Genomic DNA, 121,896 nt, shown 5'->3' with positions numbered 1-121,896 from the left:
CCTGGACGCTGCAAATCCGACACGCACCAAAAAGACTTTACATCACAACCTCTCCAAAAAGCTTAAAGCCTTACGCAGAACAGAGGAACAAAACCAAGTCTGAACTGAACTATTTAAAATTCATGATCAATTCAACGCAATTTTGGAATACGAATGCCATTCTGTGTTGCCAATGTTCCTACCCGGATGACATACACTGAACACGAGATTTCCAAAAGGCCCATGGACAGAAAGCAGGGCAACCAGTTCACACTCAGGTCCAAGTGGAAAGTGAACATGTCACTGCAGCTGAATCTGGCTGATGCGCTTTTACCAACGCACCATTGAAGTGGGCAAACTGTGTAAAAAGGACTTTTATGAGCTTGTTAGAAGTGTTAAAATAGTGCTCCCTCATCATCATTAGTAAAGTTGCATTTTGGGTTATACATGATTGAAAGATCCTGTTGTGCTCTGCATTTGTGGCTTGAATGCTTAGATCGTTGTCATTTTCACATACCCCCTGGCCCACTGCCCTGTTACTTGTCAGCTTTTAAGGCTTTTTAGAGGTTGACAATAAACAAAGTGCTCTGGTTTGGCCCATGGATCGACTTTGGCCCGTGAAGCAGAGAGCAGCGTGACGATGGCACGTGTAGGCGCGGAGACGCCGAATGTTCACCCTTGAATGCACTACTAGGAACACAGGACATGTTTTGTAGGGGTCAGGACCGCGGGTCACATGTGCAGGCCTGCAGGGGAGCAGTTTACGAAGCTCTGCAAGAACAAGGAGTGCGCTGTGCGCTCTACCGGCTGCTCTACCGCGTGCTCTCTGGCCAGAGGAACACGTTCCGTTACAGCTACAGAATGTTATAGTTACAGCTATATAATATTATAGTTTAATATGTAAAAATACCCCCAAAAAGTAGGGGTGCACTGTTAATATTACTGAAAAATTAGAAAAGTCGGTAGTCAACTCAAGGATAAATAATAACTGCATAACAATTGGATCTCTTACATAATAAGTTACCCGTGTTTTAAAGAAATAAGTGCAGTTTTCCATTCCTGTATAGGTATTGGTAGATCTGTAGTATTGGCAGAGGGCTACTTACAGTCAAAGAACAATATTGTATCGGAACTGTAAAAGCTGGATCCTTGCATCCCCAGAAAAAGCGTAATAGGCCTATGTTAAAAAATGGCCCAGTATATCGTGCTTAAAAGGGCTGTTTAATTTCGTCCACATCAAGCGCACGTTACTGCATTACTTTATATCGTATTGTACACACACGCATATTGTAATGTGCGTAAAAGCTTACGCCACACCAGCGCTTTGCATTAGGAGCCAGGCCGTGCTGTCGGTAGTAAATAACAGATGATGTTTACTCTGGCCATGTCCGCATACCAGGACACTAAACACTCTCCCTGTGAGTTATAGCTGTTTACTAAAAGCCATAGCCTTTGTTATTCATAGTGTAGTATATGGCTCAGTGTTAGACAAGTCCACTGGTGAGAACCATCTGAGAGACTGTGCTCTGTCCTGGAATTAAAGATGCAATATGAAACGTTTTTGTAGAAAGGTCCGCCAGCTGCTCCCAGTTGCTTTGCTCAGGATATTCCACAGTATGGCATTAAACATATCTTATTTCCTTATTTCCTTGGACCAGTATTAGCTGTACTGGTTGTATGCGGTGTAGTAATTTGTGCAGTGCATTAAATCTTTATTCAACCATTTTTCCATTCACAAAAGATCATTTTGTAAATCTCTATGGTAATTATAATTTTTCATCATTCTGAAACACAGATTCTTGCTCACTTTGTAGTCTTGAAAAGAATACAGGTGACTGGTTACAACTTACAGGTGGGATCTGTGTAAAGGCAACCCCTCTCATAATACAAATGTATGTTTAATAACATAAGTGCAAACCATATATGTTTAATGCCACACTGCAGTATATTCTAGGCAAAACAATAACATATCCACCAGAAAGGTTACCTAGTGAACCTTTAATATCATTTTACTCAAGTAGGTTACAAAAGTATTGAGTAGTAAGTTTGTTTAATATGCACACTATTATAGACTGTAACATTCTTTCCACACAGTTTATTTGACAACCAGACCTACTCTCTATGTAAAATGTAAACATTATAGGCTATAGTCTGTGTATTTGATTCTGATTCATAGAGATTGTAGTACTGTTAGTTGTATCGTTGTGTAGTGGCATTAGTTACTAGGTTTCAGATTCCTGTTTTACACAACATTTTGAGGACTTTTTCCCCGGTCAAACACTATAGTATTAAGTGCATAGTATTAGTATTAGTGCAATATGTAACTTCTTAGATGTAGAGTCTGCTGAGTCTTGCTTGTCTATATGAAGATGTTATTTCTTTGCCTGAAATGTTCCACAGTAGGGCAAATAAGCAATTCTTTGGACCTCAAGCTTAAGTCTCAGGGGAGAATGAACCAAGAAAAAGACTTGGAGTTGAAAAAAACTCAATGATTCTCTCTAAAAGAAAGACAAGCAGCTGCAAGACCAAATTAATGCACACAAGGAGATCCCGTACCTGTTCACCTCTAAAGTACAGGAAAATGTGCAGCTGAAGCAAGAATTTTCGAACTCCAAAAGAGTCAGGAATAAGACAGACGATTTGGAGATGTAAAAACTCAAAGCTTCCTCCAAAAGAAGACAAAGAGCTGGAAACCCACATTAATGCAAACAAGGAGATCCAATACCTGTATAACAGTTCAGTGTGAGAAACTGTCCAGCTCAAACAAGAGCTATCCAGCACCAGTAAAGTCCTTGAAAAGATGAAGGAACAACTTAAAGCACAGGACAATAAAATGGCTGAGATGAGAAACACCAACAGGTCGGATTCAGAGGTCTGCAGAGACTCTCAAACCACTGGCAGTGGAGTTGGTTGAGATGCAGCCCACAAAGACAATGACAAACTGTCCAGGAAGGTGCAGCAGCTGTCTTCTGAACTCTTCTCAGCACAAGAGGAGCTGCGTTTCCTGAAGTTTCACTGTGAAAATGAAAGAGCACAATCATCCACCTGCCCAAAAAGAGTGAACATAGGGGCAAAGGAGGGAACCCAGGCACTACTGGCACTAAAGCACCTCCAAACATTATCCTTTACCCTTTACATTATGAAAAAAAAAATTCAAACAAATTTTTTTTAACATTATGGTTTTTCTCTTAAATGTCTGTGGTAGTTATTCATGTTTGTTTCAGATGTCAAAACTTGAATTCACATTCCAGCCACAGTTGCCGTCGCTTGATTTTTATCAACTGGTAAAGTGAAATAGAAAAAAAAAAAAATGTTAATGGTTCATTTGCACCACTGACCACCATCTCATTTTATATATAAATCATGCAGGGGTGAAAGTAAGTAGCTTTAATGTTAAAATGCATCAGATGTCTGCTGTGTAGAGGAAAAAAACAGCCTGACCCTGATTTGAACATAATGTAATAATGTGCCTGATGTACATTTTAAAATGATTAGGCTAATTATTTTACCCAAATCATATTCTTACTGATTGGGTGCATGTGTCTGAAAGCTGTGATGAACAAAGTAAAAAATATATGCCTAGTTGTACAAGCAAAAAAATCAAACTACCTTCAGCCCTACCGATGCCTGATCCATCAAAATGTTCAATATTGGCATCGATATCCAATCATATCATATCAGTTTATCTCCAGTTTGTAGTAATGAAAAGAACACACTGACTCACTAGTTTCTTTCACTTTATTATATAACAAATACAGTTAACAGAAAGCAGCTTATAAATTCTGACCATCTCCCCGATTCCCCCACAATTCTCTCATCCCACTGGCTTTGATTTCGCTCCACATATTTGGTCACATTAGAAAAGCATGTCATCATTATTTGACCATTTGGCTTCACTACACCACACATTATCATTAGACAGACAGACAGACTTTGAAATATTGTACTTTTAATATCTGGCAACCGCAGACTTTCTCAAATATATACGCAAGAATCAATCCCAATTTTTATAGCCACAATACAAAATAAACCATGATCATTCAGAAACATTGACAAAATAAATAAGGTCCATATGTACAGTCATTTTCTATTTGACTTTTCCACATTTCCATAGGCTATGCTTTGACAGTGATAGCTTGTATTTGGTCTGTAGCAATTTCTATGAATCGGCGAGTTCTAGTTTCCAGTCAAGTCAATGTAGCAATATGGCTTTTGAAAATGGTGGCAGTCGTCTGGAGCTTTTCCCAGCAGCACCTATGGGCTTTAGGCAGGAAATACCCAGGTTAATGGCTTGAAATATTGACAAAGAGACATTCACTCAAACTTGTTCACTATATCTATCGATCTATATATATATATGTATGTATATTTGCAATATTTCTGACAAGCTTTGCGATTAGAGTTGCAATTCATCGTTATAATAATAGGATTCTGATTAAGGGTGGGACGATTCTCTTTTGTTATGATTTGATTCTTGTTTTGATTCATGGTCTTGATTCAGTTTTATTTCGATATTTGGTGACAACAACATGTGAGAATCGAATGTAGCACAAATTTGAATATTTTTCTGAGAATTGTCCCATCCCTAATTCTGTTCAAGAGCTCACATTTTCAACACGTCCTGGAGAATTATCAAAAAGACAGAAATATGAACTGACAAACTATTATAAGAATCACATTTCAGAGCATATTTGTACAGATATAAACTAGACGGTGGCAGCCTTTGCAATTTGCTAATTATGTCCATTCAAATTCAGGTTTAATGGTTAATATTTTTAGATAAACACCCTGAGAATTAAACCTTCAATCAACTTGCTAAGAGCCACCAGTGCTACCCACTCTGCCACCATGCACTTCAATACACACCAATGACTGACAGTTTGCATTTTGGTTTCACAAGCTTTGATCAATGCAGTGAAAGGAAGGGCATCTGACTTAAAGATACATACTTGCAGTGACATTTGAAAGCTGTGTAGCCGACTTTAGACCCTTTATTCAAATCAACAACTTTTACATTTTCACAAACTTCGATATCCTCAATTCTAATATGACTTGACTGCAGGATGACAAGCTCTACTTTAAAATGCACTTTCAAAAGCAATGAAAATACCGAAAGACTCTAAAAATACCCTGTTTTTCTTAACAAGTATAAAGCAGTCCATAATGCATGAGATTAGAGGAGTCCTTGGAGTTTGCTTTTAGAAGCACTCAGTCACGGAAATGCTAATGAAATTCTCAACAATAAAAAGCTACAGCCCTGTCGCTAACAAGTGCATGTGTCTATTACTCAGAGTATGGAAATGTGGAGCTTTTCTAGTTCAGCGTGCACACAAAGGAGTTGGTAATTTGAGTGAGTGAAGTGATTTGTCATCCCTGCCTGGCCTCATCACACCTCAACTGCGCAATGCTTTCGTAAATTGAGCATTTCATGTTTTTTGAGCGAGTTGCTATTTTAAAGATACGCCATGGAACCTTTCTGGTTGTTTGAATGAAGATGTTGTTGCTTTGTGTGCGTGATCTGCAGTATGGCATTAAACTAATCACCGTAGAGATGAGCAGATGACGTCACCAGACCATGTTCCAGGTCAAATCTGTGGACAGGCGAGCCCACTCATAATAACAATGTTGTTATCGGCATTTTTGAGCAAGTGACACCTGATGCAAGATAAGATTAATGCCATATTGTTGAACTTTCCAGGCAAAGCAATAACATCTCCATCGAGACAAGCAGGTGCCAGAACCCCAACCAAAAAAGTTACGTAGTGCACCTTTAATAACATTGTGCACATATAGTTATCTTTCTTTAAAGTTTAGGTATATTTCATACTAGTTTTGTGACCTTGTGTTCAAATTTGATTGGCAAAAGAACTGACATGCAAGGTGTAAATGCCAGTGAATACATTAACCTTTGTTCCATTCCAAACACTCCATATGCAAAACGGACATCTTGATGTTATAAAATGTCACAAAATAAGGTGGAACCCCACATATCACAGGCTCACACAATATTTACCTAAGATGCAAAAAACTTAAACATTGCACAATTTGGTTCAGGCTGTTCTGCTTGGTCTGGTCCCAAAATCTCACTTTGCACAATAACACTTCTCTAGCTGTCAGCCAAGTTTCAACAAGATATTCGCAACTTAAAGCCACAGTATGCAACTTTTTAGCCAGAAAAATGTAAGCACGTTTTCTTCATTTCGGTTGTTTTCATTGCACTAAACAAACCTGGCCTGGAGCAGCGCCTCATCCCGCTTGTTTCCATGGAAATGTTCTTTCACAATATCACATGAAACGTATCTATTTCTATGCAGAGCGCGCCGCAGTCTGGTTTAACTCTCTCTTGAGATGTGATCATGCAGGTGAAGTGCCACCTCCAGAAAGTTACTTACTGTACCTTTTAAAAATGTAGTGAAATTAATCATATAATTCATGAATCAAGTTAGGCCACTGTACGCCAATAATTTCTTACATTATCTTGTCTTGTATTCCTAATGTAATCACCTTTAAAGGTCTTATATTACGCAAAATTGATTCTTGTGAGCTTTAAACCATGTTAGAATGTTCCTCCTCAAAAACATATCTGGAGGTGTGTTTTGTTTCATTCACATATGTTTACGTAACTCTTTAGCTCTAATCTGTCTACATCTCTAAAGCTCAAAATGCTTTGTTCCAACTTCTGATGTCATGCAGTTTTCAAGTTACTACCTTTTACCTTTAATCCCTGTATTACCACATGACATCACAAGGTGGAACCAAGTGTTTTCTGTTTGAGAGAAGAACTTAGAATAAATATGCAGGGTTTGTGTGTTAAACATAAACAAAACACATCTCCAGGTATGGTTTTGATGAGGAAACAACAGAACACATCAGAAAATAACGTAATATGGGACCTTTCAATTATCTATTCTTTCTCTGTCCTATTTCACTTTTTTACTCTGCGGCACCCTTATTGTAACCCAATTTTATATATATAAAGTAACTTGTCTAGTCTTTTTTTCAAGTTGCCACCTCTTGTATCAACAACATCCAATTTACTTTCTTTATAGTACTTCTTTCCTCTGTGACCTTCTATAGACGCCAACACTTTTAACACATTTGCCTGTTATCCTTCTAGTTCAGAAAGCACAGTGGGAGACTAAGAGAAAAAAAATATATGCAGCAAAACAGACAGACAGCATTTTATCTGTTTTTCATGAAGAAAATAGGTTATGTGAACTATTTATGCGCTCCCCGGGACAGTAAAAAACATCAGAGCAGACTTTGGTCCCTTATTTTGGAACCAATATGTAGTGACAGTGAATAGTTACATCTTACATACGATTTCCTTGGGGCCGTTGGGCATAAAACCTCCTCTGGTTAAGTTTTGGACAGCTTCATTCTTCAAAAGTGAGAGTGCCACAGTGATATCAGCCACAAAATGGAGTCCTATCCGGCAGTAAGTGGGGCACACGCCTCTTTAGATTACCATTCATCTTCCTGTGCATTTACACTTGAGACAAAAGTGGGTCAGGGTGTGGGCTGGCCATTAGGAACAATATATATTCTGTTTTGGTTTGAACTGAAAATGTAAGCATGATAAGAGATAGATTTCCTGAGCTGGAATGCCTGTATACAAAGCTGTCTCTTATGTCATGTTGTAGGCAAGTTTGGAGTTTTTAAACTAGGGCACTATTCAGTCTCTGCAAGTCCTCTGATTTGTTAAGAGTCAAGGTTGAGCCAGTAGTACAATAATACAATTTAACTCTATTTCTCTCTCTCTTATTGATTAATTACATTTTTTGATTCTCTTTTATATTTCTTATATATATGGCTTTCAATATTAAGGTTCATGGACATATACAAGACTGAAATTTTTGCTTTTTCTACTACAGGATTGGCTGGATATAAAAGAGTAAAAAAAATAAAAAATAAAAACAAATAAAAATTATAATTTCCTAAAATTTGGTACAAGTTTGTGTCGCTAAAATTCAGCTATATTTACTCATTTTCATTTTGTCCATTACTTTTCTGTTGAAAGGTCCACTTCCTTCTTGTCTCCATGGAGATATTACAGCTTGGAATGTTCCACAGTATGGCATGAAGCTTATCTAACTCCATGGAAACAAGCAAGTCAAGCAGATCTTACACCTAACTTTGATCAGAGCAATTTCCAAAATAATTGGTCCAAATTAGTGTCTCTAAAGTTTAACTGTATTTTTATTCAGTAATTTGTTTTTCTCTATTCTAATTAAACTACAATTTTTTGTGTTATTATTGGCAAAATTGGAATACACCAAGCAGACATAAGATAATCAGCCAAGTAACCAAAATGGCAGTGGTTACAAGGTAGAGATAGAAGGAAATTGTAATTGAGTTTGTGGTTGAATAACTGACCTATTTCAAATGGTTACCCAATCTCTTCAGACTGAGACCCTCAATGGAAAATGACATTGACTTCTAGGATAATTTAATTCTGAAAAATAAAAATGTGCTGTAACTCCTGACATAATTAAATGTAAAAAAAAAAAAAAACTGCTTTTGAGAATTCCATCTAAACAAACCGCAGCCTGAACCTGTCAATACCTGTGTTTAAATCCGAAAATAAGCTTGGGGAATATGTTGATAAAATCTAATCGTCTTCCCATTCCTTTGATGATATGCTATTTTCACATCATTATTCACCCATTTCCTCTTGAATGCGGCTCTATGCTCAAACACAGACGCTTTTTCCTACCCACACCTACTAGTGACTAGTGACCTGCAAGCAGTGACGGGAAGAATACTTTGAAAATGTATTTAGTTACAGACTACTGAATATCTGTATTAAAATGTATTTTGTAACATATTCCGATACATGGGCCAAATACAGTACTGTATTGTGAATACTTGGAATGCTTTCACACTGAGTTGCATTATAGTGTAAAAACATGAGATACCATTATGAACAGCTGTATTTTTTTTCCTTTTTTCCCGATGCATTAACTTATGTCTTATTAGCCAAAAGTACCACCATGTATTCCTTTTAATTTAGGAAGGTAACTATTCTGAATACCACCAAATAAAAAAGTAACTGTACCAGAACACAGTACTCAAAATTAGTATTCAGAATGTGTATTTTTGGTACATGTATTCAGTTACTTCCCAACATTGCTTATAAGTGGATTTAACCAACTGCAATGACATGTGAAGCAGATGACTTCAGTTACTACTTCAAAAAACATTGTTTACATGAATCATGATGCATTTTAAATTGTAATCTGGCTCAAAAAAAAAGAAAAGATTTTTATGTTCTGTTTTTTTTTTTTTTTTTTTTTTTTTTTTCCTTTTTGCATATCACCCACCCCTATCATAAAATCACTTAGGGTCAGGGTATCACTCATTGTCCATTGATTGCCCATTATTATTATCATTATATCATGGTGACAGTGATATGATGATAGTCTGAAAAACACCCTGATGACTTCATGGCACTGTGCAGCCTAGAACCACTTGAATGGCTTTGGAGTATTTGGCGGTATCAAACAAGAGTTCACGTGCTGCGGTAGGTTTTGATAATGTCTTTGATTGTTCTCCTGCAGATCGGACAGCAGGCGTTGGACATCTTCTTGAGTTTGAGTCCACAGGGGTAACAGAGACACATATGTCCACAGGCGTACAGCACAGTGTCCACCACATTCTCATAGCAGATGGTGCACTCATCACTCCACGTGTTGGCGGGGAAGGTGGGAGACTCCGGGAGGCTGCAGAACGGGGAGCTCGGGGTTGTGCCTAAAATGTAAAACAAAATGTAAAACTGATAAACAGTGGCAGCCATTTTAATTTAATGACCTCAAAGATGCACTATGTAACTTTTCTGGTAGAGGGGCAGTTTCCTCCTTTGTTGTAGAAGAAATTGTAGTCCAAGAGTTAAGGCTGGAGAAGTTTATTTACATCAATACAGGACCCAGGACATGAACCCTCAAGACATTGTGATAGTATATTGTCCTTTCTAGCCTAGTACAGTCCAGTCTGGCTATGCTTCCTTTGTAGGGAGTATCATACCTCTGATGACACAGGTCAAGATAATGAGCTGGCAGTGAGAACCGTCAGTGACAGTTTCCATGGATATATTCTAGCTTTGCCACAGTATGCCATTAGTTAATATTACCTAACTCAAAAGAAGCATGTTATTGCTTTACATGGAATGTTCCAAATTATGGCATTAAAAATCTCTTTTTACCCCACACATGGTTTAGATTTGAAATGTTATGTGAAATAGTGTACAAAATCCAAATGATGTCACCTTGAATTTTCAGTGAATTTGAAAAGCCCTGGATGGTTAATTTACTGGGTATACTTTTGGACAAATGCAAAATAGTTGCAATAAATACAATTTAGAGTCAAAGAAATTGAATTTCGATGGCAGAAGAAAGAAAATATTTCACAAAAAAATTTATTCCTAAAATTTTGTTTTAATTTTTTCATTTCACTACACAGAGCTTGATTTTTACAGTTAGTTGAATTATTACTTGCGTATTATTTCTGTTTTAATATGATAATAATTTTGCTTTTGGCAATGCAGACAAGAAATGAATCAGAATGGTTAATAGTGGAAATATTCATTAGTATTAAGTGTGCCATAAATAACTCTGGACAGTCTGCTCAGTATTTCTCACACTTATCGGTCCATTGTAGCAGCCGCAGTTTAATGACCTTTTTTCAGTTCTGATTCATTACTGTTTCAGGAGGAGGACATACGGAGGACAAACCTGCAGAGGAGGAGAAGGCCGAGCTGTAGTTTGAGTTCAGGCTGCAGTTGAGAGGTGAGCTCAGGTTGGACTCAGAGTTGTAAAGCAGAGAGGGAGCGTTAGGTGTACAGGACGGAGAGCTGGGGACAGAGAGCCCTCTCACATCTGACATGCACGAACCTGGAAAACATGAATAATAATAACACTTCAGACTTATATGAAGCTTTTTGAACACTTTACAAACTATAGACAATAGGAAACTGGAAAATGGTGGTGAAAATCATGGGGGCAATGCCAGTTTGAACAGGTGAGTTTTTAGTAGAGGTTTGTAGCGCTGTACTGAGTCCAAGTTCCTGATGGATTGTGGGAGTGAGTTCCAGAGGGCGGGGGCGATGGCAGGAAAGGCTTAGTCCCCTTAGGTCTGGTGCTTTGTAGTAGAAAAGAAATGAGCAAATCACCAAGTTTGGAATGATTTACGCAAAAACAAAATGGCTTACTGCAGTCTAACTATATATAAAACATGCTAACCCTGTTTTTCATGTCATATTTGGAAATGTTTCAAACTTCTTGATTATGATACTGTTATTACTTTAAGTAGAATTCTGATGTTGTCATAAAGTAGTTCTGGTATAGATAAATGGTAACGACTGTATTCAGGAAATGTTAAATCTTTCAGAATTAGGAATTTTGGTATGAATTAGTATCTGGGTAATGATTTTTATTTTTTTTTAACAACCCTACTCTATATACAAATCCAATCACAATATTTGTTAGAAAAATTGCAATTAATTTTTTTTTTTTTTTTTGCAAATGTTCAGCCCTGAGTTGCATAATTTCACTTTCAGATTTCACAGAATACAGAACCCTCTTTTGTTGGTGCCTCGTCTCGTCTGTCACACTTGGTTTTCACACAGACAGACGGCGCTCGCTCGGAGCAGATGACTTGCGAAATGAGGAGTGACTCAGGAGCTTGTGTAGTCTTGTCTCTGACACCAAGCCCCCCTTCCCCAAATTTACCCATAATCCCCCTGGGTAAGACACAACCTCATGCACTGAGTCTTTGTCTTAATGTCCCGGATTGCACCTTCTTGGCTTGGTTCTGCATACTGGCTCTGAGTTTGTATTTGAGAGTGAAAATCTGATCTTGTTGACAGACCTAAAGCATGGTTGTTTACATCTTGTCCTTCAACTGACCGCTGTAAAAATTGATTTGGCACCGCCAGCTGTCCAGGTGTCAAACATTCTGAAACACTTAATTAATGTCCAAGTCATTCTCTAGTCCAACTATTCATACAAAAGCAATTTGGTGCAAACAAGAAGTGCAGATGGTGCACAATGAAAACAACATACTGTGGAATGACCTTATACTGAAAAAAAGGACAGCTTTGGCGGTTCATCCACTGCACTCAAATGTATACAATAAGTTGCATAACGCTGGCAATGTGTGCTGTGATCTGGTCCACTTCTCTAAAGGCTGATTTCACTTGGACAAAATAGAGCGCTGCAGGCTTAGATTCAGCCTACATAAACAACATATAGTTTGTTTGTTTTTTGTTATGAAACAGGCAGTATGCTCTTGAGGAGAGCATCAAACAGAAGATACGGTTAAAATACAAGAACAATTTGATGCAGTCGTAGAGACTTGAGAGTGCTGTGCTTCCAACTCTTTTTAAAATAGTTTGGGTTTTCCTCAGGGATTAGTGCTAGGCCCTTGTTTATTTTGGTTTACACTCAACTGATATGGTTTTTTAATGGTTTATCCTGATATATATATATATATATATAGGACCTATTTTAGTTATTTTCCATAAATTATGTAATTGAAATTCAATATTAACTCACCTATAGCCTTTTTTCCCCTTTTTTTTTAACCATATTTAAACGAGCTGTTTTGTACTGTTATCTCTTTGCACTTAAGTATTTGAGTAAAGCATTATGTCTATTCTAACAGCAGTTCAGTGAAAACGAAATAGCGACCTCTGCTGGAGATTTAAAGCTGATGGCAAATACTCTAAAAATTGCAAATGTCAGTGTGTCTCTATTTTATACTACAGTCTTTAATCATTTTTTGCAGTAATAGTCATAGTAATAGTAGTAGCAGTAGTCATTATCGTGGTAGTAGTGGCAATAATATTAGTTATCAAGTCTGTTATTAGATGACATCAGGAGGACATCACACTGTACATATCTATCACATCTCTAAAACAACTCCAAGCACCATCTCCAACAAACTACCCTAATGTATTCTTACAGTTTCACATTACCATTTAGCTGTGAGCCCAACCATCACAGCATCTGGGCCGAATTGCTGAGGCACGCACTTTTTAAACTATATTGTGGTGTTTTTGTCATTCCATTACCCACTTTACATGCCCCGTGTGTCAGTGTGGCTGTTTGGAAGCATCCTGGCCAACTCTAATAAGGCAGGATAGATAACCTTCAGTCCCATCCACGCGCACTTTCATCCTGTTAGCGTTATGAATTTATTGTTGCTGATATTGGCGAAGAATGCCTTTAGCTATGCAGAGACACTATAGATGGGTACAGTATGCACAATGGTATTCAGTGTAGCTCTCAGCACTTGGTTAGTTGATACAGGCACCTCTGCTATGTGCTCCAGGGCTATTTTCTCCCTCCCGTAAGTTTGGGAGCAGTCAGGTGTGAGATTTAAGAGCAAACTCCATTCAAGTCAATGCTCAAACAAAATGGAAAATGCAAACTTGTTACACAGACGAGAATGTTTCCGGGGCATGTTTGTAAATTGCTTCTCAGAGCCTGAAACAGCAGTAATGTGGTGGCGGACACAGGCTGTTTGCTTGTGTACGTGTACAGCAAAAAAACTGATCATGAACTGCTTTCTGGAGTGATCAGATTATTGAAATGTCATGGAAGCACTTACATCTGATGGGGGTAATATGATTTCTTTCTGGTTGTTGTTTTGTTGAGTTAAATAATGCAAAAATAGCCAACCAATGTGGCAAAGGCAAAAAATGAAAGACAAGACCCATAATAGCAGTGTGCTCCTATGTCTGTGTAAACCCTCAGTCATCCAGGGAGGTTCCATAGTGACCTCTGGGTGAATACTAATCTATGTGATGAAAAGGTTGGTTTCTGTCCTGTGATTTATTTATATATATATATTTTTTGTATCTCATTTAGATACTGTTTTTTAATAATCGATTAGAGTCTGATTTTCAATACCCGATTTTCCATTTATGTTTTTAAAAATAGGATTTTGTTCAAAGTTCACATTTTAAACACATCCTGAAGAATTGATAAAAAAGACTGCAATATGAACTTACAAACTAATACAAGAATCACATTTCAGAACATGTTTATACAGATCTAAAGTACAGGGTTTTTGTTTGTTTTGTGGAGGATTTTATGGTATTCCAAAGATTGTAACCTTTACCATTTGCTGACATTGAAATTATAATTTTGATTCAATCACAATTTATCTTGAAGCCCTAGTATTATGTATTATTTAGTATAATTGGCTAGACACTGTATGACATGACATCTTGAATTCTATATACTTCTTTCTACAGATCACTTTGTTTCTCAGAGTAGATTTAGATTTCTCAATAATCTTGCCACAGCATGTAACCATCTCTTTCCCATAATCTTCACATGAACATTACAATGATCACATATCTAGGACTGTGTCAGAATGATCATGTGAAAACCTGCGCACTCCCATCTGTTCCACCTCACAGCTTCATGACAAACTGTCACTTGCTTCAGTGGCTCGGCGTTGCCCGGGCAACACGTGGCGTGCAGCATGTGGAGAGTGGGTGAGGGCAGACGTCACAGATGCCCTCCCACAGCTGGAGCAGATAATGACTGGAAGAGAACTGAAAACCTCAACACCTGGCAGGGGGTGGCTGAGAGAGTGTGTGATGAGATGGTCAGAAGTCCATGTATTTTCTATGTAAGCCTGGGATGTATCAGATAAATGTATTTATGATTAGGATATCTTTCAGCTTATAGCTTTATTCAGTTGGGGTTGACATAGATAGTGAGAAGAGGTGCACAGTGAATACTAAGCAGTCTCCACCCAGACTGAATGGAGTGGGCAATCTGTGGGTGAAATGTCAGTCATGCAGAATGTATCGCAATCAAATCTAAATCACTATTTGAGTTGGTGCAAGTATGAAATCGCAATTATTTAGGTACTCAAATATTCACTGTCAAAGACAATTATCACAATATTAAAATATATATGTTATATACACCTGCAGTTTACAATTCTGCAGACATGTTCTGAAATGTACGTGTTTCTTATTTTAGCTTATCACACCATATTTAGCCTCAAATTTGGACACTCCTGAATTTGTTTACAGTGTGCACTCTGAACAGAATCATCATTTTTATACACGTATCATAAATCTAATCACTATCTAATTTCCCATTATTGTGGGGGTCTAGTTTGACCAGGCTACCCTCTAGTTGGTGGGCAAAGATCATTTGCCACCACCAATAGATGCCACATTCACACACTGAAACAAAGTGAACTAAGTGTCTGCTATATTCACGGAAAACAACATATTAACGTATTTTATAATAAATTTCACTTTGTTTTTGGCGCTTTGAGTCTCCCCCATCCTGCTAAAGAAACTAGTGCACATTGCATCAGGTTTGTCAAGTTGTTGAGTAGTTTTATTTCATGTTTTTGTATATTTGTTAGGGGTGTAACGATATCCAAGTCTCACAATACAATATCATCACGGTATGAACCTCACGGTACAATATTTATTGCAATATCGTGGGAAAGCTCACGATATGGTGGGGAGGCTCACGATTAGGAATGTAACAATATCCAAATCTCCCGGTATGGTATTTTCACGATATACATCTTATGGTACGATATTTATTGCAATATTTTGTGGAGGCTAACAAAACTGTTAATATGCTACTTTTTCGTCTTAAAATGCCTTGACAAGACTTGATCCAAAGAACTAAGATTTAAAAGTGCTTAGAACTGTTAATGCCTCATGTAGTCTACACTGAAATGGAGCAAAGGATCATGGTCATTGTTACATCCTTAGTATTTAAGGAGAATTATCATGTGGGAGCCTGGGTGACGTAGGCTTGTGGGCTGAGCATTGGAGATAATCTTACAGCTAAATGTAAGGAGAGTGTGAATATGCAAACATGCATGGATGGCATATCAATCCTCTTCAGATATGTTTTCGATGAGGGAAAAGTAAAAAACTGATTTTGCGTCATACCCCTCTTTCATATATCAGTTACCAAGTCCTTTTACCTAAAGGATTAATAAAGGTGAATTGAAGCATTAATGGACTGGAAAGAATTGACAGAGATGTGGGAACAGTGGATGGAAAAATAAAGTCTGTAAAACTGAAATGTGAATGTGTTTTAATAATGCATATGGAGAGTATCACAAGCAGCAGCCAACCCCCTCCAGACACAACTCAGCGGAGACGAGAGCCCACGCATGTCAGAAATAACCCCAGCTCTGGTACAAACTGCACTGAATACTGCAAACTATCGCCTTATAATTTCTGATCCTTAAAATTTCTGATTGGTCATTGTATTTTTTATCTACAGTAAAATCTGCATTATCACGGACGAGTTGGCAAAACAGCAAGAATTTTGTAGACAGAGGAAGAAAACAGATGCATTCCCATTACTCATGTACTCCACAATTTGCATATCTATAATATTATTCCATACAATATTTCATACAATGTTTTGGAGGTACTCTGCTTTGAATATAGAATAGTTTCCTGACCTGCAGTTTGCTTTGCCCTACAGTGTAAATAGAACTATGTAAAAGTTCTCAACATTTTTCAGTTAATTGTTGCAAAATACCACATAAAGCTACTATTACTTTTAATTAAAGGCCCTATACTACACAAAATGGATTCTTGTGAACTTTAAGCCAATGTTTGTTGTATTACTGCCTCCTCCAAAACATATTCAGAGTTATTTTGTTTCATTCACACCTTTAAAAAATCCTGCATTTTTAGTCTGTCTACCTCCAAAGTTGTATTACGATATTACAACACAAGATGGAGAGAAGAACACAGCCTAAATATGCAAGGTTTGTGTCTTAAACATGTGTGAATTAAACAAAACAAAACTCTTAATGTTTGTGATGAGGAAACAACATTATAACAGATCAGAAAATAGACATATTAGAGTGGTTAGCATTTCTGCCACTTGAAAAGAAGGTTGCAGATTTTAGATTTAAACCTATTTTCAACTGTTGACTGGAAACAACTGATATTTTCTATTCTCTCTACTTGCTATGTCGGAGATTATATTTTTATAAGGTTTACAGATGCTGGGATCAACTCTGGCCAAAAAATGAATAGTGAAAGAATATAAATAGCTAATTATTGTTAGAAGAACATCCTGGGGACTTTCTTCCTCAGTGCTTTCTGACAGAACATTTGTAGTCAAGTACTACTAAAAGCTCTTCAAGGCACTCAAAGCACTTTACATCAAGGAACCACTTACCCATTCACACACACATTAATACACCAGGGCAACGGTAGCTCAGTTGGTAGAGCGTTTGTCCACTGATTTTAACATAAACATCATTCGCTGAGCAGTCAAATCCACTGACCCACAGGTTGGCTGGTGTGATTCCAGCTCCCACAGATGAATGCTGTTGTTGTGTCCTTGGGCAAGACACTTAACCTACCTCGCCCCCAGTGTCTGCATACACTGGTGTGTGAAAGGTTGAGTGGTTCCTTTTTGGAAAGTGCTTTGAGTGCCTTGAAGGTGGAAAAGCGCTATAGAAAATGTGTCCATTTACCATTTATGCATACACTGGGGTGGGGTGGATTAAGTGTCTTGCCCTAATGATAGTATTCATCCATCCATGGGAGCTGGAATCACACCACCAACCTATGGGCCAGTGGATCTGATCCCTCAACCGATGGTGTTTAGTTAAAGGTGCATTGTGTAACTTTTCTGGTGGAAGGTCCGGTAAATGTTTTACTTCATGAAGATGTTATTGCTTTGACCTTTCTATCTTCATGGAGAACAAACCAGATGTGACCAGTTACAGGTCAGATCTGTGGAGAAGCAACAATGCTCAGTCAGTATGTGTTTCTAGATATTTTTGAGCTACAAAAGCTCATGCACTTTAAATAAATGTAGGATAGAGCTGTTATACTGTGGAACAGCCAAGATTTAAATATATTCATAGAAACAAGCAGTTGACAGACCCTGAACCAGAAAGTTATAGCGCACATTTATGTTTTACATGATTCCAGGTATACCACACAGCACATCCCGGTGATCCAGGAGCACAGAATCCAAACACATTATGAATATATGATCGAGTTTGAGCTGATGTGGCACTATCTCTCTGTGAAATCTGCAGCAGTCAGAGCGGCCTGATAGAAGTCCCCGGGATACAAAGCTGACATTCATATGCACAGTGTGGGAGCAGAATGTGGAAACACAAAAGCTAAATTTGATTTGATCCAAACTCAAAACGCTGAACTTTTTCTATGACTTGGCAACCCAAACCTCACCCTTCAGTTCAAATAAGGATTACATTACAAAGCTAAAGTAATATTTGTTAAATTTGTCTCCTAAACATACATCTATTTGCAGAGCCTAATAGTGAATAGCTGAAAGTTTGCTAAAGCTAATGCAGATTATTGGTATTCCCTGTCCTGACAGTGTGAATTCATATTTCTATGCCATTTTAAGTCTCTTATTTACACTGTGGTGATGTGTATATGACACTTATGGATTAATGGATCACTGCAGCCAGACGGGTAATGTGCAAAACATTCTTTGTAAATGAAGGTGTTATTTATGAATAGATAATTGGAGCTCTTTGTATTTCAGGAAAGATTTAACCAGATTTTTAAGTGTGTTTACAGTATGCACATTCTCAATGGAATATTTTTTATGCTGGGATTAGGTGTCTATTACCCTTTATTGGCAACAGTGTAATGTGACGCATGTTAAAATGTGTATTTGATCTGTTATTAAGTGATAATATTTTAGGGGATTTAAGTAAAAAAAAAAACTACAATTAACTGCTCATAAATTACTTACTATGGTTTAAATGATTTGCAAATTGAATCAACTTTTGTTGGGGGTACCAGTCAGTTGCATGGTTACTTTGGTGGTCCTGTCCTGAATAGGCCAGAAATTTTAGCTTTTGGTGATAAAAATTTGAAATAAATCAAATACGTGAGCATGAGAACTACAAATTGAAATCATATTGTTGTTCATCAAAATGTATTAAATTTTTAATTCTAAGTTTTGCATCTTATTGTCCAGCTCTATTGAGAAGTATAATTTTGAAGTGGGGGCTTGTTTTGTTCCCTTTATTATTAGTCAGTCTAAATGCTCTGTTCCACCTTGTGATGTCATGAAATGCTAATTTTCAAGTTAACGGCTACATTTTGCCCTTAGTTGGGCAGAGACTTGCAATTCCAGGTCTTAAATTGAGTTATCCTAGTGAAGGTGTAGGGTGGAACAGAGTGTTTTCTTTCTGAGAGAAAAACTTTGCCTAAATATGCTGAGTTGATGTGTAAATGAAACAAAACACAACTCCAGATATGTTTGTGATGAGGAAACATAGATCAGAAAATAGTGTAACGTGTGCTTTTTAAGCTTGCTAAATGTAGCGCAATATAGGACCTGTAAACAACTCACCTAGTATCCTGAGTTGTGAGATTCCGTGCAGTCCGTAGAACATCCACAGTGGTCTGGAGTTGTCCACACACAGCTGCATGCCTGCGCTTTTCCCATTTATGCTCATGAGCACCTCTCCTTCCGCATTCACAGAGAAACCCAGGATGTCTCCCCCCTGCAGGACCCCCCCCCACCCTGCACACGGCCCAGAATTCCTTGCGGTCCACCAGCGACTCCGGGTCACATGGCAAATCGCTGGGCCTCAGGGTGCTGGGGTCACATGATGTCACCCCGTATGAGAGCGCGCCCGGTCTCTTCGCTCCTGCCTTTGTCACTTTTAGGAACACAGTCTCGGAACATTTCATCGGTCGGCTGGTGAACACGAGCGTGCGTTCGTCGGCGGTGATCGAGCTTGGCGACTGTGTGCTTGTCGAGAATTGTTGCGTGTATACCGTGGATGGGGTGGAATTGGAGGTCGGTGTCTAGGTGTGAGGGGAGGAGGGAGCACTGCTGGGAATTCTGGGAGTTTTGGGGGACGTGGCAGGAGCTGGAGCTGATTGGTTGGTCTTCGTCAGAGTCTTCCTCATCTTGTTGCTGTAAGCTGAGGTCACATAAGCTGATGGACAGGCGAGGGTCAGGTCTGGAGCGCTGGATGGACGCGCGGTGGGTGGCATATGTGCGGGGACGGAGACAATCCATGGAGACCGCCTCACTCTCTGTGAAAGACAAAGAAGAACAGGTTTAGTGTTGGGACTTGATTATTTGATGACTTAAAAATGTAGATATTATTTCCTAATAGCTACATTTTTGATTGGATATTGCTTAAAACTAGTAAAAATGATTTGAACACATTTTTTTTTTTTTTTTTTACATAAACAAGATCTGTGCCATTTAACAGTAAAAGTAATTTTTGTTCCTTCAAAGTCTGAACTCTCCTCCAAACCACATGCTTTTACTGGCAGAGGAATGGCTGTAGACTCTCCATTAAAACCCCAAACATGTCATTGACAGTTAAAATTCATTTTACAGCCCTATTTTAGGCATAGTAACTTCACCACAATGAGTAGCTTTCCATAACCACTAGGGGTGTGCAAAAATATTGAAATATCGATATATATCATATCGTTTAATTTGATGATACAGTATCAATATCGTGGGCTGCTGTATCAATATATCAGCAAGAGTATTTTTAGGTATATTTTACTAAATAATTTTGGGTAAGAGCTACAATTGTGTGGAGGGTTTCACTGTTTTGACTAAAATGGGTGTTTTTCATATTAACTTTGCAGAGGCTTAGTGGTCCTAGTAGACTTTTAGTATCACAGCCATGATTTAGACTGTATTGATTGCATACCTATGTATCGAGGTATGCATCGTATCGGCAACTTCTTAATGATACCCAGCCCTAATAACAGCTTCTTCTGAGAGTTGACACTTCACTGTGATTGGTTAAATCCATCTGACACTCATTCAGAGGGTGACGAAGATTAACTAATAGATGGAGTGGGTGGGGCACAGATGGCATATATCTTACATCACAGGTCTCCCACCTTTTTCCTCCGGTGAGCTACCTTTACAAAATGAAAATGTCAGAGACTCATTTTAGTGGTCGCAAGAGCTTGAGACTATGTAAGGGCCATGGCAAACTTTAGATGGGGTACAGTTAGAAGCTTATAAAACATAAACTAGTATCCATTTATTAGTGCAAAATTAGACATTTGCCATGGTAATTAATCAAATTTTAGCTATTCAGCACAATATCTATAATTCAGAAATCCTTTGGTGAGCTACAAGTTGGAGAAACTTTTTGTATAGAATGAGCACAGAGTCGCATCAAACAGTAAATAATAAATTAACAATCTTCAGCCACCAGAGTGACAGAGAATAATATTACAAAGCCCCAACCCTTTATGCCAATCTTCATGTAATCAATATTAATTTAAGGTTCCATAACTACTATTATTGCATGCAGACTTTGTTCCATTATTGGCCCTTTTTCTTTTTTAGAATCTGCCACAGCAGACACCCACAGTAACACCCGATAAGAGCTGCAATTGCCTACATAATTTGATCTGGTCTTTTTGCCCTCTTTATTAGGCTCAAACTTAATCAAATCTATACAGTCATGATGTGTGTTATCACCATCCCCATGTTTATGAGATAACAGCCCATCTCCCACTTTATAGTTCATACAATAAACATACTTATTATGTAACCACTCACTTATTCTTGCTCTTTCATACCCCCAGTAATGCCTTTAATATATTTGATTTCACCGTGGTTTTGGATCCACACATTCCCGAGCGCTTCAATTTAGACTTATTACACTTGGAAAAAGCCAATAAGGTGCCAGTTAATTTATGCACCCGCTTTGTATTCTCCATATTTCTACTGCAAACTACTGCTTTATTTCGCATGGGCTGTCCGTGGGCTGCTCATTCATCATATCTGCCACTGTGAACAAATGGGTGTCTTCCAGCATTTTACAAATTATTCCAGCTAGCGTATTCGGTGGCTTCCCAGGCCTCTAGTTTAACAATAGATATGTCAATGTTTAAGCAACACATCAAGGGCTTAAGTGGGGGACACGCCATGGCTGGGGGCAGCGGGTACATCACAGTGGATGTCCTAACAGCTTTATGTAATATTTAAAAGGGAGAAAGAGAGAAGAGGATGATGAGTGGCTGTCTCTCGCCCACACTGCCTAGTTCAAATACAAGTTACTTTCACTCCTCTTTTAGTTTATACTTGGCAAGGTAATGAAGTAAAAATAGAAGAGTAGTATGCTAAAGTATGTAAAGTACTTAAGTATCTTTGGTATCTGTACTTTATTTTAGCACAATTTCAGTTGATGCTTTTTACTTTTTCTTCACTAAGTTTGAGACACTTTTTTCTCAACTTCATTTTTGACAAAAACTGAAAAGTAAAAGTATTTTTTATTTAAGTTTGAGACCTGAAAAGACTGAGGGGTTTAATTTTGAACATGTTCATAATTTAAGCAAATAAAAATATACAAATAAAAACAGCTAGGACTGATTTAGTTGTTTCTACTGAACAAAATTCAACACAAATCTTTATCAAAATCTTTGCATTTGAAGTTTAAATAGATCTCAAAATCTGCATTAAATACTCATACTTTTTTACTCTTCAAACAGGTACTTTAATACTTAAGTAGATTTTTTCATGCGATACTTTTTTAATTGAGTATGTTTTTGTTCTGGTTACTGTACTTTTATTTTAGTATCAACGTTCTTCTTCGATCGCTGATACTTTGTGCACTATGTGACAGAACGGCATTAAACTTATCTCCATGGAAACAAGCAGGTGACACTAACAGTTACAGGTCAGATTTGTGGAGAGGAAACTCCGTCACAATTACAATGCATTTTTTTCCCGCAAGTTATTTTTGAGCAATAAAATCACTTATTTTAGTAAATGCAATATAATACTTTAAAAAATATTGTGACACTGGTTCTAGTCAATAGCCTGATATATTGGAATACTACTACAGTGTACTAAGTCAGGCCTGTATAAACTTATTTAAAAAACATTTAAACTTCAGGCTTTTTTTTTTTTTCCAAATTAAAGGAGAAGGAAAGGAAAAAATGAAGTAGCAATGTATGCACACATAAATATTCCACATGCAGTTTTATCTTGTATATGGGCCACATTTTGAAGTTTGAAATGGCACTCATAATTCAGTGTCTCTGTCTATGTACACATGTCTATATGTGTTAGCATGTAGCATCGTTCACCAGGCCCACTTGTTTACATAGCTCAGTGTCCCACCTGAGCGCTCCATGTACTCCAGCCCTCCTCTGTGCACTGTCAACACACTCTGCTTAGCATCCAACTGCTAAAAGCTTTTTCCTATCGTATAAATGGTGTTCTAAAACAGCACATCACATGTTTTGGCTTTGCCGTGTGACTCCTTCATAAATAGCCTGATTTTGAAGTGTATAAAATAGTCACAGAGGATCTATAAAGAGAATAGGAACTCAATCAGTGCGTGTTTTTCCGTGTTCAAAGACGTGCTGCTAAAATTAACGCAAGCTAAAATTATTCTGACTGGACTTTGTGAGTGACAGAAGCGGTATAACTGATAATATAGCCTGTATATGCCAGTATTGATGTCTGTGGATCTTACAGTAAAATCGGGGGTGTAGTGGGCATGGTACACAGAGGTATGTGTCCACTCACTTCTCCCGACGTGAGATATAAAAAAATAACAAATATAAAATGGCCTACAACTTAAATGTCAAACCGGAGCTACTGACAATAGTGAAAGCAACCTGCATAGGCTCATGATATCTCCAGTACTGTCCTAGAGTGTCCTGTCACATGAGGTCCAGGTCTAAGCCAGGACTAAACCAGGACTGAACCAATACTGCCAGGACTGAACCAGGACTGAACCAGGACTGAACCAGGACTGAACCAGGACTGAACCAGGAATGAGTTTTGGGACGGGCTCTGAGGTGTGCCGTGTCAGGTGACCACAGGCGAAAGAACTGGCTCAGAGGTCCACACCCCACGGGGCTACGAGCAGGCGTCCCCCAATCGTGCTTTGCGGACACCCTGCTCCACGGGCCTGGGGTTCTCAAGTCCATGATTAGTCCTGGTATAGTCCTGGCTTAGACCTGGCTTAGACCTGGTCTAGTTCTGGTTCAGTCCTGGTTTAGTCCTGGTTTCGTCCTGGCTTAGACCTGGTCTAGTCCTGGTTCAGTCCTGGTTTAGTCCTCCTGGTTCAGTCCTGGGCACATGTGTTGTAGCCTATGATTTATGTTCTGTAGGTGATTGTGAATGGCGTTAATGTTAATAACATGATTCCACATCATTTTGTGTAAAAAATAAAAATCTAATGTTGATTTGGGTAACATTTTCACTGGGCTGGCGCCTTTATGTTTGTACTGAACGTGATTGAAAGTGATACTGAAGAGGGGGCGTCGATGATGTCACATATCACATACCCCCACTTAAAAAATCCCAACTACACCACTGAGTAAAATTAATCATGATTATAATATATACGCCCCTATGGAACTTTATTTAACATATTGCAATAAGTACATATTCTAATACTGTGCCACTAAGCAAGAGCGTGATTGGTGGTTGGATTCCAAAGCTCAAAATGCGCTGTTCCACCTTGTGATATCATGAAGCAATAGTTTTCAAGTTAATAGCTCCTTAATAACACAGTGGAGCTCTTCTTGTATTACCACATGACATCACAAGGTGGAAGTGAGTTTTCTGTTTGAGAGAAGAACTGCGAATGAAACAAAACACAACTCCAGGTATGTTTCTGATGAGGAAACAACATTTTAACATAAAACAGATCAAAAAATAGCGTAATACGGACTCTTTAAATCATGACATTTCTTCTCACAACTGTCTATTTTGACTTTGTGATGTGATTCCAGACTGACGTGGAGATAGCTGTGGGCTTTCCCTCAGGCAGGTGGACACAGGGACACAGCAGAGAGAGTAATGTAGTCCCAGTACAAGGACAGACCTCTTCTTCTTCTTCCTCTTCCTCCTCTTCTTCCTCCTCTGTGTGGTTTATCACACAGACAGCAGAACTCAGGACCGAGGCAGATAAAGTGCTCCAGCTTAATTACTTCCTAAAGTCACAAGTGTACAGCTGTGGGGCCTGTATTATTAGCCCCTTATCAACTTCAAGGCAAACTTATCTGAGGCTGGGATAAAGAGATACTTCTGTTCTCTGCTCTTGTGGCTGCTTGTAGTCCTATCAGTGAGAGACCAACCCTACTGCTGTAACTACTGGGAACAGGCAAAAATAAAGATGAGGTAATGGCGACTAATCCAATAATAATTATGAATGTTCTTTGTATATAAAGATGGACAAAACTGACAAAAATGAATATGACAATCACCCTGATACCAATATTTAGATGACATTATGAATCCAACAGAAATGTGTTAAACGTTGTCTTTAAATTACCAACAAAAATGCTGAAATGTTCCCTATTTAGAAGCCTTTTTTGCAATATTTTTTACTAAACAATATACTTCATATTAATATTTTGCATGACAGAATTCAGAATATAGGCTTCCCAAATACTGGAAAAGTCATGGAATTTTGTATATTCAATGAAAGTTTTGGAAAAGTCATGGGATTTTACTCTCTTTCACACAACCACAGCATTCTGTTAAGTTATCATTAGGTTATTATGCTTATTTCAAAACCTATGCGTCTTTTGTTTAAAAGAGACAACAAATGCATTGACAGTATTTTGAATGTTAAACTATAATCTCATACCATAAGGTGAGTGGAAAGGGTTAACATTTCATATTTAGCCCTAAAACTATGCTAGATTTTAAATATGTAGGGTGCCATAAAATCATGGAAAATTCACTTTAGGTCATGAAAAAGTCATGGAAAAGTTTTGAAATTTTGTAAGTGGAAAAGAGTGGGAACACTGACAGTATTATTGATACTTGATAATCTCCCCAGTTTTACATTAAAAATGCAAGCATTAAAAACACAAAAGGATGCATGATCCAGGTCTCCAATATTCTACCGATATCGACACTTCAGCTCTAAGTATCTGCTGATACCTGATATTAACAGATTCCAGTCTACTGATTGAGATTGATTGATTGTGTGTGCTTTATAAGACTAGCAGTATTTTTTATTTAATTCGTTTACTTAATTAATTTAATAGAAAGAGTTTAAAAAAAAAAGTTTTAAGGCTAAGTACACTTTATTATCCTGTAGAGAAATGCCACTGGGCCAACCTGTCGGGAGGAGTGGACGCAGCACCCAACTCCAGATCCTGAGCTAGACTTGGTCAGGACAGCCTTAGCTGAAGGAATTTACATATTGTGGTTGTTTTATTTTAAGTTGAAGGGGGAAACTGGACAAAACCAGCCTAAATGCATCCAAACTCTGCACAGAAAGCCTGGGACCGTCGTGATGTGAGGCAAGAGTGCAATAGACACACTTTCAATAAGTAACGAACCAAGTTCCCATAACATCAACTTTGTTCTCTGTAGCCTACATTTTCAGCTTGACACAATTTGACAAGAGCCACACCTCATTGCATTTTTTAAACAGCGTATTATTCAGTGTACTATTCTGACATTACGCAACATTATCTGACTCAATATTTGCGTCTTGTCTGTGTTTTGTATAGTGAATCGTGCTGATACTAAGGCAGCTCCCCGTGGCTGTGGGGGCGTGTATTTCTCACAGTTATTAGAATGTCAGTCTTATGGGCAGGTGAGCGCTTGCCTTTTGTTCCAGAAGAGCTGCCTGTGGTGCATTTATTTCCAAACATCGAAACTTCACAAAACGTTTGACATTTCAATTTTTACAATTGGCAGCGGTTCAGTCACTTTTGAAATAGTGATTACACGCTACAATATGCTAATCCCCAACGCTAGTTTTGAGTGGAGTTTCTCATTCATATTAAGGGCTATTTGAAAAGACATTCCAGACTGACGCTGTTTCAGCACTCTGGCCAGTTGACCCCTTGACCCCGATGTTGTATTAACTAAAGTGGTTATGAGAAAATACTGTTCTTAACTAAGTCCACACCTCAATAAATATCAGAGATGAATAGAGTTTGTTTGGCCTATTTAAACAAGTTGAAACCAATGAAAGTAAATATGCTTAAGGCAAAGCGGAAAAACCTGTTGATAGCAGTGGGAAAAAAGGGAAAGTGATTGTTTTGTTCTAGGATTACAACCTGACTGGCAACTAACGTATCCTAACAGACTCAAGAGAAGCTGTAACTAGACAACACAGTTTCCTACTTGTATTCCTACAGTCTTATGATTTTGGTTGTGTTTGAAGTAATCTGAAGATGCTGCCTCATCAAACATTCCCGGAGATGTTTTTGTTTCGTTCACACATGCTCTTTAATCCTTTCTTATTAGTCCGTCTACATCACCTAAGATCAAAATGCTCAGTTTCACCTTATGATGTCATGAAGTGGTCAATTTTGAGTTAACAGGTATTTTTTAGCTTTAGTTCAATAGAAATTCCAGGGCTGATATCACCAAAATGATTCCAGTTAAGGTGCATGGAGTTTAAAAACCACTTCCTGTATTAGCACATGACATCACAAAGTGGAACGGTGTGTTTTCTGTTTGAGAGAAGAACTCAGCCTAAATATGCAGGATTTGCATGTTACACATGTGTGAAAAACAAAAAACAACTCTAGGCATGTTTGGATTGCGGAAACAACATTATATAATTAGAAAATACTGTGTCCATGGAGATGTTATCGCGTGAATGTTCCACTGTGTGGCATTATACTTATCTATCAGCATGAAGACAGCCAGGGAATGCATCCAGGCTAGTTATAGGTCAGATCTGTGGCGAAGAGTTCCCGCTTACAGTAAGAAAGCATGTTTTTCAAGGCAATTTTGAGAATTAAAAACATCTGTTATTAAAGAAATGCAAGACAGATGAGTTTAAAGTTATAGTGTGGAATACAGCAAGCAGTGCAATAACATCTCCATGGAGGCAAACTGTGTACCTATCCACGACTTTCTGAATAATTCAATGTATTTAATCACAACACAATGTAATTCAAAGCTCTAATACAAAATGTTTGATAGAGTAGTTAAGTATTATTGAAAAGTATGAAAAGAGTGGAATATATAGGCCTATATTTTGTACCTTGTGATATGTAACCCTAGTAAGGACCCTTCTATAAACAGCTACATCATTAGCCTTAACGTTTCTTGGACTGAGCCCCGTTGCTAAATTGATTTCATCCCAGTCTAGACAATGGCATGGAGATAAATGGACACAGGCCGGGTTCAGATGATTCCTCGGCCCATTGGAGCAGGGATTAAGAGGCTTTGGGGGGTTAGCATAGCAGCAACCTTCTACACAAGGTCAACTGCCCTGCCCGTGTGCGTGCGTGTGTGTGTGGGATAGTACGCATGCTTGGGGGTCGTCTCTGAGAGTGAGTGAAGTCATCTGTCAGGACAAAGGGGAAAGTTAGGTCCCAAAACAAAGAGGGAGGGGCACGGAGACAGAAGACGCCCAGGGGGGAGATCAGTGCTGATGGGCTTTTAAGGAGAGCTATCCCGGTCAAGATAATATGTGGAGTGGTAGGGGACTTCAAGGTTAGGGTAAGACGTGAGTGAGATAGAAAAAAGTCCAAAGCCCAAACTGGATTTTTGAACGGCTATTTTTTGGAATTATACTATGCACTATGTACATTTTTGGTTGGGGCATCCATCATCTACTTATTCCTATGGATATGCCATTGCTCTGCTCTGCCTGGAATGTTCCACAGTGTGACATTAAACAGCTCTACCTTACATTTATTCAATTACAGGTGGTTTTATAGCTCAAAAACACCTACAAAAACAAACATTCTGACTGCGAGTGGGTTACCACTCCACAGATCTGACCTGTAAATTGGTCTGGTTTGGTCTCCATGAAGATAGAAAGATTTAATACCATACTGTGAAACATTCAAGAGAAAGCATGGAGAAAAGTTACACAATGCAAAAGATAAGGCTGCATTCACACTTCACATATACAACATCAAAATTGGAACTAAACCAGGACTAGAAGAATACCAAACCAGGACTACATAGCTAAAGACCACTTCACGATGTAAATACATTACAAAAGTTCTATATAAAAATATTACAAGGACCCCATCTGCTGGCATACTGTGGAGTGAAGCAAGTCAAACAAAGCTATAAACGATATCTGCCGAAGAGAGAGTCGTCTAGCTGCTTAGAGATGAATGAGACACGTGAAGATATATGCAGCCCCATGGATTATATTACCCCTCTCTTGTTAGTGCCATTTTAAGTCCATACAATCCATCTGAAGTTCTAATAAAGGTACAAATGTCACAAGAGTCAAAGCATCAAAGTCTTTGGTTGGCTGCCAGTAAATTCAGGCAGTAATGCTGGGAGAATAATGATCAGCTAAATGTGTACTACTAAACCATGTTCAGCACGCCAGGGATGTCCAATGACTCCAAGGCTATTCAACACTATCCTGATTCAGAGTTAACTACGGCAAGGCGGTGTGCAAGAAATAGCTAGCACTTTCTCACACACTTTTCACCACATCCTGCTTTTTAAGTGCTGGGAGAAGCTACGCCACTTAAAATAATGAATGGACTGTTTTGAAACTGTTTTCTAAGAATTTCAACTCACAACATCCATTTCAAACAGTTTGACAATTTTGTTAAATTCATTATGTGTAGTGAAAAGCAGCAAAGAGCAAGGTTTTAACATGGGGTGTGAAAAAAAAAAACAGTCGAAAGATTGGACATTTAGAATAGCAAGTGTTCCACGAAAATAGAAAGCTAAAACCATACTTCAGAGGTACTTCACAGAGGTAGATGAGTTTCATGGCATGCTATAGTGTGGAAGATGGCCAAAGGAACAGCATTTCCATGGAAACAAGCAGAAAGAGGCCCTCCTCTAGGCCATGTAAGAGTCAGGTTTGGAGATGAATGCCTACTCAAAACATCCACAATGAAAACATGCTTTTATTTTAGTCTAGTTTTCAGTGGGGCATTATATCCTATCTGATATCCTACAATTACACACAATGAATTTGTCTGAGCTTTAAGCCATGTAATAAGGTTGTTACCTCCTCAAAAACATACCCAGAGTTGTGTTTTGTTTCAGTCACACATTTTTGAGTAACCTCTTTATTATTAGTCAAAGCTCAAAATGTTCTGTTCCCCCTTGTGATGTCATGTAGTGGTAGTTCTTAAGTTAACAGCTACCTTTAGTTCAGTGAAGATTTGCAATTCCAGAGCTATTATCCAAATGATTCTAGTGAAGGTGCATGGAGTTTAAAACACAGTAAAACACTTCTTGTATTACCAGATGACATCACAAGGTGGGACATAGTGTTTTCGGTTTGAGAAAAAACATAGCCTAAATTTGCATAATTTGTGTTTTAAACATGTGAGAATGAAACAAAACACAACTCCAGGTCTGTTTTGATGAGGAAACAACATTCTAACATAGATCAGAAAATAGTGCAGTATAGGTCCTTTAAGTTCTTCTCAGCATAGTGTTCAATTTAGTTAACACTAACAACACTGCATTAATGAAAGATGTGGTAATTTATAAACACATCTTAAAATTTGTAATATACTGGTGTGCATCCATTATTTTCAGCACACCAGATGTCTTTTATTTTGACCAATTTGTTCTCGCATGATCCTTCAATTAGAACATCCTCTTTTTGTTTTGGTTACAGTGATCCAGATAGAGCCTGGAGACAAGTTTGTAGAAATATATCCAACCCATCTTTACCGGGACCACATCTTCATCTGAAAGTCATTATACGCTCTCCAATGGCTTCCCCCTGGTCCTGACTCAGACCTGACAGGCCCCATTAGAACAGCTCTATTTTGATTATTCCACAAATGTCTTGAGTTCCAACTGGAGTGGTCCTGTCCCTGTAGAGGAGAGCAGAGGAGCCATAGACAGCCAGTCCAACGCCATTTATTTAGCTTCCCAAATCAAATAAATCTTCAGCTCTGAGATCACTAAAAACACAGCTAGCATAAATAGTAGAGCTGGGATCCTGACATGTCCGCAGACCAGATGTGGGGTTGAAGAGAAGTTTTACAGTACTTCACATCTCTCCATCCAACGTTTTTTATTTTATTTGAAATATGTCAAATTTCCAACTTACAGTAACCCAAATAGGAAGTACTCTTATAATCCTGACATGCTTTTAAAATTCTTACTGTCTTTATTGCAAGGTTAAACCGAAGCTATATTATGGTCTTCTGTGGAAAAAAAACAAAAACAAAAAAAAAACAAAAACTTGGCAATGTGATATCTGCAGAGTCAGTATTGCTTAAGACTTGAAAGGTCATGTATTATGCTAAATTGTCTCTTGTGAGCTTTAAGCCAAGTGAATCATCATCAAAAACTTACCTGGAACTGTATGTTGTTTCATTCACACATGCTTGAGTAATCCTTCATTATTAGTCTCCAAAGCTCAAAATGCCCTATTCCACCTTGTGATGTCATGTAGTGGTAGTTTTACCACATGATATCATAAGGTGGAACAGAGTGTTTTTTGTTTAAAAGAAGAACTCAGCCTAAAGATACAGGGTTTGCTGTTAACATGTGTGAATAATACAAAACACAACTCCGGGTATGTTTGTGATGAGGAAAAAACATTATAACATAGATCAGAAAGTAGCGTAATATGGGCACTTTGGTGGGATATACTAGTTTTTGCCACATGTCCCAGGGCAGCTAGAACTACAGTTGTGGTAAGGAACTACTAATATATGAGTTAAGAGTGAAAGAGTTATAGATCAGAAGTACTATATAAATTACACTGGTGAATACAATATACCAGGGGTCACCAAACTTTTTTCTCTGAGGGCCTGTGATGGGGGGCCGGGGGTCAGGGATGCTGTTTAACAGATTTGTATGACTCCGATGACACAGATTATATTCTTTGAAAACCGCCACTTTCTTTACATATCCGACAAACTGCACGGTCCTTACTCTGAACAAAAAAATAATTGGTCATCCACTCTTCTGTGAAAACTCTGCACTCTCTCTCAAGTTTTCGTACATTTTCTTGTCCTTAACTGCACTACAATACTGGCTGTCACTGTTTGATCTTGAACTTGTCAGGCAAAGAAAGTTTGGTGGCAAATTTGGTGGCAAATGTAAATACGTCATGTAATTTAACATGCAATTTAAATATAAATACTTCATATAAATATAATTTGTAACTGAAAAAAGTCAACAAAATACAAGATACAAACGTGTTATTATTTGCCAAAAACAAAAAAAAAAAAAATAGGCCATAACAACTTTTGAGGATTACCTCATAGGGCCAGTTCAAGTGGTAGGGGCAGAGGGGTGTGGGTTTGATGACCCTTGCAATTTAACCTTTGTTAACTTGTCTTTTTTGGTCCTGGATTTATTCCAATTTAGTCTTGATATACGTATAGGGTATACGTGGGTTAGATATAATCAGGATTATGTAAATCTGGGTTTGTTTAGTCCCAATTTTGATGAAGTGTGTGAACAAGTGTGAACACAGCCTCCTTACTCATTACTCTGTTACTCATTTAGTATAAACAACGTTGTCCAAAAAGTCATAAGCGCATTTGTGTGTCCTTTGGCAAGACACATTCCTACTCAAGTTCCAGGTTGTAGCTGGCTGAGTCTGAAAGGGCATCTGAAGTAAAATTATCCAATCAATTACTAATTATTTTTATGTCTCCATTCTCCTTGTGTATTGCTCTGGCCTAGATTATGGTTGAAGGTTAATTCTACATTCAACCAGAGTTCACCATTAGACTAAAAACGCTTTCACCATTTTGTTTTTCTTTTCCTTTTTTGTCTGTCTCATATCCAAGGTCAAAGTCGGCCATTACCGACCAAAACCACTAACCAAAAGACATTATGATTCGGAGCTCTTTTGAAGTGCCTGCATTTATTTCCTGAATCTCTCCTCTCCTGTTTGGCTCTCCTCGTGACACACAGTTCTCTCAAGCACCGTTGCCAAGGTTACGGCTATATTCAGCATTGTGCGTCTTGTTGATTACAAAGAGTTATTATTTCGCGCTGTTGTAATCACTGATGGTAATGATTTTAAATGTGCTTTTCGTAATGACAGGTTCCCCATGAGTTACAAGAGAAAATGGAGTGTAGATTGAATAGTGTACAACGTGAGGGGATAAAAACAAAAGCGAAATATTGAAGAATTGACATCAAGAATTACAATACAAGAGACACAATAGGTGAACTGTTTTAGTATAAGAAATGTGAATGTGAATTGAAGAGCTTGAGTTGGTGAAATTTTTGGGAAAGTGATGCTACACTGTATCTAGACCATCTTAAAGGTCAAAATGGACTCTTATGACCTTTAAGCCATGTAAGAACGTTTTTACTTCACATCAGACATTCCTGGAGTCGTCTTGTTTCATTCACACAAGTTTGAGTAATCCTGCATTATCAGTCTGTCAATACCTTCAAAGCTCAAAATGCTCTGTTCCACTTTGTGATGTCATGGTAGATTTCAAGTTAACAGCTACCTTTTTATCTTTAGTTCAGTAGAGATTGGCATTTCCAGAGCTGAAGTGAATATGGGCCCTTTATGGCTGAATATTGGGCTTTTAAGTATGTTCACTAATGCTCCAACTTGAGATCCATCATACTAATACTACTACTAATCCATCATACTAATACTAATCCTGTAAAAAGATTAGATAAAGATTGATTTATTTGAGGTTGTAGAGTGGTCATTGTATAACTACATCTCCATGCCACTTCACAATTTTTTAAATTAAGTTTTTAAAGCATTAGTGCAGGGCAACAGTAGCTCAGTTGGTTGAGTGTCCACTCATCTGAAGGTTGGCGGTTTGAATCCTGCTCTTGAGATAAATATCATTGGTTGAGCAGTCAGATCCACTAACCCACAGGTTAGCAGTGCGATTCCAGTTTCTACAAATGAATTCTGTTGTTGTGTCCTTAGGCAAGACCCACTTTGCCCCCCCCCCCCCCTTTGCACCTCATTCTTTTCTTGTGGAAATGTATACATCTTTGTCTGTCTGTCTGTCTGTATATCTGTATCTGTATATATACTGTATATATCTATGTACATTTCATGTCTATGTGTTTGGTATGTGTGTGTGTTTTTAGTTTTTCTGGAGTTCTGGAGAATTCGCAATTTCAATCCCCCTTTGTAATGTCTGTTACCTGGTGGAATTGACAATCAAGTTCACTTTGACTTTGATGAATATTCCTGCTGGACCATTCCTACAACATTTTTATGCCACTATCTGTAGGTTAGTTTATTTATTTATTCATTTTTTTACCAGTAGATGGCAGATGTGAAACCTGTCCCCTTTCCATCACCTAGTCTTTATTTTGGCTCTGGTCTTCTGTCTAAAGTTAAAGCTGGCACACTGCAAGACAGCAGTAACAGAGATAGTATCTAGTGGTGTTAAGTGAGAATACAGCAGGGTTGAATGGGCCAAAGTAATTACAAGTGGTAGCTTTAAACCTTGCAGAAATCCCTTAAATCCCTCAACTCTATCCTTGAACAAAAAGGAGAGCAGAGCGGCAGGGAAGGACCATGCACCTATTTGGACATGACCTGTATGACTCCAGCTCATATTACCTCCTCACAGTCGTGTCTATCCAATATTTTGACCCAAAATGGAATCGGCTCAACTTTTATAATCTTGACCGGAACATTTCCCCGGGTTCACCTCTGGTTTCCAAAATAGGAGAAGCACAGTGTCCTAATTCTTTATCCTAATACTGCCTTGAAAACATGTATTCCTGATGTTTGACAGTAAAAATAGTGGGGGACAGATTGTCAAAAAATCAACAAGGACTTCTTTATAATTTGACAGTGATTTGGCTTAAAATTATCCAGCAAATGACTGAATGTTTTGGATAAAGAGATGTTCCCGTCTCCTCCTGCACTGGGCCTGCTGGTTGCCGCTGGCTACAGACACACTTTTGACAGATGACTTTGCATACTGCTATTACCATACAGCATTTCCAGCGTATTGTGTTTTGATTTTTGCAGGATTTGGCCGAAAGCAATGGACCAGAGATTGACTGCATTATTACAACACACATTTTCAGTTCTGTGGGGTAATCAAGGGCCCCTCATCGTCATCCATCTAAATTAGAGCAGATCTGATTGGCTGAGCTCAAACCCAGTCCATGCAGTGATTTTTGTACTGTTCCAGCCAAACTTAGAAGCCCCTCACACAGTTGAATAATGACTCTTGTTTACAAAGAGTAAACCACTTAAATAATGTAGGTCAAAATTATAAACCTAATACAGAACTTTTTAATCAGTTAAAAACACTTGAAATGTATTGTAACTATAATGTAATGTATAATGCCATACAGTGGAACATTCCAGATGTCACTCCATGTATATAAGCAGTTAGTTGACCCTCCAACAGAAAAGTTGGATGAATGGTTATAAGCATCTTTAATTATAATTTATAGCGCAAACTAGTAGAAGTAGAAAAGTCCAGCAGGTCATAATAAACTAGTCAAAACTGTTTTTTTTTTTGTTTTTTTTTAATTTGTGAATTTTTGTAAATGTTGTTTAGTGTCTCAGGTTACTCAATTAACTAAAGGTCATATGTTACACTTTAATGCAGACATGCCAAACTCAGGCCCAGGGGCCAAATTTGGCCCACGATATAATTATATTTGGCCAGTGAGATCATATCAAATATGTATTAGAGCTGCCCGCCGGCTACAGATAGGCTATAGAGACATTATTTATTTTAAATATTGTTATTATTTTATATTATTCTTGTTCTGGATTCAGTGTTTAAGCAAAACTATTATTAAACATTTATTTTAACATTACATAAGAAAACACAAAACAAAACAAACAAAAGAGAAAATTTTTAAAATAAATATTTAGTTTGGCTCATGACTTAGGACCAGAATTAAAAACTAGGACTATGTGAATTTTGAGTTTGACACCCCTGCTTTTAGCCATGTTAGAATGCTATTACCTCCTCAAAAACATACCTGGAGTTGTGTTTTGTTTCATTCACACATGTTTGAGTAACCTTTTATCATTATTATCATTATCGTTTGTCTACATCTCCACAGCTCAAAATGCTCTCTTCCATCTTATTTTCAAGTTGAGACAAGAACTCAGCCTAAATATGCAGGATTTATGTCATAAACATGTGTAAATGAAACATAACAGAACTCCAGGCATGTTTGTGATGAGAAAACAACATTATAACAGCTCAGTAAATAGCATTATAGGCCTTTAAGTGGTTTAAAAAAATCAGTGGTTACCGTGTTGTTATTTTAATTTCAATATAGCATGTCACACAACATAAAAGACACATTAAGTCATTTTCTGGCACCAGGCTGCTTATCTCACTTCATAGCATAGATCTGTACCTATAGATCGCCTCTTTGAATGTAAAACTTGTATCCACAAATCTACCAGAGTAAATGCACATAATCCGCGCTGACAGGTGAAACAATAGGTGTGATGTGTAGCCAGCTAGTGTTAGCGCCTGGACTGAGAGCGTGAGTTAACCCGCACCAAAATAGTCACAAAGCAAGGAAAGCTCGCACAATCGCTCAACATTTCAAAGCTATCTTTATATCGCAGTCTTTATAGAAGGAGGTGAAAGGAGAACATCAGTTTGGTATGCAGGGAAAATGACAGAAATTCCATGTAAGTAATGTACAGTCTAGTAATAATTTTGGTACTACAACATTAAGAGCGATTATTAATATAAACTTCCACTGCTACTACTCTTAGTAGTGCTATGGTGCTGCTTTTGAATCTACTACTAATACTCACTACAGTCACTGTTGTAAGTACTTTTTCCATCATTTCAGGATTTTCAAATTAACTTCAGGTTCATGCATGGATAGTCCAGTACTACTACAATACTACTACAAAAAGCACTGCTGTTGATATTCCTCATATTATTGTGAAGTGTCACTTTACTGATTTCTTAAAGCACACCTATTATGCCAAATTCTCTTTTCTGAGTTTTTAATCATGTTGCAGTTGTTTCCTCATCTCAGTGACATTTATTGTTGTATTTTGAGTAAATTGTGCTCCTTTAACTCATTTTTCTTTATCTTATTTTCAAGATGCCACATTGCCGATCAACTCCTGTCTTTACCGGCCACTGCTCTATACTTACTTTGGTCTTCATTTTAATTTTCTTAATCTTCTTGGTAATTTTGGTACAAATTAAAATAAATCTACTGTCATAAATTATACTCTATAGCAGACTCAAGAAGAGTATATTTTAATATATACCAAAAAATTACATTAGTTCAAGTATCCATGATTTATTTTCTACTACTTCTGTGACACTACTTCAGCTTGGGGACGAATAATATGTATACTTTTGGTCCATTTACCAATTTGAGTAAATGTACAAAAAATGAATGATACTCTGGAATATTTAATTACTTCATTTAAATTTGGACGCCACATCTGCATATGACTCATAGCAGAGAATACGACTTGGACAGCTCCACGTTTCATTTGGCTAAATGACTTTATAATGAACTGGGACTGAATCAGGTTCCAAATGTGCATTTCCATGTTACTGACACAAGCTGCAGGGGGGAACATTACTCACAAACTTAATCTCAACTTTACCCTGCCATTAACACTATACACACCTAACTTAACCTTTCCAATGAAACTCTGAAAAGACAAATGCTTCCCTATGTTATGTCCGCAGATGAGAGTTGTCAGCGCTCCCTAATCACCTGAACACCCGGCAGCCATCTTGGATTCCTCTTTTTCTAACGACGGGAGAGCGGCAGGTTGCAGATGATGTTAGCGTAGCGGGTCTCACGGATCACTAGCGCCCTGTCAGTGATTAAGTGACTCATCTAGCCCCACTAAACAAACCCCCGGTGGAGCATCTTGCATCCATCACATAGATTCTTTTGATTCGCCTGGCTTATCTAACTAGCAAGGCATCCATCATACCTGTGCGAGTGCAGGCTGCTGGTCTCCGGAGGATCTCACCATAAACAAACACATTGGAGTTAAGAGTACATGTGTACAGGGAGCAGGCCATTTTCCCGTATCTCCTTTAGACTGTGAAAAGATAGGATTCCCAAATGTGTTGAGCAGCTGGGAAAAGATGGAACTAAAAATACATCCAAAGCTGATGATTTCTGATCTCGTTCTTGATTTGTTTTCGAGGGGACTTTCAAAAGGGGACTTTTATGTACCACTAGGTGACAGTAACACTACAGTCCATTACCATCAAGATGCCACAAAATATTTACCATATATTTATTTTTGTTTCATTCACACACACGTTTAACACACAAATACTGCATCTTTATGCTCAGTTCTTTTCAAACAGAAAACACTCCACCTTGTGATGTCATGTGGTAATACAGAAAGTGATCCACTCCCTACACCTTCCCTAGAATCATTTGGATGATTTCAGTCCTGGAATTGTAAGTCTCTAGTAAACAAAAGGTAAAAGGTAACTATTAACATGAAAACTACGTCTTTCAGGACATCACAAGATGTATCCAGACTAATAATAAAGGGTTACTCAAAAATGTATGAATGAAATAAAACACAACCCCGGGTATGTTTTTGATCAGGTAACATTATAACGTGGCTAAACCTTCAGAAGAGTCCATTTTGTTTAATATAAACCCTCATGAAGCCTCGGTTCCCACCAGACTCACTAACAGCTTCATCCACCAGGCTGTTAGGATGCTGAACTCTCTCCCCTCTCTAACCACCAGGTGGCCAGGAAGCTAGGAATCTACGTCTCCCTAAAGAAGAACTTTGAACTTTTCCTTTTATTTTATTATTATTATTTAATTTAGAAGATTAACAGTGAGAACATAATTTACATTTTTCATACGTTCATATGGAAATTTGACAATAAACTTTTTGAATTGAATTAATATCCACATTATATTTCAGGCTCCCATATCCAGCCTCTACTCTTATTGTGTTTTGGTGTTAAATTTCTGCCTTTTCAAATTACTTTATAACCTTAATCTCTCAGTAACCCATACACTAAGCTTAGTACATTCCTCAGCAGCACTGCGGTCTCCATAAAGCACCACAAATGCACTGATGTAAGGGATCTCTCTTAAGTCTCAGCCTTCACATTGTGGAACAGGACTGACCCCCAGGCTACGTTTGATTCTTGAAGATTCATTTGGCTTCCTCTTACGTAAGACCCTCTCCTCTTTCAAGCAGTCGCGCTGATCTTGTCTCACCTCTGACCTCTCGCTTGACTGGCTGGCTACCGGACCACGCTCCCTTGATAATGGCTCAGTGTGGAAACTAACCAGCCAGGCGGAATTCCTTGTATAGCTAGATTAAGACATAATGGAAACATAGCAAGAGTTGTGCTTTGTTTCATTCACACATGTTTGAGTAATCTTTTATTATTAGTCTGTCTACACCTCCAAAACTCAAAATGCTCTCTTCCAACTTGTGATGTCATGAAGCACTAGTGGCATCACCTGCTTGTCTCCTTGAAGATATTAAGTTTAATGCCATACAGTGGAAAATTTCAAGCAAATAAAAACTGTTACATCAGCCATACTAAAATTATACAGATAATACAATAGGCGAACTAACGTTTAACAATAGAATCTTAGTATTCCTCCTTTACTTGCACTTCCGGGCCAGTGGGTTTGACAGTAACACTAACCCAGTCAGTCATCAGTTCAAGATATGTTTTCATGCGGAATATGGGAGCATATAAAGGGATATGAAGCTATGGAGAGAACAGATAAGATCCAATATGGTTACACTGTGGTAAACATGACAGCAAATGGCTCACGGCTACTTGTGCAAAGTAATCTACAATGGCAGATGAAGTCAAGACACGAGTAGTTTTAAGATGCACCAGCTGAAAATATGTCCTGTCCACCCACCGCCAGTGATAGGAAGTGACTTGCAACATTAAGCTACTTACTTGTTGCCCATTTGTAAATAATGTAATAGTATATAATAGTGTTGGTCTTTCCTTTTAAGATGATATAAACCCTAACTATTCTCTTACAACAAATCTTCGAGTCCTTATTTCGCTATAGATTAAATTCGCAATTGGTAAATTCTTCTTTTTATTGTCCGTTGAGACAACACTTCCTGAATTTTAGCAAAAAAATAAAATAAAATAAACTGAACGAATCCCCTAGCAACACAATACATATTTTGGTTTATCATTTGCATATGGATGTAATTTTTGAATGTCTTCACTCATATAACCAGGCTTGGACATTGTTGCCAAGTCCATTTCTTCATAGCAACGTTTGGGTTTCTGTTTTTTGGAAAGTTGGGGGTTGTGTTTATTGTGGGCTTGGTCCTGAGAGTTACTTTTGTCATAATCTTCATGATGTATAGCGTCTTGGCAGTTGTTCCATGTGAACAAACCAAAAACTAACTACTAAAATAGAACCAGTAAATGTAAAGATGCCAATGCTTCCTTATTTGGGCTATGCTATGGTGATTTCTTTCTTTCTGAAAATCTGGCATCCCTGTGTTTGGGTCTGATAATACAATGTCTTTAAATACATCTTAGAGAACCAGTTATTTTGCTTAAAGGCATCATTCTGCTCCATTAGGTAATGACTTGATGTTTCATAAAAAGTGTATATTTGCAAATCAAAGTTTATCATTTAGGTTTCAAAAGTACGGTTTCATTTGACAGCCAGATGCCCTCATCAAAAACTAAGTCTCACTTTTTCCTCCGCTCTCAAAAGGCAATTGAAGGTCACGTACGCACAATGCAACTGGGCTTACTTACAGCAATCAGCCACGCTTCATTTAGCGGCTGAGAGGAGAAGAAAAACAAAACTGTACAAGTAGAATCCCCCACCTGGTCTGATGTGAGATGGAACTGTTTATTCCACAGCAGGTGCAAGTAGCTATTTTTATGTATTTTTATCGTTAACATCGTAAGGCAAAAAAGAGCGAAAATCACAGAAAAAAAAAAATCAAAAGGAAGAACAGAGAATGTATTTTGGTAACCGAACAGGAGAGGCAAATCAGGGTTCATTCTATGGACTGAGATTTCTTTTACATTTTTCACTGACATGGTTGGCAAAACATTATAAAATATTAAAAGTGTGTAAACTTTTCTATGTGGGCAAAGATAGTTAAAGCAATATTTAACTAATTGTACTTGCATGTTGAGATACCATGACAGATCGAAAGGCTGAAGAAGCTAGTGTTTTTGCTGCTCCGTAGAGTGCATTTACATAAAATGCTTGAAGTGACTGGACTTTAAAGGGTCTATATCTGATTTCAATCTCTTCTAATTCCTTTGACTTCTCTTAACTTGCCATGACTACTGACTGCAAGCTAAGACACAAAACTGTAGGCCACTCTTCAGAGGTGGAACCAAGACTTTGTTTTGCAAGTCTCAAGTAAGTCTCAAGTATTTGACCTTAAGTCCAAGTCAAGTCCAAGTCATTTCAAGTCTTTAAACCAAAATACCAAATAAAGCTTAGACATTTGCAATTTATATTAATTTTAAGATAAATTGTACTTATAAAGTCATAGTATAGTTATATATGAGTATTTATAGCATATATAAGAGTTGTAGAAAATAATTTTGTTAGTTTAGTTTAGTTAAATTAAATTTTCCTTTTTAAATGTCTTGACAAGATCTTAGAGTAAATCATTATGGTAGGACTAGAAAGTATTCAGATTTAAAAGTGCTTCGCAAGTGTTCTTGTGCAAGTCACAGGCCTCAAGTCTGAGTCAAGCCCCAAGTCACTGACCTTCAAGCCCAAGTTGAGTCCCAAGTCTTAATTCATTTCAGCAAGTCAAGTCTTAAGTCCTAAAAATAGTGACTCAAGTCTGACTCGAGTCCAAGTCATGACTTGCAAGACCAGTAAATATGAGTGATACTGCAAGTGATTGATGAGGATCATAAGGAAACAGGCAGTTTTATTCCATCAGAGATGTTGGTGGATGAGAACCATGTGAAAGCAATTACCTGTGTTTAGTTTAGTTTATTTATTTATCAGAGACAATGTCTATAAGAAACACTGACCTATGTGTAATATGTTTGTGGCAGGTTATAGTAAATTTTTTCATTTCCACCTTCAGTTCCTGGACAAGTTCATGTCATAATTGGCGTAAGATTTTCCTATACAGTTATGTGTTTCCCTTTCCTGGTCCAACATCAGCCTGAAAGAAGAGACTAAGTGGGTGGGGAAAACATGCTCATTGCTCAAAAACATAACTTAAGTGTGGATATTATACTTTTTTTTTTTGCTTTCTACCATATTACAATATTGTTCCCTCATTGAAAACATGTCTGAAGAGGTTTTATTGTCATTCATGCATGTTTCAGTAATTTAGCGATCTCTCCTGGGCCCTATTTGAACTTTTCTTACCGTAAGCAGCGGGATTCTGTCCAATGCTCAGCCCACAAGCCTTCATCATCTGTACTCCCACACCACAATCCTCAAAACCATAACTGAAATGCGTAATACCTATTAATCTGTTGTTTTCATGAATATAGCATTTTCAAAACAATAAAAGCTAACACGGTGATCTAAATATGTTGTGTTAGCAGTTAATACCACCGAAGTAAAATACCCCCTCTTTAAGTTACCCTCCCAGTTTAAGTGTTTGTAGAGGCATTCCCAACAACACCAGACTCATAAGACTGATCCTGCTCTTCATTATGACAAAATGCTGACAGCTTAGCGTGCTCTTTCAGCCTCTTCAGTGGATGGCCCCGTTCCCTTCTGTAAGCCTGCGCTGATGGGATAAAAGGTGATCGATGTGAGAAAACCAGCAGAAGAGCAGGAGGATTTAAGGGCCTGCCAGTCTAATTGAGCTCAATTATAAAATCGGCAGTAATGACTCTAATGTTGATTTTTCTCGTGAAGTCGAGTAATCTCCCGCTGTCACGCAGAAATGTTGGAGTGGATGATAAGAACAGAGAAGCGAGAGAGGGAGGAGGAAGAGGGAGTGAGAGAAAGAGAGAAGGAGAGAGGGAGGGTGTGTGTACAAAAGCCAGATTTGCATGCTAATGGGCTACGCTGATATGAAGGGTGTTTAGTAGAACAGAAAGCAGCAATTATGCACTAGTTTGAAGGGAGATTGGCAAGTTAACATGATGAAGAGCGATTAGAACTGATGCAAAAAGATGAGACTGAATTAAGTTACAAGAAAGGTGAAAGGGCTACTACTACTACATTTACTACTACTACTTAGTGTTGTCTCGATACTAGAATTTGTGGTGTAAAAGCAAAATAAATCATTTGTCATTGTGAGCTGTAAAGTTAATTAATGCTTTTATCATATAGCTTCTGTAGTGGTGAAGGGCAAATGCTTTACTGACCTCATTACAGTAACATCTGTGGTCCAGAAATACTTGACAATGCCTGAACTCATTAGATCTCTGAAGCTAAGCAGGGTTGAGCCTGGTTAGTACTCGGATGATTGGGAGACCACTGGGGATACCGAATGCCACAGTGGGGAGACAGTGTTTCTAGCACAAACTGTTGTTGTGTCCTTATGCAAGAGCCATTGCTGAATGTGGTGTGCCTGAGGGATTTTTAGTGGTCAGAGAGGCCAAGTGTGGTGTGAATGAATAATGCAATGTAAAGTGCTTTAGGTGTCTTGAAATGCTCTATGAATCCAACGCATTAAAAATAATTAAACTAAATTGAATATTAAGTTATGAATGTAAAAAATAGATTTATAGAAAAAAGAAGTTTGTCGAAGCTGGTTAGTATTTAATGGTTGGTATTAATATTCTATTGGTTACATGTGGATTAACTTTAATAGTGTTTGAGAAATAATGATGACAAAAAAAATAAATGTCATGTCTCCTCTTGCGATAATCCGAAACTCAATTCCCACACTGAGACGACTCCAGGTTTTGGCTTGGGCACCGTGAGACATTCCTTTGGTTGGATTGCCTAAGAGGGAGCAGAGCCAGGCTGACATCACCACTGTGTAGTCTAGCCTCTTGTGATACCCACCACACTCCTCCTCTGTACTACACCGAGAACCATCAGCACCCAAGGGCCCCGGCACCCGAGATAGTGGCACTTTAGCGCTGGATACTGGCTCTCCTTCAGCAGATAGCACCCTTCTCACTGTCAGCAACACCAGTCGAAATGAGGTTAAATGGGCCTATCTGCACACCATGGAAGACTCCTCTATTTATATTAACTGTGCAACGGAGCCAGGGCTGTTCTTGGAAATGGTTATAAATAAGCATGGAGGTGTCCACAAGGATGGCTTTTTGTCCTGCCTGTACAGTAGTCTTTTGTCTAGAGAAATCAGACGCAGATGTGTTACTAGGCCTGTCATCGTAATTACTATATTGATCCATTGTGAGTAAGTCTACAAGTGATAAAAGCTTTATGTTGATTTGAACATTTCGGTTTCTTGTGCCGGTTATTCTGATGTCATCTTCTGAAAATACCAGATTTTGAGCATTATTATATATTCTGTAAGGATGTAATGATACCCAAATCTCTTGGTATGATATTTTCATGATATAAATCTCACAGTTCAATATTTATTGCGATATTTTGTGGAGAATAACAAAACTGTGAACATGTTACTTTTTCCTTTTAAAATGCCTTGATAAGACTTTGGTTCTGTCATAATCCAAACAATTAAGATTTAAACATGATTATAACAGTTATTTCTTCATGTATTTGGCAGTGAAATTGAGCAAAGGCTCATGGTCTATGTAGTTCCCTCTGTTTTTGTAGCTATAGCACCACACTATAACTTACGAAACTTGTAATTCTATATATATCGTGAAGGTCCACGATATTATCGAGAGCCTTGACGACACGATAGCACGATATTTCGGTTATTGATACATTCCTAATATTTTGTCCTTCTAATTACATTCATTTTAAATTATAAATCAAGGAGTATAGGGTTGTCAAAAGTATCAGATTAGTAGTATCAGATACTAATCAATACAACTAGGATTGACACTACATACTCATGTAAGTAAGTCAATCGACACTAAAAAAAGAAAGAAAATTGGACTTTTCTGTAATAGTTTTTAGTATAATCCTGAGCTGTATCAGAACAAGTATAAGAGTACATAGACTAGTATATGCCCGTGGACCACTATGGAACCTCCCTGGACAGCTGATGGATAACATACACATAAGAACACATGATAATATACAAGAAAGTACTACGATTTAATGTTGAAAATCACATTAAATTGTCTAAAGAAATTATCATCATGGTATCGGAATCAGTATTGAGTATGGAGTCCATTCCTGGGTGTAGAAAGAAAGTTAGAAATTTTAGTATCGTGACAACATTTGGCTGATCACGATAATTGCTATATTGACTTATTGTTCAAAATATGAATGATGGAACAATACTAGTATATTTTGGAGCTCAGTGTCTATCATGGATACTTCTTTGCACTACTGAGAAATTTGGGGTAATTTTTTGCCTCTCCTATACAATTTGAGCCATTAAATGTTGAATTAATAGCTTCTATGACTCATTACAGATGCAAACTAACTACTAAAAGTGTTTCTCTCTGCTGTTTATTTATTGCAGCTCATGATTTTTTAACAGCATTGTAGATTTAGAATAGATTTTGTGGTTTAAATCTGCTCTTGGGTTTTTGTATCAGTGTCATAAATACTGTAAGTTTCACTATTATCATTTATCACTTATATTTATTTCAGCTATAATAGTATATCACACTTCAAAATCTGTTATGGGAAGATGTAATTTGTGAAAGCTATGTATTGTGATCTTAAAAGTGAGTTTTACTGGTACATCATTTCTTCATGGGACAGATTAGTACTAGTACTGGTACTGTGGCAAGTACTGTACTATCTAATTACAGAGGAGATAGAAATCGTGTATTATTTATAAGGTTGCCATGAAAATCTGGAATCAATCTGTACTAAAACTAGTATAAAACTAGTTTGAGCAGGTATCGATACTAAAACTTATACTTAACAGGTATGTGACAATATAGATTTGCATATGTACATAAGATCATATAAAAAAGTACTGTGATTAATGTTGAAAATCCCATTCTATTCTATCTAAATAAAGACTGTTTTTAATGATCATTAAGGTACCGGAATCTGTTGAGTAGCAAGTCTAAGTTTGTATTTTTATTATGACACACTATTTATTCATATACAAGCAAAACTCTAGCTAACACACACAATGATTTCTCCTTGGTGTATGGAGACAGACGGTATACAACTCTAAAGAAATTACAATTGTAACTGAGTTAAACATCCTGTCCAATCCTTTTAATCAGAACTGCATAAGATGTAAATGTACAGCACAGTCTGTAGAGCACAAATACAAAAGCATCTACATCTCAGCTTGGTGTTGTCACATCATATGCACGAGTGGTCTCAGAGTTTGGAAACAACTGATCTAAAAATAGTTAAAAGTGTCATTTGAACGCACTGGAAATAATTATTTGAACAAACAACTTCCAACGGAATGGTGAACTTGTAACTTTCCCCTATTTGAAACCCCCTTGATGCCAACCACACAATCGACCTTATCTCCCACCATCTTTTTCCACTGCACTATTTTGGAGATTTGGGGAAAATGAGAGTAGCAGCTGTTGAGTTGAGGTAACATCCACCAAAAACCCACTTACACAGAGTCTAAACGTAATCAGATGGAGCACAATTTCCACCATTTGAGTTACACTTACTTAAGTAATCTTTTGAAGAAACTGTAGTTTACAGAGTAGTTTTTGGACATCGTACTACTACTCCTACTTGAGTAATATTTAATTTGACATAACAGTACTCTTACTTGCACTTTTACATTTGTGTTTCTCGCACTGCTACATCAGATATGATTTTGTTTTTCTCATTTTTATGTCTGTCTTTGGAACTACAAGATTTGGTGCATTATTTAATATTTTGGTGTTCCATTTACATTCACTAAAAATTACAAATCAGATGTTATGTTACTCTTATTTGAGTAGTAGCTGTAGTTCTGAGTATCGAGTCAATTCCTTAGTGTCAAAATTGAGTTTGAAATTTGAGTATCGTGACAATAGAACTTGAGTAATATTTTAAAGAACCATTACTCTTTGTACAATTTTTTGACTCCACCCACCTCTGATGATTCAAACTTACCCAAAAGCTGGACTCCTCTGGTCAGCCCGTACACGTCTATGAGCGCCCAGAGTGGTTCAGACATGTGCACGCCGCTGAAGAAAAGCATGGGGCTGGATTGGTTGACGCGGTAGAAGACACGCCCCTTCTTGTCCACCCAGAAGGAGATGATGGTGCCTTCGTTGGAGAGCTCCTCTGGTAAAGCCTTGGCCCAGAAGCCGCTCTGAGACACCAGGTCGGGGCAGGCGTACTTGGGCAGGTGGTCCGGGTTGATCCTCGAAGGGTCTTTTGAAGTGAAGCCCAGACGCAGGGCACCACTCCAGCAGCACTGCTTCTTCGTGATCTGAGGAGAGCATTGAGAAATATGAGGTTTTGAGAAATGTTTTACTTTTATTTTGAAATAGTTTAAATTTTGCTGATAAATTAGAATTAGGTACTTTGACAGAAAAGTAATCATAATTTATTTCTCCTTTTTATCAGTCACGATTTTCCAAATGAATTAGATTTTTTTTTCCAAATATGGCTTTTCATATATTGTTCATGAAGATAGAGAATTCAGTCTTTTAGCGATTTCGCACCAACATATATCCCTCTAAACCCTAAATTTGTTTTTCTAAAATAAAAATTTTGCACAAATTGCACAAACATTTAACACCTATATGTTTAAATGTGGTTGCTAATGTAAATAGAATAAGGGTACCTATTTACAATACAATAGTAAAACATAGACATATTTTGTTTCTGTTTACATTAAAGTTAAACTGGATCACTGTGCTTGACAACTGACTGCAATTTCCTACAAAAGTTGAAAGGTTTTCTATAGAGGGAACCCACCCAAAAACTGACAAGGTAAGGCAAAAAAAAACAACAAACAAATAAAAAAAAACATATTTGAACTAGGATCGCCTTGCTGTGCTCCTTCATAACCCGATTTTTTTAAACAATCCTTCACAAATTTTACATGTTTCATTTAAAGCTGGGCATTATGTCAAAAAATTAATTATTACCTCCGCCAAGGAGGTTATGTTTTTGCCGGCGTTTGTCTGTTTGTTTGTTTGTTTGTTTGACTCTTAGCAACTTAACTCAAAAAGTTATGGACCGATTTTGATGAAATTTTCAGGATTTGTTAGAAATGTGAAAAGGAAGAACTGATTTCATTTTGGGGGTGATCTGGAAGAAATCCTGGATTCTGGATCACTTTGAAATTTTAGTTAACATTGTGGTAAATGGGGCCAAAAATTTTGTTTCTCAATATCTCGGTTAATTATTGACCAAATCCCATGAAATTTGACTCAGGGATGGACAATGGGATCCTCTTTCATATTCCAAAGGCTGATCCAGATCTGATCCAGAAGACTGATTTTATTGCAATTTATATAAAAAATGGGGGTAGTCCTTGGCAGAGGTCTGCGCTTTCTGAGTGCTTTTCTAGTTATTGTTCTTTTTTTGCTCATACTGTTTGACTAGAAGTTTCTATTTTATTTTCTCTTTCTTCTTTGGTATAACATATGAACAGGGCCCACTCTTAAAATAACATAGATGAATTAATTCATTATAACCATATAAGAGAAATGTCCTACAAAGTCTGAACTCTGCTTCAAACCTTTTAGTTTTTTACCTTTTACTGACAGAGGACTGACTGTAGACCTCTCAATTAAAAAGACCCAAGCTAATCAGTGACTACTCAAATGTATTACATCTCCATTCAGTTAAAATGTAATTAAATGTAATTGTCAACCCCAGCCCAGTGTGTTTGTTTACCTTGAGTCGGACCTGCTCGTACACGGCGATGGGCCTGTTGGTGAAGGTGATGCCATTGCAGAAGCTCCCCTGTCTCTTGACGATCCTCTGGGACTGGTCCATGAGGATCTGACAGCCTTTGGTGCTGGGGTGGAAGAGGAGAGGGGAGGAGGACAGAGCACAGGGCTGGAGGGGAGGGCAGCGCTTGGGCTTGTGATGGCATCGCTGCGTTGTCGTGGGATATGGGACGCTCATAGTGTCTGTGAAGGGAAATCATCAGGGTTAGGTTATGCCTGTTACAGTGCACCAAAAGGGTTATACAAAAGGGCTTTGAATCGTAATTACAGTTTGAAAGACTGTAATTAGCAAATTAGCAAAGATAAGTAACATAATTTCCTCTCCAAACTAAATATTCAGTTTTAATTTAAAATGTTACGATTCCCCGAGTGCAAAGACTGCAGCAGGATATGGTAGTGAAAAGACCATGCACCACAAGCTATAAGTTATGAGAACACCTTGTGTCAGCTGTTTCCAGTTTACATAAAACGACTTGTTTTGAGGCTCTAAAATTTAAAAAATCAGAGCATTGCACTTTGAGATTAGATGCAAGTCAATACTGTTATTTGTGAAATGTGGTGCCTAATGATTTTTAATGCACAGAAGATAAATGGCACAGGAAGTATCTACTATCTCTAATCTACAGCATATTCACCATGATCCTCGCTACACATGAGGAACTACTCTCACCTTTTTACTTTTAAACAACGCTTCAAGCTGGATTTAGAGCACTGTTTTGTGGACTGGGAGTTACTATTTGCAAAGGACAAATTCTATTGATTATATAGATGAGATTGTGCAGTTTAATTTTATAGCTTTAGAAGAGTTGAGTAATAAAGTTGTCTCTATTTGATGAGTTTGTATCGTGTGCTCCTCTGTCCGTCACACTTTCTGGTATTTTACTAGCTGTGGCTGTGGTGATGTTTTGTGTTTACGATATAACAGAGCAGCTCAGAATCGCCATACGAGGATCCAGTAGTGTGTGGCGGGCTGAACTCTATATAAAACCTGTTAACTGTGTAGTTCTTAAATGCATGTGATTCTTGTATTAGCAGTTCTAGTTCAAATTTCAGTCTTCACTCAAACATTTCACAAGTGCACTCTGAACAGAATCTCAAATCAGAAAAATTACAATTGGATTTTTCAGCTCTGCTATCTGCAAAGTCAACAAAAATGTTAAACTGCTTTATATGCTCAATATTGTTGCTTTTGACCAAGATAAGATGTAGCCATCAAAACTGTGAGGAGTTTTGTTGTTCACAGAATTATAAAATGCATGTGGTCCAATACCAAAATATTTTAAATGAAAAACAAGGTAATTTTCTGTATTTTATCAGTCCAAGCTTTATCACGTCACCAAAGTGTGTGCACCTGCTATCAAAAGATGAAGTCCAGGCCAAAATAAATTGATTGCAAAGATATAGGGACTTGACGGCCACAGGCACACGCACGTCATGCACATGAAAGGGGAAAATACAGCTGTGCAAAGTTAGTCAAATGACCCTTATTTTACTAATGGTTATTCTGGCTATAAAGCTGTATTTGATTTGGCTTGTGATACATCAGATGAATTCTGTATAACGGGAACACATTTTAGGATTAAAGGGATAGTTTGTAAGATTTTGATTTTAAATATCACAAACATGACTTAAACATGATGAAATTGAATTACTGATTTAATGATAACAGTGATGCTCAATTATATAAACAGTGGACATGATCAACAGGTTGTTTATGTAATAATTTGGAGTTTTGGTTCTTAAGATTACTATCCCAAAAGCCATGACATGAATCTCTCAATGCCAGTCCATGCTGAACTCCAAATGCCTGAGCACCTGCATGAAAAGCTTGTATGTGTTCTCCATCTGCAGGTTAAGGCACTGGCAGAGGTGGGACCAAGCCGTTATTTTGCAAGTCTCAAGTAAGCCTCAAGTCTTTGACCTCAAGTCTGAGTCCCAAGTCAAATACAGGCAAGTCCAAATTGAGACTCGAGTCAGTTGCCCAAAGTCCAAGTCAAGTCCAAGTCATTTCAAGTCTTTAAACCAAAGTACCAAATATAGCTTAGATTTTTGCAGTTTATATGAATGTTAAGATAAACTGTACTTATAAAGTCATAGTATATTTATGAGTATTTATAGAGTATAGAAGAGTTGTAGAAATACTATTTTTTTCCTTTTTAAATGTCTTGACAAGATCTTAGAGTGAATCATTAGGCTCAGAATAGAAAGAATTCCAATTTAAAAGAGCTTCTCAAGTCTTCTCAAGTCACAGGCCTCTAGTCCGAGTCAAGTCCCAAGTCACTGACCTTCAAGTCTAAGTCGAGTCCCAAGTCTTAGTCCATTTTATCAAGTCAAGTCTCAAGTCCTAAAAATAGTGACTCAAATCTGACTCGAGTCCAAGTCACGACTTGCAAGTCCCCACCTCTCGGCACTGGGAACCCAGCTTCAGTTGTGATTGCTCATTTTCAATATAGTGTAAAATAGACATTTTGGACATGAATTGGTTAATTTTCCTGTGTTTCTTTTTAGATGACTAACAAAATATTCATGCTATTTTCAGGATTCAGTAAATGCTTTTATGAGCTGATGGAAATCTACAGCCATCTACTGCCTTGGGCGAATGAACACACATGGCAGCCATTCTGCGTCAGTGGTCTTTTTTACCACCAACAATGACTTCCAAGGACACAGTAGCTGTATGCACTGCCAGTAACTGGGAATAAAACCACATATCTTTTGATTAGTGGGCAACTATCTTTACTAATTGAACTTTTGACATCCCAAACTATCACTTCAATACCTTGAGGCAAATATATTCAATGTATCATGTAGGTGGTAAAAGCCAGTGTATGCAACCCATATACACATATATATAAGTGTGTGTATATAACTACTGCAAAGTGCAACTGGAAATGAAGGAAGTGGCAAAAATTAGCCACGGAAAAAAAACATGTGACTCATACCAATCACCAGTTTTCTACTTCCTCCTCTGAGAAAAGGTGAAATATAGTCCGCCCTACTTATAAGAAAAATATTCCTGATAAATCACGTCCCTTCTGTCAGTGTGTGTGTGCATGGTGACAGATTTAGTGGAGGAATCTTGGGTAAAGAGTGCACATAAGTCCCTCCTGGAGCCAAATGGTCCCTGTCTCCCGCTGCTGGTGGTTTGAAAACACTTCTCACATGATGTTTGGATTCATTTAGAGCCAGACTTCTGATGATTCATAGAAGCAAAGGATATCTCACTCTCCTGATGTGTCAACAAGTCTCATATTCTATGCATGAAAAATAGGATTAAAAGAAACGCTAAACTTACGAACTAAACCTAAAAAGTTGAAATGTTGTGTAAAAACCTCAAATAAGGACACAGGTGAGGACAAGACATCGCTTTGACATAGCCCACATCAGCTTTGAAAAAAATATGTGATTTTACGCAATGCAATTAGATTTTAATAACAGGACTCTGTTCAATGTTCACAGTTTAACACATTCATAAGATCTGACAAAAAACATGAACTAACACAAAAATCACATTTCAGAACAGTTTGTGTATGTACAGATATAAACTATAGGGTTAACAGTTTTAATGTACAATCAGAGGATATATTGCTGCAGGGATTTGCTAATTGCGAATTTAATTGGGATTAATTGTGCAGCCCTATTCTCGGTAGTAAAATTGTATTTACTAACTATTAGCAAAGCACCACCAATAATGCTAAAAATATCCATGTAACTGAATTAAATTTTTTAGGCTTGACTAGAGATGCACGAATCCAACTTTTTCAGTTCTGATGCATATTCTGATAATACAGCTTTAAGTAGCAACCAATACCAGTGTAGAGACATTTATTTCCTTAAAACAAAAAATAAAATAAGACAAAAGTGATCCAAATTTGTTAAGTAGCTGTTATTTATCCCTCAAGTACCTACTGAACAAATTTATCTAAAAAGAAGCTCAGACATTACGAGCCAGTAAATAGTCTTATTACATGAATTTATATGTCCGACCAGCTTATTTCTGTAATATTATAATACAATATAGCATCGCAGTAAGACCTGTTATCCTATGTTTTATGAGATTTCCCCTTTTCTTTCTTATCCTGTCCCATATTAGCCAGCCTCCTCTTCTGTTATCTCAGGTTGGCCAGAGTGACCTTGGTGGTTTAGAGCTGTCATCCCAGTACAGTGATCATTTACCCCAAAAGCCACAGCCTCTACACCATTTTAGTTGCAACGTCAAGTTTGGAGATGACCTGGAGAGAACTGTAAATGATCCCAAAATGGATTCGTTTTGATACGTCTTCAATTACGACTATATATAGACTACCGCAAATGCTAATAGAATCTGCTAATGTTTGGATTTGATTTTCCCTTGTCCAAGAGCACCTTCAAAACATGAATTATCTTGACTAAAACTTCCTGTCCTCCACTGTTTTCAAAGTGTCAAGAGTCTGTTTTGGATTTATCTATTTTTTATTCATCTTTTTCATTGCAGTTTTGCTAAGGTTGTGTGCTTCATATCTCTCTATCTTGTAAAATAGATCTTGATGTCAATGGGCCCTAATCTGGTTATGAGGTTAAAGAAGACACATTGTGCTTTTGTCTGCTGTATAGTTATAATCCATGACATCTATCTATATCTATTTGTATCACTGATTAAATAATATTGGAAAACGAAATAAGTACAGAGAAGTGGCAGTGAAAACGGGGATTGATTGGTAACATGGTGTCTTGAAAATAAGCGACTAAAGATTACTCGAACATGCTTAAATCACTCCAAATTCAACTTCAGATGATATAACACAGGTAAAAGTTAAAAAAAGAGTTGATTTTGTATAATACGTCTGCTTTAAGGTTTACTTTTTAACCCTCATTGGGGAAATTAGCTCTCTGCATTTGGCCCATCCTTCAATGCTACTAAGACATTGGAACTCAACTTCAGATCTTGAGCTGGGCTTGGTCAGGAGAACCTTAGCTGGAAGATTTTGGTGTGTATTTTGGTTTGATGGGAAAGAAGTGCCCAGAGAAAACCTGTTCTAATCAAGCACTGTATTCCCTCTTCAGAAATGTTGCAATACCAGACCCTGAATTTATTAAAAAAAAGTCTCAATATTTGTCAGCCAATTCACTCATTTACTTTCCCAAGAACTCCTCCTCGGCTCCAGCCAAGTGTTCTGGCCTGACTGTAGCTCTGGTCTTGGTTGTGTCGCAGGAGAACAATGCGCTATTGTACTGCCTGGACAACAGAGGTCTATAATGAAGTCATAACAGCTCCTCGGACTATACAGCGAGCATGATGTCAGAGGAGACGTGAGCTCTTCAGGAAGACACCAGGACTGTATTGTCCAGCGCAGTGACCAGAGCGGCTCTCAGCTTCCTGTTTGTCTCACATAAGCACCTCTGAGGGCTCGTTCAGAGAGTGAGGTCATCTTAGGGAGCGTGGGTTGGGTTAAATCCTTCAATATTAGGAAAATAAGAAGAATGTAATGTGTGAGTGAATTCTGTTGCACGCAGGCCTGTCACGATCATTTCTATATCGACTTATTGTTCATTCAAGGTGCTATATTACACAGTATTGACTCATGTGAGCTTTAAACCATGTTCAAATGCTTTTACCTCATCAGAAACTAAACATAACCCAGAGTTGCTTTGTTTCATTCACACATGTTTGAGTAATCCTTTATTATTAGTCTGTCTACATTTCCCAAACATAAAATGCTCAGTTCCGCCGCGTGATGTTATGTTGTGGTAGATTTCAAGTTAACAGCTACCATTTCCTTGCTACATAGACATTGGCAATTCCAGGGCTAAAATTATCCAAATGATTCACTGATTCTAGTGTTTGTTACTCAAACATGTCTGAATGAAACGAAACAAAAACTCCAGGTATGTTTTTGATGAGCTGGAGGTTGAATAAACAACACATGGCTAATTGTAGATACCAATTAACTAGTGACGTACTTTTTAATTATTACAACTCATTTTTTATATGATTAATTTTTGAGATTATCAGTGCTTTGGTGTCTTACATTTATAATTACTATTAACATAATTAAAAAGTCTTGAGTCTGTGTATTGGCCTTGTTTAGACTGTACGCCATCTTAAACCACACAAAAGTAAACAAAGTAAAATGACAGTTCTACTTGTGGTGGTTGACAGTTGAAGGCGATTTACAGCTGATTTAACTGAAGTTGATGCACTTGGACAGATTTCTGTTCAGTTGTTGAACTTGCCAAACATGTGAACAGACTGACCTACAATTCTCGGTTTACTTCTTTCTACGTGGCTTATTTAGAACTATTCATGCACATTTAATTGATAGATTGTCCTTATTGTTGTTCTGTTTTGTACTTCTTAGAAAGTAAAAAGCCCAGCCCTGTAAAACAAGTTATTTGATCCTACACCAACCTAAACTTAAGAGAAACTAAATACCAATGGTATTTAGCACACATTGTGCTAATATTAAAGGGACTGGTTTAGATGTAGACTTAGACTTAGACAAGAATTAGACAATCTTTACTGATTATTGGTTTAAAAAAGGTCCTACAATTACAACTGAATCTGGGTCGCCAGTTCCTAAACTGCATATTTAGCACACATACAGGTTTATCTCATTTTCAAGAAATAGAAAAGGCATGCGCAGAACCTCCAGTATTCACTCACTGAGCTGCAGAGGCTGCACTAGCACTGGTTAAAGATTGGCCGCAGGTTCTGGGATTTCGCTAGTGAGGATTCAGATGAGACTCATTCTGCTTTCTAACTGGATAATCATCATGAGACCCAAAGCACCAAATTAAAACATTAACAACTTGGCCATCATGTCAAGTGTTTTTACTTTTTGTATTAATTATAAAAAGTATTAATTATACTTTAACTGTATTAACTAAAAGAAATTCAGGATATTGTATGTGTATTGTATTGTATCAGCATATTTGATTTGAACATGTTTACCTCAAAAACATGACCAAACTGGGGACACAGTTCATAGTGTAGTATATTTAAAATCAAAATCTTTATTCCTTTAAACCACAAAATGTAATTTGAAGTATGATTAAATCATGTTTTCTGCTGTTAAACAAATAAATCACAACATTCTAAATCCTGGATGACAATTTTAAATACAACATTATTAATCCATATATATATCTCTTATAGCTTCCTCTCCTATTTACACCCCTAGTAAGCAAAGCAAACAGTCACTATTGTACAAACCATTGTCGTTAACACATTGACTGTCACTGTCTGTTTACAAAGGCGCGCAGTCTGCCAGTGAGGTCCAGGCTAACACAGACCAGAGTCCCGTCTCCGTGATCCAGGTACCGGACGTCACACAGCAATGGCCCCAGGAACCGGCACTCAAAAGCTCTAGTGTGGACTTGGCTGCTACTACCGACCAGTGACAAACAAAACATGAGTAAATAAAGACGAGATCTGGTTAGCATCACCGGTTTGTAATACCATTCTGTGCCTTAGCCCCAAGGTTGAGCTCAGAAGCCTAATCACATCACAATAGGTTTACGTTCATGTTAGTGAAATTGAACATATGATCCACAAATGTTGAACAATAATGGCACCGCTTTCTGAAGCTATTGTGAAGAGATGGTTTCACTTTTGTTTATTTATGTTGACAAAGAAGATGTTGAACTTCGTTTTTGTTTCATGTGGATGGGCCAAGTAATTACAGAGATATTAACCATAAACCAGGACAACAAATCTGTAATCTGAGGTTAAACAGGAAATTCCACCACAGAATTCGGCACTGTCGTTCATCTTAATTTTAAAGGTGCACTGCTCAACGTTTCTAGTGGAGGGTCCACCACTTGATGTCACCATGGAAGTGTTATTGCTTTGTGGAGATTGTAGATTAAACATATCTATCACACGAGAGACAAGCGGCACTACACTGCTACAATTACAATTCAGATCTGTGGAGAGTTGCCCCCATTCACAGAAGGAGTTATTGTATTTTTGAGCAATAGAAACACCCATAATGAATGAATGCTAGATGTTTAAAGTCATGGAACATTCCAGAGAAAGCAATACCATCTCCAAGGAGACAAGCAGGTGACAAACTCTCCATGTAAACACGACCTGATTATTTTAATTGTACGATTCCAAACTAACAGAATTCTCAGTAAAATGAAGACATAACAATACCAGGAGTATGACAAGGTAATGACAGGTGGTAAACATTAGAATAATAAGAGACATCCACATAATTGTTGCCTTGGTCACACAAAGAGCAAAGAAAATTGGAGATCATTTAGTTATGTTTTGGTTGCTTAAAGGTCCTATTACACATGATTCTTGTGAGCTTCAAGCCCTGTTATAATATTGTTATCTCATCAAAAACAGACCTGGAATTGTGTTTTGTTTCACTCACACATGTTTGAAGAACCCTTTATTATTAGTCTGTCTACTTCGCCAAACCTCAAAACGCTCTGTTCCACCTTGTGATGTCATGAAGGCAGTTTTAAACTTAACAATGATCTTTTTATCTTTTGTTTAGAGATTGGGCTGAAATGAGTGTTGTTAGTTTGAGAAAATAACTTGTATGCTTAAATATGCAGGAATTGTGTGTTAAATTTGTGTCAATGAAACAAAACACAACTCCAGGTATGTTTCTTATGAGGAAACAACATTATAACATTGATCTGAAAATAGCATAATATGGACCTTTTATGGTTTATTCAAAAGATAGTGATGATCCCTGTGAGACTGAATAATGGAATAATACCACCACTTTTTGCCATGATAAGGAAAACAAAACTAAACAAATCTGCTTAATGGGAAGACGCTGTACTTTTTGGTAGTTTCTGTTTCATGTGGATAGGCCCAGTAATTACAGAGACATTAGTCATGAACCAGACCAAAATACCTCAGTTTTTTTTCAGTGAAACTTCACATTCTAACGTAGGATTCTCACCTCATCTGCCCTCCAGCTCAACTGTACACTATGGATTTACAGTTAAGACCGTTTAGAATGACATCACATTAACCCAACCTATATAGAAAGGAGCTCTCATTAATCTATTCAAAAAGGAGATCAGGTTTTGTACATAAGTATTGGAACTATTACACGCAAGTCCAAAAAAGATATTCTAGTTCTTCTGGGGTATAGTCTTTAGGGTCAGGTAATGATAAATGATAAGGCGAATGCACTGCCACACTATCCACATAGCTGTTCCAGTACTATTATACTAGTAGATAAAAGGCTAGTAGTAATAACTGAATTTAATATTTAGGGGTGTAACAGTTTTGTTAATCTCCATAAAATATTGCAATAAATATCGTACCATGAGATGTATATCATGAAAATATCATACTGAGAGATTTGGATATTGTTACATCCCTAATCATGAACCTCTCCAACATATCGTGAGCTTTCCCATGATTTCGCAATAAATATCATACTGTGAGGATCATACCGTGACGATATATCGTATCGTGAGACCTGGATATCGTTACACCCCTATAAATGATCTTTTCTGATAAGGCTGCCCCCATTATTGTTGTCATGATACTGACATTTCAACCTCGATTTCGATACTAGGGAATAGACTATATAATATATGTGATTTTCAACATTAAATTGTAGTACTTTCCTTTATATTACCACGTGGTTTTATATTTGTGTAATTTCTGTCATCCAGGTAGTGGTCCATGGGTGTATTCATTCTAAAGCTATTCAAGAAAGATTAATTTTAACGTGACTTTTTTAGTAACGATACCTGCTCAAATGAGTCTAGTTTCAATACTAGTTTTAGTATTGATTAGTATGTGATTTTAAATATTTTTGACAACCATCTAACAACAAAAAACAAAACAAAAATCATAATACATTTATATTATAGTGTCACCCCTTACCCTGAATAGATTTGCCATTCCTAGTTCCTCCAAAAAACATTGCAAATCTATATAAAAACTGCTTGACTTGTTGATTAAAAAAAAACTAAAGCACAAACTTCCTAGCCAACCAATCCCTTGATACTACTACTACAATACCCTGTAGACCCACCATAAGCCTACCTTCCCCATTGTAACCTGTGATGTGTTCATACAGGAATGCCCTATCCACGGAGAATCCCACAGAGCCTGATGGATACAAAGCCTGGGCCTGGATTTGGACTGGGAGACATGATCAGAATTAGATTACAGTTTCACGCACTGGTTCATCTCTTGTCAGGGGGCCAAGAATTCCCAACGTGGAATCTGGGAAGGCACTAAATAGAGATGGGCCATTCCAATATGTCCGCCTGGGTCAAGGTTAATGTTAATACGGTATAAAAAATACAGGTACTATTTAAAAATGTAGGGAAGGTGTGGTGTTATGGTATGATAGCCAGGTGCTTATTTGTGTTCTTAAGAAGGAGTGGACAATTACAGAGGAATTATTGGTTATTGGAATACAATTATGTAACATTACTAAGAACAAAACTAAAAGAGAACTCCAATCTATGACTCAAAACTGTATCATAACCAGTCCTTTACTTCTTTAGAGCAATGTAACAGAAAATAATGGGGCTGTAGATGATTTAAGAAATTCTTGGTTGACTAAATACATACCCTGTGCATCTATTGATTGAATAAAAGATGGTCAGGCAAAAATACTTCAATTATTAGGGCCTCATGCAAAAAACAGTATCGCATCTTCAGTAAAAAGGCAGATTAAACTGTCTAGTTACTCCCCAAACTCCATCAAACTCGCTCCATGCTTTCTCCTTTCTGCTGCTGTTCATGTAAATCATTATAGTCTAAAAAAACAAAAAACAAAAAAATAATAAAAAAACCCTAGACAACTAATAAAAGATTTGGACAACTAAGACTCAGACTAAGACTCCATTGAGTAAACAAGTGCCGCCCTAGAGCATAGACACTCCCAGTAAACATGATTAACTTGTATCTTTATTGCCATACTTGCTTTTCTGCTATATATTTTCATGCTAGAGAAACAATCTGATAACTCATTCCACTTTTGAGCACCTGATTAAAGCTTAAAGTTGGAAACATAGAGACTGATATAGAGAATCCTGCAGCAGATGGCTTTAAGTTTGATTGTTAAGAGAAATTATTATGTGAAAGTGAAAGAATAGGAAAGTCATTTTTATGTGTTAATAATGTTTAATAACAAGAAAAAATGAACAAATAGTGGCTAAAAGGCTCAGCCAAAGTAAGAAACATTCCTATATCATTCCATTTTGCAGCACCCTAACTTAATACCCATCTATAACATCAACAAATTAAAAAGTTACCACGCTATACATTGCATGAAAACATTGCATCATTGTCAATATCACATAGGTTAATATAGTCAATGGTAAAATACACGTTTATCCAACCAGTCGTGACTTAGAAAACATAGTGAGACTTGTCTAAAGCAAAAGGCTGCGTGCAGGACACCCACGTCTCCCGCGTCGCCGAGCGCACGCTGCATCTATAACACGCATTAGCCCAATCCTCCATTATAACAACGTGAGATACATTAATGTGCTGGCTTACCGTAGAAGGTATTCCTTGTCATCTGACCTCCCATGGCTCCCGGTAAGGTGCGTTTTCCTCCCGTAGATAAACTACCGGCTGCCCCGCTGGTTTCACGGGAGCGCACACATCATTGTAACCCGATCAACGCGTGCTCCCGCTGGGTCCCTAAACAGATCGAGTCCGCTTACAAACGTTTCGAAATTGGAAAGAAGAATAAGAAAGCAGCAGCGACAGCATACAGAAGCGATGTGCACAAAGCGCCCTCCACTCCGCGCTCGCATCACGCTGGAATTAGCATAAAAGGTGGAAAGGAGGCGGGGCCAACGTGGTCGTTACCGTTCAGAGGCGCGCACGAGCCACTGTCAACAACGTGACGTGAACGTGATTTCGACCGCGCACCTACTACGTCTTCATTTTTTTTCTTACTTGAATTTAGGCCCGGTTGTTGCCTGGGATCCAAACACACTTCTTCAATGCGTTCAGAGTCATCCTTCAGTTTGTCAAGCGAGCTCTGCTGCACGATTTACAGTCTTCTTTATGCTGTTTTACGCAGTCTGAGGACAGGAGCGACGTTAGAGTTTTCAAAATAATAGAATGGTAACATTTTTATGTAGCGCTTTTCCACCTTCAAGGCACTTTACAACAAGGAACCACTCAACCATTTACACACACATTCATACAAACACTATTGTACGCAGACATAAAGGTGAGGTGGGTTAAGTGTCTTGCCCAAGGACACAGCAACGGCATTCGTCTGTGGGAGCTAGAATTGCACCAACTGGGTTATTGTTTTTGTTAATGAATGAATAAAAAAAAAAAAAAAAACATAAGTAAACCACAGCCAACAATTAGCCTACTCATTTGGAGATAAAAACTGAAATACAGATGTAGACTATTAGACACTATAGACAGACATCATACATAACGTCATACATAGCACATTTCCAAACTATACTATGTCTATTTACAATAAATATGAAAATTATAACCTGTAACTGTAAGCTTTTGTTTTGTTTAGCTTTTTAGGATCCTGTATAGCATGTTTGAATGTTGTTACCTCATCAAAAGCATACCTGAAGTTGTGTGTTGATTCATTCACACATGAGAAATCCTTTATTATTAGTCTGCCTACATCTTTAAAGCTGCAAATGCTCTGGTCCACCTTGTGATGTCACCTAGTGTTAGTTTTGAAGTTAACAGCTACCATTTACCTTTTGTTCAGTAGGGACTGGCAATTCCAGGGCTGAAATCATCCAAGTGGAGGTGTATGGAGTTTAAAAACATTGTGAATCACTTTTTGTATTACGACATGACATCACAAGGTGGAACAGAGTGTTTTTTGTTTGAGAGAAGAACTCTCAAACAAGCCTAAATATGTCAGGTTTGTGTGAATGAAACAAAACACAACTCCAGGTACGTTTGTGATGATGAAACAACATTATAACAGAGATCAGAAAATAGTGTAATATAGGCCCTTTAATTATTTAAATACGGACAATAGTAAAAAGATAAAAGTAATCATTGATAAGAGTAATTAGGCGTTTCATTTATTCAAAAGGAAAAGCAAAATGTGGTATTTCCCCACCTGTTATCAGTGCACACTCTGGTCACACTGACATTGGAGACGGTGAGTTGAGACATCAGAGTTTGTGTTGTCTGTCATAGATCTGTCATAGATCCTGATCCACAGTGACAGACGAGAACATGAAGTCTCGCTGTCATGGCGACCAAGTGAAAGCAAGTCTGTCTGCTTTTTGCACAAGGAGAATTCCAATAAACTCTGTGTAAAAACTTCAAATATAAAATAAAAGAAATAAATATTGCCCAACTAAAGACTGCCTGTTTAACACAAATATCTTGTGTAGGCAATATTTCACATTTTATTTACAATGTTTATGGTTGGTTGGTTTATTACAATGCTATAATTTGCTTATTGCAGTGCATTATATTGAGTGTTCTATTATGTTTAATTGAAAGAGGATATAAAACACAACGTCATTCTATTCATTGTTTGAGTATTAGTCATACCAGTACACCATTAATTAAAATTTTTTACACCAGGTGCCCTACCTGTGCCTTTTGTTTTTCCAACTGAGTCACCAGCATTTTATTGTTGCTGAAATGAAAGTGAAATTTAAAATCTTGGTTCAAAACAATGGAGGTATTCATGCAATTAATTAAAATTACAATGAAAGGCATTGACAATAAAGGTGCACTAGGTCACTTTTCTGGTGCATGGCCTGCCACACATTTGTCTCTATGGAGATTATGTCCTTTTGCCAAAAATGTGCAGAGTATGGTATTAAACTTTCAGTGAAGTTACAGGTCAGATTTGTGGCGTGGCAATACGTCAGTTTGATTTATTTTTTTAGGAATAAAAATACATCTGCCACTGTACATCCAAGCAAGCAGTCACATCTCCATGGAGACAAGCAAGTAGTGTACTCCCCACCAGAAAAGTTCCATAAAGATGCATTGTGTAACTTTTTTGGTAGCCAGTCCGTCAAATGTTTTTCTTCATGGAGATGTTATTGCTTTGTCTGGAATGTTGCACAGTATGGCATTAAATTTTTTTTTATCTTCGTATAGAACAAACCAGACCAAATTAGAGGTCAGATCTGTGGAGAGGCACCCCACTCACAGTCAGAATGCCTGTTTTTCTAGGTGTTTTTGAGCAATGAAACCACCTGTAATTGAATACCATACAAGGCAGAGCTGTGGAAGAGCAATGATATATCCATAGAAACAAGAAGGTGACAGACTCCCATTCGAAAAGTTCCACAGTGCACCTTTAAACTGAAACAGCTTCATTAGAAAAGAAAACAGGATGTACATTTATACTTTTTTGGCAAACTGACTGTTCTGAAACACCCATCATAAATAACAACTGTCTTTTTCACCTTCTTCTTGTTACAGATTGATGTCTCCATTTGTCAACGCGGTGGGTGCTGTGGTCCCTTGGGTGCTGCTCTGTAGATGAACCCAGTCTCTTCAGCATTCCAGTTAAGTCTGCCTATTGTCCCTATACTCCGCTGCTGTATAAACTGACTGATTGCGGTTCACTGTAGAGTCTGTTAGTAATTTAAAATGAGAGTCTTCCATATGAGCAGGGTTTTGCATACATTTACATTGTGGAAGGATTTTATCTAAACAAAGATATGAAATAAATAACAAAAGAATTCATCGCCTACAGCCTTCACAGTCACACTTGATAGAGTTTGACGTATCAGCTGATCATGGGGATGTCAAATCTGATTGTCCCTGTGTAAAACATGAAACAGCGTGCACTAAAGACACCCCGAAACAATACATACAAACCACTGTCTGACTTCATACAGCAAATATTTATAAATGTGAAATATCAGTTAAATAGAAGTTGAATGGTTGTACACGAGAACCCAGTGATAGGTATTTCATAATATTTTCACTCCAAAGAAATACTGTAATTCTATTTTTTCTTTTGCTCTGGATCATACCTGGACGACTGAAGGATTGTACATGTTTTCATTACATGTAATCTTTAAAAAGAAGAATTAGCGTTTGACGTCTGCCAACTGTTGCAAATCACTTTTGTTGAAATTTATAACAAAAGGTAAAATTTGTGCATTATTCAAGGTTTTGTATTTCAATTACATTAACTTTAATTTGATCAGATATCATCTCTTGGCAATTATTATTTATCATTTATTCTATTTTTTTGAGTAGTATTTTTGCACTCTTGCACACTTTGCACACACACTTTTGCATTCTTGCTTACAATTTTTGACTGCTACTCATTTTTGTTAATATCACAGTGTTAGTTAATGTCCTTGGAAGTAGTTCAAATCAGAGGTGGGGACTTGGAAGTCGTGACTTGGACTTGAATCAGACTTGAGTCACTATTTTTAGAACTTGAGACTTGACTTGATAAAATGGACTAAGACTTGGGACTCAACTTGGACTTGGAGGTCAGGGACTTGGACTTGACTTGGACTTGAGGCCTGTGACTTGAGAAGACTTGAGAAGCACTTTTAAATCTGAATTCTTTCTATTCTGATCATACTGATTCACACTAAGATCTTGTCAAAACATTTAAAAAGGAAAAAAAATATTTACAGAGTATATTGTTGTAGAAATTCTCAGATATGAATATAATATGATTTTTTAAGTGCAAATGATCTTAAAAGTCAAATAAATTTAACAAAATTTTAAGACTTGCAATGACTTGAAGCTCAAATCAGATGACTTGGACTTGACTTGGATTTATGGGCCAGTGACTTGAGACTGAACTTGGACTTGCCTGTATTTGACTTGCGACTTGACTCGGACTTGAGGTCAAAGACTTGAGACTTACTTGAGACTTGCAAAACAAAGACTTGGTCCCGACTCTGGTTCAAATACACACATACTTGTACACATCAACATTTGAAATAAACTGGGAGTAAACCAGGTTTAATCTAAATATTAAAAGGGCACTTTGTAAACTTTCCACAGCATGACATTAAACGTATCTGTCTTGTATTTACTAACTAAAGATGTTTTATTACCTTGAAAATGATCACCTCGCCTCCCCACAGATCTGAGCTGGCATCACCTGCTTATCTCCATAGTTAAATGCTAAATGTCATACTGTGGAACAGGCAATGCAAATAACATCTTCTTAGAGACATTTGAAAAGTTAATTGTAATGTCTATTTGAAAATCACAATCTGATCTTTTTCTAAAACGATTCATGCCAGGAAGTTGAATTTTACACACAGAGCGGTTGTAGCAGACTCCATATTGCCTGTACGCTCTTCTTCTGCTGTGAGGCTAATTGTAGCTGACATGTGACCATGATGGGTAATGGTGCCTAACAGGCCTACATAACCCCAGTCTCAGGCCGCAGCGCTGGCTTCCATGTAAGGGAAGTATAAGCAGACACCTGGGGGCTTGTGGGTAGTGAAGTCCAAATATTTACATTCAGTACGTTTAATTGGTGACACCCTTTTCATGCTTTGGTGTCTGGTTTTAACACAGCGTTTATCACTCCATTCATTTTATGCTTATATGCGGCAGTGCGGGCTTTTATGTGAGATGTGTTTATGCATAAGGGAAGATATATATTCTACATTAACAACATTTTAAAAAGAGTTTGATGTGGCTGGTTCTTATAGCATCACTTAATTTTGTTTTGGACAAGTGTTAATGTATGCTCAGAGGCAATTGATGTTGTTTATCACTAGTATTTTAAATGAGAGGCAGTGCATAGCAATGTTTAAAGCGGGCCTATTATGTAAAATGGACTTTTCAGAGCTTTTAACAGCATGTTATAGCTGTTTCCCCTTCTCAAAGTTGTATTTGGAGTAATTTGTGCATTTTTTGAGCAATCTTTAATCACTTAAAGACAAGACACCATATCCATATCAAGCCCGTTTTCGCTGCCACCAACATACGCCCACTACTGTCTACTTACTTTGCTCACGTATTTCTTTTCTTAATTAGTGATACACATAGGTGGATACACGTCCTTTGCAGCTATCCATTGGAGTTGCCGACTCTTTGTTTTGATGATCCCTGCTTCCACAGATGAATGCTGTCTTTGTGTCCTTGTCTGCGTCAACTGGTGTATGAATGTGTGTGTGAGTGTGTGATTGGTTATTTGATGTAAAGCTCTTTGAGAACCTTGAAGGTGGAAAAGCATTATATAAAATGTGACCATTTGCCATGATGACGTACAGCAGTTTTCTGACGTGAAAGTAAGAAGACTTTTTTCTTTTATTAAGTCATTTTAGGTGAAAACTGTGATTTAAAATGTGCAAATTATAACATAATGATCCATGGGTGCCACAGATTATTGCTATATAGCAGACTGGAGCACAATATGTGTTCTTTAAATGGCGGCCAAGTGAAAGCAACGTCCATCTGCTTTTTGCAGGGGAATTCCAATAAACACAATCACTGTGTAAAAACTTCAAATATATGAGACAAAATAAATATATTGCCCAGTCATTTTATAACTAAATACACTTTGGTGCTGCCAGTTTAACACAACAGTTTTCTATAGGCTATATTTGACATTTAAAGGGTTTACTACATTGTTTAATACAATTTACCTATGTGCATTGTATTTAGTGTTCTATCATGTTTATTTGAGGATATAAGAGGATATAAAACACAACACCACTCTATTCATTGTCTGATTATTAGTCACTCCAGTACACCAGTCATTTAAATTTTTTTATACAAAGTGACTTATCTTGATTCAAAACAATGCAGGTATTAATGCAATTAATTAAAATTACAATGACTGACATTGACAATAAAGCTGCACTATGTCACTTTTCTGGTGGACGGTCTGCCACACATTTGTCTCTGTGGAGATGATATCCTTTTGCCAAGAATGTGCAGAGTAGTGAAGTTTCAGTGAAGTTGCAGGTCAGATCTGTGGCCTGGCAATTTCACAGTAGGAATAGATCAATTTGATTGATTTTGTAGGAATAGATTATTGCTATATAGCAGACTGAAGCACAATATATGTTCTTTAAATGCAGAGCTAAGATATTTACACATGTATATGAGACAGTTGTAACAAACAGATAATAATTGAATGGATAAACCTGGTTGTTAAAGAAACACTCTGTAACTTTTCTGCTGGGGATCCCCGTCTATGAACATGTTATAGCTTTACATGGAATTAGTCAATGTAATCCCAAGATGTTTTTTGTGTGTTACCTGGAATGTTCCAAAGTATGGCATTAAACTTATTTAGCTTGCTTTTATTCAATTTCAAGTTTTTCTATAGCTCAAAACATGCATTCTTTCAGTGAGCTGGTTCGCCGCTCCACAGATCTGACCTGTAACTTGGCCCGCTTATCTACATGTACTTAGATGTTTAATGCCATATTGTGGACTACACAGGTAAAGCAAAAACATATAGTAGACAAGGAGAGGAGAGAAAGCACATTTATATGAATGAATTTGACAGAATTTTGACATCACCATAATGTCATCAAGCCCTCCTCTCCCCACATGCTTTTGTAAAAACTTCTTTTGTAACCTTTCAAGAACAAGAATTATTGATGTTGTATAATTTTGTATTGAATAAATGTTACGTTTGACTTTCTTTCTGTTCATTTTGGTAAAAAATGTATCTTACAAACAGAAGACTTAAACAAATAAATCAGAGCAGACCAGTGTCCTGTGATGTCCACCAGGCCCCTCTCACATCCATCAGCAGACTCATTTGATTACACTATGAGGTCATGCACTGTGAAACAAAACACATTGTTTTTAATGCTGTTGTAAAATACTACCCAGCATGTGACCAAGACATAAGACACAGAGTAAACAGCAGATCAGTCCAAGTGCCCTCAGCAAAGAATATATTAGATGCATAAAGTACATTATATATATATATATAGCAAACTGCTGCCTATGTTCTATATGGTCATAGTGGCCTGAAGCTCTAGTCAGATTGGATTCCATTCTTCATGTCCCTATTGCATGCACTTTGTTCATATTAAGGGCCCAAATTAGGCTATTTTCTGATCTATGTAATAATGTTGTTTCCTCATTAAAATATACCTGGAGTTGTGTTCTGCTTCATTCACAAATGTTTATTTAACACACAAACCCTGTATATTTACTCTGAGTTCTTCTCTCAAACTTAAAACACTCTGTCCCACCTTATGACCATTCACCTTCACTAGAATCACTTGGATAATTTCAGCCCTAGAACTGCTCATCTCTGCTGAACAAAAGGTAAAAGATTACCTACCCTAACATCACAAGGTGGAACAGAGCATTTTGAGCTTTGCAGATGTAAACTGCATAATAATAAAGCATTACTCAAACCTATGTGAATGAAACAAAACACAACTCCAGGTATGTTTTTGAGGAGTTAACAATACTCTAACATGGCTTAAAGCTCACAAGAGTCAGTTTTGCATAATACAAGACCTTTAAGATAGGAAATTCCTGTGCTACAGAATCCATTAAAGCTACCATCTGTAATTAGACTGACTGACCCACCCTTGTTGTATTCTCACATATCACCACTAGATGCTGTCTATGTTACTGCTGTCTGATACTGTGCTGTCTTTGGCCTGGCGGAACATCAGAGAGCACAGATGAGTCTGAACAAAGGCCAGGTGAGGGGAAGGGTGAACAGGTTTCACATCTGCCATCTACTGGTGGAAAAAATTAAAATAAACTTAATGATAGTAGCTTTAAGAAACATATATATATATATATATATATATATATATATATATATATATATATATATATATATAATATATATATATATATATATATATATAAAGAAAGTTACTACATGTTATATTGTAAGATGCTGTCATAGAAATTACCATGCTTTCGTGTCAGTCCCAAATTTAGTAGTAGTAGTAGTAGTGGTAGTAGTAGTGGTAGTAGTGGTAGTACAATGTGCATCATCTTTGTAGCAGATTTGACCTATCTGAGTATTTATCGCGTGTTCTTGTTGTTTTTTCGTTTCACAATACGCCTTTATCAATAAACAGGATTTGATCAAAATGGGCCTCATATGTGGTTTTTGAACATAGCGTGTCAAACTAGTCCTTCCATCACTGATATAAGGGGAGCAGATTACATGTGAACCTCCCCAAGAGAACAGAATCCAAGGCAAAAACAAAATATGAGAAAAATATCTTCTTAGTAATTACTCTGCAGTGCACGAAATAAAAGGAGGACTGATTTGTTTCTATACGTGCAGGACCTAATAGTATGGCTGACACAGAAACCAATTAAATAGAATGTAGTAATGCAAGATAGTACAAGGACTCAATTAATTAACATGGAACTATATACAGTGATTTCTAGCTGTTACAAGTGCTTTATTCATTTTATGCTCTTGGGTGTAATTTAATAAACTCAAAAAATACTGATTAAAGGTGCACTATGTAACTTTTTGGTTGGGAGTCTGTCACCTGCTTGTTTCTATAGATATGTTATTGCTCTGCCTGGAATGTTCCACAGTATGACATTGAACAGCTCTACCTTACATTTATTCAATTACAAGTGGTTTTATAGCTCAAAAATACCTAGAAAAACAGGCATTCTGACTGTGCAGGATTGCCTCTCCATAGATCTGACTTGTGATTTGGTCTGGTGTGGTCTCCGTGAAGATAGAAAGGGTTAATTTCGTACTGTGAAACATTCCAGACAAAGCATCAGACTCACCACTCACTCTCCACTGAAAATGACATTACTTCAAACTGCACTCATAATATTTTGGAATCCAGAATACTCACTCTCCAATACTTTACAAAGATTTGTGTTCAGATCGGTGTGATTGACAGTTGGAGTAGCATCAGGGACAAGCAGTCTGCATCAAAACAAAGGACTGCTTGCAAGGAAAAAGGAAAGGGACTGAAAAAATATTGCAGCACTAAACTCTATTAATCTGAGGTGAGATGGGTCTGATTTTGTTCTAAATGATGGGTGACCAATGAGTCTGTCTTCTTCCTTTGGCTCCGCTGATTACAATGAAAAACCCAAATGCTTAAATGTGGTTTAATTTTGTGTATCCATTCTAATTAGAAAACCAGCAGTATACAGACAAAGATTCTTACATATACCCTTCCATCTTCTACAATAACATTTTGAGACAATTTTAGGCTAACATTAACTTGGTGGCATGGAATGTTTTTCAATATTATAATACTATATATCATTTGCATTTGTTATTTGTCCATTTGTAGTGAAACATCTCACTCACAAGGGGTAAGCGTGAGGGAGAAACTGGCTGTGTTTACGTGCACACTCAAAATCTGATGTTAACAGTCTTAAAAATGAAATGAACATGTCATGTAAACAGGAAAATCCTCTGATTTCTATCTGATCATAGACCCTTTCATTACTCACATCTGATTCTGTGGTTTGCTTGTCATTTCAGTAATCTAAAAGGTCCACAAATCAGATGTTAGTCAGATTTTGGTGATCCCCTCTGTAACTTTTAAAGGTCCTATTTTATACAAAATTGACTCTTGTGAGCTTTAAGTTATGTTATAATGTCGTTGCCTTAATAAAACCATTTCTGGAGTTGTGTTTTGTTCCTTTATTTATGCTTTATTATTAGGCTGTCTATGTTTCCAAAGCTCAAAATGCTCTGCCCCACTTTGTGATGTCATGTTCAGTAGATATTTGCAGCTCCATTGCTTAAATAATCCTGCTGATTCTAGTGAAAGTGTTTGGACTTTAAAAACACATAGGAGCACTTCACACAGAATTTATATGAGAATTTGTGTGTTAAATGTCTGTGAATGAAACAAAACACAACTTCTGGTATGTTTTTGATGAGGAAACAAGATTATAAACTCATAAAAAAGTGTAATATGGGCTCTTTAATCAATATAACAGATAAACACTGGTAAAAGCTTTTTTTTTTTTTTTTTTTTTTTTTTTTGCTTCATAGTGTTTTTGCATAGCTCCTTTCTTGTCTCAACAACTACTACCAGAAGCAATTATAAAAACATAGTCACTGTTAGCACCAAGCAAAGTGTTTCTCTGCTTTGAACCATCTGAATGCATTATTTTACTATAAGAAAATGACTATCCCCCTGTTTCCTATCTCTGCACTGTTAGCATGGCTTTATAACTGTACTAAAACACCGCCTATAGTATTATTTCCACAGAGCAAGACTTCAAACACATGGGGATGCAAAGTGAGTGTGAGTAAAGCTGTTTTATAATGAAGTATGATGGTCAGGGAGGATAAATATGGCCACCGGTGCCTTAGGCGTTTAACTGGGGGATTATAGAACAGTATATTCATTGGTAATAGCCATAAAAACATAAAACAAAGAGAGATGGTGGCACCTGCAGATGAAGCGGACATATTGATTCTATTCTTGCTCCAGGCGTATGGTTTATCTACAAAGGACAATGCATTAAAGGAGAGCAAAATCTAATGTTATTTACAGTGACTTTTAGAATGGTGAGGGTTACTAATGTACACGTGATTAAAGAGATGAAAACAAAGAAATCTAAGAACACATAATGGAGCGAGGACTAGTGACTGTTTTAACGTCAATATGAGTGTTCATGGTCCTGTTTAGTTGTTTGATTTTTAACAAAAAAGGTGAGAGTGACTAGCTGAAAATTAGGTTATTAGGTGCTTTTTTTTCTACCAAGAGTTTGTTTTCATAGCTGACAGTTTCGACTGCTCACTAGTGGTCTTCCTCAGAGTGGTCACGTGATGTTGCTGTGACATGTCTGGTCAGCTGATTTAAATAGATTTTATACACGTTCTGTACATAAGGGGCATAACAGAAAAAGTTCAGAGGGCAATGAGAAAACAGAATATCAACACAACAGTGAAACTGTACTGAAAACTCATGCAATTACTCATCCATCCAAAAGATAAGATAGAACCAGAGCCTAAATGTAATGCCATATACAAAATACCCTGCATGTCCTGTAATAAAACATACATCGAGGAGACAGTGAGGGTGTTCAGTACACAAAAAAAGGAACATAGGACAGAATGCAAGAAGGAAACTGCGAAGGTGTGCACACGAGCAACAAAACACAAAGAACAGGAACAGAACAGGAACAATTCAAATCAACCATTTCTGACCAGTGTAAAAGAAAGAACCACTTTATGGACTTGGATGGACCAAACATCATTTGGACAGAGGACAACAAACATTTTTGCTGGTTTAAGAGGCAATTGAAATATGGGAACATACCCACAGGACTATAAACTGGGACGAGGGGGCTTTTTTACTCTCACACACCTGGGATACTGTCCTGAGAAAGTCAGAATGCAGATGGCGCTGTCGTCCTGCCTCCTTCAGTAAGATCTGCATAAATCAGCTGACCAGACACGTCACATCAGCATCACATGACCACTCTGACGAAGACCTCTAGTGAACAGTCGAAACTGTCAGGTATGAAAACAAACTCTTGATCTGAAAAAAAGACCCTAATAACATAAATGTGTTGTGTTGTGACTGTGCTGTTATTTGAGAAGGACTTGTGTAACAGTAAAAATCTGCTCACTTGTTATTTCACATATGTCAGTTCTTTATGGTCAGATTGTATTTAGATTAGTCTTACAAAGCCTCAGAGAGAGCAGTGCCTACAGTTAGCATCACACCACCAGAGAAAGTTTGTGACATCATCTGCAAAGCATGGATAGCACATACATATAGACACAAAGAGATAGAAAATGGCAGTTACATGTGTGTCGTCTAAACCTGTTCCATTTGCCCGCGGGTGTGGAGAGGCTCAGTGGGGCTGGAGAGAGCTCCTGCCTCTGGGGCTCACACAAGTCTGGGCACAGCTCCTGGTTTGGGGGTCACAGAGTTTGGCACTGGAGAAGATGATGCTGTGTTTTGTCCTCTAGGTGAATTTGTGAGTCACTGGATATGTTTCAAAGCACACCAAAAATCTGATATAATGATTGGGTTATCTGATTAACCCTGTTATCTCATTTCCTGTTATCTAAATTTAGGTTTCCATTCATAGAGTGTGAGCTGCAAGCACTTTGTAGGACAATGAAGTAGTTAACTTATTCAATATTTAAGATGATATTATATGATATATTTACAATTTATAAATGTAATACATGTAGAACAAATTATGTATGCATGTATTGTGAGAGGGCAGAACCACAAGAAGGTACAAAAACATCCAACAGATACACCAGCAACATGGCTGAGTGAGCACTCTTGCCTCACAGCAAGATGGTTCTGGTTCAGCTCTTGGGTCTTCCAAGCTTTACTGTGTGGAGCATAGTCTGTATATAAAAATGGACATAGTTAAACCACTAATAAGCTTCTGGCTCCATCAACTCTGGCTCCAATTCACTTTTTATTGGGAAAAACAGTTGCCCCTCTCTCTATAACTGATGCTGTCAGACTTGTGATTTTGGTCTTAAAATGTTCTATTTAACCCACTCTACATGATGTGATTCATGTTTTTACATCCCTGTTTTGTGTGTAAATCAAGATATAAACATTAATAACACACAAGTCGGGTGCCTTCTTTCCCCGAGGTCAGTCCCTTTGGCACTAGCAACAGGCTGGATTGCCAAACCAACGGTACAAGTGCTAAGGGGCATTACCTTCAAAAGCCTTGCTCCAGTTTGACTCTTTGATTGCTATGATACACATAGTTAAAATTCCAAATATGGAACTCCAAATTTGCCACTTTAATTGCTAGCCTCTATGAGCATCATTTGGCTGAAGCCGAACTTTATGGGTGACGTCACCCTCACTTAGTCCACTTCTTTACACAGTCTATGATGTGGAGTTTGCTTGGTTTTCCCTGTGTAGGACAAATGACCCTACAGGGACAATAAAGCACATGTGGTCCCTTAAATGTAAAAAAACTGTTCTAAAACTTGCTCAGGACAAGGAAGAGTAAATGTGTAATTTGTTTATGCCTGACGGGAGACTCATAATGTGCTAGAACTTTAGCGACTGTTATTTTCATCATAATGCGATTTCACACGGTCAGGCAGGTTCGCCATTTCTACCTAATTAGCGAGCAGCCATCTGCATATAATGGGACACTTTCTCAAACGTTAAAAGCACACAGGTGTAATTATAGGAGCACTTTTCCTCGCTACAAGTATCTCCAAATGTCTTTGAATTACACCATCCCTGTTTTTTACTATAGGCACAAACTGTCTGAGCAGTTGGCGAACAAAGCGAGTAATTTGTTTTTCTGTCATGAAGAAATATATTTTGGGGTGTAACGTGGTCTTGTCTCTACACTTTTGTTGAAGGGTTTTACAGTTGAGTTGGTATGAGACATCTGAGCATTTTTCTCCTGGTTGGTCCTGTCTAGTCATCTGCTGTCAACAGTAGCTCTATTGTCTATGAAGAAATGTACTAAATACTTAAAACTCAAGATTATATGTGTGTCTTCTTGTCTTTCACCAAATGTTTAAGTTCATAGTGAACACATGTATCCATAATATCACCTGTTAAGCCTGGCTGTGTTTTTCCAAGGCAAGAAGTTTTGTTTTGTTCCATTCACACATGTTTTACACACAAATCCTGCAAAAATTAATGAGTTTGTCTCTCAAACTAAAAAGACACCGTTCCCCGTTGTGATGTCAAATGGTAACACGTGAAGCACTCCACTCCAACTTATACAGCACATGTTCCATAGGCGTAGGTTTGCACAGGGATGGTGGTGGCATGCCACAACCAATATTTGGGGAAGAAATATAAAATATTCCAATATTTTTCCAAACTCAGTAGTATTCATTTAACATGTTTTAGTTCACATTTTGTCTATTAGACATTCTGAGATGTATTCAGTGATATGACTACAGGGTTACTCCTGCCACTATTTCATTGGCTGTAACAGAGTGATGTCATTAGTGGTGCCAGGAGCCTAAACTGGGGAAGCGGCAGGACAGTGCCAGCTCCCGAAGATGGCTGCTTGAGCAGGCTTTAATGAAGAAGCTGCACACCAAACTCTGAAAAACATTTCAAAAGGAACTTACTTGGATTCATCTTCAATTAAACTTGCCTTATAATGAGTCACTGCGGAAAAGAGTGACTATCCCCACCTCCCAAACAGAGCCCTACTCGTGCGCCGTTAGCAGCCTGACTCTATGACAATATTCTATGGAAAATGTACAGGCATGACCTCACAAATATCTCAATACCATCAAGCAAAGGGAAATCTGCAACAAACTTCTACATCGCTGTTATCTGCTAAAGAATAATCTTGGAAGGGCAATGGACACAAACTGTACATTTTACAAACAGAAACCCAACCAAACCTATGCCCTTGATATGTTCAGTAGAATCATTTGGATGATTTCAGGTCTGGAATTATCAATCACTACTGAACAAAAGGTAAAAGTTAGCTGTTAAGTTGAAAACTACCGCTTCATGACATCACAAGGTGGAACAGAGCATGTTGGAGAGCATTTGGAGCTTTGGAGATGTAGTCAGACATAATAAAGGATTATTCAAACGTGTGAATGAAACAAAACACAACTCTGGGTATATGGGATTAAGTAACACCATTATAACATTAAAACTCACAAGAATCAATTTTAGCATTTTTAAAACAGACACCAATTATACTGCTGGATGATATGCTACAGCAGTTGTTTGGTTGATGTTTGGATTTATTTTCCCAGAAAACAAGAGAGGAAAATGAACAATTTGCAGAATAAATTTGTATACAACCAACTGGCAATGTGGCATGGTAAAAAGCCTTAAAAAAAAAAACAAAAAAAAACAAAAAACAACTGTGAACCAAAAGGCAAAAAGTAATGAAACAGTAATGTGGTATTTATGGGAAATTGCAATGGAATTGCAGATATGTCAGATGACATGTTAATTAGATAAGAATGAATTTGCCCTAACAGTAAATAATAAATCTGGAATGGTGCAATATTTGGTAATGTTCTTTACTGGGAGAGATTGGTTATAGTAAAATGTGACTTCATACTGACTGTTTTACAATTGCCATTAGAAAATGAATCTATGTATGTTTAAAAATTTGGTTATTGCAGACATTTACAGTGGAATTATGGACTAATCTTGGGCTAGAAGATCTAGTACAGGACCAAAACAAGTCTACATCATGGAGACAAGCATGTGGTGGTCTCTCCTCCTGAAAAGTACCTTATTGTATCTTTAAATATGAACTGTATGCAATTCGAAATCAACTTGAACTAACCATGATCTGCTGAACAATGTGCACTTACCTCCATCACTTCAAATGCTCTTATCCACTGGACACAAACTGGAGCCCTTCCGCTGGTACATAAATCACTGTTAAGAGGACAGAGAACAGGGAGAGTCTATGAACAAATACTGACAGTTTTAAAGAACAAAAGTGTGTACTTTCTGGAAATTACCACCAACAAGCCGGACAATGGAGTGGAAAATACCCAGGTACATTTCTTTGCATGGGCCATAGGGAGCATGCATATCTATTTCTGTTACGGTCTAGAAATTACATTGCCATTGCATTATGGTGTCCTTGGGTGTCCTTATGTGAAAGGGATGATTTAAAATGCAATCATACCATAATGGCCAATGCATTTTGTATATGCAATGGACAATATGCACACGGAAATGAATATGATCACTATAAGTATCCTCATTATGGTATAAAGATATATTTTAAACCATAGTGATAGTGAACAAACAGTACAGGCAATTACATGTCATATCATTGTATGGTTTAATCATAGTAATGGAGAAGATGAAGAGGTGGAGGACCATGGTGATTCTGTTGCTGCGGTATCTAGGGCTATAGGCGAAAAATACGTTAGTTATTTTGTCATACTTACTGATTTTTAATAAGACAAAAAATAAAAATACTGTGAAAAATATGCATTCTTACTGTGAGTGGGGTGACCTCTCCACAGATCTGACATGTAACTTGGCCTGAACATCCACCACAAGTTTATCTGTCTTGTTTTGGCTGTAATTTTCCTCTGCATAACATTAAACTTATCTACTATGGATACAAGTAGGTGGTGCCTTCAGGCTAAGTTACAGGTCAGATCCGTGGAAAGGTCACCCCACCCACAGTCAGAATGTATATTTTTGAGGTATTTTTGAGCAGTAAAAACACATATATGAATGGATAATGAATAAATGTTTACTGCTATACTGTGAAACATTCTAGGCAAGGCAATTACTGACAGAGGATTGGCTGAGGACTACTTTGATTAAAATTCAATTAAGTACACAGCCATATCTATTCCTGGACCTGAAAAAGGGGAGAGATAGTGTATTTATGTATGAATGCCTTGAGAAATCTTGGCACATACCTCAGCCTTCTTGTACACATCTTCCAATATTTGTGCTATTTGTGCAGTGCGGTGCCTAACAAGATAAAGCAGGCTTCACTCTGGCTATTGATTGGTTATGTCTCCTACAGGTGCTCTGTCATTGGCTGTGACTGCTCATCATATTAGTCTGACAACAAGGTGAAGGCCGAGTGAGCAGAGGACGACAGGACCACTCCACTGGTTACAAATGACTTTACATTTCACCACACGGTCCTGTACTGTGCATTTTTCTCCTCAGAACATACAAACTACATACACAGGCCTATGTGAGTTTGTTGTTGTTCATGAATATGATTGTGTTGGTTGGAGATTTGGTAAACTAATCATGTCCGTCTATATTTAGTAATCTTTCATTGTTTTTGAAATGACTTTGAACACAATTTACAATTTGCAGGAGTGAGTTAAGTCTGGAGCGTGAGATTGACAGGCAGATCTGTGAGGTGTCTGCAGTGATGTGGTTTCCTTATCGCACTGTTGTGAAGAAGAAGGAGCTGAGTCAAAAGGCCAGTCTACATCAAGATCACAGATACAAGTAGACGAAATGAGTTTGATCTGCAGGGTGGCTAGGTGCTCCCTTGGTGATAAGTTGAGGAGTTCCTTCACATGGGAGAAGCTCAGAGTAGAGCTGCTGCTCCTCCACGTGGAGAGGACCCAGCTGAGGTGGCTCAGTATCTGTTCTGGATGCCTCTTGGATGCCTCCCTGGGGATGTGTTCCACCTGAAAGAGGTCCTGGAAAGGCTATGTCTCTCAACCCCTGGAGGATTTATCTCTGGAGTATGAGGGGAAATGGAGGTCTGGTCATATCTGCTCAGACTTTTTCCTCCACGACCCAAACCAGGGATCATTTCCTTCAGCTGCTGGACCTTAATGAATAGATCTAATTTATTGTCAGGTTAACTTGCAGAGGACATTAACAGTAATTAACATCTAAATTTACTATTAGTGAACATGTGAATATTACTTGAGGTATGTAATGGCTTAGTCCCAGTCGTTTTAGGGTCAAGATTACATTTTGATTGTTGCAGTCTCAACAAATCAATCAACTCAAACTGAAACTGTAACTGCATTTGTCCAAACTTATTTGTGTACGACAATACTGTTTTAGCCCTATCCATCTGGTGTTATCTAAACCTGATTTTCCATAGCGGCGCGTGTTATTGCTCATCATCATGTGGATGTGACAGTGTACAGACCACAGCTCCGCTTCCGCCATGTTGTTTTTCCTCTTCTCTAAACAGATGCTCTGTCAAATCTCTCTATACTTGGCTGATCTGCTGATGTCGTCCTCTTGGCACTTATTGGCTCACACTCTATGTATAAGCTGTCATTCACAGCCATGGGCGTGTGAAACCAGATTCTGAGCAATGTTTTTGAATTGGCGCAGGATCTTATTTAGAAAATGAGTGTAATTTCAAAGCAGTTTGGCATGCCAGTAAAAAAAAAAAATTTCACCCATCTGGGATTTGTCCAAAAGTGACAGCTCTCCAAAATATTATAAAAAGTTGAAGTGCATACTTTTATTATCTTATCTAGTTACTGTTACAGTGTTTAGTTTTGAAAGTTCATTAGGTTCACTTGGCCATTAAAGATCAATGCATGTTTGTGTGAAAAATTGTGAAAAAATGCAAGGCTGTGTGTCTTTGTATTACTGTACTTTGATGTTTTGAACTGGATACAGGATATAGATAGAGGAGTATATGCCCTACAAGGATTTCATTTTAACTATATAAGATAAACAGAAACTTATTCTTAAACACAACCAAAATATTGACCTTTTTTATGTTAGTTATTTCTAGCCTGATTCATCAGCTGGTTTCTACAAAGTGAATCCTGACCTCACAGCATTAGAATTTGCTCGCTCGAGGGTAGGTGGGTACTTTTTTCATTTAACCAATCGCTGCTATTTGGTCATGACGTATGTAACGCGCCACTGACAGGGCAAACTGGTATATTAAGCTTTTCCCAAATCCCGTAGGAAGAAGAGCAATAACATCTTTCCCCTTGATAAACATTCACCAAACATTCTCTTTATTCTGGCTTTAAATCCTCCTTCTTGAGAATCGTTGACAACACAGAATCTATGGCTCTTTGCTGATTGGCTGGTGCCTGAACTTGCACTTCTGGGGTTTTTGTGAACCATCTAGTGTATTCCGATTCCTGACCTAGTCGCTAGAGAGAAATGAAATTGAGCGGAGGCACTAGGTGGCGCCAGCCTGGCTAAGTTATTTCAGCAGCTATGATGGAGATCTTTCAGAGGAATCAGTCCACTGTATTTTTGGCTCTTTGTCCATTGATTCCTTAAGAGTGTGTTTTATGCTAAGTATTCTCTTTCTTTTTATAACATTGTTCCCTCATCAGAAACATGCCAGAATGGTTTTATGGCTCATTCATCCATGTTTGTGTAATTTAGTGATCTCTCCTAGTCCATATTTGGACCGTCTTTACAGTCAGCAGTACAGTCCCATCTAAAGTTCAGCTCACAAGCTTTCTTTACCCACAAATTCGCTCACAAATCAAACGGTTTGCAGTTCGACTCCATCTTCCTCCTCAGTTTTTCTTTACTCTGTCCTGCACATTTGTCTTGACTAACAGTACACAGCTGACCCCCCCTTTCCCCCACCTCCTCTTTCTCTCTTATCCCCAGTCCAGACCGGGCCCAGCACACTGCAGGGGGACAGCTAAATACATCAAAATCAACAACAGACATCTGCTAAGGACCCCGTGGCAGACTTACAATCCAAGGAAGGTCACCAGACAAGAGGGGAGCTAATATTGCTCCTATTTAGCATATTTTTTGGCTTCAAGGGGCTCGTTTAATCATACTTTTTATCTTGCTTCACATAAATCTTGCTAATAAGAGTATGGCTTAATCACCAAGGATACAGAAAGATAAGGAAATGGCTCAAGTGTCCTAGCCCGTTGTCAAGGAAACGAGTGGCCTTGGATATGCACTCCAAAATGAAATTGATGAGCGAGCAGTTACACTTGTACAATGGCTGATCTCAACCTTCAGAAATGAGGAGACTGAATAATAGCATTTGGTGGTAGAACTTATATAATAATGATAATAGTCTAACAGTCAGAAATAATGATAATGAGAGTTAGGAAACCAATTTAGTAGTGTCAAATGTACTTTACTTTTCTTTTTGAATTATAAAAATATATTAGTCATAAATATTAGCCAGTATGTTGAATTACCATTAAAATATGAAAAAAAAAAAAAGTTCATGCATTTTATTTTTTGGATTATTGGCGTATGGAATTGTAACATTTTTACATATTTAAGGAACATTTTAAAAACTGATAATTTGTGGAGTGGTAAGAATGGTTTTAAGAATGAATAATGGAAGTTATATTTATTATTAGGGGTTTAACGATATCCAAGTCTCAAAATACGATATCGTCACGGTATAAACGTCATGGTACGATATTTATTGCAATATCGTTTGAAAGCTCACGATATCCTGGGGAGACTCACGATTAGGGATTTAACAATATCCAAATCTCTCGGTTTTCACGATATACATCTCACAGTACGATATTTATTGCGATATTTTGTGGAGACTTACAAAACAGTTAATATGCTGCTTTTTCTTCTTAAAATGCCTTGACTTAATCCAAAGAACTAAGACTTGAAAGTGCTTAGAACTGTTACTTCTTCATGTAGTCTGCCCTGAAAAGGAGCAAAGGATCATGGTCTATGTAGTTCCCTCTGTCTTTTTTGAGCTATTGCTGCACCATAACTCTTAATTTTGAAGATAAATATCACAATATTTTGGTTATTGTTACATCCCTATTTATTATCTATTAGTATCTATTTTTATCTATTAGTTAGGTAGTTAGTAATTTTTTGAGGCTCCATTTAAAAGGCTAACCACTCTGCCAAAGCCTAGGGTCAGAGCAATGGAGGGCAATGGTATGCAACAGTAAATCACTATATTTTTTTCTGGTTGACTTTTAACCAGCACAATTCTATTAAAAATCAAATTATTTAAAAAAAGACCATGTTTCATAAGCAGCATAAAGGTCAATGCTCAGTGTTCAGTTATAGAACTAATGAATTCTGAGTAGCTATAATTCAGCATCTTATAAATACGGTTGTTAAAGGTCCTACTGTATATTACACAAAATTGACTCTTGTGAGCTTTAAGTTATTGTAATGCTGTTACCTCCTCGGGTTTTGCTTCATTCAGACGTTGAGTTATTTTGGTTTATACGTCTCCAGAGCTCAAAATTCTCTGTTCTACTTTGTAATAGTTTTCAAGTTAACAGCTCCTTTTACCTTTTGTTCAGTAGAGATTAGCTGAAATGATCCAAATGATTCCAGTGAAGGTGTATGGAGTTTAAAAACACAGTGGAGCACTTCCTGTATTACCGCATGACATCACAAGGTGGAATGGAAGAAATCAGCCTAAATATGCAGGATTTAGAGTGTTAAGAATTTATGGATGAAAAAAAACACAACTCCGGTTTTTGATGAGGAAACAATATTATACTTGGGCCCTTTAAGTTCAAATAACATAATACTGTAAACAAAAAAATGTGCACACTTTATTACTTATTTTCAAACTTTTTACTGTCTATCTTATCACGGTTCTATTGTTTGGATATAAAAAACAAATTAGCTCCGTTATTCAGGCTAGTTTGAGTGCCGCTAAAAGAATAATTAATAATTGATAATGAAATTAATATGCTGTTAGTACACAAGAGCCTCTCTGGAATTATGCTTCATTAACATGTGACAATTAATTATGCATAAAATAGTTTGTGACTCTGAATCCATTAACGTCCGTAGGCATATAGGCTAGTGCGCACAGTTAATAATTCATATCTATTTTATCTATATGGCTCTGTGTACGGTTTATCTGTGGCTCTGTGATGTCAGTGAGTCTATTTGCAGAATACTGAGCAGGTTGGTTTCATATGACATCACGAGATTTCAAAGAGCCCGTTTGGGACAGGTTAGAATTATGTGGTGCGATTTTCCTTTTATGCCAAAATGCAAATTGTGGTCTGATTTATTTCTCTGTTAAGTACTGAGCTTATCCACATGAAACAAAAAGTGGCATTTTGTCAATTATTGTTAGTTGAAAGGACAAGTGTGTGGACCTGATCCTGAACCAAAAATAATAAGCTCAATATTCTGGATTTTAGAGTTGGGGTATTTCTTTCTCTCTCACACTTCTCTCTCTCTCTTTCCTTTTATTGTTCATTCTCTCTCTCTCTCTTTCTCTATATCTATCTCTGTCTTTCCTTTTGTCACTTCTTCTCTCTCTCTCACACTCTCTCTCACTTCTTTCTCTCTCTCACTCCCTTTCTTTTTCTCCTCTTCTCTCTTTCACTTTCATGGCTCTATCCCCCCCCCCCCCTTTTTTTCTTTCACTCGCTTTCCTTCTCTCTCTCTTTCCTTCACTCTCTATCTCTCTCTCATTTTGCTCTCTCTATCTGGCTCCCCCTCTCTCTTCTTCTCTCTTTCTCTTTCATACTGGCTCTGTCTCTTCTCATCTCTCCTCCCTCTCTCTCTCTCTCCCTCTGTCTCTCTCACTCCGTTTCTCTCACTCCCTCTCTCCCTCTGTCTCTCTCTCCTCTTCTCTCTTTCTCTTTCATTTTCTCACTCTTATTCTCTTTCTCCCTCTCTTTCTGGCTCTGTCTCTCCCCCTTTCTCTCTTTCCTTTTCTTTCTCCATCTCTCTCCACCTCTCCCATTATTATTTCGCTCTCTTTCCTTTTCTCTCTCTCAGTTTCTCTCCCTCTCGCTCTCCTCTTCTCTCTTTCTGTTTCACACTGGCTCTGTGTTTCCCCCTTTCTCTCTTTCCTTTTCTTTCTCCATTCTCTCTCTCTCTCTCTCTCTCTCACTCCTTCTTTCTCTGTCATAATTGTCGACAGAGATACGCCAATCCCTCCATCTCTGATTATGACATGTTTTGAATGCAGCCTGTGTAGTAAAGCTGGAGGCTCCATCTACTTATTGCTTTGCCTAGAATACTCCACAGTATGGCTTTAAATCCATATATCTTCCTGGAGACAAGTAGATGATGCCAGCAAGCCAAGTTACTGATCAGATCTGTGGAGAGACGAGCCCACTCACGAATGCACGTTTTGTTTTTCTGTGTCATTTTCACACAATTAAAATACCAGTAATTGAATAAATGTAAGACACCATTAAATGACATCTCCATGGAGACAAACAGCTGGCAGACCCTCCACCAGTAATGTTACATAGTGTAGCTTTAACAAAAATCCTGGCTCTCCATAAAATCCTGGCTCTCCATATAAAGCAATTAAACTAACTCCTTTTTGTCCAGCATTCTGAGGATTGCGACAGTTCTGCTTATCGAAACAAATCCATCTACTCCCAGTTATACTTTTTCAAATCCACTCATATTAGGTTTTGGTTCAAATTAAACCCTTTTCCAGCTTATCCTCTGCGCTGGAGTGTAAACCCCACTGCACTGTGTCTTTTAAGTCATTATTTCATTCACCCACGCTGTAATAACCAGCCATCTCAAGGGGGGAGGTGATTGTGTAGGATTAAAGGGACATTACATCAGATACGCGTTCGGTGGTGTGGACAGCGGTATTATGGGTAATCTTAGGAGGGGAGGGTGAGACTACTCGTGTGATAGTGTATGTAGTGAAGGAGCAGGAGGGTGTGTGTGTGTGTTAAGAGTATCCAGACATTATTTCACTTGGTCCCAATGATCTAGCCCCCTCTAGTGTGAGAAGAAATGATCCTGCCTCAGAGGACCTCATGCATTAAACATACAGGAGGACTCCATTGAGCTATTATTCAAATATACAAGGCTTTCACACATTAGCCTATTGAGGAAGTGTGCGGCTGTGGATTCTGAATTGCAAGTTGCTGGATGTAAGGATTCTATTGAGATAAATGATACTACTGCGTACTGTCATTCAGTTACAAAGTACTAATGTTACTTTGTACCACTTCAAACCTCTGCCAGTGACTATGAATTTGATTAGTTACTACCTAGAGTAAAAAGCATGAGAAAAAAAGCTACAACTCAATGACTACTGTCTGCTACTACTGTTACTTCTACAACTACGACTACTACTACTACGACTACTACTACAACTACTACTTCTGCTGCTGCTGTTGCTGCTACTACTGTTACTACTAGGACTACGACTATGACTACTACTCCTACTCCTGCTGCTGTCGCTGTGATTAATATTACTGCTACAATTACTACTACTACTACTACTACTACTACTACTACTACTACTACTACTACTACTACTGTATGCTTAGTTCTCGTACTTCTACAATAACCACTACTACTATCACAACTACCATTACTGCTGTTGCTACTATTACAACAACAGCAACTACTACTGCTACCACTATTACTACTACTACTACTGTCTGCTTAGTACTAGTACTTCTACAAGAACTACTACTACTACCACAACTACCACTATTACTACTGCTGTTGCTACCACTACTACTACTACTACAACTACAACTACAAATAGAACAACAACTACTACTTCTACCAAAATGACTACTACTACTACAACAACTGCATAAGTAGTAGTAATATTACTGCTACTACTACTACTACTACTACTACTACTACTACTGTCTGATTTGTACTAGTACTTCTACAACAACTACTACTACCACAGCTACCACTACTATGGCTGCTGTTGCAACTATTACTACTTCTACTATTACCACTACTACTGTCTGCTTAGTACTAGTACTTCTACTTCTATTGCTGTTGCTACCACTACTATTGCTACTACTGCTGCTGCTGCCGCTACTACTACTGTCTGTTTAGTACTAGTACTTCTACAACAACTACTACTACCACAACTGCCACTACTACTACTGCTGTTGCTACTATTACAACTACAACAACAACAACTACTACTGTTACTATTACTACTACTACTATAGCACAGTAGACACCACAAGTTCTCACAAGTTTAGTGATTTATCATCACTACAAACAGGCCCATGTTATCATTGTTATAATGCTGATGTCATCATTACTACTGATACTATTACTACCACTAGTTGTAATTCCAATACTAATACTACAACTACTACTGCAATTTCAACATCATAACTACACTGCATCATTGTTACTGCAGTATATAATGCCACTACAGCTTATCACATTTACAATTGTTACTGCAACACAACTTCTGAGCTACTTTTCCTCCACGCTAAAATATGATCCTTGTGAAATAATAGTTCAGTCTTTAACTAATAGCACTTACTTCAAATTACTAATGCTGTTTTCACCACCAACCTGTAGCTTCTGATTTGCAGTCTCCTCTCTTTTTGCCACAGCATCCCCCGCTCATATGATCCACTAGGGGGCAGTATGAATCAACCCAGCCATTAGCAAATTAGCAGGGGACTCATAAAGGATGCTTATTCCTCCTGTGATAGCTGTTTGTCGCCGTCTTACTGAAAATGATATTCAAAACAAACTGGTCTGCTGGCACTCTCTCCCCCCTCCCCGTTTCTCTCTCTTTCTCTCTCCATCCCTCTTTCTTCTCCTCTTTTCTCTCTCTCTTCCAATTCTGCCTCACCACTCTCTTTCCTATTTTTTCCCTTTCTTTTTCAACCTGTGGTTATGTTGTCTGGAATATGCTAATCTGCTATGCACTGGCAACTCCCTGGGTGAAGATCACTTATTAAAAGCATAGTTGGGAGGGTTTATGCAAATTCGCTCAAATCAAAGCGAGCCGTCCCTGTGGTTGGTTACCCCCTTTGCATACATTGTTAAATTGAGACCAGTATTTGAGTCCTTTTAATATTGTGCATTGTTGTGTACACTTTCCAAACTGTTTACTCCGACTGCTGTATCCAATTAAAGGCACACTCTGTAACTTTTCTCTGCTGTCGTTTGTCTCCACAGAGATGTTATTGCTTTATCTGGAATGTTCGATAGTTTTCCTTTAAACAGATCTATCGTGTATTCAATTATTTATTTTTTAATTGCTGAAAATACCTGGAAAAATGCTTTCTATTGTTAACATGGTTGCCTCTCCACAGACATGGCTTGTAACTTGGTCTGGTGGCGCCTCCTACTTGTCTCCATGGAAATAAGATCCTTGATTTGTACATTTATCTTGGGAAAATTGTGTGTGTTTTTTTTAATATATATTTAATATTTATTGTGATTTTACCCAAGCGTGATGGATGAATTTAACTAATTGTTTATGGGCCAAACCATTCTGCACTGGCGCTCTGTAATACTTTTACACTACTATTTTTTACACTACTATTTTGTAATGTGTTTTTATACCTGTTTATTGCACGTAATGTGGATGAATGAGATGTGAAATGTGGACCTGCTTCTCAACTCTGCAAAACACATTTACCTACGGGTACGAATAAAACAACCTAACCTAACCTAATTTGTCCCACAATAGGGGAACTCCAGTGTTGCAAGCCAAAGTTCAAGAACAGCCAGAGAATAGAAATGTGCAATCATGAATTTTTTTTGTTTTAAATAGAATATTAATAGACATTAGAAAAAGGTTTTATTGTCAGTCAAATTCACAAAATTTCACAGAATTCACAAACTAGGAACTTGTTTCGATGTTATGGTACAAAGGTCCGATATTACACAAAAAGGATCTTCATGAGTAAGCACATGTTTGAGTAATCCTTTATTATTATTAGTCTGGTATCACAAGGTGGAACAGGGCGTTTTCTGTTTGAGAGAAAAACTCAGCCACAACATGTAAATGAAATAAAACACAACTCCAGGTATGTTTGTGACGAGGAAACAACATTATAACAGAGATCAGAAAATAGCGTAATATTGTCGTTTAATAAGGCATGCATTAAATGAGCTAAAAATGTATGAATTACTGGCTATGCACACCATATGGACGCAATGTATAGCAGGTTGAAATCGGTTTAGAGCCAGCGTGTGGAACATTGCAAAAAAAAAAATTAAAAAACTTAAATCTTTAGTTATTTCATCTCTACATTTTCAAAACAAACACTTTGGCGAGAACAAGTTTGATTTCACACTGAGCGGACTGACACATTTGTTAGCTGCCGAAGATGGATAATATCCGCTGTGGCCAAAGGCTGCGGTGAAGTAGGCTGACACAGGCACTGATTAAGCCCCGGGAGATCTGAGGGGATTGTGGGTCTTAGCTGAGAGAGAGCCAGACCAAAAGAGGAGCCGGAGAACAAAACTGCAAATTGGACAAAATGAGATGCATGCGTCCTGCAGCTCCTCTGGCTTTTTGTGTGTTCAGGTTAAGGCAACAATCGGACACGCTTCGCACAACTTCACCGTATTAACGCAAGGAAGAGGATAAGCAGGATTAGAAAGAATGGAGGAATATACTTGAGTACAAATGTTACTCTGTGTATCATTAAAGAGCCCATATTACGCTGTTTTCTGATCTATGTTGTAATGCTGTTTCTTCATCAAAAACATACCTGGAGTTGTGTTTTGTTTCATTCACACATGTTTAACACAGTCTCTACTAAACAAACGGTAAAAGGTAGCTGTTAACTTGAAAACTACCTCTTCATGACATCACAAGCTAGAACAGAGCATTAAATAATAACAATAAATAATGTGTAACATGTGTGAATGAAAAAAAAAAAACAACACACAATCCTAGGTATGCTTTTAAGGATTTAACAACGTTCTAACATGGCTTAAAGCTCATAAGAGTTAATTTTGTGTAATATAGGACCTTTAATATAACAGTTTGTGTGTTGTGTTGTTTCATATTGAATTACGGATCACTGTTTTTGCTCCATGCATTCATAGTGATGTTAGTCAAATTGATCTGTCTTGGAGAAGGCCTTCGCTTCCTGTGCTGTGACTAGGTTTACAAGTGCCTATATTACACAAAATCTACTCTTGTGAGCTTCTAGTCGTGTTATAACGTTGTTACCAATCCAAAAAATACCTTGAGTTGTGTTTTGTTTCATTCACACATGTTTGAGTAATCCTGGATTATTAGGATATCCACCACCCAATGTTCCACCTTGTGATGTCATGAAGCGGTACTTTTCAAGATAACAGTTACCTTTTACTTTGTTTTGTAGATTGGCAATTCCAGGACCAGGTTTTCAGATTTCAAGTTTCAGGTTTCATTCATTGACAAGTGCTTTTAAACATGTGTGAATGAAGCCAAACTCTAGATATGTTTTTGATGATGAAAAAAACATAACATAGATGAAAAATAGCATACATGGGTCAAGACAGGAAGGGTCCGAGCTGAAACAAAGGTACCAAACGCATGAATAACAAGTTTGCATTCACAGCTCCACTCACTTTCCATATAAGAGACAATATATAAATTAAAACAAACAAAACTCAATGCCCAATTCATCAACTCCAGAGATTCGTATTTTCCTAAACACATCACCCTAAACTCTTTTAAAAGGTTTCTACAGTGTTGGACTGTTTAAAATCATCACTCCGATTTTTCCACAAACCAAAACCTCTACCAGAAACACAATCACTTTCTTCCTAGTTCTTATCTTCTTTTTTTTGTTTTGTTTTTGTTTTTGTTTGTGGTCGTACCAACTAATAATAATGTTAACAAAGGCACAAAAGTTTAGCATCTATGATCGTGCAAAATAAACCACAATGAGATTTTTTTTTTTTTAAAGTAAGGACATTTTGTTTTCATTTATGGTCACGCAAACTAATACTAACATTAACAAATACACAAAGGTTTATCGTTTATAACTGTACAAAATAAAAGGTAATGTTAAAGCAAATTTTAAAGAAAAGCTTGTGTTTAGTAGTTAATAGTCTTGTTTTTTTTATACCCCCATATTTTTTTTGACCCATGTAGTCGTGGTTTATGTTTTGTTTTTGGTTTGTAATGCTGCAAATAATCCAGTTTCTAAAAAGAGAAAAATAGCACAATGTAGGTAAACACCTATGTAAACAAGACATTTTATTATCCAAATAATAGAATTTTTACTTGATAATTACAATCATTTCAGCTGTGATTTTGATTTAATTTAATAAAATCCACCCATATTGTACCTACTCATCTATAGTCTGAAATATGTATAAATCTTTGTTGGCTGTTTCAGATTCCTGCCCATTTGACATACTTTGGTGTATTGTAATGAGGGCCTTAATTGGACCTCTTGACATGCACCGCGCTTTATGTTTATATCCAGCTAATGCTAGCAGCTGACTTCTGACAGCGACCTCTGACCTTTAGTCACCTGTTGCCGCGCTGGTTTCGTGTAAAGGTCATACGCCCGTGCTCCATATTTATGTGTGGACGCAAATTAAGTGAAAGGAGCAAAGGCCAGAATCTTCAGGCAAATGTGCAGAGTGTGCAGTGATGTGTGGGGTATTAAATATATTATGGAACGCTTCACACGGCCATTTACTAAACTGTAGGAAAATGCTATGATACGAGAATATTTGTCCACTGATCTGTAGGTTGCCGGTTCGAATCCTGCTCTTGACATAAAACATCACTGGTTGAATGCTGTTGTTGTGTCCATGGGCAAGACACTTAAACCGCCTTGCTCCTAGTGTCTGCGTTTACTGGTGTATGAATGTGAGTGTGAGTGTGGGGAAGCTTTGAGTGCCTTGAAGTTGGAAAAGCGCTATATAAAAATGTGATCATTACAATTATGTTCGTGTAAATGCACTCTCTCTCCCCTCCTGCTGGACTACTATTTTACCCATACTGCAGTGGCCTCTCCATCACCACTTCTTCACCGCAACCAGTGACTAGAATTCCAAGACGATACACTATGTTCTGATATTTGTTTTAAAGGGACAGTGCTGGATGAGAACCATAAGGATAGCCTGATTCAACAGTCAGTTTCACTTTGTGGAAACCGTCTGACCTCGTAGCATTAGGATTCGTTTGCTTGACGGTAGGCGGGTACTTTTTTATTTAACCAATCGCTGCTATTTGGTCCTGACGTATGTAATGCACCAAGTCCAGTAGGAAGAAGGGCAATAACGTCTTTCCCCTTGATAAAATTCACCAAACATTCTCTTTGTTTCGGCTTTAAATCCTCGATCTCGGGAATTGCTGCCAACATAGAATGTATGGCTTTGTCTACATCCATCTCGACCTGCTTTGTTTACTGTTGTGCTGTAACATAAAACGAACCCAGACAGGTGCCTGAGTTTGACATCTTCACAGCTCTTTGCTGATTGGCCGGTGTGCGGTCTACAACTTCTGGGGTTCTTGCAAACCGTCTAGTGCAGGGGTCTCCAACCTAGCTTGGGAACCTCCAGTAGCTCTCCACCCCCTTCCAAGTAGCTCGTCAAGGGGTTTCTGAATTATACGTATTGTGTTCAATAGCCACAATTTGATTGATTAAATGCCTATTTCCATTGTAATGTATCATTTTGATGCCTAATTTTGTTATGTTTTATAGGCATCTAACACTACCTCATCTACGGCTTGCCATGGCTTTTATATTTGCTAAATTTCTGGCAACCACTAAAATTAGTTGCTCTCTGGCATTTCGTTTTACAAAAAGTAGCTCAGAGGAGGAAAAAGGTTGAAGATGCCTAGTCTAGTGTATTCCGATTCCTGACCTAGTCACTGGAGAGAAATGGAGTGTGGAGGAACCAGCCTGGCTACCATAAAGAAGTGACAGTCGGAGACATAGGATTTTATCCAAGCAGAGACATTTCTGAATGAGAAACATAAGAAAACAATTGCCTTTTACTATACCAGTTGTTTTTCTGTCAGGGTTCAACAGCATAATGAATTGGAAGTTGGTGGAGGAAAAAGACAAAGGAAAATATATTTGAACATCATGATTGATCAATATGAGATAATTTTTTTTTATTGACCCACATTTTACTGGAAGAAATTATTATTATTAGATTAATTCTGTAGGCCAATTCTACTATATTGTATGTATCCTTTACCAATGGGACAAGATCTCATGCTACAAGATCTCACAAGATAAATTCCGACAAGATTCTTCTGTTCATGTGTTTACATTTGGATTGGACAAAAATGGTGATTGCTGGTGAGTTACATCTATTGTGAAGTCATAGTTCTAAAAAGCAGTTCTATAATGACAGAAAAAAAATCTAAAAATGATGAGGCCCAAATTGTGGACTAACACACAGTTTCTTTATCATAGTTAAAATACATAAACATAAACATTTCATCTCCTTTTCATTGATTGTCTCATGAAAATTATATCTCATCTCATCCATCTAGTTACTGATAATCTTTTTAGGGTTCTTCTTGTCAGTGAATTTGTAAGGACAAAGTTTAAAGATCTCTAAATCACCCACACTTTGCTGCCTTGTCTTGGGTATTACAAATATCACCAAACTTTTCCTAAAACCCTATCTACAAAGTTATAAAAACACAAAAGGTTATTAAGGACAAACAATATCGGTGATTATCCAAGCGTTGAGTAGAGCCGAGCAGCGAGACCGATGGAATAGATGGAACTGTTCATGCCGCAAAAATCCTGGGGAGAGGAGGCGCACCTATAGCAGACGCCACACTTATTAGCCAACGCGGTCAGCACGGAGATGCTCACCTGATTCATCCTGACACCAGTGTAATCTTTAATTAGAGACATTTACAAAAAGTGCAGATGGATAACAAGTGCGTAAAAGCCGTGAATCCTGAGGGAGTTTGCTCCGTCCTGTATCAGATGAAACGCAGTCTCCAGAGCACAGATGTATGGAGATGTGAAGGGAGGACACGAGTGGAAAGAGGAGCTTAGATATTATACAGTATAGGGAAATTCACCATTGTGCCTGTAGTCAAGATTCTTATATGACTGTTGGGTGTAAGATAGGCCTAGTTTACATGACAGGAGGCTTAATGTCTGCTGTTTATATGTAGATTTTTGTGGTAAATAAGGGAAAAATATAGTGGGAACTCACTTTGAAAACAACCAGAAATATGCAGAGCAAGTACTATTTTCAGCAGGTGTCAAAGAAATCAAACGGATTGTATATATACCTCTGAAATGGTACAGACATTTTACTCCAAATGTGATCAAAGACCTTCCAGATGAAATACTTTGAAGGGATAGTCTATCTCATCACTAACTGAAATAACAGAGTGGTGTAGCTTGAGGCTTGTGCGTCTCCACAGATCACCTGACCCCCCCTGGAGGCTGCAGTGATGCTTGAGCTACAGGGCACACAGGAGTGACACTTTTGTCCTGAGGGTTATTATGCCCATCAAACTGCTCTGCCACAGGATCTGATGCTCGACCTATTAAAGTATGCTCTTGTATTTTTTTCAAGGCTGGTCTGGTAAAGGTCCCCCAGTAAAAGGTCTTGTGTAACTTTTTAGTTCTGTAGTTTGGCCATAGAGATTCACTGTTTTATTTGATATAATCGGTAGTTCTCACTGTTGGGATTCTCTTTAGATTTTACAACAAGCTAGCCAGGCTGGCACCACCTAGTGCCACTGCTCAATTTAATTTCTCTCCAGAGACTAGGCCAGGAATCAGAATACACTAGACGGTTTGCAAGAACCCTGGAAGTTGTAGACCTCACACTGGCCAATTAGCGAAGAGCTGTGTGGTACAACACAACAGTAAACAAAAGTGATCGAGATGGATGTAAACAAAGCCATACATTGTGTGTTGGACAATGATTCTCAAGATTGAGAACTTAAAGCCGGAACAAAGAGAATGTTTGGTGAATTTTATCAAGGAGAAAGACATTATTGCTCTTCTTCTTACAGGATTTGGGAAAAGCTTAATGTACCAGTTAGCCCTGTTAGTGGTGCAATACATATGTCATGACCAAATAGCAGCGCTTAGTTAAGTAAAAAAAGTACTCGCCTACTGTCGAGCGAACGAACCCTAATGCTGCGAGGTCAGATGGTTTCCACAAAGTGAAGTGAAACCGGCTGATGAATCAGGCTAACAACAAGACACAATATCATACAAAATGATATGAATTTAAGAATTGAGTGACAAACCAAAGTATTTTTGTTAAAGGAAAACCAATTTTTGCATTTGAAAACCACCAGTGGAAACTACGATATGTTCAATAAGCACAAAATATTGCTACTAAAATATTCAACTTATATCAAATACTGCCTTTTTTCATAACACTTATATCCACCCTAATATTTCTCTACATCTTTCCCTCTCTCCTCACACTCCCTTTCTCCCCATATGAGTCACTGGGCTACTCGGGGACTCCTGGAGAATCACTTGAGCACATTTGAGCGTTTAACCTGAAGCAGAACCCCCATCAGAGCTCCACAGCCCCAGCCTGCATATTTGCCCATACTTGTATAATCCTCCAGCACGAGAAGCATTCAGAGAGAGACACTTCCCTCCTCCACGGCACCAGCGGGAACACAATTCCCTTATGCCAGCGCGAGAGGGTGGCTTTTCCGATTGCAAAGCCTAATTGCTATATTAATCAATTACAAAGAATCAAAAGCTCATTTGGCGCATAGTGTGTGCTAGTTTTCCCTCTCGGTCTATAATTCAGCGGATCGTACTGCGAGCTCTGCTGTAAATGCAATTAGGTTACTTCCCTTTGCCATTTGTGTATTTGCAATAAGCAGGAATAAAGTGACTACATTAGCGTTACGGACTGTTGCTTCTATACTGGCCATTTGGTGCGTAGCGTTTAATGATTTGAAATGTCCAATCAGATCAGGTCTCCGTCAGAAATTGCACGTGTGCTGTGGCTGTGTCCTTGGGCAAGACATTTTACCCACACTGACTGCGTGCAATGTAATGATTTAACATTTAATGGTTGGGTTATGACAGAGTGGACGATGAATGAAGTGAAATAAATGTCAAATCACCGTGAGGGCTGTTCACTGTGGCGACCCGTATGAAAAATGGAACAAGCAAAAAGGAAAAAAGACTTAGTATAAAACCAATCATCATACTATTCCTACTACTGGTAATGCAACCTGGAGATTCTAAAATCTATTTTTGCAATGAAGGTTTGTGTTTAGTGAAGGTTAAAACTTCATGGTCCCTAGGGAAATGTGACCTCTGCATTTGACCCATTCTTCATTACATGTTGGGCAACCTGTCTAGAGCAGGAAGGGACCCATCTTCAGATCTTGAGCTAGGGATTTCTACATATTGCGTTTTTGTTGTGAAGTAGCAAGTTCTTGGGTCTAGCCTCTATTGAAAATCAACATTTTTGAAAGTTGTTTTTTGGATATTTTTTATGAAAACAGAATCAATCAAGAAAATCCGAAAACCACCAAATGTGCATGTTTAGGAGTGAAATCGTAGACTGTATATATAAATGGACATAGCTAACCCGCAAGCTGCCGTTTTCCAAATAGGAAGTAAACATAGGTGTTCCTCTGGGTCTAATTCATTTTGTATTGAAATATCATCGCCCCTTTCTCTGTAACTACTGCTGTCAGATCCTCATTTGGTCTTAAAATGTTCATATTCACATATTCATATTAACGCGCTCTTGGCATCACCTAGCAGGTCCGCTCAATTTCCTTTCTCTCCAGCGACAAGGTCAGAAATTGGAATACACTAGACGGTTTGCGAGAACCCCGGAAGTTGTAGACCGTACACCAGCCAGTCACTGAAAAGCTCTGAAGCCATGACGTCAAACTCAAGCACCTGTCTGGGTCCCTTTTGTGGTACAGCACAATAGTAAACAAAGCGGTCGAGATGGATGTAGACGAAGACATACATTCTGTGTTGGCAACGATTCCCGAGATTGAGGATTTAAAGCCGGAACAAAGAGAATGTTTGGTAAATTTTATCAAGGGGAAAGCTGTTATTGCTCTTCTTTCTACTGGATTTGGCGCATTACATACATCACGACCAAATAGCAGTGACTGGTTTAATAAAAAAAGTACCAGCCTACCGTCGAGCAAACAAATCTTAATGCCGCGAGGTCAGACGGTTTCCTTGAAGTGAAACCGGCTGATGAATCAGGCTAAACCCTCTCTACATGATCGTGGTATTTTTATTTTGTCATATTATAGTGATATATAGAATCATTTCTGTTCGTAATATGTAAAAACATTTCACCCCTACAACTGCAAGCCTCGATGAGCTTCATTTAACTGGGTGATGTCACACTCCCTTAGTCCACTTCTTTATGGTTGAAATGGATGGAACACTAGAAAGACAAATTTCATGCCATACTGTGGAACAATCCAGGCAATGCGATAACAACTCCACTGAGACAACCCCATCAGAAAAGTTACATAGTGCACTTTCATGGGAAAAACTCAAACTGCAAATGGGACAAAATTACCATACATAAAAGCAGCCATTTTCTTTGGTTGACCATACGACCTCTGTTTCAAATGAATTACCGTCCTGCTCTATAATTCGTATGTTTGCTCAGAGACAATACACCATAATAAAGCACATCACATACTTGTATCAAATATGGATCGCGGCCAACTCCTGTTGATATAGTTACACTGAATCAGGCCTGCATTAATGGTCGACGCAGTTCAATAATGTCTGGGGCTGGATGAAAGCAGCCCCCCATAAAAACCATCAGAGGCCAATCGAAGAGCTTTCATCCCCTGCACGAAAATTGCACTCACATGGCTCAGGCCTCATGAAGGTCCCCCATCCGCAGCCGAATCATTAACATCAAACTTAGAGAGAAGAAATCAAAATGTCACTGGGCCCCTGGATTCCGCCTGCAGATGAGTGGCCATCATTTTTATTCAACTACCATCCGTTCAGTGAAAGAGAGAGGCAGAGACAGAAGAGACACAGCCTACGGTATAAAGCCTACTGCTCTCCCAACTCCATTTGATGATATGAAGGACACAGAGAAATGTTGTCTTCTTAATTTCTTTATTTATATGTTTTTATTTATTTATTTATGAACTGGCAATACAGACTATCCTAGAATAGAAATGTCATTGTAAGTGCGGGAGAAAATGTATTTAGTTATAGATTTCAGAATCCTGCAATTAAAATGTATTTTGTAACATACTTTTTTTTTATCAAGATCACTGCAGAAAACATTATCTAGGTAAGTTAGAATGACTTAAATTAGGACATTTTACTTTAATTTGAACAGAGTCAGCTTCAAGTAAAATGATCTATCAGTGGAACCATTTTCTTAATTCAAGTGTAGCAAGATGTATTTTCATATTTTAACCACAAAAAGTCTTGTTCTTACATCATTTTACCTGTCAAGTGAAATCTACTCAAATCATGATAAAACTTTTTTTAAATTCAAGTTATCTTAACTTTTTAGTTTGAGATGTAATCCATGTATGTTTGAGTAATTTTGCAATCTCTCCTGGTCCCCATTCAAAAGCATGAAACAAAACAATACACTCAAATTTCCCAAACCTAATGTGATGTGCAGTAGTTTTGTTAGTGAGATACACACTGGTCGTGTTGTGATAGTGCTCTGAAGGGGGAGTAACGTACAGAGAGCAAACTGAGAGGAGACTCAGGGCAATATTAAATCTTTTAATACATTATTTTTGGCGATTATAGTATGTTCAGAACAATAAAAATCAGAAAATGCATTTGACCAGTTCTTAATAATAGAGAATGTGGTATTAAAGTCATCCACCTCTTGTATCTCATTCAAGATATTTTGTATATTTTGATTGGTGAGTATACCCTTCATAATTCATGAGTACTGGATGAGGGAACAGTCCTTTTGGTCTCTCAGGCATTACAAATGATGCACTTACTATTCCTGCAACTTTTCTTTAGGGAGAAATTATACGCAAAGTTGACTTTACGAGTTTTTAACCATGTTATAATTGTTTCCCTTCCCACTTGAAGATGTATTTAGACTGATTCATATGTGAGAATAATCTTCATTCTCCTGTATTCAAGACACTCATATACCAAGTCCCACACACACCCACTGGTCTTTCCTTACTTTGTAAAAGATTATGATGAACAAGCTGAGGAGGTTGGTGGCTCTGCTGCTGTGGGGGAGATGCAGCATGCCTTTAAAATGGTGGACAGTTGAGAAAGTACATTTATGTGAAAGACTGACCAGACAGACAGGTTAAAAAAAAAGTTAAAAAGATATGGGAAACACTATGATATTTTATGCTCGACTTGAATTTGACAGAAAATAAAAAATAAAAAAATACTAATATTAGATACATTATATGTTTTAAATGTATATAATGCTACTGGTATGTTGTCTGAACTAATGTATCAAGTGCTACTAAGATTATTTCTGAGTTTGTGTTTCCTCATCCAATATTTTGACAAACTCAGCACATCCTAATCTCAAATTAAAGATAGATAGACACACAGTTAAAGCTGGAGGGCTGTGCAGATGAAAACACATGAAAGCTCCATCTTTTTGGTATTCTCGCTCCCTCTGCTAATGGTAAACAACACTCCAGCCCTTCGAATCCGAAAACTGTTAAAGCCTAAATGCAGTTTCATCAGGGCCAGAAGACACAGGAAATTGGTTCAAGATAAAATTTGTGCAAAACTGAGTTAAATATAAGAAATAGTAGTTGTGAATTAACTTTATTCACTAATTATGTTAATTGTGCACTGTGCAACTTTTCTGGTGGGGCTGTGATGTTTGTTTCCATGGAGATGTTATTACTTTAGCTGTAATGTTCCACAGTATCTCATTAAACTTTTCTATGTTGAGATGGATCAGTTTAATGCTTCAAAGTGGAACATTCCAGGCAAAGCAATTACATCTCCATGGAGACAATCATGTGGTGGACTCTTCACCAGAAACGTTACACAGTGCAGCTTTAATTTATTAACCTTACAAACATTTAGAAAGACATGTGTTTTTGTCTGCTATATAGTTATAATCTATAACACCCTTGAATCACTATGTTATACTATGGACATTTTAAATAGTGCATATATTGTAATATTGATCTTTTATTTTTTAAACAAAGAAACAAGTTTAACTTCCAGGTTGGAAAATTGTAGTACCGATGAAGAAATAGGAGCCAATTCCTGCCGGCCATTGCCACAGAGCAGTGGTCGTGTTCTGGTGATGGTGAACACAGAGGATCAGAGCAATGATGTCTTGAATACAAGAATATAAAGATAAGCAATGAATCACAAGGATAAATCTCTCTAAAATTAAATACAACTTTGAGTAGATAAATGGTTAAAAGCTCTAAAAGGCTGATTTTGCATAATAGGTCTCATTTTAAAAGTTGCTATTTTGACAGCTTTGTTTGTGAAAATGTGTTTTGAGGATTTCTGCAAAGTGACTCTTTTTGCCTTTGTCATTTCTGCCCTTCTTCACAAACCTCAAATTATATAATGAAAGGTATTGGACAAAATAGCAAAGCACTATTCATTAAAAAGAGTCTGTATGAGTTAGAGGAAGTCCGTGCTAGTTCCACTCACAGAGACAGTGACAAGCTCAAGGTAGAATCCTCAAATCCTGTTTCCACTTCACACAAACTGTCAGCGCAAATCGACCAAAATAACAAGGTGAGTTAGCGCCAACAATATTTCAATTTTTTCAAACTTTTACAACTTCACAAATAAATTCCATTTTGAGACACCAAACCCCCAGAAACTTGCCAAATATAACCACAACCATCTGTCGTTTTCGATGGACCCATTTTGACAGAAAGGAAAAACAAATGATGGTCATGAAGAAAACATGTCAGTCTTTCCAAACTTTTACTCCTCTTCAGGTTGGGTCCAGTGGTGTCCAAGAGCCGGAGAAGTTTGGGAAAAGTTTATACTGACAGAATGTAAAACAGATGTCTGTAGAGATTTGATCAGATTTATAATGTAATCATTTGTTCAGAGAAGAAGAAGTCATGCCTATTTTTGTGAGTTGTAAGTTAGAACAATAATACAGTACATTCATACCTTACTCCATACAACTGTACAACAACTCAGCCTTATGTAATAGTTATCCATATGTCCTGTCGATCATTATATCATCTTTGCACTGGTTTTCCTTACTGCCTTATATATATCTCTGAGATATATTTGTATTACTATATTTCTATATTTTATTTATTCTATATTTATTCATTTACTTGTATATATACAATTATATGATTATACCTTATTTAACACCAGTCTCTTGCTATTTATTATTACCATTTATATTTTTTTCATCTTTGTTATTATATTATATTGTGATGTGTCAATCAATCAATCAATCATCAACTTTATTAATCCCAAAGACAATTCAGTTCACACATCTCTGGTCATGCACAATCTATAAATAATAACAGAAAAAGAAAGACCATACATACAAACCACAGTGCATCAGGGACACAGTAGCAAATTCACTTTCCATTTAAAATCCTTATGGCAGAAGGAATAAAAGATTTGGCATAGTGTGAGCTACTGTATCCAAATCATTTTCTTTGTGGATCAATAAGGTTTGTCTTAAGGCCGCCACACACTAAAGGATTTTTTGGTCTTAAATAAGTTATAAACATACAACAAAAAGCGCATACCACAGACACGAGGAGAATCTTGTGAAATTTTAAATCTCCAATCGCAATGACTGCAGCGGGATATGGCAGCGGACCACAGGCTCACATAATGTAAGGTGTTTCCTCTCTAGTGTAAAACCGCTCGCTTTGAAACTTTTAAGTGTTCAAAAGATCAGAGCACAACACTTCTAGTTTAGATGCAAGTCAAAACTATGTTATTATTATTTGTGAAATGTGTTGCAATACTTCACATACATGATTTTTAATGCACAGAAGACGATAAAGGACACAGGAAGTAGAATCACTATTGATAATCTGCAGCTTCACCCTGGATCATGCACTGCGTGGATGTAAACAGACAAGGAACTACTCTCATCTTTTAAAGAAAGCTTCAAACTGGAGTAACAACGCTGTTTTGTGAACTGGACGTCATTATTTGCGGAGGGAAACTTGTATGGATAATATGAATGAAAATACTGCAGTTTAACTTCACAACTTTACAAGAGGTCAGTAATAATTATTTTACTGTCTGTATACGATATGAAAGAGCAACTCGGAACTGCACTAGGCAAGGCAAGGCAAGTTTATTTGTATAGCACAATTCGTACACAAAGTAATTCAAAGTGCTTTACAGAATAAGAAATACATTAAAATCATAATAAAAACAAATCAAAACATAAATAATCGTGAAGATTAAAATAAAAAAAGAGAGACATAAATTGGAGAGAAGAGTGCGGAATGAAAACCTTTCAGTTATATGCACAGTTAAACAGAAATGTTTTGAGCCTGGATTTAAACAGCGTCACAGAAGAGTCTGTCTCACATGTTCAGGAAGACTGTTCCAGGTTTTAGCTGCATGAACCTGAAACGCTGACTCCCCTTGTTTAGTCGTGACTCTGGGCACCAGCAGGAGGCCGGTCCCTGAGGTCCTCAGAGTGCGAGATGGTTCATATGACACTAACATGTCACAGATGTACTTTGGTGCTCGGCCCTGGAGAGACTTGTACAAGCAGAGCTGTTTTAAAGTCTATTCTCTGAGGCACAGGAAGCCAGTGCAGAGACCTGAGCACAGGACTTATGTGCTCGTACTTCCTAGTTCGACCACACACATAACAAAATCGTACACAATGACACACAGTCAGGTCACGCCTCCCCGAGCTCAGGGAGAAGCAAATTGCAGACAAATTCAGGCAAATTTTCCTGTGTTGTGTAGCGGCCTTTAGTCTAATATTCTGGGTAAAATACAAAAAAATATATGTGATGTTTTTATTTTAAATTGTGAAAACACGTTATTATTACTGATAATTTATTCTACTAATAAAGTATAACAATTAGAATATATGCAGTAGCAGTTTTTCAAATGCTCAACTTTTTTTTGTTTAGAAGAAGAAGAGGAGGAGGGGGAGGAGAAGGAGGAGGAGGAAAAAATGTATTTATAGAAGATGCGCAACCCAGAAACAAGGACGCATAACAATAAAATTACAGCACATTCTCAATGATAAAAAACACTCTATTCTCCCACCAAAATTAATTTACAAACATAAAATGAGAAGTAGGAAAAATTCACTCTCCACACTTGGGTGGTGATAAGCTCCAGAGCTCCACAGATGTTCTGGAGGAAACTCATTGAAACGTGGCTGTTAATCATAAATATTCATCTAAAATCATCAAAAAAATTAATTAATCTGTACAGAAATACAACTAGTAACTCTTAAATTGTTGAAAGATCTCTGTGTCATCCCCCAGTTATCCAGGTAGGTTCAGCAGCAAAAGAACATTTTATTCTGCCAAATGGACAAAAGTTTTAGAGTGGCTTCTTCAGTTCTGAACTGACACCAGCATACACCCACTGCTCTCTACTTCCTTTGTTCTCCAATTTTATTTTTTTATTCTGTGACAGGCAAAGAATTCGGCAGCATTGTGAATCGGCCTGATTCAGCAGCCGATTTCACTTCGTGGAAACCGTCTGACCTCACAGCATTAGGATTCATTCACTCTACAATAGGCGGGTACATTTTATTTAACCAATCGCTGCTATTTGGTCGTGACAGTGGTGTCCATTTAATTGCCGGCACAACAGCAAACAAAGCAGAGGGTGAACATGTCTGTCAAGGATCACTGATGTTTTTGCGAGGTGAACTTGTGAATTAAAGGTGCAATAAAAAATGCAAAGTTTCTATCGCCTACATCCATCTCGACCACTTTGTTTACTGTTGTGCTGTACCACAAAAGGGACCCAGACAGGCACTTGAATTTGACGTCATGGCTTCACAGCTCTTCACTGATTGGTCGGTGCGTGGTCTACAACTTCCAAGGTTCTTGCAAACCGTCTAGTGTATTCCGATTCCTGACCTAGTCGCTGGAGAAAAATTAAATTGAGTGGATGCACTAAGTGACACCAGCCCGGCAAGCATTTGCCTAGTATTTTTGGTATTACATTTTGTCACCTGTTGCAGTTCCAACTAAGACAGCTTTTTCTGATCAGACTGTGTTAAAACAAAGCTCAGATTAAAGACATTCTGACAGAGCAGTGCCTCTAGTTAGCATCACACCTCCACAGAATGCTGATGATGTCAGCTGCACAGTATCAATACTGTGTCCTTGTTTAGCTTAATCAAACCAACATCGTCTGCTTTTCCTTGACCAAAAATGAATTTCAAAAACACTGGCAATGCACAACACACCTGACCCCTGACCCCTCCCCTGTGACACATTTCATATACGCAAAAACAGGTCACATCAACGCTTCTCTCCAACCAAAGGACCACGAGTAAACAGGATGGTAATTATAGCAGCGCTGTGAATGTTCAAACAGCTATCACCGCGTTAGCTTGCCTCTCTTTGATCAGGCCGCCTCCATGTTAAGTTCAATGTAAGCCAAGGCCTCCTGTAACTCAGCGCCGCACAAAGACTGAAATAAACACAACAAAGCGCTCCCTCTCTGTTCTCCTCAAACATCTGATGCTCCTTTGGTTCAGTTCTTAAGATTTGTAAGGATTCCAACACCATGTAAAGAAGTTGTATCACTGCTGTTCAGTTTAATTTTCTTGAGGGATAGATTTTCCCGAGGGCCACGGCTACTTTTAATGCGATTAAGGGTTGCACAAAATGTTCCCAACACTAAATATGTCTAATATAATGTAACAACAAATGCTATGTTACATTTTTTAAAATACAAAAAGCTTCATCAATATTGCTCGGAAAAAAATCTGATCGTACCCCAGGAATTCACATTGAAAAGGCCTGAGTTATATATGAGTTATGAGTTATGGGCTATAGAGAATTGATATGGGTGTGGATTCAGGGTACTCCTAGAAATTGTGTATGGTTTAAACCAGGGATCATCAAACTAAGGCCTGCGGGCCAACTCTGGCCCTCCATACCCCTTTGACCGGCCCCCCAGCTCCTCTGTCCCCCACCACTTGAACTGGCCCTATGAGGCAATCCTCAAAAGTTGTCATGGCCTGTTTTTTTAAATTAGTTTTTGACATATAGTAACACATCTGCATCTTGTATTTTGTTGATTTTTTTCAATTAAAAAAAGGTTATTTATATGAAGAATTTATATTGATATTTAAATAATTATATGACGTATTTTGCCACTGAATTTTCGTTCACCTGACAAATTTGAGATCAAACACTGATGGTCAACGCACGCACAAAGTACTGTAGTCAGTTAAGGACAGCAAAATGGCTTGTGTTAAAGTACGAAAAGTGGACAGAGAGTCGAGTTTTCGAAGAACAGTGGACAATTCTTTTTTTGTTCAGTGTAAGGACCGTGCAGTTTGTCTGTCACTACGAAACCTGCAACAAAGAGTATCCTAGCTTGCGAGGGCAAACGAGAGAAGATAGGATTTGATAATGTGGCCCTCAGAGAAAAAAGTTTGGTGACCCCTGGTTTAAACGTACGGTGAGATACATAGAAACTGTTTGTGGAGGTAAGAGTAAGAAAAACTGTAGACATGGGTTGAACATGCAACTTGTAAAATATAGATATAGAAATATAGAAAATATAGAAATCTACATATATGAGTTTTTGGAAAGTCAGAATACTTACTACATATTGGATGCCATACTAGATATCTATACCAGTTACTACAAGGTCTACCACTATGTCTAGGCTACTACTACTACTACTACTACTACTACTACTACTACTACTACTACTACTACTAAGAAAGCAAATACTACACTCCTTTCAAATTACAACAAAACCTAAAACTGCTATGTGGATTTTAAAAAAAGTAAAAGTTAGTAAAAGTTATGTAAAATGTAAGTAAAATTTATGTACCATGGCCCTAGCTAAAACGGAAAACTCTGGACTTTTAGAGATTGGTGGGTTGGTGGAGGTTGGCTGAGGTTGGCTGAGTCTATTTACATCTCATAAGTACATTAGAAATGCAATATGTTTCAAATTTTAAATTGACCTTGAACTTGATGATTCATAAGACAACTGGCTGCATCCTCGACAAAAAGTGCAGAGCAAGACAAGTATTTTCATCAGTCTATTTTCCTGTGCAATGACATACTGCGTAGTGGTCAGTATTGAGAAAAGGGATAAGGGACATAAGGATCTTTAAGCGTTCAGTCCAAAGAGCTAGACCTGTTTTTCCTGAAAATATAAGACACTATAGAAGCTAGAATGAAATGAAAGACTGTGATAATTACATATACTTGTGAGTAATTGTAGTTTCACTGTACTCATCTACACAGTTCTCGTCTTATCTCGGAGTCCGCTCTGCCATTGTCTGTCATTGGATGCATAAAGCTATTGTTTCTGTGTCTTGGAGGAATATTGCGTATTGTTTGTGTAAATCTTTGAGAAGTGTCATTCAGACTGATGCTCACACATGACAGTAGAATCCTATTATCCCCTCTCAAACGCAGCTTTGTCACATTTTCAATTTTCTTGCCATCTCACTTTGGAAACGTGTGACTCTCTGAAACTCAATTTCCTTGGTTTTTAAATTTGGCTTTCTCAGCCTTCACCCTGATCTAATCTAGCTGTAGAGAACACATGCACTGTGGTGTTAAGGAAAACACAATTCTGAAATCTGGAAAAGAATGTAAAAGTAGGACACAACTGAACAGTCTTTATAGTAATGGAAAAGTGACGGGTTCTGTCATCAGGGAAATGTTTAATCATCTTTCCTAAAAGTTCAGATGAAAAGCTATCATGACTCAATTTAAAGTGGCACTATGTAACTTTACACATGGAAAGCCTTGATAAAAATAGCTTTGCCTGAAAATATTCCACAATGTGCCACTGACCGTGTCTATATTCTATTTGTTCAAATAAAGGTATTTTTATTGTTGAAAAGTAAGAGCACCACACCCACACAGGAGGAAAAGGTTACAAAAATTCTAAGAGCTCAGGGCTGACAGGACCCAGGAGGAACAGACTTTGTTTTGTTTTGTTCTGTTTTGTTTTTGTATTTTAGTTTTAACTTTGATTTACCTAACAGCAGAGGTGGGACCAAGTCATTGTTTTGGGAGTCTCAAATCTTTGACCTCAGGTCCAAGTCAAGTCCCAAGTCAAATACAAGCAAGTCCAAGTCAAGTCTCAAGTTACTGCCCATAAATCCAAGTCAAGTCCAATTCATCTGCAAGTCATTTCAAGTCTTTAAACCAAAGTACCAAATATAGCTTAGATTTTTGCAGTGTATTTGATTTTTAAACTAAATTGTATTTTAAAAGTCATGGTATATTTATATATGAGTATTTAGTTGTAGAAATGTAATATTTTCGTTTTTAAATGATCATTACAGTAAGAACAGAAAGAATTCAGATTTAAAAGTGCTTAATAACAGTTATTTTGTCATGAAGAATCATGTTCTCTGTAGTTCCCTCTGTAATACTGTACTGTATATTACTGTAGTACATTTGAGCATACCATATCACAGTACAACCAAAAGTAACAAATAGTGGGAGGGACATGTTTTTGTTTCTATAAAGTTCAGGACTGCATAAATTAACTCTAAAGAGAAAAGTATTTTGAAAAAACAAATACATTTTTAAGAGAAACATTCAAGTCCTAAAAATAGTGACTCAAGACTGACTTGAGTCCAAGTCAAGACTCGCAGGTCCCCGGCACAAAATTGGTATACTGCACCTTTAATGTATCTTTATGCTGTGTATTCTTCTATAGCAGGGGTGGACAAACTTTCTGGCTCGCGGGCCACATAGGGTCCTAAAGTTTGACTGAAGGGCCGGACAGAAGACAGGACTTAACGTGTTAAGAGCTCAGATTCATTACGTTCTTATTCACATTTATCTAGGACTTCAGACGCGGTCTACACATTTCATCACTGCTGTGAAAGATTCAGAACACATAAAACTGTTGAGACCTGTTCCACTGCACACCACGAGTGAATGAATATCATGAGTTCACCATTTTCGAATATGACTGGTAACAGCTCAAAAACAAAGCTCACACCATACAACCACAGATACACACCTGTGAGTGTGATAAAACCTGCCTCCAAAACGTTGTACACTTTAACAATTACAACTCAAAGACCATAGGTTTCCTTGATTGATTTTTACCAACTCAAAATGGAAGCAGTGCAGTCTTATATCTTAAGCACCAACTACTTCACTCATGGTCCGAATAACTCCTGTAAGAACACTTTAAAGCATTGCGGCCAACATAATACGCCACAACTCAGTGTATATATAGTGCGCCATCTACTGGGAAATGCTGGAAATGCATGACAAATAAAACATCAACAAGGTTTATATTATTGTAATTTATTCCAATTCAGCGGGCCGGATTAAAAGGTTTAAAGGGCCGCATACGGCCCCCGGGCCGTAGTTTGCCCACCCCTGTTCTATAGGATTCATAGCCAACCCATACAATTTCACAACAATTATATTATTATTATTCATTTATTTATTTATTTTTCCTTTCTCCCTCCAGATCCAGGAGTACATAGATGGGGTATTAGGCACATATGATTACATGTATGACCTATATGAAAATTCAAAAATTTTTTGCCAGATATTCAAACAAACTTTACAACTGTTCCCTTGTAAATGATGAACTTGAATAAACAGACTGCACAATATGGCAGTTGCTATAAAATTAACAACATAAACAACATGTGATGCTTCTTGTCTCCAACAACAGTGCTACATCTAACAAACATTTATCTTAGAGTTCATCTCTCACTGTGTTATTTTTAGCCTGGAAAAGCCTCGTCTCAAAGAGGATTTAATACAGTCACTGGTTTACTCCCACACGAGGTCTCCTAATTATAAATACAGAAAAAACATATCTAGATTATCATTGTTTACATGAAATTATAGAAAGTTGCATGTGAACTTTTTGCTGTGAAAATGTTAAAAGTGCATTATGTAACTTTTTGTTTGGGGGTCTGTCATCTGCTTGTTTCTATGGATATGTCATTGCTCTGCCTGGAATATTTCTGTAAATGGGGTTGCCGCTCCACAAATCTGACCTGATTTGATCTGGTTTGGTCTCTATGAAGATTTCTTTCAGATTTAAGATCATACTATGAAACATTCCAGACAAAGCAATAACATCTCCATGAAGAAAAGCATTTGACGGACTCTACACCAGAAAAGTTACACAGTGCACCTTTAAATCATCATCATCATAATAGTACAGACAGCCTACATTCTCTTGGTGACATAAATCAATGGGGACGTTCTCTTATTTAGCGAGCTGGAAGTTTGGTATTTTTTATTTCCAAAATCAAAACCAAGAATGAACTGAGCGGTCACTGGGCCATGCATAGACAGACTTCTGCGGTCAATAGTCCAGAGTCCATAGACCTTGCTCTGGGACCTTGGATCAGAGGACTTGAGCTGTAAAGACACAAATTGCATGTGTGTGGAGTTTCAAACCTCCAAGCCTGATAGTCGTCACAGTTCATTGGCGAAGAGAGAGGGGGTTACTGGAAATGTGCCAATGTCATTAAATCTATACTGGTCTATTTCTGTATTTGACACTCAATAAGTTGCGAGTGTGCTTGTGGTAACATAGAGGCCTCTAGCTTCTCTTTTCAGTCGTGTTATGCCATAGATTGGGGTGATGCTGCAGACATTTTTTTTTCTTCCAAGGTTATGCATGTGCGTATGTCTCCGATGTTATTCCTCACCGTGGCTTTTTCAGTTTATGGGATTAAACGTAGCTTTCCGTGGAGACAAGCAGGTCAGATCTGTGGATTGGCGAACCCGCTCACAGTAACAATGCATGTTTTTCAAGATCTATTTTTTAGCACATGAAACACTGATAGTGAAATAAACAAGTTTAATGCCATACCTTGGAGCATTTCTAGTGAAGCAGCTCTATGGAAACAAGCAAAGAAGTTCCATAGTATTTAACTGATTATTGACATCTAAAAAAGAAAAGCAGAAACACGGCAAAAATTTGACTGAAATCAGAGTGAACTGGACATGCGTTTACTATAGATCCACAAAGAAATTGAGCCTGGCAGACAAAATTGAGGCAAAAATCATTAATAGTATTAATCAGTTTTGCTCATTAGTTTAGCTGCTCAGTTGAATCATTATGGAGATGTCTTTCAAACAAAAATGACAAAAATGAATGTCATTTTGTGTGACCAAAATACATGGGATTTTGGAGATTTTCACACTTAAAATGCCTAATTTTATGTAAAAAACATTGAACATTCAAACGTTTTTACTTCTAAAGTTAACTAATATAATAACAAAGAGTGAAAATATATAAGTACGCTCTTGTTTGACATAAGGCATAATTATACGAATGTAAATGTACAAGTCGAAATGATACAAAAAGATAAGTAATAAAATATAAAATCACAGCTTTATACAAAAATTCATAGGAAGACAGTGCAAGAATGATATGATGATTGACAGGACATATGGTTATCCGTAACATAAGGGGGAGTTGTTGTACAGCTGTAGGGAGTATTATCTGTTACATAATGGTGAGTTGTTGTACACTTGTAGGGAGTATTAACTGTTACATAATGGTGAGTTGTTGTACACTTGTAGGGAGTATTAACTGTTACATAATGGTGAGTTGTTGTACAGTTGTATGAAAGTAGTCCTGTATCTCTCACTGTTTGAGCGGAGCTGTAGGAGGTAAAAGAAAAGTGGAAAAAGTGGAAAGTAAAATGGAACTAAACACCTAAACTCCACCCACAACCACATTTCAAGTGAAAAGAGTGAAAGAGGAGGAGGGCTGGGCTCTAGACATATAAAGAATAGTGTGATTGGTCTAACCTTCACACTCTTTGGTGACATCACCAACTACTGGAAACTGCAGAGGCCACTGACAAAACTTTATTTTGACATTTTTGACTTGAAAGACACAAATTTACCTAGTTTGAAATAAAGTTGTCAAAAAAAAAAACAAAAACAAAAAAAAAAAAACACAATGCTATAAAAACACCATATACACCAGGGGTCTCCAACCTGTAGCTCTGGAGCTACCAGTAACTCTCCAACCTCTTCCAAGTAGCTTGCCAAGGGAGTTCTGAATTATATGCTCTGTGCTGAAAAACAACATTTTGGTTAATTAAATGTATAATTTTTATGTCCAATTTTGTGCAGTAATAAATGGTTTATGTTTTATAGGCATCTAACTGTACTTTTATATACTCAAATTCTTGCACCTCCTAACATGAGTAGGTCTCTGGTATTTTTGTTTTGTAAAAGTAGCTCACTGGATCGAAAAGGTTGAAGACCCCTGATATACACAGTTTAGTAACTTAAAAAGTGGATTTAGTGTTTACTTCCACTTTAAAGGTAGCCAGGCTGGCGCCACCTAGTGCCTCCGCTTAATTGCATTTCTCTCCAGCAACTAGGTCAGGAATCAAAATACATTAGACGATTCACAAAAACCCCAGAAGTTTAGGCACCAGCCAATCAGTGAAGAGCCATATATTCAGTGTTGTTAACGATTCCCGAGATTGAGGATTTAAAATCAGAACAAGAGAAGAGAAGAGAATGTTTGGTGAATTTCATCAAGGGGAAAGACGCTATTGTCCTTCTTCCTACAGGATTTGGGAAAAGCTTAATATACCAATATATATGTCTTACGACCAAATAACAGTGACTGGTTAAATGATAAAAAGTACCCGCCTACCGTCAAGTGAACAAATTCTAATGCTGCGAGGTCAGACGGTTTCTACAAAGTGAAACTGGCTGATGAATTGGGCTACTTTAAAGGTGCATTATGTAACTTTTTGGTTGGCGTCTGTCACCAGCTTGTTTCTATGGATTTGCCTGGAATGTTGGTTTGGTCTCCATGAAGATAGAAAGTTTTAATACCATACTGCGAAACATTCCTAACAAAGCAATAACATCTTCTTGAAGAAAAGCATTTGATGGACCATACACCAGAAAACTTACACAATGCACCTTTTAGATAATTTGTTCCTTTTTCACCTGCAGTTTCTTGCCTTAATTTGCTTTTAAACCAAAATAATTAACCCCAAATCATAGTAGCGTAACATCTCCAGTAGCATGGCTGTATTCCACTACTGACTTCAGCGATCTCCACTTATGTGCTTATGCCACTTCACTGGTAGTAGGAACTCGACTTCTTTATGACCTGTCACTACGGCCCTGATAACACCGGGAAGCAGCCTCACCTTCGCCACCCGCGTTATGTCACCCACAGCACCCACAGACAGCGCGCCCACATTACATTACACCAGTGCGTAAAAGAGCCCCTCTGCTGTCTGCTGATTGGACACAAGAACTCTTATCTCTTTGTTGCTTGGGAGAGGGGTCTACTGCCATCAGCGCTTCTCGTAGCTCTCCATTATTTGCTCCCACCAAGATGGATGCACTTTACATGACATTAAACACTACCATATGGGATGTGCCCGCCTGTATCCCCTCTTCCTCTCCTCCTCTTCCTCCTCCTCCTCGCTACTTTGAATAACATGGGAGAGCTTCACGCGGCATTAATCTAATCTTATCATCGCTAGCTTTTATTTCAAGGGGCGATATGATGTGGAATTAATGGTCACAAAGTCTTAAAAACAAGTTGTTTACAAGCTGCAATTGCCAGTGGGGTAATTTGAAAGGAAAATTGGTGCCCGCGAGTCTTGGGCCTAGCTAGCGGATGGCAAAGTGTTTGGAATGCCTAGAGTGAGTAAATAAAAGCTAATGTTTTCTGGTGCGCTCGTCCAAATGGCGCTTGTCAAAGAAGGTAATCTCGACTTCCCATGATGCCGTGCTGTGCCGTGAAGTTTTCGAATGCGGGCTTTGTGTTAAGGGGGCGATTTGAAAAGGAAATGGCGCTGATATTTAGTCGTCAAACATAATGACGGCCATTTTGATCATCTGAAAAGTCCACGTGGTTTGTGTGTCCAAATAAGACGTAGCTGGGGTCTGCTTTCAACTTTATTTCTGTCAGGGCTTTGTGAGAAGTACAAAGATGCAGACGCCATTATTCAAAACACAATTTAAGAATGCGTATGTTTGAAAGACTAATGGAATATATATAAAACATCTCTTCTTTCTACATTGTGAAAAGTCATTTTTAGCATTGGGAGAAGGTATCAAGTTTAATTATGTCAGAATTTTAATTTCTTTTATGACATGGCCACAATTACAGAGACAGAAATAGGTTAATTGCTGCTATTAGTATTCTAATTATGTGCTTTGCTGCCCTTGTTCACTGAAATTACTTTGAAACTGTGGGTACATAAACACTATCACTTAGTATGATACAAAAATGTTTGAAGTAAGCGTGTACATTGTATTTGATGTAGTAAGTGTAATATTTACTGAACTGCAGTCTTGTAAAACTCACACACTGTGGCAGTAAATGCACAGTCAGCGCCCAAGCCAAGTACAACAGAAAGGCTGTTAAATCAAAACAATCCCATAATAGTAATAAAGTATAACCCAGGTGTAATAGGGAAGAAGACAATATCACACAATGCTTACACAGAGTAACAGATTTGGCAAAAGCATTGATGCATATGTGTACTTTTTGTCTAATTTACCATAGCAGAGATGGTGGGGGGTTTGCTGCCTGCTTGTCTGCATGCTGGAGATGTTACTGCACTGCCTAGAATGTATAGCTTTAAAGAAAGTATGTAGCCTGTCCTTTTACAATTTTATTAAAAGAACTACTTGGTTGCCAGAGCCTTAACTTGCATACACATACACATTTAAGTTTCTCACTGTATAGACAGGCCATATGAAAAAACTTCCAGAATTCACTCACTAAGCTGCAGAGGCTGCACCAGCATTGCTTAATGATTGGCTGTAGGCACTGCGATTCATTCAGGATTCAGATCAGAGAGAATCCTTTTAGGTTTAAACCAACTGGATTTCAGCATTTAAACCGACAACCCAAATGAGAGACTCATGAGGCTTATTCTGCTTTTTGATTGGCTAATTATCTTAACAACCATTTATTATACCATTTATAACAGCATGTCCAATGTTTTTGCAATTAGGAAAGAATCAACATTACAATTTGTTATCAGTAAAAGGTATATTTGATTTGAACATCAAAAATCTTGGTTCACTTAATGTTTTATGGTATGGTAACAGAAAAGCCATAAGATACTCTGTTTTACTAGCCTGATTGATCAGCCGATTGATGTATGTACTACGCCACTAACAGGGCTAACTGGTATATTAAGCTTTTCCCAAATCCCGTAGGAAGAAGGGCAATAACGTCTTTCCCCTTGATAAAATTCACCAAACATTTTCTTGGTTCCGGTTTAAATCCTCGATCTCGGGAATCATTGCCAACATAGAGTATATGACTCTTTGCTGATTGACGGGTGCTCGAACTCGTACTTCTGATGTTTTTGCGAACTGTCTAGTGTATTCCAATTCCTGACCTAGTCACTAGAGAGAAATTAAATTGAGTAGAGGCACTAGCCCAGCTACTTTTTTACTTCAGTGAGGTTCATTTGGTCTTTGGTCCAATAATTTATTCTAGTAGTTTCTTTTTCAGACAAAATGTTGTTGTTCTCATTTCTTCTTAACTGATTTACACAGATCTTGGCACTACCTTCCTCTCAGTAGAGGTCAGACAACGCCATCTGCAGTCTGAGTTTTTCAGGACAGAATCAGGTGTGTGAGAGTAAAAAGCCCCCCTCGTCTTAGTTTATTGGCCCGTGGGCTCTCTTTTACTGTTAGCGTAAATGGGTTGTGGTTAACATTTTCACTTTTATTGAACATATACAAAAAGTTTTGAAATCAGTTTACCCAATCAACTCCACCCTTAGCGTACTTCTCCTTCTTCCTCTTGATTTGTGGTGTTGCAGCGTCATTTACAGTACTTAGGGAAATCAATGGCAGACTACATCTTGTACGTGGATTTTTAAAATACGAGCTCACAAACAATGGACTCTCCTGCTGATTTAATGCTGCCTCCTGTGTTGTTGTGAGTTGACTGAGCAGTGGCTATAAAAGTGTAGGCAAAGCTCTCAGTAAGGCTGTAAAGAAGACAGCTACGAATGACAATAAATACTGACTTTTAAAACGGCCAGTGCTGAAAATGTAAACATGGTTCTTTCAATCATCAGAGAGGAGTCTTTAGTGAATGGATAGAAAACAAGTTGTGATGGGAAGAGGAGGAGAGAAAGAGGTGAGGTGGTTGCCAATTCCACTGCTGTGAGAAAGAGAGGAAAAGGAAGGTTGAAGGTAGCTAAAATGGGATGATATGTACAATTTTGAATTTCATAAACATGACCTAGTTGTGTACAGAAGTAGACATGTTCAGATCAAATATCGTATCAAATATCAAATATCAAAAATCAACAATCGTAATGCTGATTTATTCTTAAAGTGGAACTTTTCATGGTTTGAATGTAAATGTGTCTATAATTTGCACTAAAATGGCCAAAAATACTAGGAACAATTAACAATGCTACTATAGTACTTTATTTACCATTTTAATTACAAAACCATTGGACAACATGGCCAGGTTTTTTGTGTTAAATCAGTGTTATGTGATAACAGAAAGCAAAATGGCAAAGGAGAAATACAATAAAAAAAAGTTTGTAAGTTGTCCATTAAACGTTGTATGGAGGATTTTTTTTTGTTTCAAACTGTCAGTGAAAGATTAAAATACCATTACAGAGACGCAGCAGCTTTGTAATTATGATGACCAAAAAAAAAAAAGAACGAAAATCTAAGAGCTGTGGACGTGTTGAGGCCAGATAAACATCAGCCAATAGAAAACGAGGCTCCCTCATTTTCTATTGGCTGTTGGGTTGTCAATCAAACTCCCTAGTATAACTGACTCGTTGGAGTGCGGGGATTACGTGGTTTACGCAGCGGTTCTTAGAGGCTTTTTCGAACTGTCGCTTCCTCGCATTTCGCACAAAGTTTGTCGCGACGGCGGACGAGAATCCACGACCGGTTCGCCGCGAAAGAAAGTCCGTTTTTGAGGTCACTGAAAGAAGAAGAGAAGAGGAAAAGGAGCAAAGCCAAACTGAGGTGATTCTTGGAGATCTCGTCCAGCGATGGCGCAACCGAAGCAGACGAAGTGTCTAAAAACTGACGCGTCGGTCGCTGAATTACTTCTAGACAGGAAACTTCAACAGTAATTGTGAATGTGCACAAGGACTGTCGCTGTATTTCTCTTCCCTTCAAAAAATCCTCTATACAACCTTTAAGACAGGCAATAAATTAATAAAGGCATTTTATTTTAACTAGTGACTTTTTTGCATCTTAAAAGGAGAAATTCAATTTGTCAACTGGACAAAAGTTTATGTGGTCGAATACGTTTTGCAGCTTGGAAACTTTTATCCAGTCGACAAATTTTTTTTCTCCTTTGCCATGGATTCTACCTGGATGACTGAGGGATTTTTCACAGAAAGCAAAATAATCCTCCCAGATTTCCAGCTGAAATCCAATAGTTTTAAAGGTTCGATATTACGCAAAATTGACACATGTGAGCTTTAAGTCATGCTAGAATGCTGTTAGTTCATCAAAACTATACCTGGAGTTGTGTTTTGTTTCATTCAGTAATTTTAGGTGATTATTCTGCATTTCCAATTGCAATTCCAGGGCTGAAATCATCAAAATGTTTCTAGTGAAGGTGTATGGAGTTAAAAAGCACAGTGGAGCACGGAAAATAGCATAATATGGGCCCTTTAAACCTAAAATAACTCCCACCTGAATCCTCACCAGTCCTCAGTCCAGAGAATGACACAAACTTGTATGTGTCTTCTATCTGCAGGTTAAGACGCTGGTAACCCATGTTCAGTTGTGTTTGTAATGCATTTTTTACAACTGTAGAACACAAACTACATACCAGAACACAAACTACATACCATACCAGGCTGTAAGGCAAAGTCAGCTTCATGTGATCGGCTAACTGTGACAGAAACTAGGCACAGTCGTCCTTGTTTAATTTATGCTCCAGCTTCATTAAGTCCACATCCTTATAATTAAAAGTCTCCACATTGACCAGTGGACCCATAGCGCAGTACTCCTCGCAGCTCATAATTGAAACATTGTGCATCTCTTACTCCACAGCCTTGGCATGTGACTAAAGACGACAGTTTTGGAGACGCAATTTGGATCAAAGCGCAAAATTCATTCTATTAATTGGTAAAGCAATTATGAAATATGCATTGGGAACGCGCAATCCAAGTCTGTCATTGTCCTCTCTCGTGGCGATGGGTTGCAGCATTGACATTTTAATTGGTGATTTGCGAATCTCTCTCTTTCTTTTTTTCCTTTTTTTTTTTTTTTTTTTGCGTTCTAGATATTGTGCACATTTGACGACAGCTGCTGGGAGAAAGTTTCTGGGACATTTCTGAGAGAATGCGGGCTTCTAAGCTGGTCTCACACGCGCACATCCACAAACACACGCTCCCATAACAGTCACTGAAATAGAGTAGTCTGACTGAGCCTTGTGTGGGCTTCAGTGACAGCGTTGATTAAACATTAAGGAAAAGATATAATGCCATTTTAACATCGTGAGCTATCCCGGGCTCTTCTGTGCGATCATTTCATCTTTGCCCTTGAACTCAAAACACAATACCGAGTGACAGGATAGAAAGAATAATGATAATGAATTATGCATATATCAGAACTGGAATTCATCTTTATCCAACTTTGGGAGACTTGGAGCTTTTGAGGACCCCTGAGTGTTATTTGTCATACTGCTGACAGGAAACATCACGCTAGGAACAAACAGAAAACTGGAACGCCATAACTATGAAATGTGTACAGTGACTTAAAGGTGCATTGTGTAACTTTTTGTTTGGGGGTCCGTCACCTGCTTGTTTCTATGAATGTCATTGTTCTACCTTGCACTCATCCAATTACAGGTGGTTTTATAGCTCAAAAATACCTAAAATAAAAAATATATATTCTGACTGTGAGCGGGGTCGACTCTCCACAGACCTGTAACCAGTATTGGGAGTAACATGTTATAAAAGTAATGGATTACTGTAATGCAGTAATATAAGGCATTACAGGGAACAAAAATTGTAATATTTTACTTGGTACAAATGTCAATAACCCATGTTGCAATGCATTTTTAACCTGGATTGTGTGGTGGGTTTTTCATTTTTCTTCAGACAAATTTGCTAAAATCACCATCAGTAGTGGTGAAATGCCATTGTTATGGTTCTGAATGTCAGAACGGGCCCAGAGGTTGTGCCCGTGGAGACCGTCAGGTAACCGCGGGCGAAAGGACCGGCACAGAACTCTGCGCTCCACGGGCCTAACCACAGCTGATGCCCAGTCATGCTTTGCGGACACCGTGCTCCACCGGCTCGGGGTTCTCTCAGGGGAGGTCCTAGTCCAAGATTAGTCCTGGTTTGGTCCTGGTTTAGTCCTGTTTAGACCTGGTTTAGACCTGGTTTAGACCTGGTTTCTTCGTGGTTCAGTTCAGGTTTAGACCTAGTTTAGTCCTGGTTTAGACCTGGTTTAGTTCTGATTCAGTTCTGGTTTAGACCTGGTTTAGTCCTGGTTTAATCCTGGTTTAGACCTGGTTTAGACCTGGTTCAGTCCTGGTTCAGTCCTCGGTTCAGTCCTCGGTTCAGTCCATATACAGCACAAAGTCCGCCATGGTGAGAGTAACTTAAAAGTAACGCAATAGTAGTGTAATGCCTTACATTTTAAATGCAGTAATATTGTAATGTAACCAATTACTCTGAAATGACAGTAAAAAGTCATAAATAACACATTACAGTTTTGAAGTAACTTGCCCAAGCCTGCCTGTAACTTGATCTGGTTTGGTCTCCATGAAGATAGAAAGGTTGAATACCATACTGTGAAACATTCTAGACGAAGCAATAACATCTCCATGGAGAAAATCATTTGACGGACCCTCCACCAGATGCACCTTTAAATGGAAATCGATATTATCCATACTATCCCATTTTTGAGCTCACTTGAGATTACAGAGTAAGAGAGCGCCTTAGTGCTTTTATGAAATGAAATAAACATAGCCCTGGTGTTTCAAAGAGATGTCTCTGTTTTCTCAGGCTTCAAAAGCAGGAAGCCTGAAAACAAAATGCAGAGGATTTTCACAAAATATTATAAACATGAATGAAGTAATTGGTTAAAATGTACAAAGGGATGAGACATAATGGCAGCCTCCTTGACAGAATACTGTGAAGCTGTAAAGTGGTGCAGGTGGAAAGGTTTATGGTTCTTCTTAGGTACAAACTGAGTCATTTGAGCAAGGGTGTAAAGTGGACTGAAAATACTGTACATACTCAACTAAAAGTACAGTTTAATGGCTAAAAATGGACTAATTACAAGAGCAAATAGTGATGTCATAATGTGCATTGCTAAGTAAAATGCACACATGTAAAATACTGCTAGTACTTGTTACTTTTAATGTAATTTTAATAGCATTGAGTAATTTTTTTTATACACAACTTGATAAATTTAACTCTATTAAATTTTATATTCTTTGCATATTCTCTGATGCAGCCAAAATAATCTACTCAAATGTTAGAGAAAAACATTTCTGTGCTGTATCCATGCTGTTATCTGTCCTTGTTATCTGGGCCTACATCATCAGAGGTATAATACTCCCTACAATGGAAGCATATGCAGATTGAACTGGACTTGACTGGAACAGAACGGACAACACTATCACTTAAAAAAAATAATAAAAAATTATTAATTTATTGTGAAATATATTAAAATCTTGTCTTGTCTCATTCTCGACGACACGGTCTTGTGTCTCAACCTCATCTTGAGGAAATTGTATCTTGTTCCTCCTCTATAACTTATACATAAATCTAAAATAATATCTTTTATCTACTGTATATTAAAGAATTGGTGGTTTGTGGCTTTGGGGATCCACAAATACATCCGTCTCTGTAAAGCACACACACATGTATTACCATGTTCAACACGTGCAGTAGTCCATTTTAACGGCGGTCGGGCTGGTATTTGATGTAACTTTAGTCACACTCCATTGTCTCCATAAGGCAATTTGTTCTGTACATTTAACCCGTCCCGCTCTCTGGTGAGAGCACCCCATTAGCGGCGGGTGGGTAGGCACTAAGGAGTGGCTGGGGACCTTCTGGATCCAGAGCGCCCCCTGGTCTTGTGCAGGGGCTGGATAATGAGCCTGTGGTACATGTGTATCAATGGGGCAGTGAAAGTGGAGCATGCTTTACAATGGGAGAACATGGCAGCTCCACACAGGCTGGGGATTATAGAACCAGGATCCATGCTGTTCAGACATCGTGTTTGGAGATCCTGGGAGGGCGAATGTACAGTGTGTGGCGTAAGATGTTCTGAAAGTACTGTCTGCAGTGCCATCCACATCTCATATATGCACAGTAAAATGTGCACTGTCGACAGGAAAGAATAGACGGAAAGATTTTAACTTTTCTTAAAGAAAGAAAAGTAAGGAGAAATAGTATTTACTTCATGGACCAAGACATTCTGAATACACAGGGGAAAAAATCTTAAGGTTCTGATATTCCAATAAAGGCTGCTCCATATCATGTCAAGAATTAATAATTTTACTAATGCATTAAGCCTTAACCCTTCATTCACCTCCAGCCAAGCATGAGAGTGAGAGAGGCATGGCGTTCAATCTGTGCTTATAGCCGCTCTGATTACTCCTTGACACATATTCATAAAATGAATGCCAAATGCATAATTACAATATGTACTGGTCAGAGCTGGGTTTAAACCACCAGCCTTTGGTGGTTTGAACCCAGCACTTAAAGGCACTGAACCCAATACAGTGCTTTAAGTATTTGGGTATGTGGTGAGTTAGCCAAAAGTTCTTTTACAAACGGCAAAGAAACATCCATGAGTCTCTGATATGATGATGATATGATAACAGATGTTTGTTGAGTCCTTGTGGTCAGGGAGACTCCAATAATATTGCTATATGCTAAACTATTTCTCACAGCTACTCAAATTTTTGTCAGGGGGCCTATTTGAGAGTCGTGTTGCATGATTTACTTTCCCAGCACAGGTCACGTATTCTAGTGTCTGTATCAAGAGCTCATCTCCTCCAACAAAAAGAACAGTTTCCTTGACTGCCGACAAATTGCACCTTTTATATCAAGGAGTCTTGAAAAGCACTTGTGCTGTGTCAAAGTCAAATCTTCACTCATTTTATTTCCCTGCCAATAATATTTAAACCACAGCCCACTGGATAAGCTTGTACAATCCTCCCCTTAACATACCTGATATATTCATAGCTCCATTTGGGCCCAGGTTACACACTTATCACTTTCATTTCAGTTCCGATATTGCTGTTGGGATGTGTGTAATTTTCTCGGCAGGGCTTCGAATTTCCGGGCTGTCTTATCATCACGGCGCTGCCCTTTGCTATTATGAACTTTGGACGATGATATGAGAAGGCGCTTTTGTGTCCTTCCACTGGAGCACTGCAAGGGTAATTCCATGACTCCTTACTGTTGCGGCGGAGATATGTCACGACAAATAGTTTGGAGAAAGTATTTGAATGGGCGATTTCCCATTGGAGCTGCACAGGTAGAAAGCACAAATGAACTGCTTAGACTGTTTGGAGCTGTGTAATAGATTACTGCAGGCAGAGGAGGCCTGACCCGCACAGCTCTCCAATCCAGGTGAGAAATTACAATTCCTCTTTGTGTTTTGGGTAGGAATAAAATGGCTTTTAGCTCCACCAAAGTCATTCGCTTTTTAATATGCATTAGAACACTCATATTTATTCTACTACTGCACTCTGTGGAAAAAATCAAGACATTTAGAATTGAACAGCATTTAGTATTAGGCTATTAAAACCATTATGTTGAATTCTATTAAAATAAAAGACATTAGGTAAATTATAAAAGAAAGAACAAATGAAACAGGTTTCTTGACAGCTGTTGCCTCTTGTATCAGAGCTGTTTTGGACTATTAGCAAACTAGGGACATTCACCAGGCCCCACTATAGGGGGCCCAAACTTGAATGCATAAATTAAACAAAAATTCAGTATTAGCTTTAGTTTTATTAGTATGAGAATAGCTGCTAATAATAAAGCTCTCAAAACTATTAGGGATCTCTAATGGACCCGAACTACACTCACAAGTCTACATCTGCTTGGGAGTTCATGCAAAATGGCTATTTAAGCAGAATAAAAAGTAATTTAAAAATGTATTTATATAAAGATAGATTAAACATCATGAGTTTAATTTTCCTTTTTACATATAAATACCCCCAAAATACCAAAACTCACTCCCTAATGTGTCCTTCTATGTGGTTGTCCCATATAAATCCTACGGAAGCCGAGAGGGGTCACAACAAAGGCAAACGCCGGAACAAATACAAATGCGACAACACAACAAAAAGCCACAACACATCAAAAAGCCACAACAGAAGTGACCGCAGGACTCTATTTTCCGACGGACCGATCAAGCGGCAAGTGAAGAAGAACTATAACGTAAAACGAATAATGATAAAACAATAAATTACTTTTACTTACGTTCCCAACTTCTCTGTTCCGTTACTTTTCACATTGTAGTTCTTCTTCTTCACTTGCCGCTTGATCGGTCTGTCGGAAAATAGAGTCCCACAGTTACTTCCGTTGTGGCTTTTTACTGTGTTGCGGCATTTGCGTTTGTGTTGTGGCATTTGTATTTGTTGCGGCGTTCGCATTAAAAAAGAGTCCCGCGGTCATTTCCGTTGTGGCTTTTTTTGGTGTGTTGTGGCTTTTGTTGTGTTTTCGCATTTGTATTTGTTGCGGCGTTTGCGTTTGTTGTGACCCCTCTCGACTTCCGTAAAATCCTTATAATCTAAATAAAATGATGAGTCGACTAATACAATTTATGGCTAAGACTTCATCGTCCGATGAATCTACTTAACAATTAATGACCTACAGCCTCAGCAGACCTTTCTGCTTTAAATTGAATATACTGTAGCATGTTTGGAAATCATCTGTCATTTTGAATCATGCAAAAGCAATTTCGCAAAGGGGGGCAAAAAACAGCCCTTTGCATAGGGCCCTCACATACTTACAACCGGCCCTGTTTAAAAATTCTGTTGTGGAAACATTTTTAAAGCTTAAGGACAAACAACAAAAATGCATGACATTATTATCAAAATCTGCCATTTGTTCTGGCAACAGCACAAAACATCCACTGAGATGCATTAAGAAGACAAACTGCTAGGTCAGTACTGTTTAATTAATTAATCACCGTATAGAGTCAGAATAGTTATGAATAAAAACTAACTTTAGTATTTTGGTTTTTAAAATCTCTACTGGTTTAACACAACCCTGACCTCTCTTGTATGTACATGCAGCAAATGTCAGAGCTGTGATCTTTGTCAAGTCCTCAATGTGAAAGTACAAGTCTGAGTCACTACCATTTGGAATTGACTTGTTTTTCCTCCACAGCATCTCTAAATGAGCCTTATTGCTTAAACCATTCATTTAAAAGAGCTAAAACATTATATTAACATTCATTACCATATATTTCAAAAGTGAATGTATGTGTGAAACTTCTTGCCCATAGTTCACTTGAGAACTGCTAATTGCATTCTATCTGAAAAGTTAGCTTAAGACCACTAACGTTTTGGGTTGTCTGCTTGATATTCACGGGTGTAGAGCAGACTGCTTTAGCCGCCATATCATTACTCCTCTTGATGTCACTTCCCACTCTGACCTTCCCAGAGTGCACTTCTCAGATAATTCCTGATTACTTCTTATTTGCCACATTACTGCAGCTCGACCTTGTGTTGAGTTTTAAAATTCTTCCACTGCCATCAACGCAAATGTCTTGTATTTTTTTCGCCCAGACTGCACCTCATATGATTTATATTAAAGGTGCACTGTGTAACTTTTTGGTTGGGTGTCCCACCTGCTTGTTTCTGTGGATATGTCATTGATCTACCTGGGATGTCCCACTCACTGCAAAAAAACTAAATCTAGTCAAGTTAAGATGACTTGAATTAAGCAAGTTTTATCATGATTTGAGAAAATTTCACTTGACAAGTAAAATTATCTGCCAGTGGAACAAGACTTCCTGTACTTAAAATATGAAAACACATCTTGCTACACTTAAAATAAGAAAAACAACAACTTTTTTTGCACTTAAAATAAGAAACAAAATCGAATGTTGCTTGAATTAAGAAAAAATACACTTATTCCATTGATAGATAATTTGG

General features: G+C 37.8%; 1 protein-coding gene across 1 annotated transcript; it reads right to left on the bottom strand.

Annotated features, from left to right (window-relative positions):
- Positions 1–8,435: 8,435 nt before the first annotated feature.
- On the bottom strand, positions 8,436–60,430 carry neurl1ab (neuralized E3 ubiquitin protein ligase 1Ab). Its single transcript, XM_020921386.2, is given in 8 exon segments — positions 8,436–9,729; positions 10,710–10,868; positions 19,344–19,512; positions 19,514–19,724; positions 19,726–20,038; positions 46,941–47,262; positions 48,681–48,919; positions 60,216–60,430. Coding segments are annotated over 8 exon segments (1,686 nt in total). The 5' UTR covers positions 60,250–60,430; the 3' UTR covers positions 8,436–9,490.
- Between the last annotated feature and the right edge of the window lie 61,466 nt (positions 60,431–121,896).

The sequence above is a fragment of the Boleophthalmus pectinirostris genome, unplaced genomic scaffold (genome assembly GCF_026225935.1).
Source record: "Boleophthalmus pectinirostris isolate CB_2022bp ecotype Guang Dong unplaced genomic scaffold, ASM2622593v1 HiC_scaffold_5, whole genome shotgun sequence".
Taxonomy (NCBI): domain Eukaryota; kingdom Metazoa; phylum Chordata; class Actinopteri; order Gobiiformes; family Gobiidae; genus Boleophthalmus; species Boleophthalmus pectinirostris.
This window is presented reverse-complemented; position numbering and strand designations above follow the sequence as displayed.